At 35.6% G+C, this 137,391-nt stretch overlaps 4 protein-coding genes across 9 annotated transcripts; 2 read left to right on the forward strand and 2 right to left on the reverse strand.

The window, feature by feature from the left end:
• The first annotated feature begins 2,639 nt into the window (after positions 1–2,639).
• LOC125661197 (calpain-5-like) lies at positions 2,640–25,586 on the forward strand. 2 transcript variants are annotated; one of them, XM_056147333.1, is made up of 13 exons: positions 2,640–2,774; positions 6,936–7,103; positions 11,583–11,714; positions 12,322–12,533; positions 13,697–13,886; positions 14,182–14,372; positions 15,121–15,198; positions 16,090–16,270; positions 16,566–16,688; positions 17,989–18,185; positions 20,623–20,744; positions 22,706–22,842; positions 24,407–25,586. In XM_056147333.1, the coding sequence occupies exons 1-13, from the start codon at positions 2,760–2,762 to the stop codon at positions 24,587–24,589; spliced, it is 1,929 nt and encodes a 642-aa protein (XP_056003308.1). In that variant the 5' UTR covers positions 2,640–2,759; the 3' UTR covers positions 24,590–25,586. The 2 variants fall into 2 exon arrangements, with proteins under 2 accessions (XP_056003308.1, XP_056003309.1); XM_056147334.1 differs by lacking the exons at positions 2,640–2,774; positions 6,936–7,103 and adding an exon at positions 11,489–11,507.
• A 19,496-nt stretch (positions 25,587–45,082) lies between these two features.
• LOC125661193 (NADPH oxidase 5-like) lies at positions 45,083–69,480 on the reverse strand. The gene is made up of 15 exons (XM_048893122.2): positions 68,791–69,480; positions 66,338–66,455; positions 64,673–64,823; positions 58,966–59,176; positions 58,450–58,661; positions 57,627–57,830; positions 56,910–57,091; positions 56,630–56,821; positions 56,367–56,499; positions 50,360–50,485; positions 49,921–49,970; positions 48,805–48,861; positions 48,377–48,586; positions 47,405–47,686; positions 45,083–46,259 (listed from the first exon to the last, which is right to left on the reverse strand). Exons 1-15 carry the CDS (start codon positions 68,946–68,948, stop codon positions 46,128–46,130), a joined length of 2,418 nt encoding a protein of 805 aa, XP_048749079.2. The 5' UTR covers positions 68,949–69,480; the 3' UTR covers positions 45,083–46,127.
• A 3,283-nt stretch (positions 69,481–72,763) lies between these two features.
• Positions 72,764–117,784, reverse strand: LOC125661192 (NADPH oxidase 5-like). 5 transcript variants are annotated; one of them, XM_048893121.2, is made up of 18 exons: positions 117,489–117,784; positions 117,118–117,155; positions 93,109–93,643; positions 89,922–89,936; positions 88,090–88,201; positions 86,659–86,809; positions 86,099–86,309; positions 85,041–85,231; positions 84,013–84,216; positions 83,299–83,480; positions 82,332–82,523; positions 81,976–82,108; positions 79,853–80,005; positions 78,262–78,314; positions 76,584–76,640; positions 76,131–76,340; positions 75,164–75,445; positions 72,764–73,481 (listed from the first exon to the last, which is right to left on the reverse strand). In XM_048893121.2, the coding sequence occupies exons 3-18, from the start codon at positions 93,393–93,395 to the stop codon at positions 73,350–73,352; spliced, it is 2,565 nt and encodes an 854-aa protein (XP_048749078.2). In that variant the 5' UTR covers positions 93,396–93,643; positions 117,118–117,155; positions 117,489–117,784; the 3' UTR covers positions 72,764–73,349. The 5 variants fall into 5 exon arrangements, with proteins under 5 accessions (XP_048749078.2, XP_048749077.2, XP_056003307.1 ...); XM_048893120.2 differs by lacking the exons at positions 117,118–117,155; positions 117,489–117,784 and adding an exon at positions 102,274–102,384; XM_056147332.1 differs by lacking the exons at positions 117,118–117,155; positions 117,489–117,784 and adding an exon at positions 97,959–98,180 and having other exon boundaries at positions 79,919–80,005.
• A 9,081-nt stretch (positions 117,785–126,865) lies between these two features.
• On the forward strand, positions 126,866–132,888 carry LOC125662191 (uncharacterized). The gene is made up of 2 exons (XM_048894365.2): positions 126,866–127,199; positions 131,892–132,888. Exons 1-2 carry the CDS (start codon positions 127,016–127,018, stop codon positions 132,788–132,790), a joined length of 1,083 nt encoding a protein of 360 aa, XP_048750322.1. The 5' UTR covers positions 126,866–127,015; the 3' UTR covers positions 132,791–132,888.
• The last annotated feature ends 4,503 nt before the right edge of the window (positions 132,889–137,391 follow it).

Consider the following 137,391-nt stretch of genomic DNA (forward strand, 5'->3'; position numbering starts at 1 on the left):
TCCATCGAGCGCTGTTTAATTTTATTTGGTTTAAAATGACATTCCATTTTTAGTAGACGAATAGATAATGAAATACGGAAGTGTCTCCCCCCTAAATTAATTGTGATTTAGCATCAATAGTGTACATGGAAATGGACACACTCTAATGGAGAGCGTAGAGGGCTTTGACCGATATTCCTTCATTTCACTTACAATGTTTGCATCACTCTTGTGTTTACGTGAAATTGGGTTTTTATATAATTAAATAGGGAATGAAAAAATTTCTCTCCCGTCATTGGGGTCTGCGCACCACCCCTCTTACTTTATTCGGCGTTCTGTGACGAAATATGTAACTTATACACTTTTTTCTTGAAGTTTAGCGAGAATGGCACATGTCGTGAGATGAACTATTTTCGCAATAAACCGTCGTTTGAAAGTATACTATGAACATTTCTCAATACCCTTTGAAACTACTAATATTTGATCGATACAGAAATAATCAGCACGAATTTTATTCAACATGAAAGTAATAATTAAAGACCCTTCTTTGACTCGACATCACCATATTTTGTTGATGACATTTAAAGGGACACCTGAATAACAGCAAAAACCGTATGACGACTTTCTTTTGTTAAGGGTCGCTGATCATGCATTTAAAGCCGATGAATGACTTTTTATTATGTGTCTGTGTATATCGATTATAGCTGTTAAATAAAATACGAGGGATAAGACTCTAAATATGCTGAATGTATGGAATGTAGTCTTAGCAATGTAAAGGACTTAACGCTCACGCCATACGCGGGGAGATAATGTCATGTTTTGATGTGTTTAGCTATTAATTTCATTTTAAAATTCTCTCTCACACACACATCCCGCCCCCATTCTCTCTCACACACACATCCCGCCCCCATTCTCTCTCACACACACATCCCGCCCCCATTCTCTCTTTTACCTCACCTTTCCGTTAGTCTTTAGTGCTATTTAATTTCCATTTCCCCCTGAGATTTGTTTTGTATTTCTGCTTCGAGACAATCGTTCAGTTCAATATTTTAATAACACGCTGTATTGTGGCGGTGTAAGGCAGATTGATTTTAGAGCAGGTGCGCGAATCAATCTGTCCTCTGGACATATCTATGGTCAATATATTTTGTTTCTAAAATCAAAACCTATGAGAGAAGAACGACGCCCCCCCCCCCCCCCCAACCCCCTCCTCCCTCCACTCAGTTAAATGGAAGCATGAAAAGGGACGAAAATAAATTTCGTCTATTCCACATACTTTGCCACAGATATCTAGATAAGATTGTTTAGATTCTCGGAATGCTATTCTTAACCAGGAAGTGGACAGACTCCGTGTGTGCTGGTTAGATCCAATATAAACCCAACTGTATGCGCCGTGCAAATCACAATTCAAAAATTAATGCGCATGTGTTTGCTCACAGTCGCGTCCCTATCTACATGTCAGCCAGGTTTCGGAGTGAAGTCTCTGCGATACCACACGATCAATGTTGACAAATTGATAATTCGAGATAGAGACCTGATAGATATGGGGAATTCTGTTAATATTTTTTTTCGTAGTATTGTCTGATTTTAATTTAAGACCGGCCTAAATCAATTCGTTTTATGTCAGATGAATTCATTTACAGCTACCTTGTGTACGTGGAAACATTGGGTGGGGCATGATATCCAGTCTGTGTTGAAATAACTATGTGGGATTGTTGACCCATTAATTAGTAAAATTTATTTGTGTCAACAAGTTGCGAGAATCATTTTTTTAAAACACGTTTATGTCCAATTCTTATCTTCAGAGATGTGAATAAATCAGAGATATTTTTCTTGATATTTAGACAAGTATCAAACGATGAAAATGAACAAGTTAAGAAATTGATTTTTGCAACTTAAAAAATCCTGCACATGGAGGTATTTTATTCTCTCTCTCTCTCTCTCTCTCTCTCTCTCTCTCTTTGTTAAAAGTAATATTACATGTAGCTCTAAACCTGAAAATGTCATTTTGTTGTAAATTACGCTATTATGATAGTTTTGTATATAACTTTAACCACAGTCATTGATAAAATTAAAACTAAGATTTTATCAAAATAAAGATTTCGGTTCTATTGAATATATAACATTATATAAAAATAAATTTTTGTACGGGAAGACAATAATGTAAATTTTGCTTCATTCAGAGGCTCTGCATAGGTTTTCTAAAACAAATACACTGTATTAATCACAAAAGTCTATAAAACGTATTTTTTGTCATTAAATAGTAAATCACAAATTTGCAACAAATATTTTCAACACCAAAATGACAGTATTGTGTTAATTTCTGAATTATGGTGAATTTGACAGTAAACACATCTTCACTGTAAATCCGGGAACTCACTAATAGTACCTGATTGTGCAACGATATCTTGTCTTGCGTAAACATCTAAGTACTACAAATTACCCGGATTTATAGACTTGGATTAGTAAAAACGAAATAGCCAATATGTGTGTACACTGTACAAAATAGCATAAAGGCCTCAATCAGACCACTCCAACCGTGTCTCTTTGTCATTTTAAATACACACTTTCCATACATTTAAAAACTAGCACGGTTCAAAAAGAATTAAACGATTATTTCATGCCGATATTGTTTGAAAATAACCCTGTAAACGTAATTACGAGTATTGGCTTTCGACAATGGTGGAAACGAAGTTCAGGTCTGTGCCGAAAATACTGTATACGTGAAAGTTTTGGGAGTAATACATTTTGAGGAGTAGATATTCACAGACAAAAACACAATGCCGATAAAAGAAGTAAGTAACGAAGGAATTGTACTGATGTGTGTGCATGTGAATTTCAAATTTACAACTCAATCAGAAGTGAAATCCACACGAGGCTATTTCACAATCGATGACTAGTAGTCCTACCGGGTTACCAATAGAATCAGCAATGGTCTAAAGCTAATTGTGAAAGAAACTTTCCTTGTGTGATTCTCTGCAGAAAATCAGTTATCAACTGCCATGAAAACCCGCAGTATTCAATGTTATTAATATCTGGGGTGGGGTGGTATTATAGAAAAGAGAAGTAATTATGTAAATCAAGGCGATTTTAACTACACGCGCTATGTTAACATTGAACACCATAAAAAGTGAACACCTTTGTTTACATGTAAATATTTCAAAGAAAGTACAATGTAGTCTTTCTTAATTTTTCATACCACTCTCATGATAAATTTATGTATAGATTTCGAACAGAGTGCCTGACGAAAAAGTATATTTTTAAATATGTTTAAATGCAGCTGAGAAACTGCCTGTACAGATTCAACGAAATCCTTTCAAGTTTTGTTCAAATTCACGATAATGTAATCATATGAACAGTTACCATCATTAGCCGGCGTTATGTTGTCCGGCCAATACACACTTGTCGGCGTCCATAACAGTGGATATAAGCACTCCTACCGGTAACGTTTAAATTCTGAAATGGATAGTGGGGAGGGGGAGACCCCTCTAAACCCCTTTCGCACCCCTGTCTATCTCCTTCCTTTTTACCTTTCCCATTATATAGCTCTGCTCTACAGCCTGCGCACCATAAATTGTAAGAGTAGACTGAATTCTATGTTTTGTAAATTAAATTTGTAACACCATATCAATTTACTTTATACAAGGAATGAACGTACACAGCGTTCTCGCAAATAGGAACTTGTGCTCACACCGACGATATACCGGGTAGTACTAATTGTATATCTAATGTACTCGCACAATACCAAATATAACTTTTCAGTACTCACATTGTCTACGTAGTACTCACATCATGACAGTGACGGTGTCCCGGAAATGCGACATTGAGTGAATAAGTACATGCGCAACACCCTGTCACCGTGTTTTAAACCTTCATTCAGTGGCGATACAAGTTTTACCTCTGCTTTAGCGACATCGGGAACTATTAAGTCAGTCTCTCTGTCTGTAAGACCTTAGTTCTAAATAATGCTTAATTACCTCCAAATATAAGCTTTATTACTAAAGATGGTTATTATTTGTAGTGTATTAAGATCGGATTTCTAGGTCACTACAACGTATTGAAGATAATCTGATCTCAAATTGACAAATACGAATCGGATCTAACAATGAAGCTTGTAAGGAAGAGTCTAGTCGAAAAGGTCAAGGTCAAACATCGTATTGAAAGAACTTTTTGATATCTGTTAACTTTAGTCTTAGGAAGACAAGAGTGAATTGAGAATGATACAGGTCATTAGGTCAGGATAATCAGGTCAAAAGATCAATTTATCCCCATCTAATTAGAATTCAATTCTTTAATGTATTCATCGATTTTACCATAGTGATCTAACTGCATTGCATTGCGAGTCATGTAGCGATGCCACATAAATCTAAAACCAATATTTTGATACAGAAAGTTTGAATTGGGAAGTCTAGAACTTTAAAAGAACATAAATTTGAAGTATATCTCCAAAATACTCACAAATCACACATCATACTGTGTCTCGGAAGAGTTCGTCCAAGGGAGATAATTTTTCTATATATCTCAATCGCGACCCTAGATATGAATCATATTATTTTTTTCTTTTCTTTCCAAAGTGTAGGTAGAATGATTTATGAAATGTGACACTTTTACTTACATGTACATCGATATCATTTCATATTTTGTACTATTGTTTTTTTATAATGTGTACATGTACGTAAATAACCGTGGACTTTAACTTAAACTTTGGTAGATAACCCCTGAATATGCGGTAGCTGCAAAACTGTAGCTCTCTGAAAAAATATTGTGACGGAACAGAGAGATACAGATCCACCCCTTATAAAAACCTTCGATTTACGGCACACACACAAAAAAAAAAAAAAAAAAAAACAAAAAACGAAACACCTGGGCACGGTTGAGGCCTGATATCGTTGTATTTCTGTATTGCTGTCTCATAAATTTAATATTTATAAAAATCCAAACATATTTTCCTACTATACTTGTGTCCAAACATACCTTCAAATATTCATTAAAGCCCCACACAACCCGAGAACCTACAGCTTCTAATGATTTCGTTTGTTGACGTAGCCATATTAGGTAGTCTGGTTAATTCGAAGGTTTTTATAAGGGGTGGATCTGTATCTCTCTGTTCCGTCACAATATTTTTTTTCAGAGAGCTACAGTTCTGCAACCAAATACGCGGCTGATATATAAAAAATATCATTACTACAGTAACTTTTTTTTTTTTTATAATTTATTTATTTTTTTGGTTTCATACAATACATCAAACACTTACACAAACATACCTTTCATACATGCATACATCTCCCTGTGGTTTAGGTTACTTGCTGTACAATAGTGAAAGTAATAATAATAACAATAATACATGTACTAATGACAAGTACATGTAGTAATAATTAATCAATTGCAAAAATATTTTCCCACTTCATCCATATTTTATCAAAGTTATGTATATTAAATGCTTGAATTGCAGCATATTTCTCTACATGATATTTAAACTTTAAGTGACATAGTAATCTAACAAGATTTGGTTCTTTATTCTGCATTAAACAGATAAATATGTATTGTTTAGCATATAAAATTATAAAGTTTATGGCTTTATTATTTATTATTTACTACAGTAACTTGGTCGGAAGAGTCGGATCACGTCGAGTTGACAGTCGCGGATCATCAGATCACACGAGACGCGAAACGTCAAGTTTGATATGATGATCCGCGCCTGTCAACGAGACGTGATCCAACTCTTCGGACCAAGTTACTGTTGTAATAATAAATTTATTATATACCCCCTTATGCATTTTAAAATTCACGTTTATAAGATAATAAATGTAATCCAAATTATCCACAAAAAAAAGGGGGGACGTCATCATTTGCAGAAGATACTGATACGGAATCAGAAAACCAGTGCGATAATTCGGAAGATCGGATCACACTCTGTGAAATCAACAGTGTAAAAAAAAACCGAAACATTGATGGATTTATAATAAATACATGTAACATTCGATCCCGACCATGACAATATAAAGAACGAAATAGGGCAAGGATTTGCTACATTATTTATGAAATGAACAATTTCAATTAGAAAGAATGCATTATAGTACTATAAATCAATAAAACCTTCTAAATTTTGAATTAGTGCAAGGGTTCTTCAAATTAAAAGCAGAAACACCATTCTCACTAGGTTTTTCTGTTCACATGAGTTGCGGTTGATTTGACAATTTCGCTTTTAAACAACCCAAATACCATATTTATAAAATGTTAATTATTTCAAACCCTTTATTGACTCACCACTCAGTGCAAAACATCTCCTTATTACACCGGTAAATAAGTATGTATATTTAGGCCAAATTCGCGTGAACCCGTCGCCATCCGATAGGTACTATATATTTTCACTCAAGATGAAATTAACTGGAATAACTACATGTAAATCGTGTTGTATTTTTTCTTCGTATGCACCACCTATACCAATGTAATTATATGTTAAAAATGTACTCTGTATTAATTTTTTTTGAAAATGCACGAGGGTGTGTATTGCGTAAGCGCTTCATGAAGTATGACCCGTTAAAATGTGTTGTAAAGCGCTTTGAGCAGCATACGCTGGAAAAAGCGCTGTATAAAACCAATCATTATTATTGTTATATTTATTAAATAGACGTACTGCGTTTAACAAGACACACGTTGTTAACAACTGCAGCACGTTCATCAGAAAATGGCTGTCATCGCAATGTCTAAAGATATCAAAGGCAAAAACAGTGGGAATGTAAATATTTGACGATCAATAAAATTAGTGTAATAAGCCAATTCTAGAACAGTTATCTTTCCCCCGGTTTTGTGGGAGACCCTGGGATGACCACAATCTACACTACAAACGCTTGCTTCAGAGAATGACAACGGACTGTTAGAGATCCCTTGTATTTACTTATTTATTCATATTATTTTAAAAAGAAGTCCTAAAGTGGTTTTTCTTTTCTTTGCAGACTTGGACTAGCATCATGCCTACGGCATTTAAAACGCAGAAATACTCCTCCATACGGAGCGACTGTCTAAGTAAAGGAACCTTATTTGAAGACCCCGAATTCCCGGCAAATAATAAATCAATATTCTACTCCAAAATAGACACTGAAATAGAATGGAAACGACCCAAGGTAAAGTTATTTTCTATATTTACATTTTATGAACATTGAAGAGGGACATATAGGCTGAAGAGAATGTATCTATGTAATACGTGGCTCAAAAGCCTTAAAGTGCCAACCTCTCCATTCAATGTTATTACAATATTGAAAGCCAACTAAATTTACTGACGATTTTCACAGAAAGGCATGTACCAACGTTTTCAAACGAGCATCACACGGACTTCCGGTAAAGTGTTTGTGACGTCACCCTCTGAAATTTTTAATGTCATTTTCTTTCAGTTACATAAATCCTAAACTTCTTTGCGATAAATTAATGGAATTGAAAATATCGTTTTATTTCAGCAGGTGTGTTTTAGAACCTGCTGTATATGACGTATTGTTTAATGTATTTTAATTTTCTGTAATATCCATGGAATCACGGGATCCTTTTATGATGCCTGTGTACAATCCGCTTCTATACCATACATTGTATGATAATTATAAAATGTTTTGTACAGTTCTCTGTTATATCATAGGATAATTATAAAATTGTCTGTGCAATCCGCCGTTATTCCGCAGGATAATTATAAAATTGTCTGTGCAATCCGCCGTTATTCCGCAGGATAATTATAAAATTGTCTGTGCAATCCGCCGTTATTCCGCAGGATAATTATAAAATTGTCTGTGCAATCCGCCGTTATTCCGCAGGATAATTATAAAATTGTCTGTGCAATCCGCCGTTATTCCGCAGGATAATTATAAAATTTTATGTACAATTCGCTAGTTTACAGCAGGATAATTATAAAATTTTCTGTACAATTCTCTGGTATACCGCAGAATAATTGTGAAGTACTGGTCTGCATCCCTTTATTGCACCACATGATGATTTTGCAAACATCCGTTCGATAGTATCCGTTCGAAGCCCATACGATGAAATATAAATCTGAAAAGACTTGTTTATTGTATCTGCACGTGGTGTGTTATTTGGTGAAAGTAGTTATTATTGTAAGCGTTGTATAACTGCTATTACATCATGACAGCGAGTTTTGAACTTTACGCATCAAGATCACTGATAGATTACAGCGTCACGTGATGTAGTAATACTAGCACATTGTTAGGGTGGCAGGGGACAGTTTCTTTGCTTTTGAAACATGTGGATAGGGGGTATACACCAAAGTCAGATTATGACAGACTAATGAAAAATCACATTTCCCTTTTATGTCAATACTTGTATTTCATATTAGTGTAGTTAATAAATTATGACCCTAAATTACATGTAATCTATAAATACTGGTGCTGGTGCACAAAACATGCTCTGAACAGGTTCCCCTTTTTTGCTTTGATTTTCCCTCATTTGGGCTAATCCGTACCACCCCCACACCATCACAGTACCAAACATGGGGATTTAGACACTGTGCACAATCAAGAACCCTATCTGCCCTTCTCAAAAATCTACCTCTCATATGGGGCCATCCACCTTCCCTCACAGCTACAGACCTTGCATGTTTTCACCGGAATTTCTTCAGCAACTGACCACGTGTCTTAGTTTCGTATTTGCACCCATCTATATGCTAGGAATCATGGTGATACCTACATGTTGTATATCAACATTCTTACAAGCACTCAGCTACATTTGACATGCATCCTACAATTATTGTATACATTTTTACACATGTAATATCACTTCAAATACGGGGTATTTCCATTTTTTGAAAAAGTTGACCGGGCCTATAGTGCGAAACTGTCCCCTGCTACCTAGGGTCGTAATCTTGAACTCATGAGACATCTACAGCGACCACACTGGGAAAACTATACTGGTATTGACATCGGACGAAACATCCGCTCTAAAATCGTAGAACACAACACGCGACTGCTGTGAAGACCGGAAGGGACCGGTGGTAATATCGCGTTGCTACACGAGAGTATAACACGTATATATGCAAGCTTACGGCTGATTAATAGTTCTAGATACACCGGGAGACCCCCGACTTTGTGACGAAGTATGAAAATCAGGATGTGTCGTACCAGGATTTTGCCAACTTTGTGAGAGGTGGGGGGGGGGGGGTAAATTCCAGCCCAGACAGACGCTGTAGCCACATTAGGTGAATGCATGACCAATGCACAAGGCGACACGCATGTGCAGGACGTCGAATATTATATTTTACATTAAAGCGAGATTGTCCACAGATCGTAATATTATCAAAAAGTGATATTTTCAACCCACACCCTGGTTTTGGAAAACTTTGTTTATTCTCGCTAGATTTTAAAAATGAGAAATGTTTGGATAGTTATTTTCTCCCTCTCATTTAAAGGATGATCCACTCATGGCTAGCACTTGTTTTAGTTATATTAAAACTAGAGTCAAATTCGAAACATTTCCCGGATTGCTTTACAAACACTTTTGATGGACATAAGTAAACATGTTCGCCTTTCGTGTATCGTTACTAGAGCTACTGATAATTAACAGACACGGCGAACTTTCTGTTTGTAAATTTTTAAATGTCAAATGTTGAATAACACGACATTTTGCTTACACAAGATGTGCTGATAAAAATGATCAAAAGCCATATCCGTCAACTTTATCAACTCCACACATTAATTTCCGGTGTATATCCTATTTGATCGGAGCCGATATATTTACTTAATGCATGCTCTCAAAGCCATCCATTGATTGAGTGTCTTTCTACCTTAACAATTTATCGATTTGTTTGGTGCAGAACTAAGTTTGTTTGATTAAATATACAAGATTCAAATAGAGCAATTGAAATTATGTGGTCAATGGGAAAAAAATTTGGCACGCATTTAACTGGTAGTGGGAACACATTGAAGGTCTTCATACACATAAGGATCAAAAGTATCTCTTCACTTTTGAATTTCACTATATATTCATTACAACTTTCATATTTTTATTAGAAAAGCTTCACAGATGAGACTACAAAACGAGGCCTCGTTTCACAGCAGGTTGACACAATAAAGATCCATCCCTGCTCAAAGGCCCTGGGCGCCGAGCATACACCCAAATTTCGCAGCCCTCCATCGGCAATAGTGATGTCTCCGTGTGGGTGAAAAATTCACAAGAGGGACGTTAAACAATATGAAATAAATAAATAATAATTTCACCAAAATTTCCTAATTGATATTATTAGGACATTTTTAGAATTATGCGGAATTTACGCAAAATTCATGGCAACTGTTACTTTTAGTGTTATTTTAAAAATAGTTTTTGTGGGTCGACAGATAACAGTGACAGGCAATTCTGCATGATTAGTGAATTTTGTATAACGATGGCTGCAGTAGAAATATTTCATCAGTGCGAAAATTAGCAGCACCGAGACAGTTTTGACCCTTGGAGTGTGGTAGAAAGAAACAAAAAAAACCCCGGAGATTGGCAAGCAGTATTGAAAGTATGGGATGTCCGTTGTTATTTTACAGTGAAGTTGTGTATTCATTTAATTTGTATCAAATATGATTGTCGGAGACGGAAATGGAAGGCATATTTCTTTTAGAAATTAGCATACCCATATGATTAAATAGATTTGACATGATCAATGTTTAGATAATGGCTACGCGTCCTTAACAATGGACATGTAAATATAAATAGCTACACAATGACCGATAATCCGACGTTCTAATTCAACATTCTTTTTTTTAACGAGAATTACAAACAGCCCGAGGCCTCACAGTGACAATGAGTGGACGGGTCTGAGAACACTAGTTTAAGGCGCACGGTGCGGATTTCATTCAGGGATATTATTTATATTTCATGAATGTGAGGTCTCATAAATCCAAGTATCTCATCTCTGATAAATAGAGCAATCAAATAAAGTAGATCGACATAATGTGGACCGTGTGTAAACGAAATGACTTAAATAACATTTAGGATACCTGTTTAAACAGACCAGAACACGAGAAGTTGTCAATTTCTCTAGAAGTAGGCGAAATGTCAAGTTTAAATGTTTGAATCTGGGACGGTGTAACGAAAACAATGCTGAGGTCGCCTCCGAACACTTAAACTCACCCATCCTTAATGGTACTTAAATCTGCTGTTGTCATTACGATATCGGATGTTTATATATCAAACATGGGTGTTACCGGAGGACGGATCCAGGAGTTTGTGTGGCGAAATCTATATGATGTATTGCAAACTGTCATGTCGAGATAGACATGTCATTGATATGATTTTCCAAATATCCACGGGCAGGGAAAGGGTCTTGGACTGGATGTCTATCTTAACTCCGCCATGTCATTTATAAATAAGGTGTCTAAATATATCTTATATATCATATATGTAAAATATACGAAATATCATGCGTGATATGTTTAGCATTACATGTATATGTGTTTACAGTTCGCCTCCTTCACCACCCACCAAACACACACACGCCCACAACACTTTGAAACAGGATATGCCACGGACGATTTATCTGAAGACATAGAGTATTTATCAGGATCCAATTTGTTGGGATATATATTCACCTTTCGTATGTTTCACATATCTCAAAATCGTTCTAGGAGCTGTGCAAGGTCCCTAAGCTGGTGGTGGAAGGGGTCAGCTGCGATGACCTTAATCAAGGAGAACTTGGAAACACGTGGTTTGTCACTGCATGCGCAAGTCTGGCGCTGGAGAAAAAGATGTTCGACAAGGTTCGTTTTTCTTCAAATAAGATACAAGTAAAATCATGATATTAATCATTGTCCCTTGTTCCAATGAATTATATTTTGATCTGACCTTACTCAAGGTGAAATTCAGACTGTCAGAAGGGGACGTTACGCACCGTTTATACATCAGATCAGAAATTGTAACATGAATATATGAAACATGTATCGAACACGACAATTTCGTGATCAATTTGATCTTGACATTGAAATTGTGATTGTCAGTTTCTATGATTTTGACATAGTTCACGAAATACATAGGCTCTTTCTTGCAAAATACAAGTTAACAGACGGACAGGCAGACTAAGTACTACATAATGCGATTTTCGTATGCGGGTGCACAAATTCTACATAATTTTAAAATAGAATCCTGTCTACACACTGTGCAACATGGGGATCCAGGTTAGATAGATTTAGTCATTGTATATTGTTTGACGTCCCACTCGAGAATTCTGTACCCATATGGAGACTTCACCATTGCCGGGAAAGGGTTGCCAAATCACCGGCAATGGTGACATCTCCACCTGAGTGAAAGATTCTTAAGCGGGATGTTAGATAACATACAACAAACCAGCCGTTTCATTATCTGTGGCAGGTGATACCAAATATCAAAGAGCAGGAGTGGGATGAGCGCGCGGAGAAGAACAAGTACAGCGGGGCCTTCCACTTTCACTTCTGGAGGTTTGGGGAGTGGGTGGACATTGTAGTGGACGATCGTCTGCCGACCAAAAACGGAAAGCTGATCTTCTGTCACTCCAAGTCCCGAAACGAATTCTGGAGCGCTCTTCTCGAGAAGGCATACGCTAAGTAAGTGGGACTATGTTAAAGCAGGGATAAATTGATACACTATGTGTTGTGATTAACGAATCTTTGTCATTATACGCTCGTCTTTAGACGAGACGTATTATGGCACAGCGATGTCTGTACGCCCATCTGTCCGTCCGTTTGGGGTTTTCTCTTTATAATTTCATTTCCCTTTCACATATCATGCTGAAACTTGCTGTGTAGCTTCTTTGTGGGTCATTCTAGATCATGCTTATTTCCAGGAGTTTTGCCCCTTTATTTGGAAATAATTATTATATGACGGGTACATAATTTGTCCGCCCTACTCCTCCCACAGTTTTCAAGTGAAAGCCTTCTTATTTCGTGGAGTGTTTGTATGGGTATTGAAGATGTGCATGTGGGATGGATTTTGATTTTCTACAATTTTGAGAAAATTACAGGTTGTTGAAGATTAATATTCTATGGAGGGTACATAATTTGTCCGCCCAACTCTTCCCACAGTTTTCAAGTGAGGAGCATCTTATTTTGTGGAGTGTTTGTATGGGTATTGAAGATGTGAATCTGGGGAAGGATTTTGATTTTCTTCCATTTTTGAAAAAAATTACAGGTTGTTGAACTTTGTTCATTTTGAGGAAATCTAGATTTTTAAGCTAAGACCCTTTGTTCATATGAAAGTTTGTCACAGCCTCATGATGGCCGTTGATACTACCTGAAGCAAAGTTATACAAATTATAGCACAAGAAAAACACCCTATGTAAGCATTTCACAGGCGTGTTATGTACCGTTTGCGGTACTCTTGTGTTTTTTTTATTACAATTTTCAATAAAATTCTCTAGGTATAAATGTGATTGGTGTTGTTTTGTGTTGTGCAGAATAAAAATTAAGACTTGAATTACGTCATTAAGGAGCTTATGGTTAAACACTGAGTAACCATCACAAGGACAAGTGTACTTAACTTAACGTTGTACAGAAACCATTATTGCAACAAATGATAAGGAAAACACAGATACATGTAAACAGAAGATACAGAATTGACACTCCATTAAAATTCTGTTTATTTCACAAAATGATTAGTGAAACAGGTCTTGGGCGAGATTGTATGAATAATCCTGTCACTGGCAATTGTCTCAATTGAATCAAAATGAGTTCACAACACAGTAAACTGGTCCTCTTTTTGCTGACTACAGGTTATACGGAGACTATGAATCGCTGAATGACGGCCGGGCAGCTGATGCATTGGTGGATTTCACTGGGGGCGTGGCCGAAAAACTGCTCTTAACCAGACTTGATCTGAATGACACCAAGATCGTCGAGCAGTTGTTTCATAAACTGAGGGAGTCTAATGAGAATTCTGCCCTCATGAACTGTAATATCGAGGTAGGCTGATAAAACGCCTGTAGAGAAGCGAATCTAAAGACAGCTTGTACACCTAACGTTAAATGAGAGAGAAAATGGAAGATAAATACGAAATATATGACAGATAATAAGAAAAGAAAGGTGATAAATAATCAAAATATCAAAATTAGTTTCCATTTATTTCAAAATTAAATTATAAATGTAACAAAATACTTGATTTGAAGCATATACATTATCATACAAAACACTATGCCTTTTATGGAAAAGAATTTCATTTATGAAAGTATGCTCATCATTGTTTCTTGTTTCCATGTAGTGCCAAAGAACCGAGGTAGGCAAAGAGCTTCCGAACGGTCTGATCCTAGGACACGGCTACAATGTGACCAAGGTACTGGAAATCAAAGTGGAGAAGAAGCTCCAGGGTGCGGTGGGAAATAGCAAGTTGATGATGGTCAGACTGGCCAATCCCTGGGGAACCAAGGAGTGGAACGGATCTTGGTCAGACGAGTGAGTTCCGGTTGTCCGTTGTCTCTTTATACAGTGTTGATTTGTGATCTTGAAATTGAATTGAAATTTCCGTGATATGTTAATTATATTCTGACGGGCTTAATGTATTGGAATGATTGACGATTTCTGAGTAGGGTGCATCATTGATATTAACTTGTTTGAAGTTGTGTTAGTAGAATTGCAATATCGGCGCACTACTATGGAGGCGGAAAGTGACGTCAACGTGCAATTTCTAACGCCACAGACAGGGGCTTTGTTGCATGTGACATGACAGTCAAAATCTGCACGTCAAATTAAGAAATACTAGACTAAGTACCGTACAGCGAGTTTTTTTCCGCGGGTCTAATATTTGTCGATTTGCTGGCTCAAAGGTATACTAATAATTTTAGCGGAATAAATTTTGGCGGAGAAGGAAGTGTTATCTCTCTTGCAAGTACTGAGAGTGAACTTTTGTCGAAAACTTATCTAACCGCTATAATAAGCCAAATTTAGCACCCCGCTGAAAAAACCGCTATCGGTATATTGTGAAGACAACCATATTCACAATATGTATACATTGTGTAACATGGCGGTGATGATATTCAATATACGGTCAATATTTGGAAACATTAACCTCACATGTATGTTTGCATTATTGGATGACGGTTCTTTGAATGGATCATCATAACCCCATGTCGACCTCCAATGAAGTATGTACATGTATACTATTGATAAAGAATGATGTTTGTATTAACTTCTTTTTATTTAGTTCTCCTGAATGGTCCAAAGTCAACAAAACGGAATGGGAGAAGATGGGCCTGAAATTCGTACAGGAGGGCGAATTCTGGTACGTTGAAATTTCAACGATAACGCGAGGTGTACTTTAAATCTTTTTCTTACCTTGTCAGTAATATTACAATCTTTATCCATGCGTTTGTTCCTGTCATTTTTATTATTATACCCACACTATCCAAATAGAATTAGGGTATTTTAATGTTACCCTGGTCCGTCCGTCACACGTTCTTCTTCCTCAAACTCCTCTTTTATATTAAACAGTAGCCAATTAATCTTTTGGAATATGATAGGTGGTGTTCTGCAGCTGAGCGATAAGGTTTCAGAATTTTCAATTTAACCCTGGGGGCTAAAACACTAATGGTTTATCAAATAAAAAACACCTGGTTCCCAGAACGTCTTAGTATGCACGTACATTATATGCAATAGGCCAGTCATCGTTTGGAAGATGATTGGTGGTGCCTTGTAGATGTGCAATAATTTTCATTTTCACCCTGGGAGCCAAGAGGGGTTCGAAAAAGTTTTATTTTTAAAAAAGACCTTGTTCCAAGAACTCCTCTTACAAGGTTTCGGAATCGCCATTTTCATCCTAGGGGACAAATAGGGATAAGGAAAGACGCTTTTTAAAACCAAAAATCCTGGTTGCCAGAACTCCTCTTCTATTTTACACAGTAGCAAAATCATCTTTTGGAAGGTAATTGGTGGGGTCCTATACATGTACAACAAGGTTTTACAATTTTCATCCTGTGAACCAATTTGGGGTTGAAAAACGAAGGGTTTTTTTTTAAAAGAAGAAGAAAAATCTAATTCTCGGAATTCCTTATATTGAATACAGTAACCAAATCATCATTTGGAATGTTGTACCTCACAATGGTGAATAACCAACAACACTACAGTATGGGACACATGTGTGGATGTTATAACGCGATACTATAATCCATTGTAGGATGTCTTTCGAGGATTTCATGAACATATTCACCAACATCGACATCTGCCACTTCGTCAATACCAGTATTATTAGTATCAAGAAGTCGTGGAGTGAGGCCCTATTTCACGCAGAATGGACAGTGTCCGGGAGAAATGGCGGAAACGACTACGACTCACCTACTTTCCTGAGCAACCCGCAGGTACACAATATTTTGAAATCTTGACCAACTGCTATAATTTATATTTCAAGGTGAACACATTTTCACTTTCAGTTGTGTACAGTTATGATTTAAAAACGATCAGAATAAAATAGTTATATTTGAAACACAATTCGTAGTCCAGAAAGATGGTTGTTGCAAATGTTGATGTCATAGATAGTTATTTACTTTTAACAATTGTAATTTTCATGACATTTAATTGTCCTTCTTTGCAGTATGTGTTTTTATTTGTTGATGACCCCAATTGTCTTTCTGCAGTATGTGTTTTTATTTACAGTATGTGTTTGACATCAGTGCTGCCTCTGATCGTGTGATGGTGTCACTGGAACAGCACGACATCAAACCTGGACGTCAGTCGCTTGGGATCCAGCTCAACACTATAGGATTCCATATCATGAAGGTTACATCTAATATGTCATACAATAATATTAGCAAGTGACGATAATGAACAATGATCAATTTCAATAATCTTATAAAGAATACGAAATTACGGGTAGAGCAAACACGAAACCAGGTGACACCAAAGGTGAGATCATGTGTCTAGGAGGAATAAGCATCCCCTGTTGATCGGTCACACCCGCTTTTTCTGACAATTATATCATAATAGAATTCCATAAAAGGCGGTAAATCAGAGAAGATGGTTATTTTACACATTTCATAAACATTATACACGATATGACCCCCAAACACATTTTTTTGTTTCTCATGTTCGTTGTATGCCAGGCCTTAGTCATGACAGAAAACACATTGAATAAATATATTGTCACTTATTAACATGACAATAATAGTAATGAAGGCTTTGCCTATAAAGTAAAAAATGAAAACAACAGAGCTATATACATTACAATGTATTTTGTATTGCTTATAGGAGTTCTGAGATTGATCACTGTTCGTTATCTTCACCATTCATACAGGAATATTAGCATGTTGTAGAATCGTTGAATTTAGATCGGTAAATGTTCGAGAATATCCCAATCCAAATAATTCTAGACCAGTCGACAAGGGTTACTTGCTCCTCCTAGGCACCTGGTCCCACCTCTGGTGTGTCCAGGGGTCCGTGTTTGCCCAACTATCTATTTTGTATTGCTTGTAGGAGTTATGAGATCGATCACTGTTCGTTATCTTTACCTTTCACCGAAATACTAATGTGTATACATGTTTGCCCAAGTATATTTTGTATTCCTTATAGGAGTTGTGAGATTGTTCACTGTTCGTTATTTCCACCACTTCATGGTTCAATGTTCAATGTACGTCAACCACATCCACGATATTACATCTGAACAAAACTGTAAAATATTTGCAATCCACGAAAATTGGCCCTCACGAATTTAAATGATTACTCAGTATATTAGAAAATGTTGCAAGATTTCAAGCAGAAAACACGGATAAAAAGAAAAATCCAAAACCGTAAAAATGACGTGTCGGCTCTCGAAAAGCAAGAGCAAAGATTCACTTGACTGAATAATGAGTTTACACGATAGAAAATGGTTTATTGAATATATAGGAACCTGTCTTCCAAAACAATGTATACATGCCGTGTCATTAAAGCAATTATCTGTAAATATGATAGACCTTCAACGCTTCTTTCTCATAACAAGATGTATGTTGCATCATGCTCACTCTCATGTTGTTTGTAAAGAAATGTAAAATTGCACGTACAAAACACCTTTATACTATGTTGATCATCACCATCTTTTCAGGTGGAAGAAAACAGAAGATTCAGGGTACATTTAGTGGGAGAAAGGGTATTCAGTTCGGAGTACTCTAAATCCCGCAGCGTCTTTGGCATTATGATTCTGCAGAAAGGCCGCTACGTGGTGGTACCTACCACGACGAGTTCGGAAGAGTTGGGACCATTTATGCTCCGACTTTATACCGGAAGTAGCTCCGGAGCTAGGTAAGGTCATGCATAGTGGTGCGCCTATATACATTCCTTATGACGTCATTAAAATGTTATTGCATTTGTAAATGATATATATTCGTTTATTTCATAAAGACAACTTTTCTTTATATCTTTGAAATTGTATACTTAATTTCTCAACAACAAAAAATACCATATTTTCTGTATAAATCTAGTATGGTGTAAGTGTCATATAAACAATATACGAAATAGTCATGTTTTATTTTGAATTAATTTAATGCCGACAGTTCCAGGTAGGTTTTTATTTATATTCAGATATATCAGTTACGTTGAATAACATAAGAAAAAAGTTTTTATTTTTAATTTATCTTAAAACCAGTATTAATACATTCAAATTGGTAACTATATCATGGAAAAATCAAAATGACTATCGATTTTAAAAATGCACATACGGACTAGAATGCAATGTAGATTCTGAAAACATCTTCGATGTTGAAGAATACAGTACTGTAAACGTGGATATTTTCGCGTGTTGTTAATTACAAGTATTTCCTTAGGAAACCATACGCGCGTTGTTTAATTTCGCGATGTAAGTATCTTTAACTAATAAATTGCTTAACTATGGGAATATTATGCGTGAGGGTAAATTACACGAAAATCTTGTAATCCTGTATTTACTATCTAGTGTATATAATCTCCACGCGTAAATTTCCACGTTTACAGTATCAGTCAAAATGACAATTTCAAACTTCCTTCATCTCCTCATACTTTTCTTTTTATGGCGATGGATTTAAAAAAAAAATTACATGGTGATGTCTTTCCCTGACATACAGATGTCTATGGAGGTGTCTGTAAAAGAATTCCTTGCACATCGTTTCCTTCAATATTTATTGCCCATAGGTTCAAATATTCCTCTAACTTGGTAAGGCGGAGTAATGGTAGGGCGGAGTAATCTCGAGACGTTTATAGTGAGACAAATTTAAATCACTTTTCGGTTATGACAAGCTGTAGAAAATTCAAAAGATTTATCCACGTTGGATACCATGTAAGCAATGTCAGGGTGAATTGTGTAGGTAACCCGAAAAGGCAACACCAAGGACAGTCATTCAAAGTGCACCTTTGGTAAAATGTGATGGTTGATTGTGTATTGTTATACGTTCCGCTATTTTTCACTCATGGAGACGTCACTATTGCCGGTGAAGGGCTGCGAACTATAGGCCTATACTCGGCGCTTACGGCCTTTGAGCAGGTATGTCTTTATCGTACAACACCTGCTACGACACGGGGCCTCGATTTTTGCGGTCTCATCCAAAGGGCCGCCCCATTTAGTCGCCTATTAGAACAAGCAAGGGATACCGTGGACCTAATCTAACCCATATCCCCACGGGACAAAAATGATGAAATTAAACTTTGTCAATCAATGAAATAATAACTTTGTCAAATAAATAATAAGGACAAAGCAGTTTTGATAGAAGATATTTTTTTAAACAATTGATTTTGTTTTTTGAATACTGATAATTGAAAGACAAATCAATTTAGAGATATTTTCACTTTAGACATCTATTTTTTTTTTTTACTGATCATAGACTCCGCCCTAACACGTTAGTAGGATTTTAAAATCGAACATATATGTCAGTCACTTCTCCTGTGGATAAAGACAAAATCAAACTTGTCTACCCTCTAGTGCAAACTGTAAGTGCTTGTCAAAACTTAGTCATATTTATCACATCTGAATTTGAATCATGTCACCGTGCATGTAAAGAATATATCCGGGTAGGTCATTGTTTGTAGGTATCGTTTAAAGCACTCGGTATCATTCTTTATATCTCAGACCGTTTAAGGAGGAATAACGTTTGATTCTCTTTTGAAACATGAATGAAAATATAAGAAATTTTGAATCTGATTGCCTTGCTGCTATGGGTAGCTCAGTAGGTTAATATGTGAACTGCTGATTTGTAGATTTAATTGTAGTTTTAATATTTTTTTTCCAGATTACTCTTTTATAAAACTACATTTTCAAAACCTAGATAAGCTAAACTGATATCAATTTCAAATACTCTCCATTTTCCACCAATATCAGATTTCCCAGCTGTGTTATACCTCCTTAAAGGAACTTCAAAATCATACAGGAGTATATCTTGCTTTTGGGGGTCTTGTCGGAGTTCGATCAAATGTCATGCAACCACTTAAATCTTTTGGTGAATGTATATTGCACAAAATACACGAACAAGGTCAATTGCACAAGCATGCTAGTTGAAGTCCAATTATTATTTCCTATCTACTGACCCGTATTTGTTTCTTATGCCACATATGAATATGCATATGATTCCTTGTATAATGAATGTTGGCTATTACAAAGCTTTTCTCGCCTACATAACGATGACATGTAAACGTAATCTTGAAGTTTGCCTGGATCAATAATAATAAACGTAAACAGAAATGGAATGCATTATTTTATATGGAATTTTATTAGGGAGTTGACAATGGAATGCCCGTCCAATGGCTGTCCTTGCACTGCAAACTTTGTGCTGGTCTCTACGGTGACCATTGAGAGTTGTTCAGAACTGGAGATCCCTCCCAAATCAAAAGTCAAAAGTAAGTGGTGTACCCAAGTGTATCAAAAGTCAAAAGTAAGTGGTGTACCCAAGTGTATCAAAAGTCAAAAGTAAGTGGTGTACCCAAGTGTATTTTGCAAACTGTTACAACATTCCGTTTTGCGATTCTTTGGTAATTTGAATTTCATTTATTCTCAGCATATTTTAAAAATGGGTTAAAGTGATTTATACAAATATTGGAATCGTTGAAAAGAGTTAATGAATTTCAATATGACTTAAACGGTCTACGTAAATTAAAGCGACGTAAATATTGAGCCTGATTCTTACAACTTCCATGGTCGTAATAACGATCTAGTTTGTCAATACAACCTATCATTGAGTTAAATGCTCTCTGACGTGTTTCATACCGATTTTTAAGTCGTACTTTATACCCTGATTTGACTACGGATTACTGTGTTTGCCCAATTAAGATATAGGGCACAGAACGGGTGTTTTCGGTTAACAGGGGATGTTTACTCCTACTAGATACCTGATCCCACCTTTGGTATGTCCAGGGGTCCATATTTTCCCTACTCATAATTGTGTATTTTTATAGGAATTATGAGATTGATCACTGTTAGTTATTCTTATTTTTTCATGAATATTAACTTTAATATGACATGATAGTTTGTACCACTTTTACTTTATTGTGCCTAGCTTTGATGCAAAGACAGATTCAGTACTACCATGTGGTAGTCGTTTTTAGGTTGCCGTAGTGAATTACAGTTGGTTGTCGTCCGGCGTCATCCGTCGTGTGTTAACAATTGAATATTTTCCAACTTTTTCTTGATAACTGCCATTCCAATGCTTTTCAAATTTGGTATGAGTCATATTTAGGAAAGGGGGACATAATTTGTAAATTTCAGAACTCATGCACCCTTAAGGGACCGCCAACTGCCAAATATTTATGAATTTTCAAAAAATTATTCTCTACAACCACAGATATGTAAGAAAAATTGAATACATAGTGATGTGGAGCAGGAAGGCCCGTACCACAATTGTGAATTTTATGACCCTGGTCAGTTATTGAATGTGTGACTAATAGACATTTTTAACTTCTTGATAAGTTCCACTTCCTTTCATATTTGGTATGAAGCTTCTTTTGGATAAGAAGGACAAATTTCAGGACTCCTGCACCCCTGGGACCTTGGGGGGGGGGGGGGGGGCTACCAAACTTAATGAATTTTCAAAACTCTTCTCTACAGTAGCACATGTGTAAGAAATTAAATATATATCGATGTAGAGTAAGAAGGTCTCTACAAAAAAGTGGAAATTTTATGACCCCTGGGGTAGAGGTTATGACCCCAAGGTGGGGCCAAGATTAAGGATTACATGATATAAATGTGTAAAAACATTTAAATAATACTTCTTTAATGTTACTGAAACTAAATAGATATTTAGAAGGAGTAGGTCGACGTTTACCAAAAATGTAAATTTCATGATCCCAGGGGGTAACGGTTTTGGTATCAGGGTGGGGCCAAAATCATAGTGATTATTGTCTATTATTTGAAAAACTTCTTTATTTTAGCTGTTATAGTATAAAACTAACTGCATATTTAGGAAAATCAGGAAAGGATGTACCAAATTATGAATTTTGCAACCTTAGGCTTTTTACTCTAGGACAGGTCCAAATTGGTCATATCGTGTTAAGTTACATGTATCATATTATGTAAAGCCTTTCATCAGTATAGGCTCTTTCGAGAGCATTTAAGTTTTAAGAACACATCTTGTTTTATAATATCGTTAAATATTAGAAGTTAGTTTAGATATGCAGAATAGGATTCCATAGCCCCTGGCATTAGTGATACATTTAACCAATACTCCGTTGGTCCATAAGGCCTGTGGGTCTCTTGTTTTACTTTTTATTCTAATGTTGAATAACTTTGTTCACAGTTAATGTTTTGTCAGTAATTCAATTCACAATATTATATCTTTAAATTGTTTTTGATTAATAATCCTTAGCAATGGACCCGTACGTGAAAATCATTTGTGAAGGAGAAAAAGTTCAAAGTGCAACGATTGGCAACAATAAGAACCCATCTTTCGGAACCAAGGCTACCTTTTACAGAAAGAAACCGGATGTTCCAATCATAGTAGAGGTAAATCGAACGTCCCAAATCATTGACTTACGTGATGCTCATCCAGGTGTAATTGAAAACAATTGTTCTAGAATTACAAAAATGCTTTTATATATTTATGGGACTAACACTAGGATTAAAATTTATTTCTGTGAAGAATTTTGGTATTTGTATCTGCTGTTTTGATTTGATATACCATATATGTAAATATGAATGAAACTAACAATTTGTAACAGCTGATACAACAACGCGAACTACGTTACTCTCTATGAAGCATCCTTTGAAAATATGGAACAAGTTCGTTCCATTGATAATGGAACATGAAACTGGTATTGAAACATTGGGTTCAAATGCGATCTTTTTACATTCTGCATATAACCCAGTCACGATAGCCTATTGGCAGGGCAATATATATCACGAGTCAACATAGACTTTTAGTAGGGCACTATATACAATCAGTCAGTATAGAATACTGGTAGGGCAATACATACAACCAGCCATGATAGACTACTGGTAGGGCATTACATACAATCAGTCAATATGGGATATTGTTGGTGCAATACACACAATCAGTCAATATAGAATATTTGTAGGGCACTATATACAACCAGTCACGACTATTGTTAACGCAATATATAGTCAGTAATGATGACTAGTTGGTCGGACAATATATACAATTAGTCACGATAGCCCATTGATAGGGTACTACATACAACCCGTCTTGGTAGGCTAGTGATAAAACACTATATACTGACACCTTACATATTGGTGGCGCACGCGCTTTGCAATGAAGTCAGTGCATGAGTGAAAGATACTCGAAGTAAAAAAGCCCCACAACATTCTACATGTTGTACCAGACTATGGTGCTATAAGGGATGACAATGTTAGATCTTCTTGGTGTTGTGTTGACATCTGAATACATTCTTTGAATATAAAAATATATTTTGTGGATATTGCACCCATAATGTGGATATCATACACATTTTCTGGATATTAAAGACAGTGTCTGGATATGGAGATATCCAAAAAAAAATTGTGTGGATATCAAACATATTGAGAGAAATTCAGACATCTTCTGGAAAAATTCAACAACTTTCGTAGGAAAAAAGAGCTTTCCAGAAGATAGATTTTATCATACTCACTATTTTTGACTACGGATAATTCCGTTTACCTTATCAAGATATAAGGCTCATGGCGGGTGTGACCACCCGACAGGGGATGCTTACTCCTCCTAGGCACCTGATCCCACCTCTGGTATATCCATATAGGTCCGTGTTTGTCCAACTCTCTATTTTGTATTGCTTATAGGAGTTATGAAATTGATCACTGTTCGTTATCTTCACCTCTCATACACTTATACACTAGATATATGTTTATTTTTGAAGCATGATTTAAGGGTACTATGAAGAAAGCCGTCCAAATTAGTTTTATGTATACTGCCGTGATAAACATACATAGAAAGAGATGTCTTGTGGATTAATATTCGCATAATATCATATATAAAAGTAAATTCCTTGAAAGAACTCCAGAAATATGCACTAAATACTCATGAATATGTATCATAACATGTTTTCGTCTTTACTAGGTTTGGAATTGCAACACATTGGTCGATGATTACATCGCCGAGGCCAAGATAGAGGAGAACGGAAACGAGGACGGGATCAATAAAGAACTGAGTCTGTTCGGAAGGAAGAAGGAGGCCGCCATGGAAAAACCCGGGAAAATGAAAATTCACATTTGTTCCAGTAACGATCTGCAGTACCTGTAACTTCTCAGTGACTCTGATCGAGGCGCTCCTTTCTGTGCGATCTATCAACTCATCTTACAAACACGTTAAGGCCAGCAGCTCGTTAAGCAGCTGTTTATGTTTTTAACATGGTGACTGATCAGTATTCGTTTTGAACCCCCCTTAGTTATGTGATGAAAGAGAAGACTTTGTGACGTGCCGTGTTATTTTGACGAATTATCTCAATTCCGATATTGTATGCAGAAGAAAAGAAAGTCTATAACATGTTATTTAAGGTAACTTTGTGATATTCTTTAGATAACTCCTTTTACATTGTATATACAGTTTTCTAGATGTTGTTTCAGAGTTTTACAATTATTTTGTCTCATTTGTTGAAGCATGTCTGTGATATACGATATATCCGTCCCTTGTTTACAAACTCTGCAACTGTGTGGAGGTTTCGAGATCCATTTTATGTATATGACTGTTATCCTCTCCAAATGGAAGATATTTCTAATCAACGTATTTGGTTTCAATCGTTTTCTATACTGTGATATGTCTATGGATCTCTCAAACAGTAATCTACACTTAGTTGTCTCTCCATGAAATTGATGTTTTAACACTGTTTACTCATTTGTTAAGGACGTGATTTAAACATCACCACCATATATGACAAACCGTCCTACAACCAATTTGTTAAAGCAAACATAGTGTTTGATATTGTCAGATAAATTAGAATATCCATCTTTTAACGAGAGAACTAACTTTATTAACAGTATTTTTGACTAATTTATTTATTTTGTTGGGTTTTTTTTTTTTTTAGACAAGAATACAATTGTTGACGTATACATAGTTGTTATAAATGATTATATGATACTAGTAATTTCATACTCTTGTTAGATGTGTAATCATCCTTATGTTGTTTGAAGAATATCAGAGGATTCATGTAAAAGATCGATATTTTGTACTTTTCTTCCATTCTAATTTATGGACATTTTGAAATTTTCTTAGTGTTAAAATAAAACATCCGAAGCAATTACCGTGGACATGATACATACCTTTACTGTATTCCTAAACTACATAACAATCCTTACAAACAAAAATGTATTGCTGGATCTAGTAAGTGTTCTACCAAGCCCCTATTTTTGCTCTTCACGAATATATTAATAGCTGTGAAGGAGAAACTTCAAACTTACTGTGCGACTACATATGCCAGAATGGTGTAAATCAAATGCCGGTTCTAAAAAATTCTAGAGAATTTTTAGTAAACTTGAAATTGATTTTTTTTCCTCAAATCAACAATATCAAAACGTATGACTTTTCAACACTTTACCCGACCATTCCTCACGATAAATTAAAGACTAGACAGTTGCTTGATATCTAGTGATCAGTCATCCAAATAATTAATTTGTTAAACAACACTCTGATTCCACGCACAAGTATTCTGAAGTTGAAATAAAATATATGCTAGATTTCCGCATTGACAATATCTTCGTGATCTTAGGTGATCAGGTCTTCTAACCGTTTGTTGGAATTCCCATGGGCACGAATTGTGATCCTTTGTTAGCTGACCTGTTTCTATATTCATATGAAGCAGAATTTATTCAAACACTTCTACGCGAGAAGAAAAAAATGTCTTGCTGTGGCCTTAGATTCGATATATTGACGACGTTTTATCTATTTACAATAGTAACTTTCATTCATATGTCGATTCGATATATCACTGAACCCGAAATAAAAGACACCACAGAGTCGTTTACTTCTGCTTCATACTAAGATATTTTATTGAAAGTAGACATTAACATAAAACTAACAAATCAACTTCATGACATGTGGGATGATTTCAGCTTCTCTATCGTCATCTTCCCATATTTATATAGAACAGTGCGACATTTAACTCTGGACACGACAAAAGTCCGGAGTTTCGCCAACCCTTTTATTAAGGATACAAATAAACCCTTTACAAAAAAAGATGGGATTTTATGTCCACAAGACATGCACCAACATTTACACTTGTAACTATTGTAGTTTTTAAGATATTTCACCTGAAATCAAAAAATCCCATGGGATTTTGGAGGGATTTTTAATCCCACTTGGGGGATTTTCACTCCTACCAAAAATCCCATGGGAGAAAAAATATAATTTCTCCCATAGGATTTTAACTCCCATATTTAAATTCAAAATGGGATACAATGTCCCATAGGAGGAAATGTCCCATAATGAACATGAAATGGCAGTGAATATCCTATTTGAGCATGAATGGGAATAAATATCCCAAATAAAACACAGGATGGGGACTTTTATCCCATGAATATAGTAATAAAGCAGAAAATTGTATCTTAAAGAGTGTTGTTTGTCATGATTCTTAAGAATTTACTTGCAAGCTAAGGAATGACATTAACTTTATATCTAGTAATTACATTCCTAAATTATGTAGCCCTATACATGTGTTAATGGATAAATGTCTAAACAACATGAGAAATTAAATTATATTAGAGCTCTGCATTACTAAACTCTTTCCCATGCAATTTCAATTGTATACATATAACCCTATCACAAAAATATTAGAATAAAATTGAACGGTATTAAATTATGCAGTTAGAACACTAACTTATTTACATGCAGCTGTTCACATTCTCTATTTACAACCCTTTACAGGTCGTCAGGTGTGAATATTCACAGGAACCGGTATTTTTGTCTGTAATAATAATAGTAGGCCCTATGGTACCATCCCCAATGAAAAAAATAACCCAAAAGGAATGGCACCATTTCTTACTCAAAACTTCGCTTCAAAATAATTCGAAAATTCTGCTTTTATCGTCCCCACCCCAATTGTCATTCTGATTCAGTAATCCCAGTGCTTTTATTAGGGGTGTGTGGTATATACCCCTACTCTTATCATTATGTACAGGCTAAATTACCGGTTCCTCTGATATGTTGTGGAATTTTGGAATAGCCTGGCTTACAGTTACAATTTGTTTACAATATATTAAAATTAGTGTTAATTAAGTGCTTACGGGGAAATCTGCTACTGCTAGATGATGCTAAGTTGTTTCGTGAACCGAATCAGACATCTCCAACAAGATTCTCGAAGATTTAACAACACAAGAATCATTTTACAAAATGCATGCTTCGGTCCATCATTCTCCCTCTGACAATCACATTCATTCTGAAGTCAAAGTACTTTCTCCTATACCTGAAGCGTCAAAAAGACTTTGACAGGTAAATACGAATAAACGGTTAACAGACATCTCGACCCTAAGAAAGTTCAGTCCTGGATGTTCTAGTCCAAAAAGAAGTATGATCCAATCTTATGCATTCATTTATTACATTTCCGGTTGAGCAACACCCAAATCCTCTAGAGACATTGTTTACAGTTATATGACATTACCTAAATGTGTGACACAATATTAATCCACCCCTGCTCAAAGGGGCATAAGCACCGAGCATAGACCTAAGTGTTGCAGCCCTTCACTGGCAATGGTGACATCTCCATACAAGTGAAAAATTCTCAAACAGGACGTTTACGTTTTTTTTGTTTGTTTTTTTTTAATTTTGTTTTCATTTTTTTAAATGTTAAACATGAAAAGTATAACTGAATCTGTGTTCACAGCCAAAATTTTAACCTTCTGGATGCAGGAATAAAAACAATATTTTAGCCTTCATTCTGTGTTATGTAAACAAAGACTGGAGTCTTTTTATGTTTACATTTAAGGTAGCTCACTACACCGGGAAATAGTTTCTCAAATCAGTACAAATAGATTTAATATTTTAAAAAAGATCTGATGATATACAATAAGTGTGTATGCCAAAAACAGCAAAAAATGCAAATTTGGATAAAAACATGATTTTCAAAAATATTATTTCAACACATGAACAAAAGACTGGTGGATTTGAGCTCAAGATCTGTAGTTCACCAGCCCAATGCTCTCTCTCTCTCTCTCTCTCTCTCTCTCTCTCTCTCTCTCTCTCTCTCTTGCCCAATGCTTTATTAATTAACCACTTAGCTATGGTGTTATAGACGAATAAATCGATCAATACAAATACTTTCCCAAAACATTTAAATCGCCATCTTGTAACATAGTGTCATAAAGCTTTAGTGTAGTGAGTACCTTAACAAACCAGTGAAATGTTTAATTTTGTAATTGAATTTTCAAAGCATCTTTACTTTTGCACATGCAATTTTACAAAGATTATTCAATAAAGGGTAAAAAAAAAAACAACACTTAAAATACTTGTTTTTGATCCACTGTAGATTTTAGGAAAATATTAGATTCCTGGGTCAGAGAAATCTAGACATCATTAAATGATAATGAAGTATTGTATTAAAAAAAAAAAAATAAAAATAAAAATTCAAGACTCTGCAATATGTTTGCAACTAGGAGAAATGGTCACAAGCTATTTTACACCCGCATCCCTCTTGGATCGAACCACTATAACTTTTAGGATAACAATAAATCCTCTCCCAACAATGTGCACATCTGCAAATGGCAATGATGCATTGTACAAAGTTTCAAGTTTATCAGATAATCCATACAGGAGGAGAAGCATTTTAATGCACAATTTAAGACTTTGTGACAGACAGACTTACAGATATGGACAGAAAATACAAAAACCATATAATTATATGAAATGATTTTGCATGTAAAAAGTACATGAAGTGCACAATTATGATTTAAATGTAATTATCATTTTTATTAGGAATTTAGATGTCTCCTCTTTTTGCAAACAATTACACATCTATATATGAAGATGACATATATAGTGAGCATATAAAACACTCCTACCAAAAATGTAAACAAATATGTGCAATGCAAGTTTGAAAAATATGTATGTCTTAAAAAGTGATTGACTAGATATCAGGAAGCAAGCAAGCTCACTCCATGTTACTGTGCTACAACTAACTGAAATTCACTACATTATCCAAAATCCACCCAAAAAGAACCAAAACCTACCAACACTAAATACCAATATATATCCATGTGAGGTCAAGGTTTCAGGAGTGAAACAATGTGTTTTTTAAACTTTAAAATCATTATGTTTTACTTTTGTAGGATATTCATAATGTTGAAATTGATTTAAAGCAATCAATTTTCAATTGGAGATACAAGGTACATGTATGCACATAAATGTACCACCCTGAATCTCATATCATACCTTATTATAGCTGGCAAAATTATGAAATGAAATTTAATGTCACCACAGAATTTATAATTTCCGTTTCTTTCTCTCAATTCACATGGAGACCTCCTTTTTTAGAGTCTTATTTTCTTTTACTTGAATGTTCTAAATTGAAATCTAAGGAATAATAATCTTGGAAGAAAAATCTACATGAAAATATTTTCTACTTTGAGAAACAAAATGACAAACATAACTGTTTTAAATGTAAGTAAGAAATAGAAAAATAATTCAATTTAATGCACTTACATATGTAATTGAAAGAAAATTCCTTTGAGTACATGATTTTAGAATGAAAATAAGATTGATTAATATTCAATAAAGTATTTCAATTTCTTCAAAACTTCGATCTTCAGATGATTTTCCATCCATTGACACCCCAAATGTATGATCACACACATTTAGCAGGAACATATGTTCCTCAAATCTCCTTCACATAACACTTGACTACTTTTGAAATGCAATTTAAGTCTTTTTAGAAATTAACAAAGATGAGTGTTCAGATTCATACCCTAGCTGTTGATGATTGCTAAAACTGATCACTACTCAAAACTCTGAAACAAATCTTTATGGATTTTTTTGTATTTCACACACACACGCACACATACACGTACATGCATACACACATCAAAAATATCAACAAGACACTGACCTTAACTAAATACCTGAGTTATTTAGTTAAAAGTATTACTAACCTCAATATGAATGAAATCTATATAATACAGTAACTTTTCTTGCTCTAGGCATGCATTTATATGCTAAATTCTAATATTCAGTAGAAGTATAATACATGTATAAGGTGTAATTCATTCCCCCAAAAGCGTCTATACTGATGAAACATTTTACAATTATAAACTTGATATACACTTTTAACACTATTTGGATCTGACCTTGAATCAGAACCCTGGAGTTGCAAGTGTCACAATTTTTGTACATCTTTCTGTTTTTCTTGACAATGCATCCATCATTTATAATATTCTAGTGTCAACAAAATTAAAGAAGGATTCTTTTAAATCATAAAGACATGTAATTACTATGACCATTTTTGGTTCCATCTATTTTAAAGCTAGTATCAAAACCTTTAGATTCTAACATGTATATATAAACTGTGTTTTTAATTATCAAATACCAAAAAAAAACCACCCAAAAAACCAACCAACTTTTAGCCATTAGTGTTTTATTTTGATAATTTAATTTACAGATACATGTATAAGTTGTCATAATGTCATTTAATTCTATTTTATTGTTGCATTCCTCTTCTTGCCCTTGTAAAGCACAATCTCATTAAAATAAGATCTTTGATCCGCTCCGTTATTGTTATAAATAAGATCTTTGATCCTCTCCATAACAATAACGGAGCGGATCAAAGATCTTATTGAAATGACATAACAATAACGGAGCGGATCAAAGATCTTATTTTAATCAGATTGTGTAAAGCACCTTAGAGTAATAAACTGTTTTATATAAGGCTGCATGTATATAAATTTTATTATTATTATCACTGATAGAGGTCATGAAATTTACAATTACCTGTTCCTTCTTTACCTAAAAGTATCAATAGCATTAAGGAAGATGTTATCTAAATTTAAATGTTTTACACATAAACACTATATATCAAGTTTGGTTCCTCCTGGAGTCAGAATTTCTACCCTAGGAATCATGATATTTTCAAGCTTGATGTTTTGTTTACTGTCACAACAGAAGCTGACCACTAGCAATAGGTCACATGAGAGAATCAATTGACCTAAAAATCTATTAATTAACATGATTGAAATGTTTTAATCTTTATATCCATGATAAGATATTCTTTATATATTTTATATTGAATTCAATTGGTACTTTGACCTCTTTATTTTCAAAATAATTGGAATTATGTCTATATACACACATGTGAGAGTTGGCCTCCATGTGTCCAATGAAGAAATTATGAATAATGGAATGACAAATTAATGATTGTCTAATGCTTACAGGGATGGATCCAGGAATTTTTGAGAGAGGGGAATTTTACCATTAATTTTGGTTATCAAGGGAGGGGGGTCCACCCTCAAAATGTGTTATTTTTACTTTATTTTAGCAAAATTTCCTGAACCAGCACCCCCTCTGGATCCACCACTAGGTTATCATTTACTCCTTCATTCTTGATTACAAACCTAAGGACAATAAATTGTAATTTCACATTTTTTTTTAATTTGACAATATTTCATTATCACACAACAGCAAAATTATGAAAGCATATACATGTACGTACAATAATAGCAAATTGATTGTTCTGACATATCATTTGATATACATATATATTCATAAGAAAATTTGAACTATCATGCATATTATAGATTATCAGTCATCAAGTTTTTTGTTGTGTATTTTTTTTTTCAAAGTAATTTCACATTTTGAATCTTGCTTATTAATTGATATGTTGATATGGAATCAAATGACATGCATGCACGCAGAAGCTATGTGAAAAATGTCAGATCTTGTGTAGCAATTTGTAAACCCAATGATTACAAAGCCTATTAGTATTCTATATCAGTAAAAGAAAATCCTATTTTAATTCATATTTTGCAATAGATATGATAAAAGGAATAAGCATTTAATAATAATTATCAAAATCTATAGTATAAAATTGAAAAACAATCTCATAAAAATATAACATATATTTTACACATGCATTTTTGTAAACTTTACAAAAGGAACAGATTTCCCCCCTGAATTTATATAAAAATCAGTATTATGTCCTGTGACATTTTGTTATTATGCTTTAATAAACTTCTAATATTGACTTTGTCCTTGCATGGTCATTTTGTCCATTTTTTTTTTTATATCTGTACCCAGGTTTTGTCTGGTGAATTTTACCCCAACTAATCCCTTTGTGTATAATACACATGGGATGTTCTTTACAGCTCAGCAAGCCCCTGACTTTGTTTCTCATTGTTCCTTATCTACAATTACTGGGTGAATGACTTTGTGAGGTTGTAATTTGCCATCTAATACTTTTATAAGCATTTCATATCATGATCAACATATCATGCTATTTCAGTCAATATTATAAATAATTCATTTGATACATAATATGTAATATTGTAGGCTTATATGGTGATATTTGGAAAATAATGGCAAAGCAATTCTCAGCATGAACATTGAAAATTATGTTGCAATATACATCACCCAATACAAAGACAAAGGATACATTTTAATTTTTACGTTTAAATTCATATGAAATATTGTGAAATTCATAATCATGTGAATGCAATAGCTGCAGAACTGTAGCTCTCTGAGAAAATATTAATTGGTACAGATCTGTCCCAATATTTTCTCAGAGAGCTACAATTTTGCAGTTAGTGAATGTGGTTAACTTATACTACCATTAAGATATGTAATCTCTTTCTAATATTTGTTTAATTTGTACCTTTTTCATATTGTACAACAAAGTATAATTTAATGCACATTAATCCTCGGATTATAATAATTTTTTTAAATTATTTTTTTTAGGCTTAATTTTTTTTAAAATTTATTTGTACAAATAGAAATTAAGTGCATCATAATATATACTTTTAAAGGTAAGATGTACAATTGATATATAATCACTCATACCAACCATTCATACTCCACTCAAACATTTCAAAACTATGGATTATAAATTTTGATTAGTGCAAAATTTGTTAATTTCTATAAGGTCATCTCAAATCTTTTAAAATCATTTTAGTGACTTTTTGGGGGAAAACACCTGAAACACTTTTATAGCCAATTTAAATGGTCCAGGTCAAGCATATTTTGCTTTTAGGCCAAATCTTTGTAAGATCATTTGTGCACTTTGACAATTATTTCTAAATATTCGGGCTAGTATAATGAAGAAGTATGGATGTTTCAATTTTCATTAACATTTAATACCAAAACCATATCTCCTTTGCTTGACCAAAAAAGCCCCCCCCCCCCCTCCACACACACACAGTGAGGTCTAGATCCGCCACTGTTTAATCTGTGATTTTGGGGCAAAGTTGGATCAATTTCATTTTATAAACAAGTCCAGTGGTACGATGGATTTTTCATTTTCAAGACAAATTAATAGAAATATAAATTGTTAGCCAGTAAAAAGAAGTAATGATTTAAATCAGATACTTGGAACAGTGTTGATGTTAACAGGGACCTATATACTAGTTAGTATATAGGTCCCTGATGTTAACTTATGAAATTCTTATGTTGTATACAAGATATTATCCAACTAACAGATAGACTTTTGCAATTATATCTTATGCATTATGAACTGTAGCTAAACAATATCACTATTAAAATCTTATGTCCATTTCCATGTAGTTGGGAATCAATTAAGCTTTCCTGGTTCCGATTTTGATTTAATTTTTATTTTGTGAATATAAATCAATATTTGTCTAATCACAGGAACCGGTAATTTTGTTTGTAATGATAATAATGAGAGTCTATAGGATACCACCCCCCCCCCCACCCCCGTGTTTTTATTAGGAGGTGGTATTGAATACACCCGTAAATACAGGGCCGTAAATTACATGGAGGCGGAGGAGGCAGCTGCCTCCTCCAACTTTTGAGCCAAAAAAAATTAAAATTTAAAGTTCATTAGAATTTATGTTGTTTCCAATAACTAAGAACATGATACCTCCCTTAAAAAGCATTCCAAATCTTTCTTTTAGAATGAGTTAGTCAAGTAACATCTTAGAAGGCCCTAGAATCAAGGATTTTGCACGAAACGTGTTCAGTGTGCACAAAATGTGCTCAGCGTCTGGGGGCCTCGGCGGCCCCCAGACCCCCGCCTACTTTCCTGCCTCCTCCAAATTGAAGGTTAATTTACGGCCCTGAAATATCATTACAGACAAAATGGTAATATATTTACAAGTGCACTTTACGTATTGTTCTCCACGGGCAAGGGCACAGGCACCGGAAGTATGGATACATGTATTTAGAGATTGGCCTTCTACTGGTATATAATAAAATGAATTTTATTATACCGGTAGAAGGCCAATCTCTATACCGGTAGAAGGACAATCTCTAAAGCTTACAAAAAAAAAAACGTGAAACGATTACATGAATCGAAGAGGGATGAAATAGACTACGAATTCATACACTTCAGAGAAATTATTCCCATAAAAAAAAATATGAAAAAAAGTTGAGGGGGGGGGGTAGTAATATCCATATTTAAGGTGCCTGTGGGCAAGGGCGCATCCAGGAATTGTTTAAAGGATGAGCGGATTGCGACCCAAGTTTGTGCCTATTCCGCCCCGGCCCCAAAGATGGGTGAATATCGCAAACTGGTAAAATGACCAGTTTTGTTTAAAACTATGGAAGTAAAGTGGAGTGACTACAACCCTCTCGATCCGCCACTGATGAACAAGAACTACATTACGGGGATTAGGAAGCACAGGGTTCATTTAGAATAATTGTAATCTTTAAGGAAATCTTCGTGGAGCACATTATCGCAAATAGTTGCTGAAATTGAACCTTACCATAATTCCGCCGGCGAGGATTGCAGCTATTTTCACTTTCACATCGCAGGAGGTGCGTTTGATGAGCTATCAACTTATACAGACAGTATCTCCTCATATCTACATGTACAGGGGCGGATCCAGGAATTGTGGTTACGGGGCGCCACTTTATGAGGCAGTGGGTCCATGGCGAAGCCCTGGTTGGGGCCCAGGGGGCGAAGCCCCCGGAAACTCCTGGGTTTTACAAATTTTATGGGGCTTGAAATATTTCTCCTATTTAGTCATTTGTACTACATGTATTTTCTATCAATTTAATAAGGTGAAATTAATAAAATGACCCAAATTTTAAGGTTTTTTTTGGGGGAAAATATTAAGTTCTCCCAATAAAGTAATTAAAAAAATTAAAAGATTTTGTCATTTATTTCTCCGCCTACGCCCCCTCTAAATCCGCCACTGATGTATATTGCAATAATCTACCAGAATATACTGACACCTTATAGGTGATACTTCATTAGTACAAATGGACACCACCACCACCACCATCCCTCCAAAGGGAGGGGGTGAGACTAACAACGAAAGGGGAAAAACACATTCCGTAAATTATAATATACATGTAACAGGCTGTCTTTGCATTTAGTCCGAGTGTTTTCAGTTATCTTTTTAAAAATTATATATATTGATTGCAACACAAACATCCTATTATAATTACATGGCGATGATAAAGTCTCAGTAAGTTTCCACAAAGCTGAAAATTGGTATACACCATATTGTACAAACTGATACAGAACTAATATATTGCGGAAACTTATCAAAACTTTGCGGTAGACTATCAGTATAGCAATGTGCATACTAAAACAGAACAGTTTCTGCAAACCGAAATCTGCGCAAACTTGATCAGCTTTCAGCAAATTGTCGTTGCGGAAACTACTTGAAAACAACGTAGATATATCAAGTTTCAGCAGGACACACCAAGTTTTTGCAGGGAGAAAGCTATCAAGATGAAAAATGAGTGCGGAAACTTGACGAAAACCACTTGTACACCTAAGTCTATGTAGTGAAATTTGTATTTTTCATCCATTTGTAAATTCCATGTTTTTAATGAAAAGAACTTATAATAATTGACATTAGTAAATACTATGTAATATTGCAGGTAAATTTTGTAGGGTATATAAGCGAGTGGGGGGGGGGGATTCAGACCAGTTTTTAGTGTTAGGAATTGCATGCTTTAGTCCCAGTTTGTGTTACTCTGAAGTGAAGTCCCAATTGGTTATTAAAATGCACGTACATAGATCTATACATTTCCATACACCTATATTCAGTGCAACCCCCCCCCCCCTAAAATTTTCAAATTTAAGGTAAATCGCGGTATCTTGTTTAGAAAAATGTACTAAACGATAAAAGAAGCAATAATTTCTTCCACTCCCGGAGAAATAAATGACAAAATCTTTTGATTTCTTGCATTACTTTATTGGGAGAACTTAATTTTGTTCTAAAACCCATAAAATTTGAGTCATTTTATTAATTTCACAAATGACTAAATAGAAGACATATTTCAAGCCCTGTAAAATCCCGGAGCTTCCAGGGGCTTCGCCCCGCTGAACTCCACCAGCGCTTTGCTCTGGATCCACTGTGGGCCTCAAGGCGGCCCCCAGACCCCCTGCCTCATAAAGTGGCGCCCCCTCCCTGTAACCGCATTTCCTGGACCCACCCCTAATATTACGAAGTTCATACAGCCAGAATCATCGAAGCTTAGACTGGGTATTTTGAATTGAAGATTTCCATTTGTAAAGCATAAGATTCTCCCCCGCATAGACTTTCCCTCCGGAAAAACGGGCCCGGGATAGACATTCCCCCCGGAAAGATGGGCCTGGAATAGAATTTCCCCTTACGAAGAATTAACCCGGGTCCAACCCAACCCCCCTTGGAAAAACCGTCCCAATATAGAAATTCCCCCTAAATGACAGTACACCCCCATTCTTACATTTTAGCTATGTATCTGTTTCCATTTCTATTACTAGAATTCTCTTGCTTATTTAGACCCAGTAATTCTTCTGATTATTTTTGTGTGTGTGTATCGTGAACAATCATCATCTTATGATTTTTTATAAAAAGGAAATTGCTCAAATCGTGTAATGGTATATCAAAATTCATTCAGACATCTTAAAAGTCTTTATCGTTATTTACTAGTATCTAACATTTGAATTAGTAAAGTTGGGAAGAACTTAAATGATTTTTTTAATTTAAATAAACGAGAAAATTTAATAACTTTTATTTATAAAGTTCATCTATTTTACTTTTCAAATATTTTACTTATACATCTTATAGTCGATTTTTTACGAAAAATCCTACTTATATTGACCATCGTTAAAGTCTTTTGGTAAGCATATTGTATTTACAATATGCATTTCAAAGTTTTCAGCGTGTAAATCCAACTTCATCATGTCAACAACAAAAAATATTCGTTTGTTTTATGAATATCGTAATATTAATGAGCGCATATCTATTTCCTTAAACTATTATAACAAATGAAATCCGGAAACAGGGGGGGGGGGGTCTATATATACCAGGGTGATTTTTCCGCCAAAGGGGAGACTCTTTACTGACTTTGTACATAGGGGGAAATTATATGCTGGGGCGCAATTCCGGGCCCGTTTTTCCGGGGGGGGGGGTCTATGATACAACACCGGATCCCCACGGGATAAAACATATCTGATATACATATTACATGTAAAAGCCCTACATTAACTGGATACTGGATATTGGACTACAGGGGCTTTGCAATTGAGGACTAACCAAATCACGGTTAGGGTGGTTCGGGAGGGGTTGTCCCCCTCCCTTACGGGAGAAAATATTGAAGCAGAGCAATTTCAAGCACATTAAATTCTTATCTTTGAAATGATGGGGGGGGGGGGGGGGGTGCGATCTCCACACCCCTTAATTCCGCAAGTGAGACTGTTAGTTAACTCTATGGTAAAATTTAGAAGATATAAAACAGAAAGAATTTTGATACAAGTAAAAAGTTTCATATATTTTTGGAAAATTATCTAGATGTGCATTATTTAGGATTAAGCTCAATAAAAATCCGAAGTATGTAACATTTGATAAGGGTAATTTTCGCATGGGGCGCCTCTATGCCGGCTTGATTAGATCGCGTCGTATACGTACATTTAATGACAGAGTGAAATTTCAGTGTTTTTATTGAAGAAAATATGTGGTTGTCATAGACAAAAAACTCCGCACTTTTATCGTGTCCAGAGTTAAATGTCGCACTTTTAAAGGTATTTTGTTGATTAGGAATATGCATTGATTGATCACTATTTTACGATCAAGTGTTGCATCTATATATTTTGGAAAATGAACTATACGTGATGGCTGGTCGAGGGGTTGGGGAAAGGGTGGGTGCTTTGATCAGTCCGCTACTAAAGTTTTCCTAGTAATGAAGACAGTATTAGTTCTTCATTGTAAAATCTATTTCCAATATCAACCGTAACTATTTCAACTCTAGTAAAGCTTCCACCAAAAATTACAACAAACAACAAATCATCAATACATAAATGTTCGAGATTATGTCTCTAGGTAGTGTCAAAAATAACAACGAAATCTTTCTTTGGAAGCGGAAGACCATAATGATAACAGAGATAACAATGAGGTCTTCAGTTGGAAGCGGAGGACCTGAATTACAGTAATCAAAAAACCCATATATACTAGACTAGATAGGTTAGGGTCAATGACTTATGATCTCGTATCTGACGAAGCGTAACTTGTAGAATTTAATAGGGTAGTTTGTTAATTGGGAATACAAAATGACTGACTAGTGGGACCACTATTTTTTTAAATTTTATTATTATTATTTAAGTAGTGTCAAGAACAACGGAATCTTCCGTTGGAAACGGAAGACCTTAATGATATCTTATTCAGGTTTCCATTTGGGAGCAGAAGACCTTAATTACAAGACTTGTTCGGTTAGGGTCAATCTGTTATGTTGTCGTGTCTGACGAAGCGTAACGACTAGGATTTAAAAGGATAGTTTGTTAATTGAGAATACACAATGACTGACCAGTTGGTCCACTCTATTTTTTTTTTTTTATATCCGTGTGATTATTTCCTGTACATATAGTATTGAAATTGTACATTGTATAGAATATCAGGGACTAAGTAGAGTGATTGATCAGTATTTTCCGTTCAAGTGCCATTTCTATCTGGTCAAAACGAGCCTTTTGTCAATTTTGGACAATAAATCCTGCAGGAGGAGGGGTGGCTTCTGCTCCTCCGCCGCTAAAGTTTTTTTTTTTTAAATTTCAAAATATTCAAAAATAAACACGATTATCTATTCTAAATATTTAAATTATTCAAAATGTTAACGTTGTCTATTTCAACTTCCAATATAGTTAGGAAGCTAAGTGAATAACGCTGAATATTATCGCAGATATCCATTGACTTCATTTACCTAATTATTATAGATCAACACAATTATATTTATACATTTACTTAAAAAAGTGGCGGATCCAGGGGGTTAAATTGCAATATGAATACTTTACTTTTGAAGAAGAAGAAAATAGAAAACCCAAACAAATAGAAACTCCAAATAAACAATGAAACATACTAGTAAAGATCACAGAAATTTATCACGTACAAAATCAGTATCTAGGTAGTATTAGTGGGTTAGTGTCTGACGAAGCGTAACGGTTAGGACTCAATGGTGAAGTTCGTTAATTGGAATTACACAATGACTGACCAGTGCTTTACGTTCAAGGGTAAAAATGGGCCACTTGTCAATTCTAGAAATTGAATTGTGCGAGGGAGAGGGGGATGTTCGCTCTCAGTCATCCACCACTAAAGTTAATAAACATCATATGATGAATTCCTTAACATGTATATATGTAAAGTATTCAAAATGTTAACATTATATCTACTTGTATTTTAACTTCCAATAATGTTACAATGATAGATGAGTACCGCTGTTATAGGCATCACCAAAATTATCTAGCTAGTGGCGGATCCAGAGGTGTAAGAAGTAGGCATAAAATCGTGATAACAGTACTTTGCTTTTGGAATAATGATAAATAAACCCTGACAAGACAACCCTGATATATATATAAATGTCCGTGATCATAGAAATGTATCACATAAAAAATCGATGACTAAGTGGAATAACAATTAATTGTCAATGATAACAGGTTTTCATTGCGAAGCAGACCTTAATTACAATAAACAAGTACATCCATACATACAAGACTAGTTCGGATATGTTGTCATGTCTGACGAACCGTAACGAGTAGGATTTAAAAGGGTAGTTTGTTAATTGGGAATACACAATGACTGACCAGTGTCCCCACTACATTTTTTTTTTATTTCCGAACTAAACATCGTGTGACTGTTTATACCATACAGATATGAAATATTCAAATTGTACATTGTAGAATACCAGGGACTAAGTAGAGTTACAATGGGAGTAGTTTTTTTAATTGGAAGTACACAATGACTGACCAATATTTTCCGTTTGAAAGTGCCATTTCTATCTGGTCAAAACGAGCCTTTTGTCAATTTTGGACCATAAATCCTGCAGGAAGAGGGATGGCTTCCGCTCCTCCGCCTCTAAAGTTGTTTTTCTAATTTCAAAATATTAAAAAATAATCCTCGTATGATTATGTATCCTAGATATTTAAAGTATTCGAAATGTTAACGTTGTTTATTTCAACTTTCAATATAGTTAGGAAGCTAATATTAAGTGAATAACGCTAAATATTACCGCAGATATCCATTGACTTCATTTACCTAATTAGTAGATCAACACAATACGTCTACCTAATAACTGGCGGTTCCAGGGGGTTAAACTGCAATATCAATACTTTGCTCTTGAAGAAGAAGAAGAAGGGGGAAAAACCAAACAAATAAAAACTCCAAATAAGCAATGAAACATACGAGTAAAGATCATAGGAATTTATCACGTACAAAATCAACTCACGACTAAGTAGTGTCAGTGGCAACATAACGGTCTGTATTCAATGATGAAGTTTGTTTATTAGAAATACACAATGACTGACCAGTGTTTTACGTTCAAGGGTAATGTCTATCTGGTCAAAATGGGCCGCTTGTCAATATTAGAAATTGAATTGTGCGAAGTAGGGGTGGGGTGTCGTTCTCGGTTATCCACCACTAAAGTTAATAAACATCATAACATCATATGATGAAGGCATGCCTTCATCATATGATATATATATATATAGTATTCAAAATGTTTACATTATATCTACATTTATTTTAACTTTCAATAAGTTAGAATGATAGGTGAGTACATGTACGTACCGCTGTTATAGGCATCACCAGAATTAATTTAGCTAGTGGCGGATCCAGGGGGGTATTATAAGAAGTAGGTATAAAATCGTTGTAACGGTACATGTACTTTGCTTTTTGAACACTGATAAATAAATCAGATAATCCTGATATATAAATGTCCGAAATCATAGAAATGTATCACAATACAAAATCGTTGACTAAGTAGTGTCAATGGATTGATTTAAGGTTTCATGTCCAACGAAGCGTAACGATTATGATTTACGAGGGTAGATTGTTAATTAATTGGGAGTACACAATGACTGAAAAGTGCTTTACATTCAATAGTCGTGTATATCTGGTCATTAAGTGGCTGGGGAAATAATTAGTATTATGCGTGAGGGATGGGAATGGGACGGGGGATCCGCCCATTCGCCACTGAAGTTATAATTTGAAAAATAAACATCGTATAGTTAAATTCTTTTGCGTATACAAGGTATTCAAAATATTAACGTCATCTATTTTATCATCCAATGAAATTAAAATGATAAGTGAAGACTGTTGTAACCACACAACTTGTGTAACTAATTAGTGGCGGATCTCGGGGTTAATACATTTGTAAGTAGACCTAAAAATTTGCGATAACATTGCTTTGCTTTATAAGTAAAAAAGTCTACAATATTCATAAAACATTGATACACAAATGTCGAAAATCATAGAAGTTTATCACTATAAAATCGCTCGAGATGTTTAGAACACTTAGAGCCGAACTTCCCTAGAGTCGAGACGTCTGTTAACCGTTTATTCTGACACGCCTGTCAAAGTCTTTTCGACGCTTAAGGTAATGGTAGCAATCGGAGAAAGTACTTTGACTTGAGAATGAATACGATTGTAGAAGGGAGGGAAAGATGGACCGAAGCATGCATTTTGTAAAACGATTCTTGTGTTGTTAAATAATCGAGAATCTTATTTGAGATGTCTGATTCGGTTCACTAAACAACTTAGCATCACCTAGCAGAGTTCATCTTTCACCGTAAGCACTTAACACTAATTTTAGAATATGTAAACAAGTTGTAAGTTAGGCCTATTCCGTAATTCAACAACATATCACAGGAACTGGTAATTTAATATGTAGTAATAATACTGCTACCCTTTATAAAACCACAAGGATGGTGGGTGACGATAATTTTAAGAACTATTTTGAAACGAAGTGTTGAGTGAAGTATCAGCCCTTGTAGCCCCCCGCCCCCCCCCCCTCCCCCCCAATAGCAGCTGATTAGGGGATGGTACGGTATATGGTATACCCACACTATTATTAATACACTGACAAATTACCGGTTCCTGTGAACATATTTTAACACCTGACGACATATGAAGGGTTGTGAATAGTGAATGTGAGCAACTGCATGTGAATGCACGGGCAATGGAAGTTGATGTAAATAGATACATGTAGTATGTGCATGTATATATATTTATACATGCACATACTATATATTTACATTAACTTACAGTGCCCGTGTGTGAATGAGTGTTTCATAGTGTTCTTGTCTGCTTGTTGCAATAATATAGTCCCGTCCAATTTTATATGGAGATTTTTGTGCAAGGTTATATGTATACAATTAAAATTGCATGGGGAAAAGTTTAGTAATGCAGAGCTCTAATATCCTTTATTATCTCTCATGTTTTTTAGACATTTATTCACAAACACATAAGCCGACACATAAGAGTTTATAATTACTATATATATTTAAAAATTAATGTCATGCCTTGGCTTTTAAGTATATTTTAAGAATCATGACAAACAACACTTTTTAAGATACAATTTTCTGTTTTATTGTTATATTCATGGAATAAAAATCCCATCCTGTGCTTTATTTGGGATATCTATTCCCATTCATGCTCAAATAGGATATTTACTGCCATTTCATGTTCATTATGGGACATTTCCTCCTATGGGACATTGTATCCCATAATAAGTTTAAATATGGGAGTTAAAATCCTATGGGAGAAATTATATTTTTTCTCCTACAGGATTTTTGGTGGGAGTGAAAATCCCCCAAGTGGGATTAAAAATCCCTCCAAAATCCCATGGGATTTTTTGATTTCAGGTGAAATATCTTAAAAACTACAATAGTTACAAGTGTAAATGTTGGTGCATGTCTTGTGAACATAAAATCCCATCTTTTTTTGTAAAGGGTTTATTTGTATCCTTAATAAAAGGGTTGGCGAAACTCCGGACTTTTGTCGTGTCCAGAGTTAAATGTCGCACTGTTATAGCAATATTCCATTATCACCTGAACATGGTGTTTATGTCTCTCAAATGATTCGATACGCAAGAGCTTGTTCAACGTTTGGTCAGTTTGTAAATCGAGGAAAGATACTGACAAACAAGTTGATGGCACAGGGGTTTCAACAGTATAATTTCGTAACTTATATGGTCGTGATAACGATGTAGTTTGCCAGTCACCTTATCACTGGGTCAAATGCTGCCTGACGTGTTTCAAACCGATTGTTAGGTCGTTCTTGGCACACTGATTTTGACTACGGATAACTCCATTTACCTGATCAATATATAGGGCTCCTGGCGGGTATGACCAGCGACAGGGGATGCTTATTCATCTTAGACACCTGATCCCACATCTGGTGTGTCCAGGGGTCCGTGTTTGCCCATCTATCTATTTTGTATTGCTTAAAGGAGCTATGAGATTGATCACTGTTCGTTATTTTCACCTTCCATGCTTACATAACGAATATATTTCTAACTTGATAAGGACATAGTGGTATATGCCTATACAATGTTCTCACATAATTACATGTATCAGTGAAACCGACATTACCTGTGCCATATGAAAGGTGAAGATAAAGAACAGTGATCAATCTCCTAACTCCTATAAGCAATACAAAATAGATAGTTGGGCAAACACGGACCCCTGGACACACCAGAGGTGGGATCAGGTGCCTAGGAGGAGTATATATCTATGACAAAAAAAGGTTTAATTTCATCCATTTGATGAAGAAAACCTTTACAATATTCACTTTGTCACATTGTAGAGTTGGGGAAGGGAGAGGGTGTTGTATAGGCGTATTTGACATTTATTTCTGTCGAAGTTATAATGCAATTAATACCGATAATTTCAGTAGTAATCTGTTATAAAAACAACAAACACCTATAATTCAAAGCACAATGAAACATGCGATATAATAAGGCACGTAACATCGTTTAAAAACGGGGGAAGGGGAGTTGAATTCATAATATTGCCTAAAAATTCTTCACGAGTAAATTTAGAAAGAAACCCCAAAACTCAAGAGAACTGATCTACATGTAGCAGGAAGTTCCTTTCATCTGTTAAATTTAACATTTCCACTGCTATTCACGTCAATGATGTTTTTTTAAAGAGGGGGATCTATCTAGGCAGGTAATAATAACCAACTTCGCATGTAATAATAAGAGACGGCAGACCCATTGTTGCTACGTGCCTGATAATTGTATTTGTGCTAATACATCTATGAGTGATCACAGTGCAAGAAGAGCTGTAGGTTGATTTACACAACATTTAATTTTCAAAAGATTAATTGAATCACACGCGAAAAAATATTTCGACAGAAATATTACACTAGAGATACCAATTCGAAATAATTTTAAAACATGTTCTGTTTATTGGCACATAATGTACATTTAGCAACAAGTAAGTTTGTTCAGTGTGAAATGATAAATTGATAATGTACATGTATGCGTTGGTTACATATGTGTTTTTAGGCATAACTAATTATTGCATGTGTTTTGGTTGTGGAAAATATTGATAAAAATTAATAATGTACAACTGCTGATATACTAAAGACATCCTGATTCTGATCTAAAGAAACCGAGGACTAGTTAAGATGTACATACCTTGTTACAGCATGACCATACAGTGTTGCTAAAAAAAAAACACACAAGGGACAGATATAGATGTATAAGCAGTTACTAAAATATTATTGTCCAATTATACTATTTTTAAGTCATTACACTTAATTCTTAGAAACATACCTTAACTGACAATTGATTTCAGTCAAAAATTGTAAATTTTCTATTTATTCCTTATATGTCGCCGTCAACTGAGGACCGCAATGTACTGCGCGCCCTCTGTAATCAGAGGGAAATAACTCCATAGAATTGTCAAAAATGTAAATCAAAAATTTAAATCCGTGTTAGCGATATACTTCAGTATATTAGGGATATATACTTGTTATAAAAACTGAGTATATATAAATGAAAATATCTACTCATATATTTCATGTATATATATTTCAGGCAAGGAATTATGTTGTGGTACATAAATATATCATCTGATAAAATATGATATAATAAAAGTTCAAGATTTGACATTTCGCTACCCTTTCATACAAGTTTTTTGTCCCCTTCGCTTCAAAATTGACTCCACCTGGCCCGTGTTGACATCCATCCATTCATACCAATTATCATGGTCATTAATGTAAACTTTCGAACTAAAAGCTTTATAAGTTCTCTTGTCGGAACTAAAGGATTTGGAAGTTTTCTTTCTGAAACCAAAGTTGGTTTATTTCGCCATCAACAGTTTAGAAGTTTTCTTTTGGGTCAAAGGATTTAGAAGTTCTATTTCCGCAACCAAAGTCTTGAGAAGTTCTTCATTCAGGAGCCAAAGTCCTGAGAGCCAAAGGAATTAGAAGTTCTCTTTTCTGAACTTGAAGTCATATCTCATGCAAGCCTTTTTCACAATTTGTCCAAGCTGCGGCGCTCCACAGAAGAAAACTTTCACTTTCCCTTTTCTCTCTTGTGAAATCTTCCCAAATACCTAGTCAGAAATACAATAATGCAACAGGTCAGTTCATCTAATCAAGTATAATTCTAACTTATCATTTCCTGTTTAAACAACAACTTCCTATACAGGGAGAAAAATCCAAGTTCTCTCAAATTGTTAACATTGAGGAAATAGTATGTACCTCTTATACGCATGTATACATGTGTACCGTAAAATGGTCATCACGTATATTTAGGAATTATAATATTCAACAGAGAACGAATGAACTTAGTGCAAAGTTAACAAATACGAAACAGCGGAACATGATAGAAGCCTAGCTCAATAGGGCAAAGTTTATGTTTGTGTTGTTTTACGGGACGAGAATTATTCACTCCTGTAAAGACGACCCCAGCATTTCTAAATGATGCATGACATTTACGGTTATAGCAGCGAGGGTGTTTTATCGTTCTAACGCCTACTGTGACATGGGACCTCCATTTTTAAGGTGATGTCAGAAAAACCCGTGTTTTCCACTTCTAATGAAACTACCTATATTTAAATGTTTTTAGTTTGACATGGCATCGGGATCTAGAATCAAATCCCCGGTCGTCAAATGAGCGGCCTTACCATTAGGCCATCATGCAAAGACCAACACTAAACCATCAAAACACCACATATATGACTAGTACTGTACTTTTTCATATGTAATAGTGAATATAAAATGTCAGTGAAAGACCACTGTATGATATATTGATTGATTGTATATTGTCTAACGTCCCTCTCGAGAAATTTTCACTCATATGGAGACGTCACCATTGCCGGTGATGGGCAGCAAAATTTATATCTATGTTAGACGCTTACGACCTTCGAATAGGGAGTAATTTTTATCGTGCCTAATTTACTGTGACGCGGGGCCTCGGTTTTTACGGTCTCATCCGAATGACCGCCCCAATTAGTCACCTCTTACGACAAGCAAGGGGTACTGAAGACCTATTCCAACCCGGATCACCACGGGCCGCTTGTGTTGAAGTAGGAATCATGAATTTAGAGGATGTATGTATACAGACATTTCAATTACTCCACAGAAAACTTTGTAGAGGCATATATCCCGTTTCCGTTCCCTTTAATTAATGGGAAAATGGTCTCTACATTTTTGTCCTCAACATATCAATAGACAACACTTTCCTGTCTGTATTTACCTTGTACCAGTTCGGTCTTCCGGCTTGGGTTCGTGTGGACAATCCTGTGATTAAGTCCTTCTTGTCTCGCCTGTGCATAATGCTGAGGGCCATCTGAAGCCCCGCCCCTCTGATGTCGGTTTTCTCCTTGGCAGCGGTCATAAAAAGCTCGATGTCGATCACCTTTTCCATGTCTCTACCTTCCTCAAAAGCCACGTCGATTTGCTCTTTCTCGATTTTATTAAGGAGGCCGACAAACCATTCGAAATTCTTCTGGTCCCGATTTATCCAAATGAAATTAACCTGTAGATGTTGTTTATAGAATGTAGGAAGATTGAGCTAGATAAAAACATGTGTTTAACAGAGACAGACAAAGTACAAACTGAATCAAGGGTAAAAATTACATTACATAAAAGTTGAAAATAACAAACAGTTATCAATCTCATACTTAGGAACTCCTATAAGCAATGCAAAATAGATGCATACGATTAGAATGACAATATCTAGCATATTTAAAAATGCTTAAATGATTAATATATAATCAAAATACGAGGCAAATTGTTCCTCCACATAAATAAGCCGATTGCTGACACGCTCAAAAATGGAAGGCAATGTCAAAAATAATAACAACTGGAGTTACCTTTTTGAGTTTCATCACATGAATCTCATAAAAGAACAACTTCATGTGGAGTTACCTTTCGGGGGTTCATCACACAGAGACAATGTCGTAAGAGTGTAGAGTGACTTGTGGAGTTACCTTAAGAGGTTCATCAATCTGACGCAAAGTCGTACGGGTATAACTCCAAGTAGAGTTACCTTAAGAGGTTCATAAATCTGACACAAAGTCGTACGGGTATAACTCCAAGTAGAGTTACCTTAAGAGGTTCATAAATCTGACACAAAGTCGTACGGGTATAACTCCAAGTAGAGTTACCTTGAGAGGTTCATCAATCTGATGCAAAGTTGTAAGGGTATAACTCCAAGTAGAGTTACCTTTTTGAGGTTCATCACAGTCTCTGGAATAATGCCGTAGAAGCTGAAATGACACTTGGGACAGGTGGCCTTAGAATCCTTATACCGGTACATGATACTCTGAAGAATGGACGCCATAGGAGTCACGCCAATACCTGCCCCAATCAACACGGCGTGTTCAGTCTCGAAGATTTCTCTGGTGGCGGTTCCATACGGGCCGTCAATGTGACACTATAACAACAAATGGTCCAGGCTACTGAACACCACAGTAATCTGTTCTTATCTTCTCACTTTCAATTCTTTGTTTAACCACAAATACTTTAAAAATATATGAAGACATACGAAAACTAGTATTCCCTAATTCAGATCAAGAATTTAATTGGCATTGTGATTATATGGAACCTCCTTAAAATGATTTATTCAATAAAATGCATTATCTATTGAAATACCTTAACATTGACTTTCTTCATAATTTGTGCTATTCTCTTCTCTGCGATCAGCTCACCCTGAACAAAAAATGTAAACATCACACACATGGAAAGAGGTCTCTTACCGTCGCCATTATAAATATATTCATTATATAAAAAAACATAACAGGAAAAATACGAAAATGTGAGATTCAGCTTCTATTTTCTGAAGTTTGTAAAAAGGACGATAGCACAAAATAGTAAGGAAGAAACCAAGATACTTTAAAAGGGTGAGGAATAAATATAAATTTTTGTGTTCATCGATTACAAACATTATCCTGGTAATGAAAATATAATCTACAGAAAATCACGTGATGTTTTATGGTACGACAATTTCAGCGCTGCTGATATTCTTAAACAATGTCATGTCTTTTAATTTGCTCCTTTTCTGTGTACTGTAATTCATGTCGTAACTGATGTATTTTTTATATTTTTATATGCGATAGAAAATCACAAAAGTGAGTTAACTTTAGACCCTGAAGAAGCCCAAAAATCTGCACAAATATGCTTTCTCTCTCTAGACTTTGATCCTGCATATCTGTTTTGTCGTACACATCGTCCTCGCTGTAATTACTGTATTACGATAACATGAATGTTTCACTGTGTTTGTTCCTCTATATAATATGAAAATGTTTTCTGGTTGTTATGATGGAAAAGTTCGATTATGCATAAAATATATCTTTTATGTGCTTATTACCTCCCGTTTTATGAGAGGAAGACTGATACGAAGCGAAACGAGATTACGATTCGAAAACGAAAACAAACGGGACTTAAAATGTGTATCGGACGTGAAAGCAAACGAAATTAAAAATACTGATCGGACACAAAAACAAACGCAACTAGAAAACAAATACGGATCTCACCTGTATAAAACGAAACTAAAAATACAGATCGGACATGAAAACAAACTAAGAGTTTGGCAAAATTCGCATGCAAGACATAATGATGGGATCATCAGAGAGGTATTTCAACGTCAAACATTATACGATATATAGAGGGGGCTAAAATAGACTATACCTGCTGCCCAATCCCATTCATCTATTTGTTAATAAAATATTATTTCAATTAAATTACACGATGTATAAAGTATATAATCACCTTGTCTTTAACTTTATACTGGGATTGTCGTTTTGCCGGCCACCAAGAAGCTATAATGTAAGAGTCGATGTGGTTGTAAACAAAATAGGAACAATCAAATATATACACATGTACAGGAAAGGTTTTGCCCCATTTCATTTTCGTCCATTCGTATTAGAAAAATGATTTCACTCGGATTTGAATTCGTCGAATGTTATTGGGTTTTTTCTCTGCTACTTTAAAGCTCAATTTTAATTCTTCCATTTAGAATAGGGACGAGAATAAAACTGGGGCAGAGATTACCCTGCATATACATGTAGCTTTGTTTTGTATTTCAAGATCAGCGACTTCTGTTTTTGCTGTTCAAAAGGAGTGATATATATGAAACATATTTTGGTAGCTGAACGGTATGGCAAAATGCACAGTGATTGAGTTAAGCGCCTTGGGGTACGGTACATGCCTCTTGTGTGACTGCGTCTCATCAAGTCCCTGTCCGGAGTTTCTTTGATGGGATCCAGAGCAGAGAAATACTCGTACAGCTGTTTGGTCCAATGGCCAGCTGTCCTAACGTGAAGCCAAATATGACCTGAGATAGGGAAACAAACGCATTAGGAATAATGTTTACATATACTGATGCCACGTGTATGTGATGAAACCCTCTACGTCACAATGTGTATACATGTATATCCTGATTAAAGCAGCATTACTTAAATAAATTGTGACGTCATTCATACACATAAGATTGTATAAACAATCTAAGATGTCGCTATGAGAAATATTGAAGTGAATGTGGGTTTTTTTTTTATTATCGTCTAGGTTTATTTTGGGATAGATGGTTATTAATGTAAAACTTATACGGTACCAATTTTGATGCACCTGGTACGCATTTCGACAAATAATGTCTCTTCAGTGCTGCTCAAGCCGAAATTTTGGAAATCCGAAATAACAATAAACTTGTAAGAGCTAAAAGAATACTAGAGTGCCAAACAAAAACTGGAGCCAAATTCGTCCAAGGATAAGAGCTATGCATGAGGGAGATAATCCTTAATTTTGAAATAAATTTCTAAATTTTATCCCAGCAGTTAAATATATATCCGTATTTTCAAGCTAGAATCGAAGTACTTAGCTACTGGGCTGTAGAGACCTTCGGAGATTAACAGTCCACCAGCAGAGTCCTAGACCCAGGGATCGTAATGTAAAACTTATACGGTACCAATTTTGATGCACCAGATGCGCATGTCGACAAATATTGTCTCTTCAGTGATGCTCAAGCCGAAATATTGGAAATCCGAAATAACAATAAACTTGTAAGAAGAAAAAGGAAAATCAGAGTGCCGAAGACTGGTGTCAACTTCGTCTAATGAGCTATGCAGGAGGGAGATAATCCTTAATTTTAAAATGAATTTCTAAATTCCATTGAAGATGTGGCACTTGTTCAGCGTTTATACGATTACAGCGTGCTGTAATAAAACAAATCCACCCCCACCAACCCCCAGCACACGACGTGTAGTGAAATTTGAAATTGCCGAATTGATTGACATGATAAATTTATTTTATGAAATTTCAATAAACAAGAGGCCCATAGGCCACATCGCTCACCTGAGTCACCTTGGTCCATATCTGAAGACTTTCCGTAAAACCGTAGTCCCTATTAAGTACCCCAACCTACTCCTGGAGGCCATGGTTTTTGCAGACTTAAATCTACACTATGTCAGAAAGCTTTCATGTAAATGTGAACTTCTTTGGGCCAATGGTTCTTGAGAAGATTTTTAAAGTTTTTTGCCTATATATTTGTATGTAAAACTTTGATTCCCCCTTGTGGTCCAATCCTACCCCCAGGAGCCATGATTTGAACAAACACGAATCTGCACTATGTCAGAAAGCTTTCATGTAAATATCAGCTTTTCTGGCTCAGTGTTTCTTGAGAAGAAGATTTTTAAAGATTTTCCCTACATATTTGTATGTATAACTTTGATCCCCCTATTGTGGCCTCATCCGACCCCCGGGGGCCATGATTTGAACAAACTTAACTCTGAATCATGTCAGAAAGCTTTCATTTAAATATCAGCTTTTCTGGCTCAGTGGTTCTTGAGAAGAAGATTTTTAAAGATTTTCCCTACATATTTGTATGTATAACTTTGATCCCCCTATTGTGGCCTCATCCGACCCCCGGGGGCCATGATTTGAACAAACGTAACTCTGAATCATGTCAGAAAGCTTTCATGTAAATATCAGCTTTTCTGGCTAAGTGGTTCTTGGGAAGAAGATTTTAAAGATTGTCCCTATATATTTCTATGTAAAACTTTGATCCCCTATTGTGGCCCCATCCGACCCCTGGGGGCCAGGATTTTAACAAACTTGAATCTGCATTATGTCAGAAAGCTTTCCTGTAAATATAAGATTTTCTGGCTCAGTGGTTCTTGAGAAGAAGATTTTTAAAGATTGTTCCTTTATATTTGTATGTAAAACTTTGACCCCTATTGTGGTTCTATCCGGCCCCCGGGGGCCATCATTTTAACAAACTTGAATATGCACTATATCAGGAAGCTTTTATATAAATATCAGCTTTTCTGGCTCAGTGTTTCTTGAGAAGAATTTTTTTTAAAGATTGTCCCTATATATTTGTATGTAAACTTTGATCCCCCTTGTGGCCCCATCCGACCCCCGGGGGGCCATGATTTGAACAAACTTGAATCTGTGCTATGTCAGAAAGTTTTCGTGTAAATATCAGCTTTTCTAGAACAGTGGTTCTTGAGAAGATTTTAAAAGATTTTTCCTATATATTTGTATGTAAAATTTTGATCCCCTATTGTGGCCCCATCCGACCCCCGGGGGCCATGATTTTAACAATTTAGAATCTGCACTATATCAGGGAGCTATATATCAGGAAGCTTTCATATAAATATCAGCTTTTCTGGCTCAGCGGTTCTTGAGAAGAAGATTTTTAAAGATTTTCCTTATATATTTGTATGTATAACTTTGATCCGCCCTTGTGGCCCCATCAGACCCCCAGGGGCCATGATTTGAACAAATATAACTCTGCATTATGTCAGAAAGCTTTCATGTAAATATCAGCTTTTCTGGCTCAGTGGTTCCTGGGAAGAAGATTTTTAGCTCTTCTGAGCCGAAGGCTCAAAGAGCTAATGCTATGGCCATTTGTGCGGTGTGCGTAAACTTTTTAGAAAAAGGGCTATAACTCAAGAACCCCTTGGCCAATTTTTTTTCAAATTTGTTACAGGGTATCATTGGCCCAAGGGCTTTCATACATACTAAATAGAGGGATGTGACCCTTTAACAAGGGGAGATAATCAGGAAAATACAAACAAAAGTAGTGGTTGCTAAAAAATCTTCTTCTCAAGAACCACTGGGCAGATTATCACCAAACTTATGCATAAGGATGAGGATATGTTGTAGATTAAAAATTGTTCAAGGCATTACCCTAGGGCAAAGGGCGTGGTCTCAAGGTCACTTCAAAGTTGACCTAAATTTATATTTCCTTAAATCTTTGATATTTTAGTCATTATAAGGACTAGGATCATCAAATTTTGACAGTTGATGCATCTTAGGACCTTGTGTCAAGTTGTCTCAAAAGTAGGTCACGGTGACCTACTTTTTGAATTTTACAGGTATTTATTTTAAAATTAATTTTGATGCATATCTTGGACACTTTGAAGCCTATGATCATCAAAACTTGTCAGTTGGTGGATCATGGGACCTTGAAATGCGTCAACTGAAAAATAGGTCACCGTTACATACTTTGTGAATTTTATGGCTTATCATTTATAGATATATTTTAAGTTGTTATTTCAAATACCGAGAGGTTTAGAATCATCAAATCTTGTAAGTTGATGCATCTTGAGGCCTTGAAACATATTTATAAAAAAAGTAGGTCACAGTGACCTACTTTTTGAATTTTGCAGATATTCAAATTTCACATTTTCAATTTTTAGATGCATATTTTGGGCACTGTAAAACCTAGGATCATCAAACTTTGTCAGTTGATGCGTCTTCAGTCTTCGGTTTGTGTCGACCAAAAAATAGGTCACCGTGACCTACTTTTGGTATTTGACAGCTAAATTACTATATTTCAGACACTATTTGACCTACAGTGATCAAACTTTGTCAGTTGATGCATCTTGAGTCTTCGGAGTGTATCGACCAAAAAGTAGGTCACTGTGACCTACTTTTGGCATTTGACAGTTATATTTATATATTTCAGTCACCAATTGACCTACAATCATCAAACTTTGACAGTTGATGCATCTTGAGTCTACGTTTAAACATCTCACGTGATACCCACGTGACTTGGTGATGAAGGAGAATTAGAAAATTAAAGGAGACTTACCTGTAAGGTGAACTTTAATTGGAATTCTCCGAAGCACCAAGGAACGTTGGGTATTACGTGCCCACCCTTGATCTCCCTCCCATGGGAACTAGGGTGATTTGTGTAGATATATTGTAATGTAGCATTTTACAACTACGTTGTATTTTAGCTCTTTAATATTCACATATTGAGTTAAATACTGATCTGGGAGTGTGTCGACCAAAAAGTAGGTCACCTTGACCTAGTTTTGGAATTGGACGGCTATATTTATATATTTCAGATACTATTTGACCTACAGTCATCAAACTTTGTCAGTTGATGGGTCTTGCATGTTCGAAGGGTTTCGACCAAAAAGTAGGTCACCTTGACCTACGTTTGGAATTGGACGGCTATATTTATATAATTCAGATACTATTTGACCTACAGTCATCAAACTTTGTCAGTTGTTGGGTCTTGCATGTTTGAAGGGTGTTGACGAAAAAGTAGGTTACCTTGACCTACTTTTGGAATTTGACGGCTATATTTATATATTTCAGATACTATTTGACCTACAGTCATCAAATTTTGTCAGTTGATGGGTCTTGCATGTTCGGAGTTCGCTGACCAAAAAGTAGGTCACCATGACCTACGATTGGAATTTGACAGCTATATTTCAATATTCAGATACTAATTGGCTTAAAATCATCAAACTTTGTCAGTTGATATTTCTTGGGTTCTCAAAATGTGTAAACCAAAAAGTAGGTCACATTGACCTACTTTTTTGAATTCTTAGGATTTGACTAAAGGTTTAGAATACTAAGAGGCTAAGAATAGAAGTGGTGGGGTTGTACAATTTATCAGAAGAGCGATTCTAGGCCCTTGAGCCTCTTGTTAAAGATTGTCCCTGTATATTTGTATGTAAAACTTTGATCCCCTATTGTGGCCCCATCCGACTCCCGGGGGCCAGGATTTTAACAATTTAGAATCTGCACTATATCAGGAAGCTTTCAAATAAATCTCAGCTTTTCTGGCTTAGTGGTTCTTGAGAAGAAGATTTTTAAAGATTTTTCCTATATATTTGTATGTAAAATTTTGATCTCCTATTGTGGCCTCACCTGACCCCCGGGGACCATGATTTTGACAATTTAAAATTTGCACTACCTAATAAAGGTTATCTATGAATTTCATCTTTTCTGGCACAGTGGTTCTTGAGAAGAAGATTTTTAAAAGATGCCACCAAAATTTCACATATTCTTAATGATCTCCCCTTGAAAAAGGGCATGACCCTTCATTTTAACAAATCTGAATCCCCTTCACCCAAGAATGCTCTGTGGCAAGTTTGGTTGAATTTGGCACAGTGGTTCTGGAGAAGAAGTCGAAAATGTGAAAAGTTTACAAACTTACAGACAGACGGACAAAATGTGATCAGAAAAGCTCACTTGAACCTTCGGTTCAGGTGAGCTAAAAAGTGAAGATACGAACTATTATGAATATCATAACTCCTATAAAGAGAAGGGCAAACACGGACCCCTGGATATAGCAAAGGTGGAATTAGGTATCTAGGGGAATAAGCATCGCGTGCCGACTGGTTACACCCGCCGTGAGCATTATATATTGATCAATTAAACGGACAAATCCGTAGTCAAAATCATTATGAAAAAAAACACCCAGTCTAACATTTGGTATAATACTTAATGACAATATGCACAAAGTTCAGTACTGCTGTAATAGGAGGCGAAATAAGAAAATACGTTGGTGGATAGGGGTTGAGTTTGGGACCCCTGTATTACTAATCATGAGTTGTCCAGTCCACATTTTACAGCCTATATAAAGTTCAATGATACCAATCATACCATGCGTCTGTTCTAGGTTTATAATTTCTTACTCAAAGAAACCTTCTCCAAACACCCCTAAGAAGACGCAGGTTTACAAAAAAGACTTAAGAGAAGTGCGATGGTAAATTTAGTAGGTGCTAATTAGAGAAGTGCGATAGTAAATTTAGTAGGTGATAATTAAACACAGATATATGATGAAATGATGATACATCGAAGTGAATATTTAAATTACGTTCGTACAAATGATTAGATGCTAGTCTCCCTTAATTGTAGGTTTCGTTTTGTGGGAAATCCATGTTTTGTGATCAGTGTACTGGTTTATAGCTCACCTTTCATTTCTGGAGCACTGCTGATCGTAAATGGGTGCCATTCATAGTTAGCAATGACAGGAATCTGCAGGAATATGTAGTCTCCTGGGCTATACCGGAAGTTGTCAGGGCGAGATATCACCAAATGGCAGACCTTCATATCAAGTAACAAATGTCAGAGATAAAATGATAAAATAAATGTCTTGCAGTACAGCAGTGTGCATGGATGATTATTTCCACATTTCTTAAACAAAACCAGGTATAATGAAAAACTCTGCATATACCCCTGATGGCAGTAGACCAACTTCTGTGATAAATGTTTGACCGTAGCGAGCTCTCTTGAACATCCTGGAACTGAGGATCTTCTCAATGACGAATAGAACTCCGGGCATAATGAAATAGTACCAGAACACCTTAGCGTGTATTATCAGGATGGCCCAGAATGGCAGATACAACACATGGGTCCAGTAGAAGACCTGCATAAGGTAGAAATGATTAAACGCGGTTCTAGAAATGATAATCAGAACAGGAAATCATTGAGATTAATGTACGACAGAATTATACCTCAAAATGTCCGCCTCTTCTGACAAACGGAAGTGAGCAGATGATCATAATAATCAGAATTCCCAAAATAGGCCATCCCGTGATGTAAGCAGTGCCACTAACCCAGCCCATCCCGGCTTTCTGGGTAAACAGAATATCCGCTGCTGTAAGGTTCTTCTCCGGCATTTCGACCTCCACATAAACTAAACAAAATCTGATTTAATCATAATTCAGAATGTGAAAATAACAAAGGTGATTTTTTAAAATTCTTCATGAACAGGTACTTCATCGTATTTCCATCGTCAGGCAATCTCGAGTGATGTTAACTGATATTTTCCAAGACATATTAACATGGAAACATTTAAAAGAAAGTGTCGTTGTTTAAAACCGCCATCTTTGTTATATACATGTACCGTTATGTCATTCTTCATATTTTCTGCCTTCCATAGGAAGCAATTTCCTTTCCGTAAATAGATCATTTGAATATTGGCAAACATTTATCATTAGACCTACCCCCATGTGTTGGGAATTGCTATAATTACATATTTTGAATTATCGCTTCGCTGCAGTTTTAAATACACACATACATGTATTTATCAGGCGACAGTGTTTTATAAAATATTTTACAACGGCCCTAAAATTGGGGACTCCAAAGAAATATTTGAGAAGGAACAGATAATGCGTAATATGGTAGCATCAGAGAATAAATAGGCCACAAACAGGTCACAAAGTTTATACCAGCGTGTGCGATGTGTGCGCCTGCGTGAACTGCGGCGCAGACCCCAATTACTCCTCCAACCATTTTGTGAAAGGAGATATGCTGATCCAAGGGTAAAATGGCCGCCAAAGGTGTAGACCGTATCAAGGTGTGGCACTTTCGGAGAACGAGAATGAGGATTAGCATACAGTTAAAGTTTAGGAGCATTCCACCGATGCTAGCAGCTACAGAAAAGAAACACGTGTGCATGTCATCAAAGGAAAGTGCTAAAGTAAAATGTATATATTTCATAACATCTAAGTGGTTGAACTGAATTTCAAGCTATAAAACTGTCTTTGGAATATCCACCATTATTTCACGATCACCCTTATCAATACTAGTATTTCGTATGTCTCCACAAGATTGACATGAAAAACGATCTGATTCAGGGTTTAGAAAACTTCAGATCATATCTTTACATGTCAAATTTCATGTACGTAAAGCACAGACCACAGCAGGAAGTATTGAATACGTTTTACCGTAAATGTTCTAGATCTGGTTCACATTCTGACTTAAAATATCATATATATATACGCACGTTTTGGTTATGCTATTTTCTTTACATATACTTTGGAAATACGGCTTACGTTTTATTGCCACAACATGTACATGGTACAGGTATATGTACAACTAAGATAGTCTCCATATGAGTGAAAACGTCTCGCGCAGAACGTTAAACAATATACAAACAACCAACCAATAACAAAGATATATTTACAACTGTTTGGGTAAAACATATAGAAAAAGTTCATCTCATTAATTAGCCTTGTGCCCGTCGACAGTTGAAAATATTAATCTACAAACCCAATCTGATGACAAGATACCCCGCACTTCCGGTTCCTTTTTCTAAAACCTCCATCACGGTGTATATCCCAATCCCTACATTAATCAGGCTGTAAATGATCAGAAACATGATTTTTCTGAGGTTGTTTCTTAAGTATTTCAACGTAAATTTGTGTTTCCAGCCCTTCTTCCCCGTCGTAGATGGCGGCACAGTCTTCAACCATTGTGTTGCGCTGCCGAAGTTCAAAATGTTTTCATTGTTAAAGTTAGAATGACATAGCGGGGGGAAAAAGTTGGCTCGTACAAAGAATTCAAGATTCAAGGAATAGGTTTTCTCACATCATAGATATGATCACGTGAAAACAATGATATTTTTAACCAGTACAATAAGTATTACGTATGATTTAGAATTTAAAAAGTATCTTATCACAATAAATCATATCAGGATCGCACAACACGCACTGCGTTTATAAACCCTCTCCGTATTATTTATTTACTATTGGCATATATCAATAGTATATATGATGTTATGTCTACCTTAACGTCAAGTTCTCCAAAACACTGGGGTGTTTTTCTAACACGTTTTTCAAATCGTCAAATGATATACTGCCGTTTCTATCCTTGCCTGCGGCATCGAACATGACGTCTGTCAGATCATTGAGATGCTCCTCCCCAAAGCAGAGGGAGCTCTCCTGCATACAAGTGGTCAGAATCGTTTTCAGTTCCTCGCGCTCTATTTCACCAGATCCTGAAATAAATTCATAGTACGCATTTACTTTCCAGGGAACGCCATGTTTTTTGTGTATTTCATTTTCCTAGAGAAAGAAATTCTTCATGCTTTTCATGATACAAACAATATGCAATCTTGCAGGAAAAGGATATGTTCACCATTTTGTTCTTTCAAATCACTCTGAAATTTAATTTTCATTTTCAAAGACGAATTCACCAATACCATTGTTCCTATTTCAAGACATTTTTGTTACAGTTTTGACTTTAATAAGTCGCTTTTAAAACTAACAAAATTCATCATAACGATGCGTATTAATCTCATTTCAGTGAGTTTGTATTTGTTTTAATATAATTTGAATCAAGCAACTTACAGTCAACATGCTCTGAAGATTTGCTGTATTTTTAATATTCTTCGTTGTTTTTTAATAAAATCGTAATTTTTACAAATATATTCCAATGATAGAGCAACATTGATACACCGTTCACACAGTATGTGAACGTGTGGATGTGAGCTTCCTAATGTCATCGGTGCAGGACTATTCAGCCATCTATTAACAAGGTATATCTATGCTCCTGAGTCACATAATCCCGTGTGGATCCGGATTTCAATTTGCCCTCAGTACCCCATGCATGTCGTAAGAGGCGACTAAATGGGGGCGGACTTTCGGATGAGGTTGCGAAAACCGAGACCCCGTGTTACAGTAGATGTGGTACGATAAAGATCCCTCCCTGTTCAAAGGCCGTAAGCGTCGAGCATAGGCCTAAATTTGCAGCCCTTCACCGGCAGTGGTGAAGTCACCATATTCCCAAGTGGTACGTTAAACAATATACAATCAATCAACCGTTGGGTATGAATTGTCATTGAACTCGATTAAATATTGCTTCCGAAGAAGAGTTGAAATTGTGAAGTTTTCTTTTGTTTTTAATAACGTATGTCTTATCACAACGGTTTATCATTGGAGATACTTTCTATAAACATACTTTTTTTTAAAAAAAATATGATGAAGATTAGATGCAACTTTTTGTGAGTAAAAGGAATGCAATTTACCGCGTGGAATGTAATATATTCCCACGATTTTTCTATAAAGTTAAAAGCAATGGAGAAAAAATTTCCTATAGTTGCATAGCGAAATACATGTATTTTTAACTTTGTGAACATCATAGAGAATTTACAAGTGCCTTCTAACTTTTGATACTTGTTTACATGTGCACTATATAATGTACCCAGTGTCCTTAAACCCATGGAAAATATTTCTCTTTTTTTTCAGGAAGGCTTTCAATATACAGTTGCATGTACTTCATACTTTTTAAGATAACCAATATATATTTGTTCCGTTATTAGATGTTAATACAGCGAAAGCTAGGAAATTATTTTTGATGAATTGAAAATACATAAGGGAAATTTGAGACAGGGACTAGATTGCCATCAAATGGTTGTTTGTGTACATTTCCTGCTCTCAGAATTCCACCCATTGATAGCACCGTGACGTGATTCTAAAAGCATGTTATTCAATTACAGTTGCTTATGCTAAACCAATATCTTTTTTTAATGAAATGCAACATTGGTAAAATAAATCATAAAATCAAATCATATAATTCAGTACGTATATATATAAACAAATCAACGATTATCTGTATACATCGCTTTTAAAAAATAAATTAATCAGGTTAATTGTCTTACAAAAAAAAACACTTTTCTATCAAAGTAGTGCATAGCGGATTCTTTGAAAATAAACTATTATATATTGCACTGTTGATCATACACAAGTGGTTTTATAAAATGGAGAGCTTTTTCCCCCCTTCTCAACAAACTTATATCTGCCATTAATCAACGGAAATGACAATTTGAGTTGACAAAACACTGTGTGTATTAAACTTCCATGATGTTTCTGTGGTGAAGGGAGCATAGACAAAATAACATATAAAAAAATGTGGAGTTATTTAGGAGGCAAGTTCGTAGTGGTCGAGACTTTGGTGTAAACAACCCTTGTACCTCGTGCAAATGACCACAGGTCAGAACTTTTTATAATTCGTCTGTGATGGAAAATAAGGTTTAATGATTATGTCAGAAATAATGGGGGTGGGGGTGGGGTGTGCAATTATAAATCACAATTTCATAAACGTATTATTGCAAATGAAAATTGTTATGTTAACTAAAGTAAATTGTGCAAATTAATCATTATCAAACAGTTGAAAGTTAGAGATAAAATTATTTTAGATCAAAATTTAATGTTATAACTAAGACAAACCGTGGACGTTTTTAAACAGTTACGGGCAAGATGAAAGATTTTCGATTAATTAAATATCTGGGTAAATTAAAAAAAAAAAGATTTACAAGAAATAGTTTGGAGCGTTTAGATATAATGTATGGTATGTTTGATGAATGGAAATATGATATTTATTCAATAAAATACTGCAAAGTATAGCGGACAGAAGCTTGCGTCTTTGTTATTTATTCCGGGTGTATCCATGGGGACTACTCGTTACAAAGCAGAGGAGGAGAAAATATAAACATCAAACACTGGAATCATTCAAAAAAAAAAAAAATAATAAAATTCTTTTTTGTTAAATACTTGAGGGTGTGAATTGCGGCGATTGATACTGGCATACATCATGAACAGTATTACATTGTAATAGACACACTGTATATCAAGATTCCGCCCTCATAGTTCCACAGCTACAACGCATTCAGGAGGAAATGACTCATCTTTGTAATACTATAATCACTCACACACATCCTATACGAACTGACTGTTGTGCATTACGGTACACCAAATTTTATTTAATGGCTCGTTAAAACACTTTGTATGATATCACTATCGAAAGAGTGATACAAGCTCTCTCAATTATTTTAGATGAATTTTCTTTTTGGGCTGTTCTTCCGGAATGAGAAAAAGGATGTTTTATTTGCAAGTGGAAGATAACGAACAGTGATCAAATAAAAGAGTCCAAATATCACTGATTTAATGCATGTTATGAATATCTAACAAAACATGCATAAAAGACTTAGATAGACGTTCTAATTTTTGAAATAAAAGATATTTATGAAAATTGAAAACGTGTTATATAACTATTTCTATGTACATGTACATTAAAGTCTTCAAAACTCGTGCCAGTTAGAGAATAAATATATCGGACAAATATATTTTTATACCCCTCGCAACGACGTTGTGGGGGATATAATGTTTTTTACCCGTCCTTCAGTCTGTCCTATTCTTGTCAGTGCAACTCCTATAATACCGCTCACCAGAATTTCGTGAAATTGTGTAGTTAATAAGGACATGCTGTGTAAATGTGTGTATTTCCAGGAAATTCTGATTCAATAATTTTTCTGGGAGTTATGCTCCTTTTGAACTTAGAATTTCGAATCCGTCTGTCCTGCTTTTGCAGTAATTCATGGCATTACTATTCATTAAGTGAGGCATTGTCAAGCAATGTTTGAGCGTGGGGTATGTGAGCTTGCTCAGTTTGCTTTCTTTCATTAAAACAAATTAAATTGAATTGGCTAAAATTAAAAATTATCGCTATATTTTAATTTTGAACCAAGCCCGATCGAAATTAATGAATAAAAGTAGTCATTGAGAACATCGTAATCAGAGAACTGTAAAATGGTTTACAGGCCCGTACCGAGGGGGGGGGGGGTGTTTGAAAACCATTAAGCATTATTAAAGTCGGCTGTGTAAATCATCAAGCACTATTAAAGTCAAATATTTTCTAAAAGCCCTAAATTTTACTTTCACAGTAAGGAATATCACGAAATAAATTCAATGCATATTGCCTATGCTTAAAGAAATACGGTTAACATCGTATCCGGTTTCGGTTTCTTTTTTAAACGAATTAAGTCTTGATCAGTGGTATGTTTTGCAGACATTTTGGGACAAATGCATCGTTTCAAAGATCGATTTGACCTAGCTGAGTTTTAGTGTGACTGCAGTTGTAGTACACAGGTAATATCAATAATGTTTTAAAGTATATCTTCAGAAGTACGAGTCGGACTCATCACAATTAAACTGCATACAAAATTTAAAAAGAGTAATGCTTTTCTGAAACGTACAAATGTATTGTGTTGTCTGTCATTGCGCTAAAACTGAACTTATTATCAACCAGTGAACATCTGACAAATCTAAAAATACCTTGTATGATGCGGGATGCAGCTCATCACAGTTTAGCTTTACATACGTAAATATGGAAATCAATAAAACTTTACGACTCTGTGAATGAATTTAAAGAAGAAGTGATCCTTGGTACCTGCTAGGCGATATTAAGCAAATAAAAGCAAAACTGAAAGTCCAACTTTATGTAATTAATAAATAACTTTCATTAGACAAGAACACATTATTGACCAGCATTTCCTTACATATGACCAATTTTAGTATGTTTCCCATTTCATATTTATGAGTATTAAATAAGTAAATAAAAAGCAAAAATTGCATCCAGGATAGAACATTTCTACCCTTATTTTTCTCTATTTCGCTTCTGCTTCTGGGGGGCTTCGCCAAACCGCTCGCCGTAAATTTATGCACCCCCCATTGAAAACGTACGGGCCTGGTTTACAAATTAAATGAATTTTTAATGAAAACCAAGGTCTTGGTGAAAAGTGCATAAAATTAGCAACAATATCATTATTTTAGTAATTTCTATTAATTGTGATCGGAATCGGTACTCATGTCTCTTGTTTGTTTCAAATCTTTAAGCGATATTTCTGAAATTTGGTTATATCGTTTCAATTTCTTTTACAAATGTATTTGTCTAATATATCTTCTTTCCAAATGGCATGTTTCTTTGATATTTTATTTTATATTAACAAAAACAGTTATGATTTTCTTAAGTTTATTTTTAATTTGAGAAAACACTTGCACGAGTCTTCTGTATCGGTTTTATTAGATATTTATACCATGCATCCATTCAAAGCGAAATTTGGATGTTAAAATCTCTTATTTGCGAACAAATCACCTTGTTCATCATTCCGGGGAAAAATCACAAAAAACTCATATAAAATAATTGAGAGCTTGTATCACTTTTTCGATGCTGATTTTGTACCTCATACGAGGTACTTAAAGGATACACTAAATAAAATTTTAGTGTAGATGAACCACGTTAAGTTACCGTATAGTGGTTTTTTCGCGGGGTGATTAATTCGGCTTATTTTAGCGGTTAAATACCTTTATGCCAAAATTTCACTCACCAAATATGCACCAAATTGCGACTTCAGTATTTGCAAGAGAGATAACTCTTCCCTACCCGGAAAAATTTATTCCGTTAAAATTGTTAGTATGCCTTTGACCCAGCAAATCGCCAAATTTTAAGACCCGCGGGAAAAAACCCGCTATACGATATGTATTGATAAGTTGATTGGTTCAGCTTTTCTCTTTAATAGCCATCCCTATAGATCCGCCACTATATGAATTAATAATTCATTAATGAATTCAGTATATGTACTCGAGGAGAACGTTAAATCAGAGTTCTCCCTATACGTCCACCCCCAATGATCCGCCACTCCCGTATCTATACTCACCATCAATGTCATAGACGTCAAACACGAACTTGATTTTCTGTACCGGCGAGCCATGCGTCAGAGTCCGAAGTCCGTCTATCAGGGCCGAAATCTCTATTCTGCCATGCTTTTCCTTGTCAAAGAGACTGAAGAATCGATCGGCGAAGAAAGACTAACAAAGAAAAATATACGTTAAACGTTATAGTATGAATTTCTCTCTCTCTCTATCTCTCTCTCTCTCTCTCTCTCTCTCTCTCTCTCTCTGGCTGGCATTATCGAATTGTAAAGAGAGTGCCGAGATAGTATAGGGTTTTTGACTTATAGCGTCCTGCACTAGTACTAGTTGTTTAATTAAGTTACAGAGAACACAAAACCGCACATGTGATTTGAGAACATGTTTCATAGTTTAACACTGTAATCACATTTTCTTTCTCTTAAACTGCAGGTCAGAAATAAGATTACAAGGTTATTTATCTGTTTTGAAGTATATGTTGATATACATTTCTCCGTCTAAAATGGTAAATAAAAATTCATTATGGGGGTGGGGTGTTGTGTTACAACCATAAGTCCATTTCCCCCTCACTTCCTCTCCCCTAGGTGTATCTCCGTCCTCCCCTCTTTCCTTCTACTCCCCTCCCCCTTTCCTCATTTCTTTTACGCCTCCACATGACTTGAAATGAAGAAGAGCAGATTTACATAAACCATTGCATAGCTTGCTTTCCAATCTTTTCTGATACTTATACCTTGTAATCATTATCATCAATTTATGACAGAAACGTTGTTTAAACTAAAACAAGATTTGTATGCACATTGCATATTCTATACATATCTACCTTTTGATATTTGATAAGTATTTTCCCTATGAAATACTATCTATCTTTATTTTTATGCCCCCTGAATTAAAAATTTAGGGCATGTACATATAGTTTGGGCCTGTCCGTCTGTCTGTTTGTCCGTCTGTCTGTGGTATTTTTTAAAACCTAGGTCATATCTTTTACACCATACAAGGTAATGCTTTTATATTTGGTATGTGTATTCCTTGTGACAAGACCTTTTCATTGACACCGATTTTGTTCTTGCTGGCCTTAAAATTGACCTTTGACCTACTTTTAGAAAAATCGAATATAAGTAATATCTTTCAAATCGTAAGCGGTACTGATATGCTTATATTAAGCATGTAAATTTCTTGTGGGAAGACCTGTCCAACGATTCCAGATTTGCTGACCTTGTCACCTTTACAGTGACCTTTACTCTAGGTTTTGAAAAAATTCAAAACAACCTCATCCTCGGTCATATCTTTTACATCATAAGAGATAGACTTTCATATCTAGTATATGTATTCCTTGTGGCAAAACCTTTCCATTGACACCAATTGCAAAAGTTTTGACCTGGTGACCTTTACATTGACCTTTGACCTACTTTTAAGCCATATTTTTCAAATAATAAGAGGTATTGTTTTTATATTAAACATGTGCATTTGTTTGAAAAAAAACCTTCCAGCGATACCAGATTTCTTGACCTTGTGACCTTGACCATTGACATAATTTGTGAATATTTCCCCCCAAAAAACTACAATGTCTTGTAGTTCCGCTTTGTTGTATTGAAAGGGGGGGGGGGTGTCAGTGTTTCACAAACACATCTTGTTCTTTGGCATCATGCATGAAATTTTATTTTGGAACATCTTACCTGTCGAACCCCAAGAACCTCTTTAAAATCCTCGAATTCAATTTGTCCATTTTCGTTAACTCTCACTTGAAACTTTTCTTCTATGCACGCTAGCCATTTGGTTTCGTTTTCCGTGCACCTAACAGAAAAATGTAAGATTGTCTTAGTGGTTCTCGTGAGACTTATCTGAAGTAGGATTTATCTACCCCTCCCCCTCCGAATTACATTGGCCATGACCTTATTGCATCAGAGTCATGACACATATTCACGTCATTGAGACAGTTCGCAGCTACAAAAAAGTCTTTTTATCATAAAAAAAAAATGGACCAAAAACCATATGTTGATCTTGAGGTAGACCAAATGAAATGCATTAAGGCGTTCTTGACACACTGGTTTTGACTACGGATTACTCCGTTTACCTGACCGAACCATAGGACTCACGGTGGGTGGGACCGGTCGACAGGGAATGCTTACTCATCATAAAGACACCTGATCCCACCTCTGGTGTGTCCAGGGGTCCGTGTTTGCCGAACTATTTATTTTGTATTCCTTATAGGAGTAATGAGATTGATAACTGTTCGCAATCTTCACCTTTCATATATAGAATTGGTGGGGGTTGTTGTTGTTGCTATTTTTGAATTAATACCGGCTTGTCTGAGATATAAAAAAAGTTAGTAAGCGCGAGATAACGTGAGATTGACCTTCACTGTGACCTTGGTTACGCCGCCCGGTCATGACCATCCTTTTTGCCGAGTGTGAGCTTCTAATATCTCTTATTACAGCATTACAGCGTTATGTTGACCCGGACACTAAGAAGGACAAACACATGGATAAATTCTGATCACACCGATATAATACTACATCTAATTAAGTGATGTATCTATATTGTGCATTTCATTGATAATTATTATCAGTTAAAAACCATTATATAATCTTGAATTGATTTTTTAAAATAGGAAAGCAATCAATAAAACAACAGAAACCTTACGAGGGTCAGTAAACTCTAGGGGGTAGTCAACATACTACGTTAATGAACGGACGGAGGGATTCCTAAACTTATCTTCTTCTCCTCCCAAAGATACATCTGGATTCACCAGGAGGGGTCAATAACCTTACGAGGGGTTGATAAGCTTACGAAGGGTTAATAAGCTTACGGAAAGGTTAATAAGCTTACGAGGGGTTAATAAGCTTACGAGGGGTTAATAAATTTACGAGGGGTTGATAAGCTTACGAAGGGTTGATAAGCTTACGGAAAGGTTAATAAGCTTACGACGGGTTAATAAGCTTACAGTGGGTTAATAAGCTTACGAGGGGTTAATAAGCTTACGAGGGGTTAATAAACTTACGAGGGGTTAATAAGTTTACGAGGGGTTAATAAACTTACGAGGGGTTGATAAGCTTACGAAGGGTTAATAAGCTTACGGAAAGGTTAATAAGCTTACGAGGGGTTAATAAGCTTACGAGGGGTTAATAAATTTACGAGGGGTTGATAAGCTTACGAAGGGTTGATAAGCTTACGGAAAGGTTAATAAGCTTACGACGGGTTAATAAGCTTACAGTGGGTTAATAAGCTTACGAGGGGTTAATAAGCTTACGAGGGGTTAATAAACTTACGAGGGGTTAATAAGTTTACGAGGGGTTAATAAACTTACGAGGGGTTAATAAGTTTACGAGGGGTTAATAAACTTACGAGGGGTTGATAAGCTTACGAAGGGTTAATAAGCTTACGGAAAGGTTAATAAGCTTACGAGGGGTTAATAAGCTTACGAGGGGTTAATAAATTTACGAGGGGTTGATAAGCTTACGAAGGGTTGATAAGCTTACGGAAAGGTTAATAAGCTTACGACGGGTTAATAAGCTTACAGTGGGTTAATAAGCTTACGAGGGGTTAATAAGCTTACGAGGGGTTAATAAACTTACGAGGGGTTAATAAGCTTATAGAGGGTCAATAAGCTTACGAGGGGTTAATAAGTTTACGAGAGGTTAATAAATTTACAGTGAGTTAATAAGCTTGCGAGGGGTTAATAAGCTTACAGTGTGTTAATAAACTTACGAGGGGTTGATAAGCTTACGAGGGGTTAATAAGCTTACGAGGGGTTGATAAGCTTGCGAGGGGTTAATAAGCTAACAGTGGGTTAATAAGCTTACTAGAGGATTAATAAACTTATAGAGGGTCAATACGCTTACAAGGGGTTGATAAGCTTACAGTGGGTTAATAAACTTACGAGTGGTTAATAAGCTTACGGAAGGTCAATACGCTTACACAGGGTCAATAAACTTACGAGGAGTTAATAAGCTTACTGAAGGATTAATAAAGCTACGATGAGTCAATACATTAATGAGGGGTTAATAAACTTACAATGGGTTAATAAACTTACAGTGGGTTAATAAGCGTACGGGGAGTTAATAAGCTTACTGAAGGATTAATAAAGCTACGATGAGTCGATAAATTAATGAGGGGTTATTAAACTTACGGAGGGTCTGTTCCACTACGCCCGCTATCTTTGGAAGTCCTTACAAAATCTAATTCTACGCCTCCATTTTCACTGCCGTCATTGATGACGATTTTGATCTCTTTGGATCCTTCCTGGGTTCCCTCCTTTTCGGTCACAAGTTGTACTTTGTCCTCCATATGTTGAATGATATCTCTATATCGCCAGAACTGATTTGATCTCAATTTTTACAGATATGTGGTAACTATCGCCGGTAGTGTTGTTATAGGCATACATTGATTGTTTTGGATCCGCCCGTGCGTCCGGTGGTGAGACACATGGTGTGAGTAATTATTTACTACAATACTATTCTGTTACTTGGTTACTGCTACTGACAATGTAAACATCAGTCTGTTTCCGGTGTATCCTACACACTGAACATCAAACAGGAAGAGTAAGCCGTTCCCAGCTAAATTGTCATCACTTTCCTCCACATTGAAGGAGAACGTGTGGACCATGTGTGATGATGTACGTGTGGAAGGATATTTTGAATTTCAAGCCCCGAGACAAAACAACTTAAACGAGCTCACATTTGATCTCAGTCTCACTTGTCCACTATGTGATTTGATAAAAGTGACACTTACGTCAAAAGTCCAAGTTTTATGAACTCGAAGCCAGTTTTCCACTAGCTACATGTACATAGCGCGTGCAGTGGCGGATTTAGAGGGTGCAGTGGCGCATTTAGAGGGGACATTGGGCACGGATTCCCAATTAGTATGGCATAATTTGTTCTTTCACAGGGTGCGGATCCCCCATTTGAATGACACAATTATTCTTTCACAGGGCGCGGATCCCCAATTTAAATAGTATATGTACACATCTTTTTTCACCTTAGAACACAATTTTGTTTATAAAATACCGATCAGAGCGCACCATTTTCTTTTTTGTTTAAATCTAATTTTTTCGGAGGCAAACCCCAGGCTTCTAGGCCATAACACTTAGGAGAACTCGTGTTTTGATCTCCGTCTCAATCGATATGTTCCTTCTATAAAAATGAGACTTAGATAAAAACAAATGTGACCCCGGAGCCAGAATATACCTACAATGTAGTAGGGATTAAACATTTTTCAGAATTCACAATTTTGCTTCCTGTAAAAAAAAAAATGATATGGGTACGCCCCCGTACCTCCCGAATGCACTCGTGTCTTTAGTCAAATACTGCGTTCCCAGTTCAATCCGTTCTTGGTTGTTGCCCCTCTCTTTTTTGAAAGTCCTGGATCCGTCACCAGCGTGGTAGGCAAGTCATACGCATTGACACAGTGTGTCAACCACAATTGTTTATGTATATGTCTGAGGGAAGTCGTAAGTGCAATTCTCTCATCAGAAAATGAAAAGGAAGCCAATCACCATATACACGCATGTACTAACATAAAACAGGGTATACAGTAGTTGTACAAATTTCAATTTCTAAAGATAAACTCAAATCGTCATGCTATTAGAATTTTAAGGAGATATGGATTTGAGAACTTATACAACTCTTTCGATGCAGTCATGCTTTATAAGAGGTGCTTAAATGAGTAATGAAATAGAATTTTAGTGTAATGAGCCAACTTAACATAATATTTCGAACGATTGTGTTTTGTATTTTTTCGCCTTTTGAAGATAGGGATATAGAAAATTTCATAGAAGCTGTTCATTTTATTTCAGGGAAAACACCACAGATTTGACACCTCATGTTTTGTGCAAAATAAATCAGTCAAGCCCAGGAGACCCTCTTAGAACCACTGTCGATATCGGGGATCGAACCCAGGTCGCAACGACGAGGCGGTACCATTTTTTTAAATACCGCATCAATCGAGTTAATCAGTAGGCATAGGCGAATTCGAAGGGGGGAGGGGGGCTCTACACCTTTAATCTGACCTTTCCTTAATCTGACAGTCACAAATCTCGCGAAATTATCAGACTTCCAGGGGCTTCACCTCCCTCAAGTACTTAGTGTAAAAATTGCAAAGCATATCCCATCAATTTATCTAATTATTCCCTTTTCTGCATGTCAACATTTTTTAAAGATGGCATTAGGACAACTTAAGACTTGCTTGAAGGTATGATATTGTAAATTTTTCAGTCTCCCACCCACCCATCCCCTACCCCCTCCAAAAGAAATACAAGCGTCATCTTATTCCGAGTTTCCTATGACCCATCTAATGCCAAAATATCCAATGGAAACCGACTGCGTTGAGGTGGCAGGGGACAGTTTATTTGGTTCTGAAACATGTGGATAGGGGGTATACATCAAAGTCAGATTATGACAGACTAATGAAAAATCATATTTCCCTTTTATGTCAATACTTGTATTTCATATTAGTGTAGTTAATAAATTATGACCCTAAATTACATGTAATCTATAAATACTGGTGCTGGTGCACAAAACATGCTCTGAGCAGGTTCCCCATTTTTGCTTTGATTTTCTCTCATTTGGGCTAATCCGCACCACCCCCACACCATCACAGTACCAAACATGGGGCTGTAGACACGTTGCACAATCAAGAACCCTATCTTCCCTTCTCAAAAATCTACCTCTCATATGGGGCCATCCACCTTCCCTCACAGCTACAGACCTTTTGCTGGACCCTGCATGTTTTCACCGGAATTTCTTCAGCAACTGACAGCGTGTCTTAGTTTCGTATTTCCACCCATCTATATGCTAGGAATCATGGTGACACCTACATGTTGTATATCAACATTTTTATTCAGCACTCAACTACATTTGACATGTATCCTAAAATTATTGTATACATTTTTACACATGTAATGTCACTTCAAATATGGGGTATTTCCATTTTTTGAAAAGGTTGACAGGGCCTATAGTGCGAAACTGTCCCCTGCTACCTGATATCAATTAAAACGATCCAACGAATCATCAACATTTCGGTTGAGCATCACTGAAGAGACATTATTTGTCGAAATGCACATCTGGTGCATCAAAATTGGTACCGTATAAGTTTTACATCTGATGACGTCCTTCTTAATTTTGCCGATATAAACTTACTACTGTCAAGCAAGTTTGTTGAACACCCCACCGCCTTTCAAATTCAACCTGTAAATTATCTAATGCATATTTCTCCAATTTTGATAAGAAAACATTTTTGATGGGTTTATTTTGTACTTAGCGGGCCAGACATAAGCGTGTATTTTAACAGGTTTACAAAGTCTCAACCCCCTTTCCAAACTAAACCTTTAGGTTAGTTATCGCGCTGTGGTACAATACACATTACATATCGAACGACCCTAAACTTTCTACACAACCACCATCAGAGTCGTTAGAACCAATTAACAAGTCACAGGATCTGATATTTTACTACAAATGTCATACAAACCACCGTGTACAACGCCACATTTGGGGGTGCGGAATAGTGACCCTAAGGGACACGGAATTCGAAGCGTGTTTTACTAGACAAGTTGACATATTTACTTTGGTTACAGCTATAAAGATAAAACTAGTTTTATATCAACATACAACGGAAGACAGTGATGTACCACAATGCAGTTCGTGCTAGAAATAGGTGAATATTCGGCAATCACACCGATACATAAATATGATAGATATTTGGTGAAATTCAATTATTCTACCACTCCATATAATATAACTAAGCTTTCTGCACAGAACGCTGTAGCAGATACTTCCACGATTTCCGAAATTCCACGTGAGGTTGTACACAATTCAAACGGCGCTTCCCTGATCCACGTACAATCCGGAAACAACAATCTGTCCCGATTCTCATTTTATGAGAACAGCATAGTTAAGGAGGAGATGACTCCAAAGGGAGGTAATGATGTGCATGTCCTGACCAAATATAGCACGATAAAATAATTGTTTGTAGTTTCTGGTTTCAGAGGATTGTTGTTAGTAAATAAAATTTTCCTCATAATTTGGCGTTCTAGGTTCTCCGCATACACAATTCACGTCCTAAGAAATGGAGACGATTATTTTCCCTTAAAAAAATAACTATGCACAAAAACCTTATAGATTTTATTAAGCATAACATATGCCGTTTGATTGTAGATTTTTAAAAAATACATTTGATTTCTCTTTAGTATCATATTATGATATCAAGGGCGATAAATCAGGACGTGAACTCACAATAGTAAATGTATGCTGATCTATCTTGCCTCAAGGTTGAAATTGAATATCAGTTGATTAGATAAATGAATACTAATAATAACGATGATGAAATGAATATGGCACAACATTGGTACATGTATATAAAAATAATTCATAATTCAATGTACAGTATCGTTGTGTCGACAGTTGTGTGTGTTATTCTAAGTCTCGGATGGAACGAGGGCTAGAGAGACATTGAAACGATTAATGCGTGCATGTATATTTCTAAATTCTACAAATGGTGGTTGTGCACGGAAAAATGAGGCTTTGATTTGATTGGTGAAAGACAGGTTCACTGGGAATGTTGAACCATGCACACATCAAGCTTTTAATACGGTACAATGCCCACAACAGAATACAAAACTGGTATACATTCATACTTTAAAAAAAAATTCTTTTAGGCAACCTTTTAGTCAACAATAAATGAAAAACGATATTTTCAAAAGTTTTCTTTTGAAAATTTGAACTTGTATTTCATGCACGTGTTTTTTATCATCTTTCCCAGCTGTGGGGCTCCGCAGAAAAAGACCTTTACTTTTCCTTTCTTTTCGTCTACAATTTTCTGGAAAATCTGAAAAAAGAAAATGATGTGAATCAAAAACATGTTCACAACCCAGTGATAGACGACTTTTGTGAATGCAGAATATACTTCTACACATATTCAGTCGTTTTATTTGCCAGTAACGGATAATTTTATTTTCAAATATTCTAGAAAAATGTGGGAACAGACTTAAAAGCCTCGCATTTGGTGATTCTAATATAACGAGGAACCAGCTACCTGTGGATAGCGTTTTGTACTTCCGCTCGATCAATACCAGTCTACTAAGGCACAATGTATTTCCGTTCTGATTTCACACTCAGTACGGATAAACAATATTTGAATGAATATTTATGCTTTGGTGATATTTCTTTGCACATGGACAAAACAAAATAATTTCAGTTTCCAATGAAGTTTTTGAGAGATTGGAATGACGTTTGATGCTAGTTCTCAGGGCGGATTGATCGGGTAAGAATATACGACCATGGTGTCACAAAACTGTATCGATAGTTTAGAGAGGGGGACTAGCTCTTTGTTGTGCCGTTGACCTGTGACCCCATGACTCCAAAATCTATAGATCTTTTTTCTTTTATGGTCAACTACTTTTGTATAACATATCGAACTAATGTAAAAAAAAAAAAATACAAATAAAAAAACCCCCAGCTTTTCAACTCATTGTCTCACAATGTAAGAATAGTGAAGTTAGAGATACAAGGTGTTATAATAAGACATTTGACCTCATGGCTTCAAAATAATACAGCTGTTTTTAATGGTCAACTATATTTGTACGAAATAAGATACAAAAGCGTTATCTTGAAAACAATTCAAGATACCATGTGGAAAGAATGAAAATGATCACGGACAGACAGACGAACGGACAGATAAAAATCCTTTGGCGTCTTTAGTTAATCAACAACTGCCATTGTATAAAATATGAAATGTCGTTATTGAAAACTTTCCAACTTATCGTGTCATAATAAAAGTATAGTAAAGTTACAGATTGAAAGAGTGTTGTGGTCTTGGTTCTTGACCTCATGATCAAAACATGTACTGTTACCTTTGTTTAATGGACAGCTACCTTTTTTTAAGCATCAAAAGCCTTATATTGTAAACTATTTATGATACTTCACCACAACGAAAATAATGAACTAACGGACAGGCGGTCAATGTGATTTCAATAGTGTTTCCCCATTTTCAATACAGGGCCCTGATTAACAGGTGAATTTCTTTTATGGTTAACTTCTATATAAAATTTGAAATTGCTATGACGAAAACTGTTTCAATTAATTATTTATATCACGATAGACATACAAAACACATACAGACAGACAGACAGAGCGTTATGACCCCATTTTCTCTCATTCTAAAGTACTTCTGTACAAAAAAAGGAACGTTACGGTGAAAACTGTCTTATCATGTCAGAACAATAGTGTTGAAGGACAGACGGACGGACCGACATTGCGATTACTGTAACGTTCTCGCATTTCATGCGTGATTTTACATATGTAAAAGTGCAAACAGATTCACGCTTCAGTTTTCAAAGCGAGATGGTCGGCGTGCAAATTAATTCTATATAATCACGTGATCCGTGACACTCAGTTTGCTATACCATGTGATCAGCGACACTTACCATTCTCTACCCAGAGTTCCGTTCGCTACTCGCACTAAGTGAACCTTTGCGTAACGCGCCCTCTGGTGAGAGAATGAATGTTTACCTGATTCCAGTTAGGTCGTCCAGCTTGTGTTCGTGTTTGTAGTCCTGTTATCAAGTCCTTGTTGTCTTTCTGATGTATTAGATCCAGGGCAATTTGTAAACCAATGCCTTTCATGTCTGTTTTGCCCTGCGCCGCGGTCATGTACATGTGCATGGCTATCACTTTTTCCGGTTCTTTATCTCCGTCATATGCGACACCTATCTGCTCGGTTTCTATGTGGTCTAGTATTCCAACAAACCATTCAAAAGCCTTCTGGTCGCGATTTATCCATATGAAGTCAACCTTTATAAAGAAATTTATTTGAATATTTACATTTACTGATATATTGTCAATCATAATTCATCGTAATCAATATATACATGTATGTATTCTAATTAGGAAGTCCTTGTAATTCAATATTCATATATCCTAGTATAGAAACTAATTGTTATTCAATATTTTAATATTTTATTATAGAAACTCATTGTTATTCATTTATTCAATATTCACATTTTCTAATATAGAAATTCATTGTTATTTAATGTTCATACATTTATATTTTCATACAAGAACTCACTGTAACTCAATAACATATTCTCATATAGGAACTCAAAGAGGCTTGCATTGTATGGACAATTATTCGATGATATAAATAGATTAATATTTTTATTTTACAAAATCTAAACTTAAATAATAAATGTCACCCATTTAAAAAATCACCCCTCGCTTGTGTTATCTGTATACACGTAACAGCAAGATAAATGTACAACCACCTCAGGAACAAAGCAATGATCTTATGACGAGTTATCGTTCTTTAACCTGTTTTCCTATTCGTGAAACTATCTTAACAGCTGAATCTGGTAACTATTGATTGAACCGAACGATTGGTGTTTTCTGATTGGCATTTTCTACAGTAAAGAGAAAGTTGAAAGAAAAATTCACTGAATATCATTTTGTTAAGTGAATATACTATTGAGGAGCGCCGTACCTTTCTCAGTTTCATTGAATGATCTGAGATAGGACCATAGAAACTGTGTTGACAACACGGACAGGTTCGTTTGGATTCTTTGTAACGATACATCACGCTCTGCAAGATGGATGCCATGGGCGTGACGCCGATCCCAGCACCAATCAGTACGGCGTGCTCAGTCTCGAAGATTTCCCTGGTAGCGGTCCCGTAGGGCCCATCTATGTGACACTAAAGAGAAATGTTATGGACGACTCATTATGTGATGAAAACTTTCTTAGAGCAGTTTAGAGTTTAGCGATATGATCAGGCTTTATAACAATCTGTCAAGTAACTTCATTTCTCGAGAATCAAACGGAAAATTTTTCGCGTATGTTTACTTTTCGCCATTTTGTGAAGATATTGGCTGTCTCGTGAATATAAAAGTGATTAAAAAATCTATTTACATTTTACAGCTCTTGTGATTTTACAGACCTTGATACGGACTCTCTTGTTCTTCATTGACACTCTCCGCTCACGCTCGAATTCCTTCTGTCAAATTAATTAATTATTTTTTAATTAATACTACATTATGTGTAATACCACAATTGTGTACAATCATATAAATTCGTATAAAACTCGGGGTAAGAAATATCTCATATTTCCAACCGTATTTTCTATTACCAACGAAATTCTGTTCACCTTGCATATTTACAAAATTAGTAAAGTGTGTATTTCAAACATGATCTGAAATTTGTGTTTTGAGTACAAAATACTATTGAAACCTTCTTTTCGATGCGTTTTATGTTATTTAATGAATTCATAAGAGATTATGAAGTCCATACAACTAAATAAAAGAACAGATTACCCAGACAGAATTAGTGATTTTGCAGTAAAAGTATGATTAAGCGAGTGAATAATTCTACAGGAAGTAACACGTGATCAAAGACTGAGTAATTTAAAGTCAGTTACACGTGATTACAGAGTGAGTAATTTTACAAGTTGTAACACGTGATTACAGAGCGAGTAATTTTACAGTAAGTAACACGTGATTAAAGAGTGAGTAATTTTACAAGTTGTAACACGTGATTACAGAGTGAGTAATTTTACAAGTTGTAACACGTGATTACAGAGCGAGTAATTTTACAGTAAGTAACACGTGATTACAAAGCGAGTAATTTTACAAGTTGTAACACGTGATTACAGACTGAGCAATTTTACAATCAGTAACACGTGATTACGGAATAAGTAATTTACAGTCAGTAATACGTAAGTAAAGTATGATAACACAGAGGAAGTAATTTTACAGTAAGTAAAACATGGAAAAACAGAATGGGTGGTTCTACAGTAGGTACATGTAGCACGTGATTACAGAGTGGGTGGTTCTACAGTAAATAAAGCATGATTACAGAGTGAGTAATTTTACAGTACTTAAAACATACAGAATGAGTAATTTCACGGTAAAGAAAAGATACTTACACAATGAGTAATTTTCCAGTAAGTCATGAATGGTTATATAAAGTAATTTTACAGCAAGTTAAGCATGGTAATATAGAGTGATTAATATTACAATGAGTTAGGTATGGTTACACACTTGTATAGAGTAATTGTCCAGTAAGCTTAGTATGGTTGTACAGAGTAATTGTCCAGTAAGCTTAGTATGGTTGTACAGAGTAATTGTCCAGTAAGGTAAGTATGGTTGTACAGAGTAATTGTCCAGTAAGTTAAGTATGGTTATACAGAGTAATTGTCCAGTAAGCTAATTATGGTTATACAGAGTAATTGTCCAGTAAGGTAAGTATGGTTATACAGAGTAATTGTCCAGTAAGCTTAGTATGGTTGTACAGAGTAATTGTCCAGTAAGCTTAGTATGGTTAAACAGAGTAATTGTCCAGTAAGCTTAGTATGGTTATATAGAGTAATTGTCCAGTAAGCTAAGTATGGTTATACAGAGTAATTTTCCAGTAAGCTAATTATGGTTATACAGATTAATTGTCCAGTAAGCTAAGTATGGTTGTACAGAGTAATTGTCCAGTAAGCTAATTATGGTTATACAGAGTAATTTTCCAGTAAGCTAAGTATGGTTGTACAGAGTAATTTCCCCAGTAAGGTAAGTATGGTTATACAGAGTGATTAATATTACAGTGAGTAAATTGAAACAAATGATACATACCTGACTCTTTTCTAAATACTGTGAACCTTTCCTCCCTGAGATTTTACCTGAAGCTGAAAATAGGCATATACATCTCATATATTGATCTCTGTAGACAGAAAGATCATTTTCACATCGTTAAGGTGAGTTTAGTTTTACCCTATATTCTTGAAAGCTCTTTCTATTAACAAAATTGCAGTTAGCATGAGTTAAAACAACTTGTTACTTTCTATCAAAACAATCTTAATAATGCTTAATAAATTGCACTAGGTATAGTACTACATCTATTAAATGAAATAATCCTAGAAACCGGAAGAAAAACCAGAATTTAAAAAAATGAAAAAGTTGAAGTACATTTGTACATGTACCCAAACCTAACACTTATATCTACTAAACCATAAACCAGTATCTACAAACCAATGCCCAATCGTTAACACCGTAGATAGATGGGTATATGGATGATAGAGAAGAAAGAAAAACCCATTTAATGTGAAAAAATAAATATTTCATAGAAAATTTTAAAAAAATCCAATCCACCATATGAATTCTAGTAACCAAGTTTATAGCTACTGCTAAAGTGATAATGGAAATCCATGTGGATATATTTCAAATGAGTTAAAATTTTGCTTAAATGATCATAAGACTGAGAAATGCGTTCATTGGATACTCTATACAATACGCATGCGTGGTTGTGCTTGAAATACTTATCTACTGAAAAGCTACAAAACAGGATTCCGGAGATTAAGACAATGTTGTTAGTTAGTGTTTTTTTAGAATTCGTTGTGAGTCACATGAAAGGAAATAAAGACTATCAGACTGAAACAAAAAGATGTCAATCGCACGAGAAGACAATGTACAATATTCTGTTACAATAAACTTGCATTGCATCTTTGATAAAATTTAACAAAGTTTTACAAAAGGAAATAAGATGAAGACCACAAAAAAAACAATTCTGAAAAAATTCTTCATCTGCATCATTAAGATGAGTGGAAGTTGTATTCTACGCCAAAATCGCTCTCTCTCTCTCTCTCTCTCTCTCTCTCTCCGGTATACTAATGAAGTACATAATTATCACCGTGCTATTGTTATTCCATTTTAATACCGTACAATATACACCAATACGGGTACATTTACAGTATTTTTCGTGCAATAATAATCTTCATTCGCTATGATAAACACCGCATGTGTACATGCACTTTTCTAGTCTGATTCAACATTTTAGTGAGATACGTTCAGTGTGTCTCTTTCATAATGCGACATATTAGGTATAATCTTTTCGGGGTTTACTTTCTGTTGTGGGCTGAATACGTGAAATCAACTTCGAAATGGGAATGTAAAACATGATTACAAAACAGATTTTGAAAAACCCCATAAAAACGGATTTCTTTAGGGAAAATTGAAATACATGTATATCCAAAAACGAAATCAAAGCTGTTTACGGTGTATGGCTTTCGTTTATAGTTAGGATGATAGAAAGCACACTCACGATTGTGCCACCACCGCCAAAATGTGAACACCGCGAATATAAATACTAAACGATACCCCTTCTCCTTCATATATCTGTGGATTACTACATTAGATACAGCACACAACACTGGGATGAGCCACGTACCTCTGAAATTGAGTAATTTAGGGGAGATTGTAGAACGTCGCTTCTGTAGGACTACTTCCGGCTTACCCAGATTCACCGGATCTAACGCTGAGAAATACTCATAGAGCATGTTCGTCCAGTGCCCCGCCGACCTCACGTGCAGCCAAATATGACCTTTGAAAGGGAAAAACAATTTGATTACGATAGTGCATAAAATACATATTCAAATCGAACATTTATCATCCGGCAGCGCTACGGCCGTGGCCTCGTTTGCCAACAACAAAATAAATCTTATTTAACTTTAAATTTGCCTTCATTGTCTAATATAATAAATTACATCGTTATTCGTATATGAGTGAGATATTCTCGACAGGGCGTTAAACAAACGAAATAAAATAGGGCAAGTTTGCTTTCAAAAGGGAGGTCATGAAACACTGTGCTTACTCCCGAGAAATATGGGCTATCATTTGTGAATACCCCTACATTTTCCTTCTACATACAAACACAGAGGAAAATACTAAAACACGCAACACAACTAACAGAGAGACAGACATGGAAGAGAGAGAGAGAGAGAGAGAGAGAGAGAGAGAGAGAGAGAGAAGATGAGGGATGGACGAGAGAGAGATGGACGAGAGAGAGAGAGAGAGATGAGATGGACGAGAGAGAGAGAGAGAGAGAGAGAGAGAGAGAGAGAGAGAGAGAGAGAGAGAGAGAGATGGACGAGAGAGAGATAGATAGGAAGAGAAAGAGAAAGAGAATATCTAAACATGTATATATATATGCTAATGGATATATCAATAATATGCACGTTAGTTATATCTTTGTGCCTTTATAAGAATGAAGCTGTTAGGGCTGGGACGATTCAGGGTTAGCTCGATTCGGTTCGGTTTCGATTCAGAACAGCACGGTTCGGTTATTTTCGATTCGGTTCATGTTAGGTCCATTTTATCTAATGACACCACAAAAATTAACAATTTTAATGAGTAGCATATTTGATTTGATTTTATTCAAGTTATATAACTATATGTCGTCATTTGTAAAGATCATATCTATTCATAATGACATTTTATAACTTTGATAGAAAAAAGAAAACTGACAGTCTATCAAAATTTGTTATATCAATATGCCACATAAGTTTTGGATTATTAAACAAATCTATAGTGAATCTAAAATGTATATGATATTGCTTTCATTGATATGCAAAAATTCAATAATTCTATGAATTGAGAGTCTTTGAAAATCTCTCCTTTATTGATTTACTTCTCTCATATTAACTGTCAAATCTGTTTCATTACCTACGATGTTGATTTCATTCCACCACTGACAGAAATGTTATATGTCATGTAAAGATAAACTGCAATGATCTTACGGACCATATTCTGTTGGTATATGAGTGGTGAAAATGCTAACTCTCAACACAGTAGTGATTTAAATCTCAGTTGCATAAAAATCCACATGTTTTCAACAGCACTCGGACGCCATATTTGGAATTTGTAATCGGTGCATCGAATCGAATGGTATGAATCGCGGTGCACCGAAATTTTCGGTGCACCGCACAGCCCTAGAAGCTGTGTAGACAGGTTCATGATAGTGACATTATCTACCTGTAGAGACAGGTTCCCGATAGTGACATTATCTACCTGTAGAGACAGGTTCCCGATAGTGACATTATCTACCTGTAGAGACAGGTTCCCGATAGTGACATTATCTACCTGTAGAGACAGGATCACGATAGTGACATTATCTACCTGTAGAGACAGGTTCCCGATACTGACATTATCTACCTGTAGAGACAGGATCACGATAGTGACATTATCTACCTGTAGAAACAGGTTCCCGATAGTGACATTATCTACCTGTAGAGACAGGTTCACGATACTGACATTATCTACCTGTAGAGACAGGTTCCCGATAGTGACATTATCTACCTGTAGAGACAGGTTCCCGATACTGACATTATCTACCTGTAGAGACAGGTTCCCGATAGTGACATTATCTACCTGTAGAGACAGGTTCCCAATAGTGACATTATCTACCTGTAGAGACAGGTTCATGATAGTGACATTATCTACCTGTAGAGACAGGTTCACGATAGTGACATTATCTACCTGTAGAGACAGGTTCACGATAGTGACATTATCTACCTTTCATTTCTGGGGCGCTGCTGATGGTGAATGGATGCCACTCATTGGCAGCAATAACCGGGATCTGTATAAATATGTAGTCCCCGGGTTGATACACAAAGTTGTCTGGTCTTGATATCACTAGATGACAAACCTGCAATTGAAATAAAACAATCAATTACCTATCATATCAGACCACTGAAAAATTGTTGAGCGTGGTGGAAAATATAAATCAATCAATCAATATCATACTACGATGTAAAACACCCGCGTGTGAACCCCCCCCCCCCTCCCCACACGATTTTGTAGATTATTTCTATGTATTGTATGCTTACCCCTGGTGGTAGAAAATTTACTTCCGTTTTGATATAACTTACCCCTGATGGTAGAAGATTGACTTCAGTTATGTGAGTATTTCCATACCGCGCCCTCTTCATGAGTTTAGATCGGAATATTTTCTCAAAAACGAATATAACGCCAGGCGCAATAAAGAACATCCAGAAAATTGGACCATGAAGAATAAGTAGAATCCAAAACGGGATGTACAGCATGTGAGTCCAGTAAAACACCTGTAAAGGTAGGAATCAAGGTAAACGTAAATAAAACGCATGTAAAGGTGAGAATCAAAATAAACATGAGTAAAACACCTGTAAAGGAGAGAATCAAGGTAAACGTAAATAAAACACCTGAAAAGGAGGACATCAAGGTAAACGTAAATAAAACACATGTAAAGGTGAGAATCAAGGTAACGGTTAATGAACACAGGGTAAAAAGGTAGCAATCAAGGTAAACGTAAATAAACACCTGAAAAGGCGGGAATAAATGTAAGCTTGAAACACCTGTAAAGGTAAGAATCAAAGTAACTGTATATAAAACATCTGGAAAGGTAGGAATCAATTTAAATTTAAGTAAAACACCTGACAAGATAAGAATTATTGTAACCGTAAAAAACACCTGTCAAGGTAGGAAACGAGATAAACATAAGCTTTTTGAAGAAGTTTATCAAACTAATAACGCGACCTGTGCTCTAAGCTTTGATGCTGTTGTGGGATTCATTTTCGCTAAACACTGTCTGTCATCATTAATCTTTTACGGGACTGAAATTACGAAAATTTACCCGAAGAAAGCTAAAGACAATTCATAATGGACCAATTTATTTTTCAATTTGTTAAGGAGAAATGTGACGTGGATCAACTATAAAAGAAAAAGTGTTCCCAAAGCTTGGAAGTGAAAATATTTGAAATTCTTAAATTGAATTAATTTTTAATTGCTTATGGTCATGTTTGTATAAAGTAATCAAAATCGACACACACTACCTTCGCAACTTGATAGAAAGTGAGATACCTGAAAATGACCGCTTCGTCTGACGAACGGAAGTGAACAAATCACAATAGTGATCAGAATGATGAAGATCGGCCATCCCGTGATATAGGCGGATGCTGCCACCCATCCCACTCCGGCTTTCGTAGTAAAAAGGATATCCACTGTGGTCAAGTTTTTCTCAGGGGTCGCGAATTCAGTGTACACTGAAGCAAGAAAAATGTTTCACATCATAAAAACAGCATGGAATCAATAGATAAGATAGAGATAAAATACGATTATAAAAAAAAAAAAAACTTGTGCCGTAAATCGGCGTTTTTAAATAATCACATTCTTTTCCAGAGAGCTACAGGTCTGTAACTACCTCAGGGATAGTTTTGCATACAAAACGACAGAAAATGTTATGTGCTGGTGTTCTTTTTGTGGTAAGTTCGCGAAAATATAATTTGAAAAAGTGCAATCAAATCCAGTCATATTATTATGTAAAAAAAAAATAATTGCTCGCTTGGAGTGTAAGATTTGGATTAACAATACTGTAGATGGGCGAACCTGGGTTTCATTACCGTGTCTGGATTTATTGTAATTAAACCCGGTATTAATAATCACGTTCAGGGAATCTTGAGAGGGAGGAAGGTGGGAGTGATTCGATCCGAAAAACCCTATGTATCCCTAAAATTGCGTATCCACGACCACATTTTTTGAGGTATAGATAAATAATACACGCACAGTTGTACTTACGGGCGTTTCCAACATGAGCTAGCGTATGAATAATCCCAAAGAATGCGATCATACCGCCCACCATTTTGTGGAACTGTATGTTTTGATCCAGTGGTAATACGTTAGCCAGCGGGGTAGCCCTTAAGTAGGTCAGACACTTCCTCAGCATCAGCACCAGGATAAACATACAGTTAAAGTTGAGATTCATTCCGCCAATCCGGGCAACTGAAAGCGGAAACGGAAGTGTATCAGTAAACCAGTATATACACGGGCGGATCCAGGAATTGCAGTTAGGGGGGGGGGGGCAAGTTTATGAGGCATGGGGTCTGGGGCCTCCTTGAGGCCCCCAGTGGGTCCTGGGTTTTATAGATTTTATAGGGTGAAATGTCCTAAGTAGACATTTTAACTATTTTCTGTCATTTTTAATAAGATGAAATTAATAAAATGACGCAAATTTTAAAGGGCTTTGTGAAGAAATGTAAGTTCTTCCAATAAATGTAATTCAAAAAGAAGATTTTGTCATTTATTTCTCCGAGAGTGGAAGAAATTATTGCTTCTTTTATCGTTTACATTTTTCTAAACAAGAGACCACGATTTACCTTAATTTTGAAAATTTTAGGGGAAGCTGCGCCCCCTTAAATCCGCCACTGATATATCAACCCATATTTACATTGAATTTTAATAAACGTAGATTTCAGTATCAAGACCGGATATAGCATACATAATTACAGAACCATGTCGCGCGTTGTTTCTATCAATGCCTTTGTAGCATCTTTTGCAAACATACATGCACTAACCAGGACGATCCTAGTGATTGTACAACAAAGTTAAAAATAAATTATTTCAACAAGAAAGTTAATGAAGAATCATGATGATGTTGTAATCAGAAAGTTTCAGAATTTACTCAAGTGGGACATTACTTTTAAAAGCATAGTAAAAAAATTCTATATAAAACGTGCCATAAAATACAAAATCTTACAAAGCACAAGGTAACAATCTTTACGCATGCGCAGACTCTTGCGTCACTGAGAGCCGTGAGGGGGTCTTACCTATGACAAATGCATTGGACTCCCTGTATTTGTACACCGTGTAAGCCGTTAAAGCTGCATTGATCAGGATGTACAGGACCAGAAAGATCACCTTCCTCAGGTTATTTCTGATGTATTTCCAGGTAAATCTGTGTGTCCACCCCTTGGCATTTTTCTTGCTGGCGGCAGGCGGCTTTAGCCATTGAGCTGCACTGTGGATTAAATCCATGATATTCGTTACTTAACCTTCTATCAATGCATGCGTAGTTTTGAAATTTAAACTATTTTGGGATTGCTTGACATAAATGAAGAAACATAAATTTCATGGCTGAGTGTGTATCACCTTATGACTAATTATGTATCATCTGATAGATCAGTAAGTATCACGTGATGATTAAATATGTATCACCTGATGAATAAGTGTGTATAACGTGATGATTAAGTGTGTATCACATGATGATTAAGTATGTATCACGTGGTGATTATAGTATGATTGATTGTATCTTGTTTAACGTCTCACTCGAGAATGTTTCACGCATATGGAGACCGGTGAAACGCTTCAAAAGGCGCTTACGCCATTGAGCAGTAAGGGTTCTTTAGCGTGCCCCACCTACTGTGATACGGGTCATCTGTTTTTAAAGGTCATCTCCAAGGACCCGTGACATTCACACCTGATGCCAAGCGTTTGACGATGGAACTGTCACTACCTGTTTTAACGACTAAGTTTTGTCGCGGCCGGGATTCGAACCCTGTCCTTCCGCATGCGAACGCTCTAATCTCTAAACTAAAGGCGATCACATCATGATTAAGTATTTATCACGTGATGGTTAAATGTGTATTATGTGATGGTTAAGTATGTATCACGTGATGATTAAGTTTGTATCACGTGATGGTTAAGCGTGTATTATGTGATGGTCAAGTGTGTATCACGTGATTATTAAGTGTGTATCACGTGATGATTAAGTGTGTATCATGATTAAGTGTGTATCACGTGATGGTTAAGTGTGTATCACATGGTGATTAAGTATGTATCACGTGATGGTTAAGTGTGTATTACGTGATGGTACACTGTGCCTCACCTGATGGTTAAATTTTCAATGACTCCTGGATGTTTTTCCAACTCCGCCTTCAGTTCCTCAAACGCTATTTCACCGCTTTTATCTTCATCCGCGGCATCAAATAGTACGTCCGTTAAATTGTCCAGATTGTCCTCTCCTAGCGAAAGAGAACTCTCCTCCATGCAAGATCGTAGAACAGTTTTGAGCTCATCACGATCGATTGAGCCCGAACCTACCCCAGAAAAAATAGACAGGCAATGATACATGTACTAATGATGTGTTACGTCATTATAGACACAAAAAATCTTTGTACTGGTGTTGGTGAAAAATAAACTGAAATATCTGATAATATGCAGAAATATTTCTAGGAAAAAAAATAGTGCAAGTGGATACACTTCTATTTTATTCTCCATTGTATTGGGGGGTGGGGGTGTTAGTGACCCCTAACGTTTAATTTATTAAATGAAAATTACAATGCTCATTTTTTAAAACCAATTTAAGACTCTATAAAAATCCGAAATTCGCTACCCTCGAAATAAAATCTATAGGTATTATATACGAGTAATATGATTAAAACTAACCGTCGACATCATACACGTCAAACAGGAATTTGAGTTTCTGCGCAGGCGTGCCTTTTGTCAGCATCCGAAGTCCATCCATAAGCTCTCCGCACTCAATGCTCCCACTTTTATCCGTATCAAATAAACAGAAGAAACGTTCGGCAAAAAAGGACTGAATAAGATAAATATATATACGGCTGTAGATCTGTTACATCACAAAGCAATGGAAAAAAACTTTAAAAGAATTTACTTCTGTTACATTAAACTTCAAATTGTCATATAGTAAAATCAGGAAATATAAAATACAAAATAAAAAAACCGCTTAACCAATGGAAATCAATCCCCCCCCCTCTCTTTCTCTCTGTTTTCTGTGTTTGTGTCTCTCTGTGTACATGTCGCTCTCTGTATTTCTTTCTCCGATTCTCTCTCTATTCTTCTATCTCTCCATTTATCTCTCTTTCTTTATATATTTCTGCCATTCTCTCTACCTTTCTCTGTCTCTCTCTCCATTTTTCTCCCTTTCTCTGTCTCTGTCAGTCTCTCTCTCTCTCTATTTCTTTGCATTCCTCTCTGTTTCTCTCTCCGTTTGCTTTTGTCTTTTTTCTATTTCTTTATGTTTCCCTCTCTTTCTCTATTTCTCTCCGTCTCTCTCTCTTGTTCTGTTTCCCTCTCTTTCTCTATTTCTCTCCATGTCTCTCTCTATTTTTCTGTTTCCCTCTCTTTCTCTATTTCTCTCCATGTCTCTCTTTCTATTTCTCTCTCTTTCTCTCCATGTCTCTCTCTCTATATCTGTTTCCCTCTCTTTCTCTATTTCTCTCCATGTCTCTCTTTCTATTTCTCTCTCTTTCTCTCCATGTCTCTCTCTCTATTTCTGTTTCCCTCTCTTTCTCTCCATGTATCTCTCTCTATTTCTGTTTCCATCTCTTTCTCTCCATGTCTCTCTCTCTCTATTTCTGTTTCCCTCTCTTTCTCTATTTCTCTCCGTCTCTCTCTCTATTTTTCTATGTATTCCTCTCTTTCTCTCTTTCTCTCCGTCTCTATTTCGCTCTGTTTTCCTTTCTTTCTCTTCATCTCTCTATTTCTCTGTTTCCCCTCTTTCTCCCCGTCTCTCTCTCTCTCTCTGTTTCCCTCTCTTTCTCCCCGTCTCTCTCTCTCTCTCTCTCTCTCTCTCTCTCTCTCTCTCTCTCTCTCTCTCTCTCTCTGTTTCCCTCTTTTTCTCTCCATCTCTCTATTTATCTGTTTCCCTCTCTTTCTCTCCATCTCTCCCTATTTCTCTATGTTTCCTTCTCTTTCTCTCCATCTCTCTCTATTTCGCTATATTCCCTCTCTTTCTCTAGTTCTCTCCATCTCTCTATTTTCCTTTCTCTATTTCTCTTTCTCTCTGTTTCTCTATGGTCCACAATCTAAATGTTTCTTTCTCTCACTATTTATCCGTCTTTCTCTCTCTCTTACCCGCTTGACCCCCAGGGCATCCTTGAACTCCTCTAAGCTTATCTCCCCGTCGTCCCCGGCTATCTTTTGGAACTGAACCTCCATCCACGCAAGCCATTTCTGTTCCTCGTCTCTGAGTGAAGACACGTAAAACTGTAACTTCATAATTCTCACGTAAAACAAAAGCAAATGGCTACTATAACGATTTAGCCCTTTCTTCTCTTATAGCCGACTATTTTATAAATAATGAAAAGATGCTTACATGAACTTAGATTTTATTTCCTTTAAGATATTTCCAAGAGGTATATTGGTTGATACATATGTCTTATGCAATATTAAAAAAAATTTCCGTAGTTATTATTATACCCGAATGATTCTAAAACGTGGCGCCACGCTGACCTTTATCAAAATAATATAGAAATGGCGTATCATGTTTTGATAATAAGTAGTATATTGAAAGGCGTAGATTCGTCAAATTTTTGACATTAAACTGTTCTATAATAAAACTGTGATATTTCTTGCAGCATTGCTGTGTATTGTCGATAGAGTGTTGCAGAATCGACAGCTTCTCATTATTACAAGCAATCCGAGGAATGGTGACATTTAAAAGGAGGAATACTACACCAGAAATTTGATGTGAATGAAAAACAGAAGATATGTACAACATTTTTGAAATTGAAAATGTTCAAATTCACTCTATTAAGCCCCTCCCCCCAATGCAATTTTACTAGAAAGCAATATGAAAATAATAAAACCCCTGCTGGAATTAAACCCACAACGTACAGTGAAGCAGTCGACGTGCTAACTCAGTGAGCTACTCCCACATAAGTAAAAAAAAAAGAAGAAGAGACAATTATTGCTGATATTCATACTTTCATCCATGTTTTAAAAGGAAGTCAGCCATTAGGACAACGTAGAACACCTCCTTAAATGTATTTCTACTTCAGTGTACAAGCTGATTAAACTAAGTTGTTTTTACATTATTTTGATCCTCAATGATACTCGTGTGTTTATTGTCTCTTTTCATTTAATTCTTATCTGTATGTATATACATTGTGATATGTCCATGCTTTGTGTTATATGTTCGCGATATGTACATGTATATATGTTATAGACAAGACCACAACGTACACTAGTTTATACAACTAATTGTGCAATCCTGTATAAATAAAGGGTATTATTATTATTTATTATAATTACAAATATAGAATTGAAACTTCAATAGCAAGCACTTGTGAGGTGATGAAATTGATATCAATAAGACTAGCAATCTTATGGCATTCATTTCTGTCCTATTCCAATTCAATATCCCATAAAATACCAATTATAAAATATTTATTTCGCTTTTAAAACTTTCTTTTCTCTCATTAATGAAATCATAATATACACTGTATATATCAACCTGAAATGTTAAAAAATTGGGTAGCGTAAGATTTTATTCCAAAAAGAAAAAGAAAAAAGAACGAAAAGAAAGAAAAGAGAAATATGACCGAGCAAACTCTGTGTTAAAAGATAAATATGAAAAGGTTAACAATCTGAAAACTTCACGTGGCATGGAGAAAAAGCGCTGTTGCGGTTAAACTGAAAGTAAAACTAGACACTGCTGACTAAATGCACTTGTTATATAATGTCAGTATACAATTATGCAACTACATGTAGCAAGGCGCCCAATGCCTGAAAAGATGGAGACTAACGCTTCTTCTTATATACAATGTTGAATTCGAAGAAGACACTTTGTCGCAGAAACTTTTTTCCAACTACATGCAAAATATGTAATCAACTGCGAATGCAAAAACTTTAATTAACCAAATGAATATAAGCAAGCTATTCTGGCGCTGTGATAAAACTCTTACCGGCTTTTAAAGTATCTGCGCCGTTGAAATATTAAAATTACCGTTACATAATACATTCAATTAGTAATTGTCAGGAAAAAAAATGATATACATGTTCAAATGTGAGCAATCCCGTAAACCAGTACTCTCTTGGTTCAATGTTTCCTCTAAGTTCCTTATTCTAACAAGCACATTGGTTATACATTGTAAAGGTCCATGTTGTGTCCGCTATACAAACTGAACGGAAGTCCTCATCAATTGGTGATAAATAAAAATCGTGTGAGTACCATGAAACATATCTAAAAATAACGTCAGTGGATTTTGCAAGCATTCAATAAGTTTGAACCCCCATTCCTTCACTATTTCAGTGATTAGATGCTTCACCTTGTGCGCGATGGGTTCGCCCAAACTCCGTTCACACTCATTCGCCAAATGCTTGACGTTTGGAAGCGAGAAGCGCGAGTCCTGGCTCGCATTTCCCGGGAAAAATTTCAAATTAAAGTCTGTAGTTTCAACTTTTATTTTTCTGCTAGATTAAATTGGCAAGATTACGCCGTCGTAGGTTTTTTTAATTTAAAATCTCAGACTTAGGTTCAAGTTTCGACGTAAGTTCGAAATTCCCAGGCCTTGTTCCGTATAATAGCGGACGTTCGCACGAAAGAGGTCACTCACTGATACGGTCTATTTTAGCACTTCCACCTACAGCTGGTGATGTTTCGATAAGAATGAAAAAAAATTCTCGAAGAAACGTAACACAAACGAACAAAACATGAACCTGACAAATCGAAACACAGCAATCAAAATACAACATGTTATAGTTAATTGATTAAGAAATGCAACTTTATGTTACTGTTATTTATATTATACAAAACGACCTCTTCCTTACATTTTGTAATTCAATGAACTTGTTTTTGTGACCTTTAAAGGTCAGTACTTTATCACGACATACAACACATTAGAAATAAACAAAAACAAAGGGTGATCAATATATTAGAATACATTAGTAAATATGAATTGTTATTTGATAATTATTTCAGCAAATATTACATTGTTAACGTGCAATCTGGATTCCCTATTTCTTCATTGTCATTTACCACGCCTTTTTTGTAATAATTTTGCTAACGGTGGGTGGGTAGGTAGGTAGGTATGAAACGAGGGCGTGTTAGAAGGTACAGGCCATTCCAAATAGATATATAGCGATATCAATGTCACATTACAATAAGAATTAAATCAGGATAGTTTTGAGAGGAAATAATCATTATAAAACATAAACGTGTACAGAATGGGAGTTGTTTGTACAGTAGAGGATTGGTTAATATACAGTAGGGGATTTGTTATTGTTGTTAGGGGAGGAGTTTGTACAGTAGGGGATTGATTGTATGTTAGGGGAGGAGTTTATACAGTCGGGAAGTGGTTGTATGTTAGGGGAGGAGTTTGTACAGTAGGGGAGTGGTTGTATGTTAGGGGAGGAGTTTGTACAGAAGAGGAGTGGTTGCATGTTAGGGGAGGGGTTTGTACAGTAGGGGAGTGGTTGTATGTTAGGGGAGGAGTTTGTACAGTAGAGGAGTGGTTGCATGTTAGGGGAGGGGTTTGTACAGTAGGGGAGTGGTTATATATTAGGGGAGGAGTTTGTACAGTTGGGAAGTGGTTGTATGTTAGGGGAGGAGTTTGTACAGTAGGGGAGTACTTGTATGTTAGGGGACGAGTTTGTACAAATGGGAGTGGTTGTATATTAGGGGGAGGAGTTTGTACAGTAGGGGAGTGGTTGTATATTAGGGGAGGATTTTGTATAGTAGGGGAGTGGTTGTATATTAGGGGAGAAGTTTGTATAGGAAGGGAATGGTTGCAAGTTAGGGAGTGGAAAACTGAGCGATATTGAAAAAGAAGATAACTTCTGAAATACATTGCTAGATATCATGTTTTAATGTTACAATTGTTTTTAGAAATTTGTTTACTACAAATGATATGCTTTTAGCATGTAATATCAACTCTTGATAATTCAAACAATGAACATTTTATCGTTTGGAATGGCCTAGACATTATAAGAAGTGTCAATCTTTGAGTTTTATTTTGTCATGGAATTGAATATCGTTCTTTTCCCAGAACAGAAAACATCACGTGATTGTCAACAAATTATCCATAGTCGGATTCGGTTCACAAGCTATCAAACAACAAACAGGTGGGAATAACACTGTTGCCTCCAAACACATTTCAAACCTTGACGTAGTTTAATTATGACGTCATTTTGTAGTGTGAGATGCAGTTTGGGGCTTTCTCTAAACATGCAACACTCGAAATTTTCTAACGGAAAATCTATCTATATTGTCCACATTTCTCTTACAGATATCCTTATTCAGTTTGTAGCTGCTTAACTTTAACCTTCGCGAATGCGGATCTTTAAAACGCTGCGAAACAAGTGCCTGACGAAATGATCCATGACAAAATATGACAGTTGTCGGACTTGTTACTGATCGTCGACGGAGACATATTGGGTTGGATAAGCCCGTACGCCGGTCTCAGTAGCCATATATGAGCTTAATCTACCGGATATGCCTGTACTTTCCTAGACAGTCAGTAACAAGACAACTTCTGATAGTGCTAGTGGGGATAAATCATTTGAAACAACTTCCGGTACATTCGGAAACACTCTTACCTGCTGTTATAATGATAGTAGAATTCGTAAAAGGACGTCCTTCGTGAATAAATAAATGATTACGTCATATTATTAAATGTCACAAATTCAGGAAGTCAGACGTCATCAAATCCGAAACTAACGCTGAATATAAACATCATATTGAAAGTTTTTATTTCAAACATGTACACCATTTTATGTTAATGGATCAAAGGAAGTACGAAATTTAACATTTGTACTTTGAATTGGTCTTTTGGGTGATTTTGTTCTTGGAGTGTAATTTCAGGGTAGAATATGGAAATTAATAACATAAAGACGGCAGTGAATTAGTGAGACATTAAATGAAACAAGCAATATAGTTAAATCTGACATCGGAATTGACTCGGCACATGTTTTGCTAAAACAACTCACATTCACAAAAATATAAAACGTTTTTAACTTATCTGAAAAGGCCAATAACCGGATATACTAATAATGTTATATTTAAATCTGGTTCAAAGTTTACTTTTTTATGTTTTAGAAACAAAACGACTATTGAAAACATTGAATACTATCTATCATTTAAAATAAACTCACTGGATTCCAACACTCTTTCTGTGCTCCTTCTCTTTGTTCGGTTCATGTGTACCATTTGACTGCGCACTGTCTATCGTGATCTTGATATCTTTGGACCCGCTACGATCAGATTCAGGTGAGGGTGAAACTTCGGCCATTGGTGGTGGTGATTGTGATGACGTCGTAACATTTTTATCCTCGATATCAACTGTGAAGTCATTTGTTTTGATTTCCGGTTTATTTTCCTCATTGTCAGATAAATATACAGGGTTTATGTGACTTATTCCATTTTCAGTAGTCGGTTCCATTATTTTTGCCTCGCGTGAATTCAGATCGCCTGTGTAACTGATCACTGATCGAAGTTCATGTTTCGAAGGTACTTCCGGTAGGTAGCGCTGAATACGAAAGCAAGGTTTATTGTTCGACAACTGCTGCAGTAGTAAATTGCAATCGTTCGGTGGTTCTGTTCGACAGACGGACCTGCTGCCTTTTATTTCTACGCTGTCCTCATATCGACGGATTCGGACGGTGAAGTTTGTGTCAGATGAGACTTCCGCTGGAAAACAAGAAGGAAAATGTGTAATTTTAAAGTACAGGAAAAGACATGGCTTGTGTGAATGAAAGGTGAAGATAACGAACAGTGATCAATCTCATAAATCCCATAAGTAATACAAAATAGAGAGTTGGGCAAACACGGACCCCTGGACACACCAGAGGTGTTACATAAAAATGGGAAGTTGACGATATGAATAAATTTTTATTCTTTTATTTATTTATATACTTCAAATAAAGGCGATTGTTGAAGGGGTTTACACTCAACAAACAATATCATATATTCTACTACGGTAATTGCAGAAATTTTAAGAAATGTCGTAGTAATTATTCTGCAATACATTACTTACGTCATCAAAAGATCGTCATTGATACATATCAAACTTGCACAAGAAAAACATGAATATCAGTAAAACCGATAGATGCTCCCCGAAACACATCTAACCAATGAATCGCTTCACATACGGAATAACTTACACAATGACCAATAACTGTTGAAATATTGTTAAAATGAAGGTTTTTTCATATATAATGTATATGTTGAGTGAGCTTGACCTTTATAAAATGATCTTGAGTGACCTTTGTCTGAAATCCATTTCCCTAAATTACTTATGTGTGATACATGATCAATACCTGTTCATAAACTGTTGAAATGGAAGTTTTTTCGCATATAATGTAAATGTTGAGTGACTTTGACCTTTACAAACTGACCTTGAATTACCTTTGTCTGATCAATTTGCCTATTATTCATTTGTGCGATATATATGCTCAATACTTGTATTTACCTATAAAAGGTATATGTTCCGAGTGCCCTTGACCTTTCCAAAATGACTTTGGTTCAAAGGTCTTTGTCCCAAGGAATAATTGTGATCAATCATGATCAATTTCTAATGCAAGGTTTAGGAGATGATAGGAACTTTTATATCAAAAACTATTGAAATAAGGAACTTTTAATAAATGCTCTGAGTGACCTTGATCTTTTCAAAATTACCTTTAAAAACCTTGGTTCAAACGTCCTTGAATATTTGTGATCAATTTTATCAATTTTCTGATGAAAGCTTTAACAGATACGAGTTCGGACGGACGGACAGACACGGCGGCGACTATATGTCACCCCGAAATATTTCGGGGAACATAATAAATAAATGGGTTTAAGACCATATCGGTTTCACGTCCTCGACCTTATTAGTCCTTGTGTGATAAAACGGCTGTTTATTTTACGGCTGTTGCGCGTTCCTCCCTCCTATTTTCACACTACATGTTTTGCTAATAAAAGTAATATATCTGATTATTTTATGATAACACAAACTTCGTGAAGTATGGCGGTGTGAAGTTTCACAGTTTATATCCTCATTCATTTAAAAAAAAAAAAAACTTTTAAAATGTACTATAAAGTCTAGGGTGAAAAATTTAGTAAATAACCGTATGTTTATTATACTCTCGTGATTATTATTGCCCATGATGTTAGCATGATGCTGTGGCAGACATAGAAAATACTAACCTTAACAGTCGGCCCGCGGTGTGACTCCCAATAATTTATTGTTCCATTTTAGCCTATATTTATATTCTCTCCTGTCGATCCGTAATATGTAATAAAGTTTCCTCATCACTAAATGTTCATTAAAATATTCATCAAGTTTACATAGTATATGTTTGAGTCGCTGTGGTATTGCTCTTTCTGTAGGTATTAGTACCGCTTGTTTCCGGTATATAAATATGAATTACATGTCCGGGCGCGGGTAAACACACGGTGACTTTAGTTATACATATTGTGTTTCCTGCACGTGACGTTACTTTTCATGTTCCAGGGTCAGCTGTGCCCGTCATGACGTCATTGGTTTTTCAGTTTTTCAGATGTCCGCTTTGGCTTTGAGAATGATCGGCACGGTTTGCACAAAACGGTCCGAACGATACGGTACGCATGACCTACACCCTTTGAATTTTCCCCAGCATGGTGGGTTAGACACAAAGTAAGCATTCTGAGAGTATTGCATAAACAATACATGTCCACTGCCGGCACCCCCATTAATCAATGGATGTTATATTCGAGAAAATGTTGTTTGACCTTGAACTGTGACCTAAAACATTGGTATAAGGTCATCATGTTTAGTTTGACGTTTTGTTTTTTACTTAGTTTTTATGAGGGATGAAATAGTCTAATTCAGAACTCTATGATTTTTAATTCAATTCATAAACACGGAACATAAATCCTAAATGCCATATAGTAAATTTGGGTTTGATAACTAATTTTCAGAATTTGGAACTCCGTCACCATGAAAGGCACCGTTTGCTTAGTTTCGGTGAAGTTCGAAGAGCATCAAATCAAGCTTACAATTATTTTTTTTGCAAATAATACATGGGGCGGGGGTGAGGGGTGAGGATGTGGAAACGGAACACAAATTAACACACTGATATAATGTTAATATCTGCATTTTAATCACTTATAAAGGACTTCTGAATTCTGTTCGTAATAGTACAAGTTACTATCAACTGTTCGAAGACAGATTTCGAATGCCCGAAATTTCAGTCGGATGACAGGAATGTGGTAATTTGAGTACTGCCGATTGATTAGACTTCGCTCACCGACTACAGAAAACAATACTCGCGTAATAAACAGATTTTATAATATATTGTCATTGATATGTTCTTTTTGTGATTATATCAAATTAATTAAGTGATATATTTACGCAATCAACTACCGAGTATCTATTCAGATTTTTACAGCCTTTATTTCAGTGTCTCGATCCCGATGAATATAAAAAGCTAACAATATAAAAATTAATTTCTTTAACACCTGTCCATCAAATGTTATGAAATTCGGCCTTGATTTGTAGTTTGCCACTCTTAAACTACACTGAAAGTTTCAAATGAATCCTCACGGTCGTAACGAAAAATAGAAGCCTTGAAAACCAACGGGACAGACTGACCGACATATAGAGGGATGGGAAGGCAGAGAAGAAATCTATAGTTTATTTCGGTTTTACAAACCTGTAGGGTGCTGATTATTTCAATATGATAACACTGTTGTTATTTTATTGACAATGATTGAGAAATAAAATATGATGATTATCATTTTAAAATGATTATTCATATTCAATGTGGTCCATTGTTCCAATTTAATTATCATTGAATAAATCAAAACTTTCATTTTTACTTGTTAATTCTATAAAGTAATAAGACAGGTAACAAAATACGTCAAAATAAACAAATGAAGGTTTTATAAACTTCAGAAGTAGAAGGAGAAAATGCAAATATGTATCGTCACAGAGTGATGCTTATCGTCACGGAGTGATGCTTATCGCCACGGAGTGATGATTATTCGATTGACATAGTGAATTGATTATATGCTCTATCCAATTAATTCAAACTGAAAATCTAATGGTCGCAACATTTTTGATACATTTGCACATTCAATCTGGAAGTCGTTAAAGGTGCAATTTGTTTAATACTGGACACATTCAAGGAAGGGGGGGGGGGTCAGACTCTTCTCAAAGACATAAATCGAGTAGTATCTACATATCTCTGTACATGTATGACAATATTTAAAATGAAATAAAATCTCGTCATTCACGCGCAAGACCGAAACATATTGTCAGGAGGGGGGAAGGGCATTTATGCATAGACATCGTGCGAGCCAGTTGACAAGAACCCGTCACCTTGTAAAAAAGGGAGCAATACAAAAAAAAAAAAAAAAAAAAAAAAAATCCGAAACAAATAACATTTATATATAGATAAACTGAGTTAATAAATAAAATCATTTAATAGATAAAATAATACTCAGTCTGACTAACTCACCAATTATTAAAAGCAAATCAACAGAGTTTTCGTATTTTGATCCGAGACTTCATTTATAATTCATTCAAAATCGCAACTGCACTATGACATACGATACATAAAAATTTGAAAATTTTTAATAATAAATTTATTTCTTGGAGCAATGTTGATTATATTATTTTGTCTAGCAGTTATGAAAATTATGGACGTCGCGCACTGCATTGTTCACGAAATCGTAACGTCAAGAAAACTTCAAAATAATGTTACTCCATAATTTCACGCAAATACTTCTAAGTTTTTAAAACGACAACGATAAAAATGCGTAAACTTTTATACATATGAATGTACATGTATATCATACCGTTTTACATGTAGTTTTTAACAGATGCAAATGCATGGAAGCAATGTTAAATTTCCTCTATATTGCTTCATCTAAAATTCCTAAAATGCATTCCTTTAGCGAGTCTTCCAATATGATAAACTCCACTTCAAATAGCTATTTCCGAGCAAATATAAATCGATATAATAATATAATAAAAACTTACCACCGACTGTGTAGGCACTAGTTGGTATCATGCACTTAAGTTGCGAGAAAACCTTGTTTAAGTCATTCTCCGTTGCTTGCTTTAATTAGTACACTGCCATACAATGTCATTTTTATGTACATGTATTTATGAAATTGATGTGATGAGACATATGTCTTAAGCAATAAAGAATATATATGTTCAGAAGTTTCAATGCCAAGATATTCTATTCTCTGTCCAAACACTAATTTATTTCCTCCCCATATCATCGGTTCCAGGTTTCCGCAGTACAACGGATTTTAAAAGAGGCTTTTAGCATGTACATGTAGTACGGATACATGCTTTTATCATCTTTTACACCGGTTGATATTAGTTCCGTTGTATCTGTAATTTTTTGTCTTCCGCTATATCCGTTACAAGTGTTGAACATTTTCCAAGTTGCTTATTTCTATATTCAGTGTAGTCGTAAATACAACAGTGAGAGGAACGATGGAGTTTCCGTTTTGTTGAACATCGTTTTCAGGGGGAATATATTTGATGAATTCTGCTGTTTTCTTTAAATGGGCGGAAAATAAAGTCAAAAAATGAAACATGTATTCAAGAAATAAATTTCATTTTTGAAATTTCATGAGGACGTGAACTGCGACGCTTTACTCCAGCAATTAACGCGCTTCATGAAAAGTAGGCCTGCGCGAAGTATGGAAGTTCATGACCTCACGTGCAGGACATCGTGAAGCATGGGAGTTCATGACCTCGTGTGTAGGCCAGTGTGAAGCATGTGAGTTCATGACCTCGTGTATTTTCAAAATTGAAATTTATTCTTTATCTGTCCGATTTCCCTGTCGTTGAAATATACGAACTATATTTATCAAGATTCATGCGCACGTTGCTCACGTCTGTATCGCATTCAAGAGGAGATGAATATCATTACAATTGGTAAAGGTATGGAAGGCAGAAACATTGACAATATGAATTATGTTGATGATTCAGTTGTATGAGGCTAATTACTCTGGGTAAACAAGAAATCACGCGCTCTTTGTATCCATGACGAATAGGCAAATCTGCTTGATTTTTCACAGAACTAAGGGGCCATGTGTGCGAGAAGTTTCGCTCTTATTCTCTATCTCTTATTCTGTATTTCTTTTCTTCTAGAGGAGATTATTGGGGTTGCAACCGCCCCCCGCCCCCCCCATCATTCTTTGAATACTTTTAAGAAAAAGATATTTTATTGCAATTTCCGGGTCCTCTAGCGGTGGAAGAAGTACACACTTGGGTCGCACCCCCTTTTTCTGCATCTTGTAAATCCGTACGGACATTAATGAAAAAATATCATATACTATAATCGTTCCTCTTTTACTTACAAATTACGCAATTAAAACCATCCAAACTGTGTACAACTTCATTTTTACTTTTTTGGTGGCATTATTGTATTTGTCTCCATAATCTAAAGAAAAGTACTTGCATATTATGCATTTATTTATGGAAAGAAATGTAAACACTTTTTAATGTTTCTATTTCCCTTGCGAAGTTAAAAGATTTGTTATGATGTCTATTGTGGACACCCCCCCCCCCAACCCCCCCCCCCCCCACATTTACATAGAATATACAAGTTCTATACACGTTATTGCATTATCCAGACGGTTCCAATAAACAAATATGGTGAACAAATCTGCATTGAATAACGACACGTGATCAAACAAGTTTAACATAGCATTTTGTTTTCTATATACGTATTTGTGAACGATGGACCGTTTGCATGGGGCGAAAGAGAACGCTGCAGTGGTTTGATAGTATGCTTCAGAGTCTGCATTATTACATACATGTAACCAGAAACGGTTTGTATACGTTTAGATTAGTCTAGTTAAAATTCGTGACCGGTTACTGATCAATATAATTAAGAATACAAAAATTACCGATGAACTCCGTTTTATCTTGTAAAGGGCAGCACACTTCAATACATTTACAATATAAAATTTGTAATAATAAAAAAAAAACCGGTTTGAAGATTTCCCTTGAGTCCTCTCCCTTACATCGCTCTGCACATGGGGTTGGTTTTACAGCGAAGTTAACTCACCTCTACGGTTTCAACCTTTGACCTTTTCCAGCAAAGTTCAGCAAAACCTAATTATCTTTTTTCGCCACAAATTTTTACGAAATGTAAATCCAGTCAAAACATCTCCTATTGCACATATAACTAACTTCCGTTGGCCTAAATCTACTACACTTTACTAGTGACTCCCAGCGTGACATATGAACCAACGTTTTATATGACCCATTCCTTGAGTCAAATGAGGAGCTGCAATCAAAACAGCATGCCGTGTTTTGATTAAAACACTATAGCAAATAGTGAGTAACCGTTGTCAAAAAAAAAAAAAACAAAAAAAAAAAAAAACCCAGAAAAAATATAGAGTGATCGTGATGCGAGTTATTGTTGTTTCTATCTTTCGAATAAAGAGAAAAAAAATCTTTTAATAAAACAGTGAAGTCAGAAATCGGCTTATCCTTTGTTTGGGGTGAAAACACCGCATTGTACCTAATATTCTGTGACTGTCGAATTATTTATTTTCTCAATGTAATCGGATCGTCATTTTCAAATTTAAAACGTTAGAAAAGTTCCCACGATTGTATTGTTATCAAGAGAAACAAAACGTGACTAGACTGACAGCGTTTGACAATTGGACTGCGATTAAACTAGACTGGATAACGCAATACGGATAAAGATGGTGTTTTTCTTTGTAACAACATTGTGACATTTTACGTTTTAAGAGATTCCTATTAACGATATTTTGTATCTTCCGGGAATAGGGGGTCAGCTTGCATAATATGATGTTAAATGTTTGCTAGTCTCTTGACCCCTATTTATATTCTTTCAAGTTTCAATTTAGATGGTGTTGAGTCATGCCTGCTTCAAACAAAAACATAGCATAGTCTCCATGGCAATGTTTCTAACGTTGGGACATAATATCATTTTAGTCCTGGCAATTCTGAAAGTTTGAGTTCATTTATGAACACAGATTGATGAAACCCCAAAGTCAGAAAAGAGTTACATAAATATATAGCGAGCAAAGCAGGATTGTGTGTACGTATATAAAATATATACCTACATAACGGAACACAATATTTAAAAATAACAAACGCATTCAAAATTTAACATTATGGGGAGCAAAATGAACAGAACAGTTTTCTTATGAAAAGACATGCGTGTGTCTATCGGTTGTATACCACTACTACTGACACATATTAACCTTTACTAAACTTTAATACATTCTCTCTAAACCAATATTTATCATTCAAAAGGTCTTTTCTCATTGCTAATATCGACTTGCACTCGTGTAAGTACTGACAATCGTGGACATAGGGGGGAGATGTCTTGGTATTTTAAAAAAAATTCAAACTGGATTTAATTTGAATACAGATGAGATTTCAACGAGATTTAAATAAACAAAAAAACCCTTAAACAATTGTCGCGTTGAACACCTGTCACGATCGAGTATATATTCGTTTGGGTTTTGGTATGAATTCAATTATTTGCAATACCAATCCATTTCACACGGAGATATATATGTCTGTTTATTTTGGAATTCGACTGCTGATCGAAAAAGTTCACTGCATAATGAATTGGCGAGAATTCAGATAAAACTTTCTTTTATATGGTATCATTTGTTGTGCCACTAGGGGAACCTCCTCAGTAGTGAAATGAGCGCTTGTCCTGCACGAGTGTAAAACTGCCGTATTTATTTCCAAAGATTATTCTCATCATATAATGCATGTATTTCAATATCCGCAACAAAACACATGACAAACTAAAAATAGCACCCCCCCAAAAAAAACCAAACAAACAATTAAATAATAATACTGTAATAACTAAAAAATAAAACAACAAACAATATAATCGCACCAAAACAAATATGAATTAATTTTCCTCATAAAAAACTTATATAGATATTTACTATTGCATTTGTCGCACAGTGAGCGTTGATTTTCGTTTATCGGCAGCGATAATTAAACTATCTTTATTTCCGAAATAATTTTGTTCTGCAATTAGGAACAAAGTTTGGAAAATAACTGTGTCCCTTCCCCCTCATTTTCCGTCTAAAATTCGCAAAGCTGTAGAAATTGAATAGATGATAATAAATCTTCAAAATGGAAAGTACAGATGTGGAAATTCTTAAGATCATCGAATACAAAATTATTAGTATATATGCACGTGGTTTTATTTCTTTTAAATTAATAAAAGAATATAAATTCAATTATGCATGGGTACAAATTGCAAGGTAGATGCATGTTTTTGAAAAGTTAAGTACAAAATGTTCATGTATAGGTAAAAGTCACTTACTTTTTCAGGCAAAACGATACCATCGTGCATGAATTTGAAAGTTTCCCTTTTTTGAAATATGAGATACGTTGGACTTTTTATTAAATAGTCGGGGCATTTAAATCGATCACGGTGGACAGTAAATCATGCATAGTTAACTACTTATTAAAGCATGCCATATACATGTACAAGGAAGAGAGGACACCATTGAACATTCCTTGTTAAGTGCGTTGAGAGTATATCGCATTGCGGTCGTACTATTAGAAATACATTTACGTGTGTCGCTACGGACTCAATGGCGAAATATTAAATTTCTTAATGGACTGTAAATTTTAAACTGATGATATTAAATCTGAATTGTTTGTCAGAATTTCCTCCCACCACTGATATCTAATAAAAATCGCTTTTGAAAAAAACCCCATGATTTTGATTTTGGCGTGGGGTTGCAGAGGTTGATATGAGCGAGGCTCAACGTTCAAATGGCCTCAACAACGTGCACCAATACCGAATGGAAAAATTGTCTGGCTCAGACTGCACACCACGGGGGAAAGTTACTGAATTACTTAGTCAATATCATGTAATAATTTTCCCGTGGGGATCCGGGTTAGAACAGGTCCTCAGTACCCCTTGCCTGTCGTAAGAGGCGACTAAATGGGGCGGTCCATCGGCTGAGACCGTAAAAAACGAGGTCCCGTGTCACAGCAGATGTGGCACGATAAAGATCCCTCCCGAAAGCGCCGAGCATAGGCCTAAATTTCGCATCCCTTCACCGGCAATGGTGACATCTCCATATGAGTGAAATATTCTTGAGAGGGACGTTTTAAATAAAAATAAAATACAATCAATCAATGAAGTAATAATTACAACTAGGTCAACATGAAGTAATAATTTTCAATATTTCACTTTACCAACTGATGGCATTTGGCCTTTCTTCAATGAAAGAGTGTAGTTTTGCAAGTTTCGAATTCATTCCATCTTTAAAGAATAAGAAAATTGTGAACGTTTTGAATTATTAACGACGAGAATACTAACAAATATACAATTTGTACTACCAAACTGAATTACTGTATCATGTAAATAATATGACAGCAGAGCTATGGAATTTGAAAAGGTCCTTCTAGATATGAATTTCATTTTTTTTTTTAAATTACATGTACATGAGGGTAAAATCTTCAGCGCTTCACGCCCGCGGTATAATTTGTACTTCATAAAAAGATATACTGGTGTGAAATATCGTAGTTCAAACCCTCATGTATAAAAAAACCCGAAATTTAGTTCATTTTACTTTCATTTCTGTCGAAATTCCCAGCCGTTAAAGTAAATGTACTATCTTTATCAATATTCATACGCGCATTATTCATAACATGCGAAAATGGCTATCATTACAAAGTTGTAACGATACCAAAGGCAAAAATATTTGAAATGTAATACATAGATATATACAGCTCATCTGTTTGTGCTTTGTTTTTAAGGCTTTATATTTCGGGAAGTAACTTAAAATCACTTCACATGTGTGGATCTGATTGCGTCATGCACTTTTTATGTTTGTGTTGGAAACACGTGATTTTAGACACCGTGTATCACAAACAATACCCCGTAACAGTGCAGGTAAACGCAGATGAAATAAAACAAGTCTTGATAGGTTTTGTATTCGTTGACTGATTTGCTGAATTCTGAATCTCGAACATTCAAAGAAATGTCAAGTAAGCAGACGGCAGTTTTCTTCCTTGTTCCTATAGTATTGTGTTGTGTAAACAGACGTTAGCATGTCTAGGTACCACAGACAAGAAAGTTCATGAATTCGATGACTAATTTGCTGAATTGTGAATTTCAAACATTCAAAGAAATGTCAAGTTAGCAGACGGCAGTTTTCTTCCTTGTTCCTCGCATTGTGTTGTGTAAACAGACGATAGCATGTCTATGTACCACAGACAAGAAAGTTCATGAACGTTATTGGTGCAAGTAAATATTCCGACAAGTAGTCGATTTACGTAATTTTTTTTTTTACATAATTGCAAAATATTATATAACTCAATTTCTAAAGGCCCCCAATTACACCTGAACTTTAACCACGTGTAGCTATAAAAGGCGTAAACTATCCCAGTCTTTTCTGCATCATACAAAGAGGAAGAAGAAGTAGTAGAGATTACTTTCGTTGCTTATCTCATTTCATTTTCTTGAAACGTATTCGATGTAATTTAACGAATAATCATAAAGAGAAATCAAAATCTATATAATACAGAACAAATATTGCCGTGGCAACCAAACAGAGACGGTTGCGCTAAACTTATCATATGTGACGCCCCAACGACAATCCACTTTATACAATTAAAAAAAGAGGAAGTAATAAAATTGCGTTATAAGTGAAATAGTTATTATATAGCAATATATTGAATTGATTACTGTAAACCAGCTTTTGTTCGCGGCTACTTTATTTCACGATTCACACGTGATAAACTGGTTCGCGGGGAGTAATTTTCGTGATTGAACCTTTTCGAGCCCATGACAGATATTCAAGGACTGGTTAGCGACGAGATATTTTTTTCGCGACGTTGAGGTTGTCGCCAATGTCGCAAAATTTTCTCACAGGCGATTGAAAGTTGGATTACATTAACGCGTGTTAATCCATATGAAAAAAAGTGATGTAAGAAAAATAAACATCCAACACTTTTAATTGCGTTATATTTAAATGCGATTTTCTTGAGGCATTATTTCAATATCTCCTTTCCCTTTTAATTCTCCATGAGATCGTCACCAAACAAGTTAGAACTGCCACGAATACGATCTTCAACATGATTGGTCGAATCCACATTGTGACGTTTACAAACTTCTTAGTGAAATGAGTCGTGCAGCATATCAACGTTTTATCATAAACAAAATAATGTTGAAATATTAGTATGCACATTTTTATTTATGCTTCTGAATGTAGAAATATTCCTCTCTTCTGCTCCCGGAAGCTTGTTTCACTTCCGGCTTTATATGGCCTCAGAAGGACGATACTCGATTGTTCTCTCGTAGCAAAGACAACATACAACAAATACTATGGACTGTAGTAGTGGCTCGATGTACCTATACATATTTTGTACATGCGCAGTGCCTATCTTCTGATGTGTTATTTTGGATTTCGATGTACTTATGATGTCATTAGATGTACCAAAACAGATTTTGTACATGTGCAGTACATATCTTCTGATGTGTTATTTTGGATTTCGATGTAGTTATGATGTCATTAGATATACCAAAACAGAATTATTTGATGATGAAAATTTTGAATGGCAATGTGTAGTGCTGAGTGCTGGAATCGGTTAATGGGTGTTCAGCGTAGAGTATGAAATTCAAATATCGACCCTCTGTCCACCTGATTGGTTAGAAAACGTATATCAATATTCAAACTCGTTCCGCCACAATACTCTATTTTTCTGCATGATTTACAAGTAAAATATTCTGACATAATACAGAAAGTCAAACTCGAGTTTCTAATTATATATTTGTACATCAATCGCATTTAGTCATTCAAACGCAAGTACATGTATGTCGTATCGGTCATCTGAACTAACGCACATACTTATAAAATTTATCCCGTTGTTAGATCTCCAATGAAAGGTGAAGATAACGAACAGTGATCAATCTCATAACTCCTATAAGCAATATAAAATAGAGAGTTGGACAAACACGGAGCCCTGGATATACACTGTACCATAGGTGGAATCAGATATCAAGGAGGAGTAAGAATCCCCTGTTGACCGGTCACACCTGCAGTGAGTCCTATATCTTGATAAGGTAAACAGAGTTATCCGTTGTCACAATCAGTGTGCCAAGATAGCCCTAACAATCGGTATGAAACACGCCAGACAGCATTTCACCCAATGATAGGTTATATTTGTAAACTAGTTCGTTAAAACGACCATAGAATTTGCGAAATGCTGACTTTAAACGAGACTGTTGGAACCCCTGCACCATCAAGTTGTTTGACAGTAGCCTGCTTCGATTCAAAAACTGACCATAAGCAGAACAAGCTCTTACGTATCGAATCAGTTGAGAGATATAAACACCATATGCAGGTGATAATGGAATATTGCTACATAAATATGGGAAGTTGACAATGGAGAAGCTGAAATCATCCCGTTTGTCATAAAGTTGAGTTGTTAGTTTGCCGTTAATATTTATTTTCAATAAAATATCTAAGTATGAAACAGAAGAGGACGACTCTGTGGTGTCCTTTATTTCGAGTTCACTGGGATATATCGAATCGACACATGAATGAAAATTATTATTGTTAATGGATAATACGTCGTCGATATATCTAAATGTCACGTGGAAGATGGTACAAAATTACATAAATTCTTATTTAATCACCGCCCTGTATTTCGACTTCCTTTACACAGCGTCAAACCTAGAGGTAATCCGGGCATTAGGGGTCTTTCGTATACAACCTTAAAAACCTAGGTCACGTGTCATTGAAGGCGTTAGCACGATACAAAAGACTTCATTCCTACAAATTGTGGGCCATATTGTTGTGGCACCTCACCTTCAATTTGTGAAGTCTCCACATGAATGGAAAATTCTCGAATGGGAGGAAAAGCAAACACAATTTAGCAAAGAATATATATCTGACCGATCATCTTTAGATCGGGTTCGGTGTTACTAAACGTATAATTCAACATTGTTAATCCAGTTCGCGATAGAAATCACTCTTTCTTTATAATTATACTGTAAACCATAGTCAACAGTGAGTTAAGATACGGGTTTTCTTTGAGTGACACAAAAATATTAATCAGTAATAATTATGAAGTTTGAAAATTTCCATTTATTTCTTGGTCCGTGTTGGAGAAATCAAATGTTAGGCATGTGCAGTTGAATATATGCATTTCTAGGTTGTTGGATCTCAGTCAATTGGAGCGCGTGGAATACTGATGTACATGTACGTTAAATTAATTAGTCTAGTTAAGACTGTTAATCATATGTTTAAAGTCACCGTGCGAGTAATAATAATATATGTAAACTTTGTTGTGAATTTCTCTAAATATTTAGTAGATGAATTTTAACTGATGAATGATTTGTTTAAAAATTTTCATTGTTAATAATTTTCCCACCCCAAGTACGTTTTGAATTTTAGATCTGGCATTAAAAATAGAATTGATATCAGACGGTATTTATATACAGAATATGATCATGATGTTTAAAATAGATAAAAATATTTATGAACGTTCAATTTATTCAGGCATCATATTTTCTTCATAACATCGTCGTTTTATTCATGTCAATATTTTATAAGTAACTTGGTAGTTTTATCGACATTTTCGAACAGAAAGGTTTACACCAGTCCTTGAATATCTGTCATGGGCTTGAAGATTTTTCACACAGTGCGGGGTAGACTGTACAAGGGTTCGGAGTTTTTTGTCAGATGAATTTTAGTTATCGGTTGGATACGTAATATAATAAAATTGGAGATTCCCTGGTAATGTGAACAGACAGCGGTTGAGATACCGGAAGAAAAATAAATCTAATGGACAGTAAAACAATAAAATTGATAGATGTACACACAGGACGATGTCAAACATATTACAACACTTTATATTTTTGTTTGCCATGTGAAATAAAGTTTTTGTAGAATATTTATGACATGAATTTAGCAAATAAAGAAAAGTTATTAGTTTCAATTCTTACTTTGGGTCAGGCACCAAGGAACTTTGATAAATGAAAGTACACAATAAATTCACTTTTCATAAAAGTACGAAGAATATACATGTATAATATTTCAATACTATAAATAGCTACAATGCAGTTTAAATCTTTTAAAATACCTCAACATCAATTGATCACAAAATTATTTGAAATAGATCATATGATTCCTGTAACATTTCTGTATTTTATTGTTGGAATACAAAGTTGAAATAAAGAACAAAAATTATCATTATCAACAATTCAAAATTTGACCAATGGTAATATCGTTGTCAACAAATCAAAATAACTATATCAATAAATCTTATATTGTCCACACGTTGTTTGTGAGGTCTATGTCAGTATTGATGTCCTCATGATTTCAAGTGCCATTCCAAAAATACCCAGAATTCAGTTCGCGGACGTTTTGTGTGGACATGGCTTTGGAAATGCGTATAGTACATTGATACCTTGTAATACATGCAATGTATTTAGCTTTTACTATGAACTTTCGATAGGAGAGTAATATATTTGAATACGTACGAATCGAACTGTATATAATAGGCAAACGCAGCATTCTGGTCACGGCGCAGAAAAAAAACCCCAAACAAAAACATCTGCATCTAATACACTATACATGTATCTAAAGCATAAATTGAAAACTATTTGATATGAATTGTATTTATGAAATTTGATACGGAAAAGTATTTTGTTTACGACGGTCGAAGCTTGTCTTACCCGAATTTACGACAGGACACAATTTGATTAACATTTTCACAAAATTGATTGATGCCGAGGAGGAAAACGTGTCTATGTCACAATAATGATATGACGTAATTTCCATATATACTAATTTTCGCGGATTTTTATGATAATTTCGCGGAGATTATAAATGCATTGGCGTTTTTTGCGTCGAAGTACGCATGTAAAATTCTAATTAACGCTGTAATGTAAATATCATTAGATTCGGTCAACTGCCGTAGGTTTATTAGGAGATCGAGTTAGGCTGCCTTCATGTTTTAAATAAATATACTTGGATGCATGGTTAGCTGGTTAAATGACGTGATGTCTATCGGCTGTGTGCGTCACCATTGCCTGGGTAAAGGCCACTGTATACACTTGTTTTGATTATTCTGAAATGTAATGAGGAATTTACATCTTAGTTGTAAGAGATTTATGAAAAGGACCACCGCTGAGTATGGCGTGCATGCTTTTTTCTCGCACTTACCATACGTATGGGACTGATCAGTGTATATATACTCCCCTCGCACCTGCCGTTAGTACGGACCTAACTAGTATACTTTTTACAATACCCTAGCACCTGATGTGAGTACGGACCTGATAGGTGTATACTCTTTACACTACATAGCACCGGATGTGAATACGGACCTGATTAGAGTATACTTTTACAGTACTCTAGCACCTGATGCGAGTACACTCTCCACGCACCTGCCCCGAGTGCGGGTCTGATTAGTGTATACTTTTTACACTACCCTAGCACCTGATGTAAGTACGGGCCTGATTAGTGTATACTTTTTACACTATCCTCGCACCTGCCGTGAGTGCGGGCCTGAGTAGTGGATATCAGTACACTACCCACGGAGCTGCAGTAGATACGAGTCTCTGATTAGGTACATATACATGTATGTTTATAGGTGTATGTTTATAGGTGTATGTTTATAGGTGTACATGTATGTTTATAGGTGTACATGTATGTTTATAGGTGTACATGTATGTTTATAGGTGTCCGGGTAGCGTAGTGGTTAACACATTCGCTTTTTATCGCTTTGATCCGAATTCGATCTGCTGGAATATGGGAAGAAAGTGTGGTCGCCCTGTTGGATGCGTGGGTTTCCTCTGTGTACCCCGGTTTCCCCCCACAGTCAATATCCGTTCGATGATAAACATTGATATAAGTTATAGAACTTGTTTCTATATCATTGTAACATAAATTATTTTTTAACTTAAATATTAGTGTGCTGATACACTGTCTCGCGCTTCAGTATATCAATTTAAGAAAAATATTTAGGAAGCAAAGTCTAAAATAAAGTAAACCCATGCTTCCTTTTTTACAAGTTTAAAACAAAATTCGGATAGGCCGTCAGAAAGGGTTTGGTCATTAAAAATTATCAACTAATAATGAAATTACGATGGAATCTCATTTCTGTTTGTGAGGAAAACGTGTCTTTGTATTTGATTATATTGCCTATGAAAAAAGCCCTAGAAAACAAAACAAAATCCATTTTATAACACGTTTTAGTACAGCACGTGTCATGGCGAGCAAAGATAAAGAAAAAGATGCAGCAATAAAGATTGAATCTACGTCAAGATGGCGAGGAGGACAGTGCCTTTATCTAAGCTTGATTTAGACACCGAAAATGTTAATACATTCAGCGCTGGTAATTTATTATTTACACACAATAATTCAAATTTTATAGCCTTTTTCATGCTTTCAACATTTATTCACTTAAAGGTCAGACATTTTTGGAAAAAAAATGAATATATGGTTAAAAGGTGTTGATCTTCCTTTTGTTTGGGATGAACTTCAACATAAAACCAGATAGCTTCAACACAAAACCAGATCAGAGGAAGAAAACAAGTTTGCAGATGACTCGTAAAATAAGTGGGGAAAATTATTTCGGTGACAAATATCTGTACTTGCAACTAACAAAAGGGACTACCTAATGTACGCGCATAAAATACGTAAAAAGTCACAGATATTAAATAAATTGAATATGATCGAACGTTATAAGTTAACTGTGAACACATTAAATTTTGCTTGAATGAAATGAAAGGAAATTCTTGTCTATTTGATACCATAATCTACACATTCAAAAGCAAGGATTTAAAGGGTTTAGAAATCAGAACGTAATCCGGAACTTCATATTAGGCGTGGCGACATTTTAAATGGTTGAATAGTTTAAAATAACTTACACAGAACCATGTTAAGGTATGCTTATGTTTAGTGGACTTTAAATAGCTAAACTGGATGAGTATTTCTACAACAACAAAACGACCCCCCACCCCTAACACCCTCCACCCCCATCCACCCCCCAAAGCAAAAGTATTCAAAGAAAACCCCCAAACCAAATACACTTATTATTATATGCCTTGTGTGAGTTGGTTGTTTGAGAATTTTTTCGTGTTACAAGGATAGTCATCAATACGGTTATTAAAATAAGTCACATCGCATTGTGGGTGGTTCATCAAAATCCAACAGAGGGGGCATGGGTAGGCGTTACATACAGCACGATGAAAAAAACCCCTCCCCGTAAATCTATGAGTCCACACTTTGTAGGAAAGGGCTCGTGGCGGGTGTGACCGATCAACAGGGGGTGCTTACTCCTCCTAGACACCCTGACCCACCTCTGGTGTGCCCAGGAGTCTGGATTTGTCCTGTTTTCAATTGTGTATTCTTTATAGGATTTGTAAAGAGATCACGTTCATTTTCTTCAAGAAACGAACTAATAGGGTTCTGCCGTTATCCCTCAAAACCCGAATATTAGTGTTTAAAATACTGTAAGATTCCAACTTGAGTTCATGAACTTAAAATAAAATTCCAATGAAATCAGTTAAAAGAAGTTTGCATTTTTCTGAGAGTTTGACATTATGAAGTACAGTTGTATAGCATCGCCTGTCGACTTGTTTATATGTGCTTTGTTTGAAAATTGATTCGGTAATATCGAGCGACTCGGATAACTAGATTGATTTTCGTATCAGTGAACTGTCCTTAATGATTTATATATCATATTTATATATCAAAAATATAATTTTATATAAATTTTCCCGAATTTACAAACTTGTTTAAAACCAAATGATGAAACGCGAACAGCTGTGTGCTGTTTGATAGCCATATCTGCATTTAGGACATGCCGACAATTTATTCCGACATTTTCTCTCAAATCATTTTTTCATCTCCTTAATATGAAGAGTTCTTGCACGATTTCCGAAATAGGTTGAAATTTTATAATGTAATTATAATGCCATTCTTTGTATATCGGCCTGGGTAGCTCAGGGGTTAGATGTTGGTTATGTTTCAGACACAATATTTGGCCACACATGTTTTAGTCCATTTGACATAACTCTTGCTATTATCATATAATCTACATTTATTTCGTAAATCATGCGGTATAACCTTTGAAAACCTATACCTAAAATGCATAAAAGGCACGTTTGTTGAATCAGACTATCTTCTCACAATCTTGAAATTAAACCGGCCGCCAAAACAATATTGTAAGGGAAAACAGAGAATGTAATTTTTGTAAAAATGACATAGGGGACGAATACCACTTTGTATTAATTTGCCCCTCATTACGAGGAATTTCGTCATAAATATATCAAAAGAGTATTATTGCCAGAAACCATCTGTTTTCAAATTTGTACAATCATTAAGTGTTCATAATGTACACGAACTTTGTGATTTAGGAAAATAATTATGCCTTACACTTAAGTTGCGAGAAAACCTTATTTAAAAGTTATTATCCGTTGTTTGAATTTGTACACCGCCATATAATGTCATTTTTATGTATGCATTTTGTAACCGATGTGATAAGACATATGTCTTAAGCAATAGAGAGAGTATTTGATCACCGAGTTACGTGTGGTAATGCAACGGTCACGGTTTCGATCCAAAATCGTTTAAGATATTTTCCTTTCCTCTTTGCTACAGTAATGTCCGTTTATATAACTTACTGTAACACCTGAGAACTGACTTTAATTCTTTTTACTTGCAACAGTCAGGAACTATCAAAATTTGCTAACTCTAAAACAGACATGGCAATGTACCCTAAAGGTTTTTTTAGTAGAAAGAGAAAAATAATTGTACGTAAAACGCGAAAAATTAAATATCAATGAGAAACGGCACGTATGTCCTTTTGAAAAAAAAGTCAAAACCGCGGAGGTCGCGTCGGGCCGTGGCTTTTAAATGAATGTGTTCACCTTATTTATCGTCATTCAATATCTATGTCAACATCCCTCTCTGAATTCAACACACGATGATTGAAATATTCGCTTTCAAGGTCAAAACCCAGCAAGAGATTTCCAATAGGTTGACAAATTCTATGCAAATGACTAAATTTGTTTATACAGGGGCGGAACCAGAAAATTTTCAAAGGGGTGTTGTGAACCAAGTTTATGCCTTTTCTGCCCAAGGGAGGGGGTGGGGGTGTTGTTTGAAGATTCCAAAATGGCAAACAAACTTTGCCCTATCTACATCCACTACACTCGTGTTTCATTGTTTCCTACTCACAATGTTAACCAACAGCTCCCCTGCATAGAGATCAACAATACGGTGTTGAATGGTTTCTATTCGCGGTCTTTATTTACTTAGATGTTGTCGAATACGTCACATTATTTTTTTTCTTTCAAGACATAGTAGCGAAGCTCGTGAACTCTTTCTCATGAATATTTGTTTTACATCCATTCAAGAATTCCTCATTCATACTCAAACATCACCAGCGGTGGCGAAATTTTTGTCGTGATCCCTAACCAAAGTGCATCTCTTTTAACGGCTGGGAGAATGTAGATATGTATATGAAACAAAAGTAATTTTTGAAAACACGTGAGGTTATGAACTACAGCACTTAGTGTCGGTATACCTTTCATGAAGCACTGGTGTGAAGTGGCGTAGTTCTTACCCTCAGGTATTTTCAAAACTGAAATTTATTTAAACAATGACATAATGTAAATATTACAGTCGATATTCCCATTTCATCAGGGTAACAATACTGTTGTAGACTTCATACCGGAGAGCGAAAACCGCCAGGTGTGAATATAGCCCTACAACGTACGGAGGTCTGACCACTTGTGATGTCGCCTTCCTACATAGGCAATAACTGTTCATGCATTCTATATACGATGTTATGTAGCTATTTACCAGACAGAGAATTTGAACATAGACTTTGGTGACATGTTCACATCGAACGGAAATTTTAGAGGATAGACTGGTAGGTGCCAGGAGAGATAATTACATGTATAGTTAATTTAATTAGCAACCACCATTTAATTTATTAATTAAGGGGGGGAGGGGCAGTTAATATAAATATTACATTTGTAATATAAAAACGGTTTACTCAGCTTTACATAGACAATACAACCGATGCGATGGTCTTACTTCCGGAAGTCTGAACTGGACACATGACTGTCACTTGACTGTGCATTAGAAATTCCGAGTGACATTTGTTTATAAACACCGATTTAAAATCAAACAATTCTGTTTAAACCAGGTGAAATAATGTAAGACATGTCATACAGCCCCATAAATACACACGCGCGATGATTTAACAGCGTTTTTACAAGGTGGAAAAAAATGTTGAAATTGGGACCATACAACTTTAATGAATACAGCATACAATTTCAACTGTTTTGTGTTGTTGTGTAAATTGTAAAATCAAACTATGAGTTTGCTGAGTGCGTTGTCTTTGTTGAAGGGTATCTCGCGCTTTTGACGAGATTTTGACGGGGGTCATCTGACATAAAAGTACGTAACGTTTCTCAATTATATATAATTTTCCAGTTCACTTCTATCATACTTTGTTTCAACAAAAAAAAGAAAGAAAAAATCGAAAAAAAAGAAGAAGAAGAATATTTCCAGGTCTGTTTTAGAGTTACACTATTTTGATAGTCACATGTACTGGTTGTGACAAATAAACATGTAAAGTCGGCTGTTATGTATTACAGTAGGTTGTACATGTATATATGTAATGGAAGTTAGTTCCCTAAACTGATTTATCATTAACTTATGTAGAAATGTTGAATGCTTTTGACATACTTTTTTTTTTTAATCTTGGAGTTCTTACCTCCGCGCGTAGTTTTCTGACTATGACAAGCAATTGGTGGTGGTGGGGGGGGGGGTCGAATTTATATAAATACAAAATGTATCCTGTGTAGAAATATTGTTAATCCATTTATTTATTAAATATCTTTATTTCTATAACAAAAACCGTCAATATCAATCCATCAAAAATCGTGACCATGCCTCTTGTAGGTCATTTAAACTCATTGACGTAAAGTTGCACACTTGTCTACATTTGGTTAAAGACGCCGCAGGCACGTGAAATCGGGGATCGGGTGTGGGGGGGGGGGGGCACTTTTCATTGTTGTTTTCTAATACAAATAAAGATACATGTGTATTGTGTGACTCCCCTCACTATAGTAATAGTGAATGAGAAGAATATAAGCTTGGAAGTTACGAACAAAAGCCACATACATGTATAGCGAAATATAAGTACCCCCTTCCATGATAGAAGAAAATGAAGTTTGGGGGAAATTTGAGGCATTCACAGATGACGCACCACCCCCTCCCCCCAGATTTTAAAGATCGCCCCCCCCCCTTTTTTTTCTTTCTTTTATTTGTCAAAATTTACACAAACCAACTTCCAATTTCTCTTCCCCCACCCCACACGCACACTTTGAAAAACGATGATACATGTACGTGCCTGCATTGTGCACGTTGTTAAGTGAGGGTAGGAAAAATCTGTAATAAACGGAATAAAATTGGGTACTGGAAGTGTAAAGAATGAAAGAAAAAAAGTCTGCCTCAGTAACCAATATAAAGATTTTTTTCCGGAATAAATGATCATCTTTGATCTTAAGAGTTTTTTTTAAAATCTTATAAATCTTGTGTAGTGTCCAGTACAACCGTGGCTTTTAATTGGGTACAATATCGCTTTATTATTTTGTACAATGTTTATTTAGATAAACATCAAGAGGGGGTTGTACCCAAAATTAGTTTGGCAATTTGATATTGTTGTAACGTGTAATTTCGAGTTTAAGAAATTGATTTCTTGACAGGTATCCAGACAATTTCGCCAGGTGAAAATTTTTGTTGAATCTAATTAGCATCTGAGACCGCGCAACTCTTCTTGTTTACATGTTGTGTGACAACAGAATTGATATGAATTCAATATTGAGATAAGAGTAAACATAATTATTTGTGCTATCATGTTTGTGGTTCTCTGCAACACCTCATGAGACACCAGTGTTTATTTCAATGGTTAACGCCCCCACTCCATTCCTCTCTAAAACATAGCACGGTTCTCGAGACAAGTTCTACTGTTAGTTTTAAAAAAAATATGAAAAGCGACGTAATATGGGGTTTAAAGTGGGAAAATGTCAATTTTTTTCATATTATACAGGTTTTAGATTTTGTAAAATTCAGGCTGTTGAATTTGAAACTGTCCGGTAGAACAAGATTTCTTAAGTCATCAATTTATGTGATTGCCAATATATACAACATAATTTATGTCATCACCAATATATGTATCAATGTTTTGTCCCATTTTTCAAATACCAATGACCTCCAGAAAAAGCTAACTTTTTCAAATGTAAAAGTTAAATCATTAAACATCTCTCTCTCTCTCTCTCTCTCTCTCTCTCTCGTTTACGCGGGAATAGGACAGCTCATACAATGATTCAGCTCTTGAGGAGCAGACATCTACATGTACATGCATATATTATCATTACTATTATCATTGTACATTTTATAGCACTTTATAGCACTTTATCTAATCAACACAATTTCACGTACCATAAAGCGCTTTACATGTAAAACAAACTAAAACAAAGAACAAGAAATACTCAACCAAAAAAAAAAAAAAAAAAAAAAAAAAAAATAATATTAAACTGAGGTAACTAACTGAAAAATAATATCTTTTAAATTTGGAAACCCCGTCTTAATTCGTGCGCGTAGCATTCTTCCGTGTGATGAAGCAGTCCTGCAATAAATGCGGTGTTGTTTTCTGACGGTCTGTATCAAGACCCATGATCTTTTCCCCTGTCCCTGAATACCCCCCCTCCCTCGCAAGATCGTTATGATACGGGGCAGTTCAAATTATAAATTTTGTTTCTTGAAAGCTTGTTAATCAGTTACTCTACATCGTCATAATGACTGACTTCCTCTTGAAACGTGAATTAAAACAGATATCTAGAAATATTTGTCAATTCATTTCATAAACCATTGCCTAGCTGAGTAGCTCAGTAGGTTAGCATGTGGACTGTAGATTGCGGTTTCGAGTTCAGTACGGGTTTTAATTTCCCCCCTAGATTACTTTCTATTGAAACTGCATTTTTTGACTAAATAAAGTAAATTTGAAAGTTTTAAATTCAAAATATTGTTGTACATATATCCTTCACTTTTCATGCATATCAAATTTCTCTGGTGTAGCATTCCTCCTTTTAAGAATTAAAACCAATCAAACGACTTACCTTTGATGTTCCTCAGTCACAGTAGTACTTTCTAAATACTGAAAGTATTTTAAGACAATTTTTGTCCTATTCACTTTAAGAGAATAATTTCTCGTATAATATTTACGTTATAATTAAGCAAACAAGTAGAGGGGGACAGCGCGCGAGATGTCGTGTTCATTAATAAGAGGGCGGATTTAAAACGCCGAACATTTAAAAAAGAAGAAGAACAAATTAGCTAAATAATCGAAAATCTTAAATCCCCCTTTTAAATGTGTCAAGATTAAAATAAAATAGCACCCACAGGACCGACCGATGTTTTCTTTCCGAGTTAGTGGAATTAATTCTAGGTGGAGGCTCAAAGAGAATAGAGATAACGAGATTTTACTTACCTTAATCCTCGGGCTGGGTGTGTGAAAGGAACAGACAACCTCAGCGAGTTCTTCACATCGGTATGAAATTGGACTTTAAAACACCCTCTGAACCGTCAGTTTATAATGGCATACAAACCATAGATTTGTTTTACATGTATACATGTAGCATACTTTGGTTTCAGAATTAAAAAAAAACTTCAAAAACGTTACACTTTGAAATTCGAAACTTAATTTCGTTGTACACGATTTTATATCGCGTGTCGTACAGCTCTGCAGTAAATAAATATAAAATTTTAGCAAGCTACCCGACAGAGAACAAAATATTAAAGTTCTGAGACTCTACGCGCGTGTCATCCGGGCTGACAACTTTTCATTGGCCACAGTCACGAATTCTTATACCTAAACAATCAGCATTTTCGTGTCCTATTAAAAAACTACAGTGTTTCGATATGTATTGAATTTCAAACCTCTGATTTTGAAAAGATATATGAAAACACCTCAATTGAATTTGACAAGAAAATGTTGTCAACGGAGGAAAAAAGAAAGTTTAGTTGCGGGGGCGGTGCCCTTTGCAACCGAATTTCATAAATTTATTTCTTCTATAATCTTTGATTTAGAAATAAAAACTGGGTCATTTTATATTAACAATTTTGCCCAAAGAATGCAAACAATTTTTACATTCAAGGTAATGTATAAATCCAAAGGTGGTTAAATTTTCTGAAATAATGTCAGCTACAAGTGATAAAGAATTGAGAAACCTATGTTTGTTTAGAACAAAAAAAATACGATTTAGTCTGTCCTCCATAACGCATACATATAATCTTTTTTTTCTAACTTCCTTTTTTTCTCTCCTGATGTAAACATGATTATGTTTGTGTCTCTCTTCCCTGTATCTCTTTTCCCATTGGAATGTATCATATGTACTTGACCTCATGTACCACGTATTGTTGATTTGAGTGAATAAAGAAACTTGAATATAAGAAAAACAATTCTGGTAATTTGCAGCTTCTATCTGCTGTACACTACAAATGAAAAGATACGAAAGATAAAATTGTGTGAATATGTCATTCATTGAAATATTAAATGGCTAGTAGCTGAAATTCTTATTTCATAATCTTACCTAACAATGAATTGGCTGAGCCTACGTCAGATAATTGGTTAATAACAACAAATTGACTGGATGTGTTGTTTACAATGGGCTGAATAGTCACAGGACACAAGTGACCCAGCCAATAAAACAGTTTATTGATATAAAACAATATTGAATGTCTTGAGTTTTAAAAAAAAACCTTGTTAAAATTGCCCTTTTCCTCCTTTTTTCTCTCTCTCCAGAATCTAGTTCTTACATATTGTGCATGATATTTATACTACATGTTATATACCTATATAGTTTTCTTTTAATTTTCAAGTAGATTTCGCTACAAAACTGTTAAATTTATCTTACAATAAATCTCCCTTTATAGGATATACGCAGTATCTAAATATTTAGAGTGCTCCCTTACAAAATCATTGGGGCTAAGCTCGTTTTGAAACTAATATTCGATGTAGCCATGTTTTTGATAACGTTGATTTCTGGAAACGAGATCGGTCCTTTAGCCTCCGTGTGCTAAGGCTGTATACTGTATATACACAGGTATGTTTATGAAGCAGCTAAGCGAGTTTGCTGACCCCCATTCTATCCCCCTCACGTTCAGCCCATGGAGGTATTATGTTTTAAGGAGGGATAACACGCCAGAGAAGAAATCTGATATGGCTGGAGAGTGGAAGATGTGTACAATAATATTTTGAAATTGAAAACTTTCAAGTGTATGTTATTCAGTGAAAAATTACAATTTTAGTAGAAAACAATGTAAAGCTCCTGCTAAATTCAAAACGCACAATATACAGACCAGCAGTCGATACGTAAACCTACTGAGCTACCATGCAGCTATAAGTACCTATATTTTAAAAAGGAATATATATGTATAACCTAACTGATATTCATATATTCATTCAAGTTTCAAACGGAAGTCAGCCATCATGGCGGTGTAGTACTTCTCCTTAAAGGGACTGGCTCACGTTTTTCGAAGAAATGTTTTTCTTCTTTTTTGATGTTAAGAATTAAAAATATAGCTCATTTGATGTTGACAACCAAAATTTGGATCGCCTGAATGCAAGAATAAGAGCAATATTTATCTTTGATTCTGTGTTATGTAAACAAAGACTGGAGTCTTTTTATGTAAACAAACAAACCAGTGAAACGTTAATTTGGTAATTTAAAGCATCTTCATTTTGTACAATCACAAATCTTAACTTTCAAATGACACATTTTACCTAAAGTATGCTTGAGATGTGATATATATAATAAACTTGGATCAATATCCATTTATTTTGAAAACCCCGTAAACCTCAATCTTTGTTTTCAAAACAAATAATAAATTCTCTAGAATGAGCTTCTGTCATGATGAATAGCCTTAATTTTTTGTGTGAAACCTTCTAAACTTATTAGAAAGTAGATTTTGATCATTTAAAGTGAAAAACAAAATTTGGAGGAAAACCGTGAATCAGTCCCTTTAAATTTAATATGTTTTTTTAAATTTCAATATTTTGAGAAGTGTCAGGTGAAATCGTATTTCCACTACTGTAGTTGCGCGTCTATAAAAAATGGAGGGTCTGCATCTCAGATGGTGATTTTCGATGCATTCCAATTCCCGTCACGTGACAACGTAAGACTTGGTCAAAACGGAGAGTGCAACCCACAGCATCCTTGAGATCCGCCACTGATATGTACTCAAATTCATAAAAAAGACGTGGAAATATTTCTAGAAACATGCAGACTACCACCCTGTCTGCCCTTAGTGTCCGACCTGGTTAAAACTTTCCTACGTTCTTTTTTTTTTTTTTTTTTTACCTTCATTGATTGCCTGATCTTTGAATCGACGTTCAGATATTTGTGAAATTTATTTCTACTCTAGTCTTGTTTGCTTTTGATTTGTACAATTACATGTAATTTGAATATGTCACCTATAATTTCTTGACCCATGAGGAAAGATGTTGATATCATGGCCCGGTGCGGATGGACCAAATCGGAATGCAATACAAAGTTATCTTCCGTGACTAGATTTTATTATCCTATGCATATAAACAGACACACGAGTAAACATCTTTCTTTATTTACATTTAGCAGATAGTGAAATTGCATGCATGTAAAAAGGTTTCCCCACAATTAAATAGTATAATATGTTTTAGCTGGAAATAGGTAATAACAATAATAAATGCAGAGTATCAAAATTCACATGATTTTGAGGTATTATTTTGTTGTCGTCATTGAAAATGCAAAAAGACAGTTTATAGTTTGTATATACGTTGACAATCTCTGCAATAGAGGACATAAAAGATGGATAAATGGACCAAACCCATTAGATATCATCGCCGGCTGCAGATGTACAATACAAAGTTATCTCCCGTGACTACCAAATCAGAGGAGTATTCAGGTCTTCGTTCATTTACATTTAGCAAATAGTGAAATTTACAAGCCTGTAAAGAGGATGCCCAATTAGATTATATAATATGTTAACTGGAAATGAACAATATAAATGCAGAATATCCAAACTCATTATCGCGTGATCTCCCCGAGACCGTCCTCTCACGTCACGCATTCTGTAAGTGTACATAATTCACAAGCACTTTAAACCGACTTTATTGAAATTGTTCAAGGTTATACCAGTCATCATATAAAAGTGATTATCCTGTTGATCTTGCTGGTAATTTCTTTTCTCCAACAGATGATATTATCTTTTTTCCCCCGCAATTGTACGTTAGTATAATTCGCGTGAATTATGGGCTTCCCATTAATGACATCAGTACACGAGTATTGTAACTTTACTATATTTGACTATAATAGAATGCAATAACCATTTGACCACCCCAAAATGTGTGCTATAACTTTAATAACTGAGCATTAACAAGTCTCGTCTGTGATTTGTTTTCCCATCAGCAAAGATTGTGACAATTTTTCTTCGCCCATGGCTAATTTTGTGAAAATTGACTGGTTCATATTTTTTGATTTTGTTTTGTTTTGAATTTTTTAAAATAAATTTTTGATGTTAAACATTAAAAGATATAATGCTGACAGCCAATTACAAAGATTTGACCTTCTGAATTCAAGAATAAAAGCAATAATAAATACTTAACTCTGTTACATGAATGTAAACAAAGAACCGAGTCTTTTTATGCTTACAAACAAAACAGTGAAATGTTAATTTTGTAATTCAAAGTATCTTCATTTTGAACAATAACAAATTTAACTTTTATTTCACACATTTTACCTAAATGATATAGATATAATAAACTTAGATCGACATCCATTTCTTTTGAGAACGGCGTAAGCAATAACATACTACATTCTTTGTTTACAAAACAAATAATAAACTCTTTAGAATGAGGTTCTGTAATAATACATAACCTTAATTTTTAGTGAAACCTTTTAAACACATTAGACAGTAGATTTTGATCAATAAAAGTGAAAAACAAAATTTTTTGGGGAAAATCTTGAAACAGTCCCTTGTTCAATTCAACACGGCGGCTGGTTTAGAACAGGTGGAATTTGTATAATCGTATCCACGGAATTTAGTATTTTCGATAAGCGAACCGTATTCCGTTTTACACATAATTCTACCCCTAACTTACAAATCAACGCATATGCATTAAATTGCTATTATTCCACACGGTGGAAACAAATATCTTTAAAAAAAAAAAAAAAAGAAAGAAAAAGAATTGTTGATATGAACTATTCGACAGGTCCAGGTTAAAATCTCTGTCACACCTGTGCATTGTTTACTCACCTAAACTAATTATATAAATGCGTGAGGATATGATAGGACCAGCGACGCGTCACACCAACAGCATACTCCGCAATACAACGCGCTGTCACTCTTCACACAGTATGCCGGCGTGAAGCGTTGCAGTTCATACCCTCATGTATTTTCCAAAATGAAATAAATTCATATATGTATCTGTCATAATAGAATTATTTATGTACGAATTGTCTAGTTTCATTTTGTTATCATCTTATTCAGTAAAATGCTTGACTTTCTAATAAACGCGTTGATGTTGAACATTGCGTGTATTCCTGCATGATAAATCAGCCTGATTTATCCTCATAGTACATGTATATCTACCATCGAACTATTACAGTATATACATTTTACTTTCTTGGCTGTCTGGATTCCCATCCGTTGAAATATAGACGAACTATGTTTATCAAGATTCATACGCACATTGTTCACAACTGCATTGCATTCATGAGGAAAATGACTATTGTTACAATTTGTGTAGATATCAAGAGCAGAAACATTGGAAATGTAAATATTTCTCAATGAACAGTTATACTGAAGTTTACAAGACCTAAAAATACACAATGCCCTCTATCGTTTTTAACCTGATGTGCAAATATCATATAGGCCTATTAGTTATGAATTTTGTTGATAATATGCTATTTTCATTGCAATCTCCATACTGTCTACCAATTAATTGATTTATTTCATGCAATGGAACCATTGAAATCGTCGTTTCGCCATAGAGGGGTGACAATCCAGCTAGATATATGACAGGGGCTAATTAACCACACACGTGTTTTAAAATTAGATCACAAAATTATTTGACAAGCAAAAGACAAAAAAAAAATAAAAAAAATAAAGAAATTAAAAAAAAAAAAAAAAAATTAATTGAAAAAAGCACCGAAAAAGCTTTTTTGCCAAGCGAGAATATACAAATTCAAAGAGAAAACAGCACAAACCCGAAAAAGCTTATTCCGTGGAGAAATAGAGGGGGCGGGGGGGGGGGGGGGGGTAATTGATTTGATATTGCTACACTGTACTTGCATGTTAGTGGCGGATCTATAATTTTACGATGAATAATTTAAAGCTTTAGCGCTTTCATTACATCTTCAGAAGCTTTACCCCTAAAAAAAAGCTTCTGAAGATGTAATGAAAGCGCTATTTAAGCTTTACGGAGGATTTTTGTGTTTTCTTTTCATAATTCTGTCACGTGGGATGCGTGACAATGTATGATTTTAGCCAAATTAGGCCCATTGTTCACCCCCCCCCCCTCGAAATGGTCAAGTTTTATGGTGACAATAAATGAAGGCAAATAAATTCCAAATTTATTTACAATAATTCATTTGAATTTTTCATTGTATGGCCATACAGCTGAAATAACATGTACATGTGTATTTTTCTCTATTACAATTCTTTACATGTAATATCACAAAAAAACAACTAGATAAGATATTACCTTGCCATTCTGCGAAGGATCGGAACTCCATTTTCGTCAGAGAATATACCCACTACAACCATCTGATGAATGTGTTATAACGAAGTGGTCTTGTTTTGTGCCGTTTGATTTTTACGTTGTAGATAAAAGTTTAATTTTAATTATAGAATAAATACCACTAGCCTTTATTGTTTATATACTCTGTTGACATAGTAAGTCACTTGAAGAGTTAATCTACTTCATGGTTTAAAGAATTAGAAAAGGCAGAGCGGAAATCAATGAATTTCCCAAACACCTCTAATACAGCTGTTAGATTTCTGTATGCAGACTTACCTTAATCAATATCTAACCGGGTTTGATATGAAATTTATTTATTCTTAAATCCATAGCAGTTGAAAATGATAAGTACCATATCAAAATGTCCTTAGGAAAATAATCACGAATCCATTTCTTACACATAAATCTTAGGCATATTTTTTTTTTGCGTGGACAAAGGCGATTTTTGAAAAGCTGGTAAAAAAGAATAGAAAGTTTATTTCTCATTTCATTTCCTATATGTTTATATATACGAAATGTACATGTACTTACATCAGCTGTGTACCGACAGAAATTCATTTTAAAAAATTTCTCAAAAAGACCACGGCAACAATTTGTCCACATAGTATTAGTGTGTGTTAAAATCATAGCCTCAATCGGCAAACCTCGACCGATCTTGCTACTCACTATAATGCTGCCCGATATCTCATTAACATCGGTCTATCTCACTACTCTCACTAACATCGGTCTATCTCACTAACATCGGTCTATCTCACTACTCTCACTAACATCGGTCTATCTCACTAACATCGGTCTATCTCACTACTCTCACTAACATCGGTCTATCTCACTAACATCGGTCTATCTCACTACTCTCACTAACATCGGTCTATCTCACTATTCTCTCTATAAAATCGGTCTATCTCACTAACATCGGTCTATCTCACTAACATCGATCTATCTCACTACTCTCACTATAACATCGCTCTATCTCACTACTCTCACTATAACATTGGTATATCTCTCTACTCTCACTAACATCGGTCTATCTCACTATTCTCTCTATAACATCGCTCTATCTCACTACTCTCACTATAACATCGCTCTATCTCACTACTCTCACTATAACATCGCTCTATCTCACTACTCTCACTATAACATTGGTATATCTCTCTACTCTCACTAACATCGGTCTATCTCACTACTCTCTATATAACATCGGTCTATCTCACTACTCTCACTATAACATTGGTATATCTCACTACTCTCACTATAACATCGGTCGATCTCACTACTCTCTCTATAACATCGGTCGATCTCACTACTCTCTATATAACATCGGTCTATCTCACTACTCTCACTATAACATCGGTCGATCTCACTACTCTCTCTATAACATCGGTCTATCTCACTACTCTCATTAACATTGGTATATCTCACTACTCTCACTATAACATCGCTCTATCTCACTACTCTCACTATAACATCGGTCTATCTCACTACTCTATCTATAACATCGGTCTATCTCACTACTCTCATTAACATTGGTATATCTCACTACTCTCATTATAACATCGGTCGATCTCACTACTCTCTCTATAACATCGGTCTATCTCACTATTCTCCCTATAACATAAGTCTATCTCACTAATCTCACTATAAAATCGGTCTATCTCACTAACATCGGTCTATCTCACTAACATCGATCTATCTCACTACTCTCACTATAACATCGGTCTATCTCACTAACATCGGTATATCTCACTACTCTCACTATAACATCTCACTACTCTCACTAACATCGGTATATCTCACTACTCTCTCTATAGCATAGGCCTATCTCATTAACATTAGTCTATCTCACTACTCTCATTAACATCTCACTACTCTCACTAACATCGGTATATCTCACTACTCTCTCTATAACATCGGTCTATCTCACTACTCTCACTATAACATCGCTCTATCTCACTATAACATCGCTCTATCTCACTACTCTCATTAACATTGGTATATCTCTCTACTCTCACTAACATCGGTCTATCTCACTACTCTCACTATAACAGCGGTCGATCTCACTACTCTCTCTATAACATCGGTCTATCTCACTACTCTCATTAACATCGGTCTATCTCACTACCATCGGCCTATCTCACTATTCTCACTATAACATCTGTCTATCTCACCATTCTCTCTCTCTAATCTCGGTCTATGTCAATACTCTAACTCTAACCTTGGACAATCTCACTTTAACGTTGATCTATCTCACTATTTTCACTCTAACCTTGGTCTATCTCATTAATCTCACTTGAACATCGGTCTACCTCACTACTCTCACTCTCTAACCTCGAACATTCTCACTACTCTACCGTAATTGACTTGCGTATAAGCCATGCATTTCGTCGCCGGAAGTTTAACCGAATTACTCCTTGCGGAGTAGAAATATGGTAAAACCATATGAATTCTGGATAATCCGTTTATGATTTGAATCATTTAGAAACTTATAATTGTGAAAAGTTCAGAAATTGCACACAGGGTACGGGTAAAGCGTGATGAACCAGCTGCTATATCATCACGACGGAGGAAATTCGGGTTATTATGTTGCAAAAAAATTCTACTGTTAGTCATTATGGCATTCCTATGTGTTCTCTGAATATTGAATAGGTTTTCTGAACGCTAGGAGTGTGCTCCTCATTTTATTTTGCTAATCAGAATACTTTTCTGAATTACACCTCTATCAAAAACGGGCCTGTTAAGTACATGGTCATGTAATCCAAGCGTATGCCTCAATTAAAATGGTTGAACTTTATGAGTAAAGAAGTTGTCGATACTTCGGGCAATAGCAGTGTTTCCACTCGGCGTGGGAGAGTTTGACCGATAGCCCAGGCGACAGGTGTGTTGATCCGGGCGTGATGCTCTTCCGTCTTAATTACACAAATAGCATGCAACAGATCATTAAACTTTATAATTGGAAAACAAGGAGAAAATGTTATTGAGTATATCTAGCGCCTCTTTTACTCCAATACATCACCAGCCGTGTGTGAACAGATGCTCCCTGCATGCACTATGATCGACAGGAAGTGACGCGACGTCAGATCATTTGTTACAAGAGACGTCAAATAATTCGTTACGAAAAGGTTTGACTTTTCAGATGTGTCACGCGTGCACAATGATCCTTAAAAGTAGAGAGTAGTATATAAATAAATGGAGTATCTCTTGTCTTTCCTTCACGATTAACCACAAAATCAGGAGACAAAATGGCGGCAGAAGTTTTACAACTCTCGTCGCTGTTGGCTAACATGAGATGTACTAATATGGCTGTTCTAGGAAACCCCCGATGCTACATTGACAACGCGCGGCTTGGAGGGCGTAACATATTATGTTGTGAACAGGGATTAGTTTTTTCGGCAAAATTTTGCAGATGTGTGCCGGCGAATCCCGGTAAGAAAGTTAAAATAGTTATATTTGGCATGATTCAGATGACTAAATAAGAAAAGAAACTACGCAGATGTTAGTATATATTTCTGCTCGGAAATCACCCTGTTACAAATACGTGTGTATGTGCGCGTATTACATCAAACTTTATCGAAATGGATTTTTTTCCAAATTATATAAAATCTAATCAAACAAAAGCAAATCTCCGATTTCATGGAAATATGAAAAGGGTATACAAACAAGCTCATCCCACAGTGTGACAGGATGAACTTTTTTTTTTAGCTTTTAAACAAATCTACACGTACGACGGAGTACGGGATCACAATGAAAAAGGGTTATAGGTGTCAGTATCAAATTTATGATTCTCCCCCAAATCTTATTTTTCACTTTTAATGATCAAAATCTACTGTCTAATGTGTTTAAAGGGTTTTTAAAAAATAAGGTTATACATTATGATAGAAGTTCATTATTGAGAGTTTATTATTTGTTGTGTAAACAAAGATGGAGGTGTGTTATTGTTTGCAAATTAAAAGAGTGCAAAAGAATGATTATCAATCCAAGTTTATGATATGCATCACATTTCAAGTACTCTTTATGTAAAAGGTACCATTTCAAAATTGAATTGTATATGTACAAAATTAGGATCCTTTTAATTACAAACTTAACATTTCGTTAGTTTGTCAACATAAACAAGGCTCGGGTCTTGTTCACAGAACACAGAGTTAAGGCCAAAAATATTGCTCATATCCTTGCAATCAGTAGGTAGCTTCTAGTCATCAACTTTAAATGAATTATATTTTTAATGTTATTATAAAAAAAAGATTTTTCTTTCTTAAAAGAAAAACAATACTTAAACCAGTCCCTTTAAAATTAACATTCCGGTCCTTAGCATGATTGATTGATTGATTTTATCTTGCTTAACGTCTCGCGCGAGAATTTTTCACTCATATGGAGACGTCTGGCGATAAAAGATTTAGATAAAGTTATTCTTTTTAAAGTAAAATACCGTCCCTCTTAATTTCACATTTGACGTATCGCGCTTATAGAGATATTTTTTACTGTAAGATTATCATCGGATAGTGAACATGCTCCGAATATAACATGGTGCAATATTCAGTGACATATCCCCTAGAATCCATTAAACTAGTCTTAAACCGCGCTGAAAAACAAAGAGCATAATTGTGAAAAGCCGGAGGCTCAAGCAAGCTTTATTCCGTCACCTCTCCTTTGTTTTAGACTTCTCTGTTTTCGTCGTTGAAAATATTTGACACAACTAATTGTCAGCGAAGCATACCGTATCAGGGAATAAAGCTTATTCAGTTGAAGGACCATGTCTCCTAATAAAACGTCATTAATTCAGAAATAAATTTCATTTTTGAAAAATAAATTGGGTACAAATTACGCTTCTTCATGACACGTGTTCATGAAAAGTATGCCGTTGTGAAGTGTTTGGTAATTTATAACGTCACGTATGTTCAAAAAAGAAAATAATTGCTTTATACATGTATTTTAAATTACATTCTTCTTTCATTGATGTCGAAATTCCCAGCCGTTAAAAATAGACGTACTAATAAAAAACACTCTTACTATCGATTTTAATAATAATGTTTTATTTTGATAATTATATAGATGTAATATGTTACGTCATACTGTCATTTAATTCCATTTAATTGTTTATTTTCATTGTTGCTTTCCTTTAATTGTTTGTTTTCATTGTTGCTTTCTTCACCGCTACCCTTGCAAAGCGCCTTAGAGTAATTCGTTTTATACAAGGCGCTATATAAATTTTATCATTATTTTTATTTTATTTACTAATAGCATAATGACAAGTAGAATATATAATAAATTTACAGGTACCTGTTTTAAAGGTGTTAGGATTGACACGGTGCCGGGGTCGATACTATAAATAGACGAGTCTTTATGTCAGCAGCATGCTAATCTTGTTCTATTTATTTACCTACATACTTAGTTCTGTGTTTGATTATTTCAGCAATACTTGTCTGTGAGTTATTCACTGGTAAAGTAGAGTAAATTTTGACATGAGCTCATCGCAATACAAACGGTTGCTTTGTTTATCTCCCGATGTTTGGCAAAAGTCGTGCACGGAAGTCATGCATAGCATTGTTGAAATGGACACGATTTGAAATATGAATGAATGTTTGCTGTTGTCATTAAAAAAGATCCTCTTTCCTTGACATTACAGATTGCATTGCATGGAATGATGGCTCGTGACATATCGCCTATTCAATACAAATGATGAGTTGATAGATAGGTTAGAAATTAATGTAACGGGTTTTAAAGTGACAATGTTATTCTTCAGCCGTTTAAGGAAAATGGAAGAGCGGCATGTAAATAGTTCAAAGACATTGACGTACTTTTACCGACATACATAAAGAGGGCCATTTTCCGTTCTTCCTGTGTTGGTTTATACAGTACTGTTTGTAAAATCATCGAAAGTTATGCATATAACATGTACATGTGTTGGATATATTTCGAATGAGTTTCTGTATATATGTAAAATATCAAACGGTTTGAGGTCTGATATGACCATAGCTGTGTGATATTTTTTCATACAGAACAGTATGGAGCGTAAATCGCACCTAAGGAGGTATGCTACACCAGAGAAATTATGACGATGTAGAGTACCCCCCTTTTAAAAACATTACATGACTATCTCATTTGTTGATTTACTTGAGACAGTCCGATTTTGAGGGATATCAGTACGGGGATAGTTTTATAATTAATTGATATCAGATTACTCGTTAATATCGGACGGCTAAAGTCCAGTTCTTTGACTGAACAAAAAATGGAAAAGACGTCACAGCAAGGTTTTAACTATAAATTTACGACAGTAACATGGAATTTGGTTGAATTTATTCTATTTACCACGTTGTAAGAAAGGATCTGCACTTTAACTTTTTACGAAGTATAACTTCACAGTATTGCATGGCTTTGAAGTGAATTTATAAAATAGTTTAAGGTTGGTCGTAAACTGGACTTCATGAAGCTTAATTCCAAATGAGTTAATCAAGAAATAAATTTCATTTTTGAAAACACATGAAGGTATGAACTACGACGATTTACGTCAGCATACTTCAAGAAGCGCATGCGCACTTCATGCAAAGTACGCTAGCATGACGCCTTGCTGTTAACACCCTCATGTATTTAAAAAAAATAATTATCTTTTACATTTACAGTTTACTTTCAGTTTAATTTCTGTCAGAATATTCCTAGCCATTAAAATAGTCGTACTATTTTCATCAAGATTAATACGCACATTGAACACATTCATGAGGAAATGACTATCATTTCAATTGGTAAAGATATCGAAAGTAAAACATGGGAAATGTGAATATTTTCCACACACTCGGTGTACTAATCACGTGGTTTTTACTTTCATGTAATATACACTGTATCAGTGTTACTCCGTATTCACTGTTCATCATCGTCACATCCGGAAAACATACTCTTGTAGTTTTATTTCACTTAGATAATGCGATTTATTTGTTTCATGGATTACCTTAATCATAATCAGTTTGATCGGCGATACAATCGCTTTGTGATTGACAGGTAGTGGATTCGAACCCTGGTCGCACATATTATGAACCGGTAGCATCTGGTCCTTCGCTAAATGTTCGGTATTAGACATGGGGGAGTGGGAACTTGTTTCGTGACTGGTGCTTTCACTGCACGATACATATAAAGACCTCTAACTGATTTATGACATTGCTTGTCCAACCAAATTCAAAATTTACATCTATTTTCACTTAAAGCTAGCTCAGTGGTAGAGCGTTCGCTTCGTAACCGGGAGGTCGTGAGTTCGAGCTCATGTCATGAGGTTAACGTAGGTAGTGATTGCTCCTTTGCCAAACGCTCGACATTTAGGAGTGAAATTCACGGATCTTTCTGATATGACCTTAAAAACGGAGGTCCCGTGTCGCACAAGGTGTTGGCACGTTAAATAATCCCCACTGCAACGGTCCTGGGCGTTAAAATGTCTAAATTGGTGGTACTTCACCTACAGCTGGTGATGTCTCAATATGAGTGAAAAATTCTCGACAGGACGTAAAAAAAAAAGAAGCAATCGACCTAAAGCTGGTGTTTTACTTGTACCATCGAATGATTCTCGAGGTGATATACACCCCTCTCTCTATTCATATATAAACGTGGAAGTAGAAAAGAAAACCACTGGCAAGAAAATCAAATGTTCACATTTACTAATGTGTTGTGAGTTTGATATTTCATTATTTGTGAATCTCTTTTTAAAAAAAAATAAGAAAAGGAAAAAGCACCACGGTGACGTGCGAGTTTCAGTTCAAAATGTCATACAAACCTATACCTATGTTCATAAAAGAAGTTAAAGTATAAAATATGTATGATACAAAAGGACGGATCCAGAAAATTTTCAAAGGGAGAGGTGGGGTTGCGACCCAACATTGTAGGTTTTCTACCCAAAAAGGTTTGAAGACACTAAAATTACAAAACCATGGATATTTTTGTTAAAGGTAATCAAGCAGAGGGTGGTGGTGGTTGCAATTCCCTCTAGGTCCGCCACAGCCTTCAGCAATCGCCAATTATGCAAATTAGTCCATGCTATCTTTGTGTCCATGTCCACATACTATATTACTACAGGCTGATCTATTATTAGATACTGATTCACAGAGTGTAATAGTCACATTGTTTTGTTTTCCTTTTCAGATATAAATTCTGTGAATGATAAGAACTCTCAGGCTTCACAGAAACACCCACGTGACTCCAAAATGTCGGAAACCGTAGACGCCCCCACAGCAGTAGTAGAAATTCCTCCAAATCAGCTTGCGGGATCAGGAACACAAATTGATCCAAAAACGGACGCGGATTCAAACACTCCCAACCAGCAGGCCATCAACAGCCGCCAGCCACAATACGTTTTCCGTAGTGCCAATCCACTTCTGCGACCGCCAATGCCAAGAATAAACTTCATGAATATTCGTCAAAGAAATGGCATGATTCTGCGCATGCCCGTCATTTACGTTGTTACTAGGAATTTCCGAAATCGGTTAGTTCGGAGAGCACTTCCAATATTCACCATTCGTAATGGTCAGTTTTATTTTTCGAGAACTATTGTACAGCGGTATCCATCGGTGGTGAGAAGAGTACAACAGCTTAATGCGCAGGGAATAGTTATTAAGCCAACGTTCGTCCGACCGGAAATACAGGCCAAGCCGTCCCCAACAGCCACTGCTGCAGGTAAACCGGAACAGTTACCAGTTGTAGACCGGATTTCGGAAAAAATGGAGGAAGCTACGGGCAAAGTCGAACCTGTTGTCAGAGAGGATAACGCGCCGGTAACTCCGGGACCTATATCTGTAGCAGGTGACAGTATTCAAGGTGAAAAGAAGGAACCGGAACCAAATATGAACGAGTTTCCGTTCGTTCTGACAACAAGGGGAGGTAATACCCCGATCGACGCCTTGACTGGTTTACCTCTCAATCAGCCTTTCCCGCCAGATTTCGTATTACCGACCTTCGAACCCCCCAGGCAAGGCATGCCCCCTCCTCCAAGTGATCTACTAACGGATATTCTGCCCAGCAAAACCGAAGCGTCTGTACAATAAGTCATTATGTAGCTGTGATCTCATACATGTGAGTGTTCTGATCTGTTTATAATTTATTGATGATGCTTCTAACTATTGAATAAACGTTAAAAATCCTGCAGAGGGCTTTTTCTTACATAGAAGTTTACATATGTCAGTGGCGGATCCAGAATTTCCGAAGGCGGGTGGCACATGTGAAATTCAAGTATCAAAATACTTTGCCATAATTTTGGTGCCAAATCTGGAGTTTTACTCACAGTATATGGCGAAGTCCTCCCTCTAAACCCGCCACTGCCTACATTTCAGCCTTTGTCTGTTTCGCTGTGTAGTCCGTTTGTCTGACTGTCGAAATGACATCAAAGCCAGTTCCGAGAAAGGGTGGGTCTTAAAGCAAGTCTGGCAGGTATTGTTGGGGTAAATGTGCATGTAATCGAATGTCGGTAACATGGTTTAAACGACATATATACATGTACTAGTATCCAAATCAATTAATTTCAAAGCTGATTTATTATTATTTATTATTCAAAGATTTATTTAGCTGAGAAAGATACTTTCCAAGCACGATTGTGTATTCAATGATTTCAAATCACTATTATATTTATAGAGAAATGTCCCAAGTTCAATATTGAGAATGGAGAGGGGAAAACGTTAACTCCTCCAAGCGGGAACATACACCCCTCCACAGAGTTTCTTACTCAGTATTTAGTCTTTAACATTCAGCTCTAAAATTTGATACGGGGAGGGGGCCTCCGTGACCTAGTGTTTAGAGCATCGCGCTCAAAATCACACGGCCTCTCACCTCTGTCGGCGCGGGTTCGAATCCCGCTCGCGTTGGTAAGTGAGAAAGTTTACCAGTTTACTTTCGGAAGGTCGGTGGTCTCTTCCCAGGTACATTGTATCTGGGTTCTCTCTTCCACCAATAAAAATTGGGCGCCACCATATAACTGAAAAATTGTTGAGTGTGGCGGAAAACATCAATCAATCAATTATGATACGTGGCAAACATGATATATTGGAAATATTGGTGATTATTAATGTAATCCGATTGAGATAATTGCGTCAGCCCCGTCCATGGGGATCCGGGTTAGAATACATCCCCAGTACCCCTTGCTTGTCGTAAGAGGCGACTAGGGGGCGGTCCTTCAGATGAGATCGCAAAACCGGTGTCCTGTGTCACAGGGTGTGGCACGATAAAGACTCCGCCCTGCTCAAAGGCCGTAAGCGCCAATCATAGGCCTAAATTTTGCAGTCCTTCACCTGCAATGGTGACGTCTCCATATGAGTGAAAGATTCTCGAGAGGGACGTTAAACAAAGTACAATCAATATTCAGCAGCCAAGAAATATTTGTTGATCAGAGTATGCGCAGTATATTTCAGATAAAGAAAGATAACTCCATGTGAAACGTTTGTAGAATTCATTTTTTCCTACCACTATGCTGGTATTTAATTAATCCCATCCAACGACATATCTAGATACTCACATACAATCTGTGTGATTACCGCGACAAGCAAAGGAAGTAAAAATGATGCATGCATGGATTGATATATATATTCTGGCTTAGTTCAGTTGTAGTATATTAAAATATAAATAAAATACATGTGCCTTAAAGAAATGAAAGGATCTGCAAATTTTCTACGATGTTTAAAAGTATATCGCCCTCCCTCTATACATGTAAGATTTCGTAATGTGTACAAATCATGGGAATAAATCACATTACAATCGATAAATTGTATTAATTTTCCTAATAAAAACATAAATGTAGGTTGCTTCTAGTAAGTATTGTTAGCCATGAATAAAAAAAAAAAAAATCCAGGTATCTTTTCTATTACAAAACAGCAAAATCGATCATTGAAATCATAATATAACTATTTATAAATTGTAAGCCCTTCATCGTCATTTAGAAGAGAAAAAAAGATATAAATACTGCAATGGCAATATTTATTTGATTACAGGTGAACTTGTAGGAATGAGTTGCATCATTGATATCTTATCGACGCCCTGCATGTATACATATGTATTACATGTATAACTTGATGTCTATTCATTTTGAAATGTTTATAGGTATGGTTATTAAATTATTTTACAATAGAAATAATAAAAAAAAATTATTTTGTTTTAATAGTTCTGATTTGGATCTGAATTGAATCGTTTATCGAAGTTTTTTTTTAAGGGAATCACATGCTTTCTATAGGTAGGTCGTGAACATGTGAGTTACATCTCATCACAGAAACATGTTCCCTCTAAAACGAAGTCTATTTACAGCCGAGTCTCGAACTCCTGTCCCAGGATTCCCATCGCTATTAGAGAGTTGTCGCGTAAGAATATCCGGCTGATTACGCACTTGTTTCACTTCTGGAAAAATCCGTCCACCAACATTCTGCAGGACATCCATTCCGGATGACAGCCCACGCGAAATAAAAGAATTAGTTCTCGGTGCATTTACAGAAAGCAATCCATCGGACTTTGTTTTCACAAAATCCTTCGTCTTTGATTTTAAGAAAATATCTTGCATATTTTGGTTCTTATTGCTGAATTTAGGTTGTGAGTCAGCAGCCATCGATAAATCGTTATTTGTAGGGTAATTCGGATACATGACATCCGCAACTGTTGAGTCGTAATTGTACGGAACTTCCGTCAAGTAATCCACGCTGCCTGGCGAAAACAGGTTCAGGATGGAGTTGAAGAATGAAGTGATTGGATTGGTGGGCGTTTGAAGCGCTGACCTGTGGATATAGTAAGGGATCCTCTGGGCAATGATTCTGTTACTCCGGATTTGGTCGTAATCGAAATCCGGGAACAGTATCGTCTTTGGTTCAGATGTTGTTATCCTTGTTGTAGATCCTGTAGAGATTACCGATGTTGTTGATTTTGTCGATGTGTCTTTTAATGCTGAGAATATTCTGTCTGGACTTTGCGTTGGTGATGACGTCATCGATGTTGTTCCCCAAGGATTGTAAACAAACCGACGGTAGGCCTTTTCTAAGACGGCATTTTTAATGGACACGTCTGACGTATGTTTTGTGGTGGTCGTAAAATCTGAAAAAATGTCAAAGAAATGCAGTGACCGCATGACTATCATTACGAATAGTTTCGACAACATATTTTTGTTTAAACATTTCTCCGCCAAAATTCGAAGATAACATCATCTCCAGCTGGTAAGCAAAGACTTCTCTACGGGACGTAACACAAACAATTAAGAAAATGAATGAAACTCGCAAAATATTCTCCTCTAAAATTCGAAGATAATACGTAATCTTTGACCATCGCTGACCAGTGTCCACTAAATACTGACATTATGACACATATTTTAGATATATTTGTAGACAACAAGTGTTTCAAAGGCCATGAATACAATTTAATTGATATTTTAAGAGCATTAGACAAATCTCGCTCGCATGCCAGTAAAACAGCCATGGCCAATTATGCCAATCATAATTTTTGGCCATGGATTCACAAATGTTGCGAACATTTCAATGATATAACGTAATCTAATTTAAAAACCCAAATCATAAGAATGACCATTTACATGTAAATGGAGGAAATGGGGTGAACTGGGGGTACCATAGATAATCTTTAGTCATGAATTTACACATGGCACCGAAATTTCAACGATATTGATTAGTTTTAAAAAATTAATTAAAATTCTTATTTAATTGAGAGAAAAGAGGTCAACTGAGACTGCTAATGATTACAAATGACATCATATTTTAAATGATTAAAAAAAAAAAAAAAAATTGCTAAAATCATCAAAATGAAGGATAATGGTTCAACCGGGAGTACCAATCATAATATTTGGCTATGAGTTTACCAATGGCAACAAACTTTTAATGATATTGCTTGAAATATTTCAGAAAACTTAAATAATTCAAATCACCATTTACATGAGTGAAAAAGAGTGAACTGAGACTGGCGTTCCTAGTTATTGGCCATGAATTTACAAACGGAACCAAAACTTTAATAATGTTACGAAAGTTAAATTTATCAAAAAATAGAAATGATCAAATTCACCATTTTAACGAGGGAAAAATGTTAACTGGGGCTGGCAATCATAATCTTTGGACATGAGTTTACAATTGGCACCGCAATTTTTATGATATAACGAAATTTAAAATTTTCAAACATTAAAACCACCATTTAAATGCGGAAAAAGGTCAGTTGAGATTGCTAGTCACGAAAGTGTAGCTGACCTGTGCTTGCTGTGGACGCAGGGGGTGTTGAAATCGATGTGGTAGCTGGTGGAACATTAACAGCGCCCTCTGGTAAGTACACGGGTCGACCGGTAGCAAACATGCTTCGTTTCAAACCATTAAAGTTACTATCTATATTTCCAAATTTTAGGCTGTTTTTCACAATATCTAAAAAGGAATATGCAGACTTCTGATTTAAAGGAACTGACATGTTGATGGATAGGGAAGGCCTTGAAAAATCTGGATATTGCCCCGTCAAACGGAAGTCGGAAGTTTTACGAGGTACCCAAAACGTTCTTTGTTGTGATTGGTTGGTTCGTTTTTGGTTCTCAAGTTTATAATCCAGGCTTGATATTGCGTTATCCGACCACTTTCCGGCCACCATTCCTTTCATAACGTTTTCTAGGTACTTCTTATAAAACTTCTTAAACTTT

The sequence above is a fragment of the Ostrea edulis genome, chromosome 8 (genome assembly GCF_947568905.1).
Source record: "Ostrea edulis chromosome 8, xbOstEdul1.1, whole genome shotgun sequence".
Taxonomy (NCBI): Eukaryota; Metazoa; Mollusca; class Bivalvia; order Ostreida; family Ostreidae; genus Ostrea; species Ostrea edulis.

Coding starts and splice junctions, on each gene's coding strand:
- LOC125662191 (XM_048894365.2), top strand. CDS start 127,016: ATGGCGGCAGAAGTTTTACAACTCTCGTCGCTGTTGGCTAACATGAGA. Junction 127,200..131,891: donor ATGTGTGCCGGCGAATCCCG/GTAAGAAAGTTA, acceptor TTTCCTTTTCAG/ATATAAATTCTGTGAATGAT.
- LOC125661197 (XM_056147333.1), top strand. Junction 12,534..13,696: donor CTCGAGAAGGCATACGCTAA/GTAAGTGGGACT, acceptor TGCTGACTACAG/GTTATACGGAGACTATGAAT. Junction 15,199..16,089: donor GTACAGGAGGGCGAATTCTG/GTACGTTGAAAT, acceptor AATCCATTGTAG/GATGTCTTTCGAGGATTTCA.
- LOC125661193 (XM_048893122.2), bottom strand. CDS start 68,948: ATGGAGGACAAAGTACAACTTGTGACCGAAAAGGAGGGAACCCAGGAA. Junction 56,500..56,629: donor TTGGTCTACTGCCATCAGGG/GTATATGCAGAG, acceptor CTTGATATGAAG/GTCTGCCATTTGGTGATATC. Junction 50,486..56,366: donor CAGTGCTCCAGAAATGAAAG/GTGAGCTATAAA, acceptor TCCCTATCTCAG/GTCATATTTGGCTTCACGTT.
- LOC125661192 (XM_048893116.2), bottom strand. CDS start 97,989: ATGATACCAACTAGTGCCTACACAGTCGGTG. Junction 78,315..79,852: donor TAAATTACTCAATTTCAGAG/GTACGTGGCTCA, acceptor GCCTATTTTCAG/CTTCAGGTAAAATCTCAGGG. Junction 76,641..78,261: donor AGTATTTAGAAAAGAGTCAG/GTATGTATCATT, acceptor TTAATTTGACAG/AAGGAATTCGAGCGTGAGCG.